Genomic DNA, 144179 nt, shown 5'->3' on the forward strand with positions numbered 1-144179 from the left:
TGAGCACCACTATATTAAAACACATCTTCCAGACCTTAACTATGGCCATATTGGGGGTGTATTTTCCTTGGCACAATCTATGAGCAGTTACTTTGCAAATGTATACAGGAGAATGATACAGCTTCTTGGAAGAATGAGCCAAAGTTCATGGAAAATATTGAGAAGTCGAAGGGGCTATTTAAAATTTTGAGTGGAATAGTGTAGATCTAAAAATTATACACAGAACTGGCTTTGGAAAACAGGTGTGATATTGACAAAGATTGTTCCCAGTGCTCCTTGGCCCTTATTTAGAGCTTTGCCTCTCTTTCACCTTCTGTGTTTCTTCCTGTCCTATCTCAGTTTAAATTGATTCCTTGTACCTTCAACTTGTCCTTCCTTCTGCTCCTGAAAACCCATCTGTCCCTTAGGATTTTGCTCTTTGCTTGGGCTAATCTGATAAGCAAATGTGTGTTAAGTCATATAGAAATGGACCCCAAATGTATTACTAGTAAACCACTTCTGCTTAAGGGAGCTACTCAGAGATAACCTTCGGAACTTTTAGTCATTCTGACAACCAAAATAAACTTGGGTGGAGTGAAAGTAAGAGTGAAAACCAGCCGTCACAAGACCTGGGTTTTGTACCAGCTCAGTCATTGATTATGTGGCTTTGAGCAAGTCCTAGAAACTCTTTAAATATCACATTACTAATCTGTAATATGGGGTTAGGAATCCTAAATGGACAGAGTTGCATGAGTAACAGATGACTTGATTATACATGTGAAAATATCTTATAAACTCTAACCATCTGCACACATATACTATGTCATTATTATTATAAATCATTACTTTATTTTATTTCATACCACTGTGACAGTTGATAAAAGGCTATTGTGAAAAAGCAGAAGACAGCTCAAAGTGATGTTTTGAATGCATCTCTGAAATGAATCCTGTTGTTTGGTATTTTGGAAGACTCTGAACAGGGCTACCATAGGGCAGAGATTGCTTTCTATAAGGCTTTTAGCCAAGTGTGGGATAAATTATCACATGGTTATTATTTATCTACACTTCCTAGGACAATGGTTCCCAGCTATTTGAACAATTTTACCAATGTAGAAAATAAACTAATATTAAAGTGCACCCTCCATGTGACAGTCATTTTTCTAGGCATTATCTTAAAATCATTTCATCCTTACAATAACCCTGAAAAGAAGAAAACTAAAAATCAGGACACGGGGAAATGGACTTGGATATATTAAGTAGCATCTTCCCTCCAATGCTCTTTCCAGCTTGTTTGGAATCAGCTATGTTAGGTTAGAGCCCAGTCCCTCTACATGGTGAGTCTCCTGGCCCATCTTAGGTTTGTCATTACATGAGCATCACATTCACAGATGAAAGAGCTCAGAGTAATCCCTGAAGCTTAAATGGTAGAACCAGGATTCAGAAAATATTGGAGGACCAAAATATTGGGCACAAAGTAGAAGATGTAATATGATAAGATGAATGTAAAGTCTTTTGTGTAGCTTTGACAAATCAATTGTCCAATCATAAAATGAAGAAAAAAAAAAGAGAAAAAAAACTTGTACATGATGTGTATGCTGGGGGTTGTCCTAAGAAGTGTAGATAAATAATAAGTCAATAGGAACTCAAAGTGTGCTGTGATTGCTAAAAAAGCTATCAGGTTGTATTTATAAAGTAGATTGCTCAAATTATGGGAGGTAATACTGCACTGTTATCTATATTGAACAAATAGATACTGGCTGTATGGTATTCCAATCAAAACTGCTCTTCAATATTGCTGGCAAATGACAGATCATTTAGTGTTTTGGCCAGGATGGGAGGACATCAGAAACTATATGAAATAAAGAGCAGATCAGGTGGTTGTATTTAGAAAAAGCACAAGCAAGCATGTACTTGACACTTTAAAATATATGGATAGTTGTCAGAAGGAAAAATAATTAGGCTCATTGGTCACATGTCAGAGCAAAAACTCACGAGGGAAAATGTTAGGAATGCAGAATTTGGCTCACATAGGAAAGATCTTTCTTTTCCTATTTTTAAACAACGAGCTTTACTTTTACTGAAATGAAATATTTGCTCATTATAGAATTTTTATAACATACAAAAACAAAACTATAAAGAACAATTTAAAAATTGACCATGACTATCTAGAGATAATCATTGTTAATACCAGGATACACAGGGTAAGAACCATGCAAAGCTGATAAAGTTTTGCTGGGAGTTATGATATTTTGAGCAGAAAGAAAAGAAAACATCCGACAGTCTCTTCTAAATGCTGATTCCATTCTTTGTGATTCTATATTAAACAAATTCAGGCCTTTTTATTCTCTCCCTCTCCCCCATCTTCTGATGGCACTGGATCTTGGCTTCCAAATCTTGGCTATTGTAAATAATGCTTCAATGAACATAAGGGTGCCTATATTCTTTCAAATCAGTGTTTCAGGTTTCTTCAGACATATTCCCAGATGTGGAATCACTGGATCATAATGGAATATCACTTGGCCATTAAAAAAAAAAAAAGAAAGTTTATCTTTGCAACAGCATGCATGGACATGGAGAGTATTTTGCTAAGTGAAATAAGCCAGTCAGATTTGACTTCTATGTGGAATCTAATGAACAAAAACAATATAGAAAACATACTGACAACTGTTAGAGAGGAGACAAGGTAAATGGACTAAGCAAAACAACTCTAAAAACTTATAGCTTTAGAAAACAGTATTAGTGATTACCAGAGGAAAAGGGGGTAGGGAGATGCAGGAGAAGGAGGCAGCTGATCAATGATTCTCTCATATTATTGATGCATCTATCTCTCTCTCGTTCTCCCTTTCTCTCTGAAATCAATAAAAATAACTTTTAAAAAATAATTGGATGCCCACTTAGAAGAGAAGATGGCATTCACCCTGGTTATCATGACCCATGGCTCCTTTTGAAGGCTAGGAGTGCACCTAATGACCTGCAGTGATGTCTGAGATACACATCAATAGAGAATCAGAGGAGCTTAGAATCGCTGATTCAGAGGAGTTTGTGGTTTCAGAATGATGAAGTCCTGGCATCTCAGATTGGAAAGGGGTATTGAAGGTCATGCAGTATCCACCAGCCCCTTGCATCAAAAGAATTATAGTAGAAAAGAGGGATGAGGAGTCTCGCCAAATTGCAGTAGCTCCACCAAGAGAGATTTATCCATTTCACTTAAGTTTAACTTACGACTGCTCTGGATTGGTAAAGTTGTTGGTAACGAAAGCTTAAAATATGACTCTTTTTTAATTCCAAGTAATATTAGATTTCTTCATCTGCAGGATCATGGTTTTGCTTTGGTTGTTGTTAAGCTTTGTTTTAATGGCTAAATTAAAACATAGCCAATCTCTCTCTTTTTTTAAAAAAAACATCAGCTGAAGCTTCAAAACACTTACGATAGATTTTAATAATGAAGAGAAACGTTCGGTAAGGTAGACTACTTAGCAAAGCGCTGGAAGCCACATGCCATTATAAAGAAGCACGTCTGGCTTGGCCAAAATCCTGCCTTTGTCTCCAGAGCTATTTTGCTGTAAATTTAGAACAGAAATACCCTTTCTGGAATAAAAATGTAGCTTTGTTGGCTACAAGTGCATGTTTGCTGCCTCACAATTTTAGAATTAGACGATGGACTTATTTAGTAGACATTGGAGGCTAAAAAGCAAAAGCCCATAATTTAAAACATTCCACTCCACCACAGTCCAAGAAAAACATGGACCGGTGAACAAAACCAGCAGTATTGTAATAAGAAAACAACTAGGTGCATTTTTTCCAAAACCGAAAAACCAGGAATCTAAATGTATGAGTTACTGGCTAAAAATTCCATTTTCATGTCTCAGTTTGGAGCTGGAAAAACAACCTAGACCTGATAAACATCATTTTAAAAAATGCACAAGTCGTCCTGCAGCCGGAGGTGTGGACAGCAGCCTCGCATCCATCTTCATAGACTCAAGGGCACTTTCTGTTGCCTGGAGGGAGCCTGTGCTAAAAGGATTTTACTTTGCAAAGATTCATAGGCGTCCAGTCAGGCCCGGGGTGACTTCTGAGGCTCCCTCCCCGTTAAGTTATTTGCCAGTGGTTGTTAAGGTATTTTATTTCCCCCCTAAACACTTTGAATATCTGTTCGAGGTCTGTGGCGTTTTCCAGGGCAAATGATGTGGTAACTCACAGTCATGCAGGTGGGCTCACCCAGGCTGAAAGGCAGGCGGGACTGGCATTTCTTCAGGAAGAGAGCTGAGGCTGACACACACGCCTCTGTTTGAAGACAATTATAAATGGGATTCAACCAACCAGTGCATGAGGGGTGTTAGTATCAGGGTGTGTGTGTGTGTGTGTGTGTGTGTGTGTGTGTGTGTGTGTGACACAGAGAACAGGCACACATTCCTGAACATGGCTGAAAGTGACTTGGAAACTACCAACAACAAATACAGAAGTCTACTGTTATAAGCAATCTACCTGAGAGTTAAGACTTTGAAGTTTGGAGTTTCATAGGAGGCTGCAGCCGTGAAGACAGAGGAGCTCAGGTTTTATTAGAATGTGAGACATGGTAACAAAGTGATGAGGACCATAACACATCTGTGAAGAAGGGTCCTGAAGTCACAGCAGGCAAATATCCTGGCCATTCAGGGGGGCTGGAGAGGCATTGAGAGAATCTCTGTGTGATAAACAGCTTAAGGCATAAAGAGTGAACGCCAGAGTTAGTGTATGAGTGAGAGCCAAGATCAAAAACTCACAGAAGCTAAAGCAGTGGCAGAAAACAAGAACTCGAGGAAGAGGATATCAGACCAGTTAGATTCCCAGGAAGAAGAGAATGTTCGAAGAGAAACTTTCCAGAAGGAGCGTAGCTTTCCCTTATCATCAGTGGTTGGTCACCCAGGTAGCACCATGGGAACCTCAGGTGGCACCATGCAGGTAACAGGTGTCACACCCGAATGAGTAATCTATCATTTGAGTACGTGTGACTGTAGAATCAGTGTCTGCAGTTTGAGTCCATACATTTGAAAAGCAGAATATAACGGCAATCAGTTTTCATCACATCCCCATAGAAAATCTCCTTTTTAAAAGTTTTGACAGAAGGAATGTGTGGGGATGAGAAAAGCGAGGGGACCCATTTGGGGATGCATTGATGGGCTCTATTTAAACATGGGCTGTCTCTTCTAATTCTCATCTTGCTGCTCAGGGAAAGAATCGGGTTTGGTTTTCCTCCCTTTGAATTATTTTCTTTTATACTATTGTTGAAAGCAAAAACGAACAGTCCTAGTCTCTTGCCATTTGAATAAGAGGGTGTTTATTACCTTTAACCAGTTGTTATGGCAAGAATGCTGGACATGGCAGTGGTGGCTAAGTTCCCAGGTGCCCGTTTGGCTTTTCTGGCCTCCAGAGAATTCCTTTTCTGTCTATGCTGCCTACATGTCTGGAGTCTGGCCCTCTGGAGTGCAGCCAGCGCAGAACCACAGGCCCAGCCACTGCTGCTGAGATGCATGCCGAGTCACATGCTTCTTGCCTCTGGTGACCCTACCGCTTTCTTCATCACTCAGTTATGGTTATGGCTTCTTTAGAACTGAGTGTTGCATGCAGAATCACTCCTGTTCCTCTGTCACTTACTGGCTGATCCAGCTGAGGGCTACCCTCACTACTTTGTCTGCAATGAAACAAAGGTGACCAAGACTACCCCTGGCTGGAATTAGGTAACTTGTACAGTCTTGAGCTACCACCTGGTCATGTCTCAAACACTGGGGAGATGCAAGGGTATTGATGTAACATGTTCCATCAAGACTGCTCCCTTATCTTCTTTGTCTGAAGATCAACCACAGCCCTTTCTCTAAGGACCAACCTAGCAAGGGAGCATGCCATCCTGGCCATTCAGGAAGATGGACATCAAACATTTGAGAGTGTGTTTGTATGTAGCAAGGGACTGAAACTGTCTCGATAGACCACTACACACAGTGCCTCAATACTCTTCTCCAAAATGGTAGCAGGCTTGGCCCCTTTCACACAGCTTAATTAAAGCTGGAGATGAAGAAAAAGCGTCATGCATTTGGAGGATAAACCAAAAAATGATCCTGTCTACTGACAAGCCAATCTTTACTTAAAAACCCCTTGTGACAAAAGCCATGCCACCACTCATCATCTAGCCCCTATGATGAGATATATACTAGTTTTCAAATCCAGATCCCCTAAAAAAGTGGGGAGCTCTCTCCCACCGGCAAAAGGGCTCTTGTTTACTCTCTGAAGACCTAGCTCTTCACAGAATAACGGATGACTGAGAGGCCACACCACTTGCCTGAGTTTTCAAACTTAAGTATAATAGATTTGATCACATTCATACTAGAGCTGTACACAGGGTAGTAACCTGCCACAGGCAAGTCACTTCTTTCTGAGTCTGAGTAATTGGACTAAGAGGGTTTATAACCTATTCTGCAAAGATTCTTTAAGCAGATGCCTAATAAACTGGCATTATTTTTGCATATCACTTGCATACCGCTACTATAGGACTGTCTCAGTAAAAATATTTGGTATGCACAACCCCATTTATTCTTCTCTCCTGAAGAGAAACTATTCATTTATGCTCACATAACAGAGCAGGGAACTGAGGCTCAAAAGAATGAAGTGACTTGTTCTAATTTACACAGCTATTATGTAAATGTATGTCTGATGTTAACAGGCATGCATGTTCTACTGTATCACACAGAAGTGCTTGAAAGGGTGGTAAATGGAATACTTATTGTGACTATGACTACTAAGCCATACTTAATATGATATTAATATACTGTCTTTTAGACTGTAAGCTTCATGAGGGAAGAGATCATGGGTTCATCCCCATATCCTCAGTGCTCAGCATAGAATCTAATACAAAAAAGGCAGGTTAATTGAATTGATGAGCAAGCAAACATATTATAGTATATTAACCAATACATTTTATGGTGTTATTAATAATTATGGCCACTCATATTTATATATCACTTTAACTTTTCAAAGACTTTTTGAGTTTTTATAAAGTTTGCCTTAGGAGGACAAAGTGAAAATTAAGAACCCAGACATTGGAAAGACACATTGACTTCCCTGGAATTATACGATTAATTATGAAGGAGACAGACACAAAATATTGCCTCTGCAGCCTGCCTTTCTGGACCATATGCTGCAGATTCTTTAGAACAGATCTGGTTGTTCTATCTATTCCATTGTCCCCAAAAGGATATTCTTACTTGTCAACTGTGTGTCCTGATTTTTGTTTAGAAAATACGGTCACCATATGCATGTTATAAAACTCAAGTCCCTTGACTAATTTCACCCTTCTGTGCAGGTACTGGTAACTTTTCTGTGTGTGCTTCAAGCAAGGTCTGATTACAGCTCTATGCACTGATCATGAACAGACCCATTGAGTCTATTTAATGTAATAGCTTAGTTTTCCATAGAAAGATGATTGCCATGACTATTAGAAAAATGCATTTTTCAAAGCACATTTGTATTATTTTTCTAGTGCCATCAATATATGCTTTTTATTCAATGTGAGAATTTTCCTAAAATCAAAGGTTTATGATGATTTAAATAGAGATTCATGAAATTAATAATATATGCTTTGACATTATGTTGGATTTGTTATTTTACACATTTCCTAAATCAGATAGACCAAATCAAATAGTTCTATTTGATAAACATGATTATCTGATTCTATGGATATTCTGGATAAACGTCAGAGGCAGAGGCCTCTGTGGAAAGTCAGAGCAAACCTTATTTCTGGTTTAGGCTCTAATACCAACTTACTCTGTGACTCTGGGCAAGCTCCTCTCACTCCTCTTTGAGGTCAGAGTTTTCCTTGTAGGTTAAGTGACCCAGTTAGCTCCATGGTTCTTTGACTTTGACCTGTGAGCCCCTGAGTCTCTTGGAAGCCTAAGGATCTGCCTTGGAAAACTCCCTCCCAGCTCTTAGTTCATCCAGAGCATCTCGGCACACTTCTCATATTTATAGATACCAGTCCACTGTGTAAAATATTGTTTTTGGAAAAAAAGTTCTATAGTGAAGATAGTTTTATGGTCTTTTTCTGTCTGTGTTTTCACCTTACTTCATTAAAATGCCTCTGTGAGGTATATGGAGTTTATCTGAGTGGAGAAGAGGTATAGGCATGGATATAGATGTGAATAAGATTAAAAAAAAATCTTCTAGCATACCTTGTTTGAGAAAAGGAGGCAGTTGTTAACAATGTTGTGAGAGTGAGATAGAATAGTAAGGTGATCGTCCTTTGAAAGAAGGATCAAGGTAGTCAAGGTAAAGTTTCAACCAGGGGAGGTACCTTTGGTTCTAAGTATTGGTAAGAGAGAGATGCTGAATCATCAGTCACAGAGCTGAATTGGATTTTAAAGTGCACCAAATATGGAAATATATATTGAGAGCTAGCGGGTCCCCTAGAACATGAGCTAAGCTTTGATATAGTTCTGTGTATGTAGCTATCAAATAGATCTAATAAGGAAAGTTCTAGAAAACTGGAGGAAACTGAGACATTCCATCACTGAAATGATAAGATCTTGATTTTTTTTAAGTTGTCAGGTCCACCCCTCTGAGGAAAGTTTGAATGAGACTATTAGAATATTTGCATGATCAGCCTCTCTATATAGCAAAGCCCAAATTAGCCTTGTTACGTGCAGCCCATCAGTCAGTGGGCCTGGAGGTCATTCATGACCCCATATGCCCTTTGAATTGTTGATTTACCATTATTCCTGATACATGGATTTATTCAAACTGGATGTCTCATTACAGTGGCCCACTGAGTAGATTTTCTTTGACAGAAACTCCAGCCTAATTTACACTTAGGCTCACTACACTCATGTGAACTTTAACAAGGCCCTTTGGCATTTCCCTGAGAGCAGGGTCAGTTTTTTGTTCTTCTGTCTCATTGGTCTGTACTGCTGAAGTCCCAGTATGCCTTGGGAAAAGTCTGTCCAACTTATAATCATGAACATCTCATGCCGAGATGCTCAGAAAGCAGCAAGGTGTGGGCTGAAATCTTAAAGCTCTGCTCAGTCTAGAACACGGTAAGCCTGGAGAGGGCTCTTTCACAGGTCATGAGTAGGCATGTGGATGGGTCACCGAGAAGACAGATCAGATTCAGCCCTGGCAGGTTGTCCATAACACCCAGCTTAGTGGTTCTAGAAGCCCATGCAGGTACCCTGACCCCTGAGGGCCATAATGGCCAGAAGTGAATTTGACTTTCTCACGTTTATTTGCTTTTCAGTTCTTAACCCCACATTGTGAATCCATTGTGCTTTCCCTTTATGAGTGTACTAGTCTTGCCCCTGTTGTGTCTCTTTTCTAGGAAATTTTGATCCCTCTCCAAGGACCAAAATGCATTCCGGGAGCTGCAGGCTAAGTCAGAGGATAATTGGCCTCAAAAAGTTCCCTGTGTTCCCTGGAGAAGGTCAGCCAGAATTCTAGCACATTGGGGATAGTGCCATATCACCTTGCTTTCTCTCCTCCAACATTCTGCTCCCTGAAATGACGCTTCACCAGCAGAGCCCATGACAAGTTAGTTTATCTCCCCAGAATGTGCCATAACTAATCTGTCTCCCCTAGGAGAAGCGGTGTGACCGCCTCATTAGATGATTTGACCTTCAGAGGCACACACCACCCCTGGACCGGTCGCCGACCCTGACCTTCTTTGCTTCCCTTCCATCTCTGCGGTTCTGAAAAGAGCTGAGTGAGAGAAAGTCTGAACATACAGGGTCGTCTCTGCACATAAAGGGTATTTTGTTCTACAATGGGAGATCCTTCAGAATAGAGTTGACATCCCCTTCCCTATCAGTCTGGCTGAGCTCAGTACGCAACACACACAGTTGCTTGAATTATAAAAACTCAAACCCATGTCCCTGTGCAGAATTTAAATAGCATCTTCCCAACCATTATTGAGTTTTGCCTTTCACAATAGCCATGGAAATCAGAAAAGGTTGAGTAGAAAGGTAAACTAAGCTTGCAAGCTGAGCTGGCCAACTCTTTTCCCTGTCTCCACGCAGCATAGGACCTCTCCATGTGGCCTCTCCATTTGGTTTTTCCAAGCATGTAGCAAGATTTCTTACATGACAGCTCAGGGATCCTGAAAGTACAAAAGTGGCCATCGGGTATTCTTAAAGTTTAAGCTCAGAATTGGCAAAGCATAACGTTGAATTCTATCCACTAAACAAACCATAGACCAAGCCAGTTTCCATGGTGGAGACTACACTAGGGCATGAATACTGGGAAGTGTGGCTGCTAATGTTCATAGCAGCTACTGTGATCTGTGGTCAATTTCTTCAGGGCAAGGTTCTTAGTGCTGTGTTACTGTCATAATTTTCTGGCTAATGAGAAGAATGGCCAGGTAAATCAGCAGCACCAGGATCTCTCTTTTGGGTAATCCTGGAGTTTAGAGAAAGAGACTAAAACTTCTCAAGAGAATTATTTTTTAAATTTTTATTATTCAAAGTTCTTTATTAAGAAAAATTAAAAACAGAACTTTTTATATTTCAAACAAAAAGTCTGGATAAAAAGAGAGGCGTAGGAAATGAGACAGGATAATTAACCAAAAGAGAAATTGCCCCTGTATGGGAGAACATATTTGCCAATGCTATTTCAGATAAGGGTTTAATCTCCAAAATTTACAGAGAACTCATACAACTTAACAAAAAGAAGATAAATGGTCCAATCAAAAAATGGGCAAAGGACCTAAATAGACACTTTTTGAAAGAGGACATACAGAAGGCTGAGAGACATATGAAAACATGCTCAAAGACACTAATCATCTGAGAGATGCAAATCAAAGACAATGCAGTAGTATCTCACACCTGTCAGAATGGCTATCATCAACAAATAAAAAAGTGACAAGTGCTGGCAATGATGTGGAGAAAAAGGAACCCTCGTGCACTGCTGGTGGGAATGCAGACTGGTGCAGCCACTGTGGAAGACAGTATGGAGTTTCCTCAAAAAGTTAAAAATGGAACTTCCATTTGACCCAGTAATCTCACTCTTAGGACAATATCCCAAGAAACCAGCCACACCAATCATAAAGGATATATCCACCCCTATGTTCATAGCAGCACAATTTACAACAGGTAAGATTTGGAAACAACCTATGTGCCCATCAGCAGATGAGTGGATTAAGAAACTGTGGTACATCTACACAAGGAAATACTATGCCGCTATAAAAAAAGAAGAAACTTTTACTATTTCCAACATCATGGATGGGATTGGAGAGCATTATGCTAAGGGAAATAAGCCAGTTGGAGAAAGATAAATATCACATGATCTCACTCATATGGGGGATATAATAATCAACATAAACTGATGAATAAAAATAGATCCAGAGACAAATGGAGGTTGTGGGGGGCGGGGGTTTATAAATCAACCAAAGGACTTGTATGCATGTATATTAGCATAACCAATGGACACAGATACTGGGGTGGTGAGGGCTTGCTCTCAGGGGTGGGAATGGCTAGAGACCGGGGGTCAATTGGGATAAAGGAGACATACATAAAACTATAGACAATAAAAGAGATTTTTTTTTAAGTCAAAGTAATGCTCTCAAGTCCTTCAGATGAAGTGAAGATGACACTGGGCATGCATCCCAGATTAGTCTTTCTATATAAATAGGCCATGGTGCCCCTTATATGCACAAACCAAGATCTGCCTAGGTGTGTTCTTAGGGTTCTCAGATTACTCCCCAAAGCCATGGCTGCTAGAGGTATATGGGATAGAAAAAGAGCAGGAGCATTTCAGTGAGGAGACAGGCCTGGGTTGGGTTCCTTATTATCACTTCATAGCTACAGGAGGTATAGTCCCTGCTTCAGAGTGGGAATTGAATAAACACTGATTTTTCTTTGAGCAGATATTTTTGTGCATTAATGTAAATACCAACAAACATTTAGGCAGACTAAGCAATGAGTCAGGTAATGTTCTAGTTACCGGGAGTATTTTTACTTCCTGGCTGGAGGATGTGGGGGTGAAGGAAAGAAGGAGTAGAGGATTAGTCATCTATCTATTTGTAGCTTTGAGAAGCCAGAGAGATGTGAAGTCACTCACTGTTTCAAGGAATAGAGCAGGCGGAGGCAGTTTCTCCCTTTTGTAGGATTTCCTGGTTATTATAACACCATCTCTAAAGCACAGGAGCTTATCCTTTGAAGATCCTGCACTAGGAACTCACACTAGGAATTCACATTCCCAGTGTAAAAGTGTAGAAGTCCACCTTCACTAGGTAAGGCTCACATTACAAACAAAAGAAAACCTCTGTTTTGGGAAGTCACTGAGATTTCAGGCTGTTACCATGGTCATACCCAGTGAAACTGACTAATACAGAAACTGGCACCAGAAGTGGGGTGTTACCCTAACTAAACAAAACGAAACAAAAACAACCAAATTACTGGCTTTAGAGTCAAGTAGTTGGCAGGGAGGAAACTATTCTTGAAGCTGGTGACAAAGTGACTCATGTTAGGCAGTGGCTAAAAGTCTGGTGAAACAATTTCATGAGATAGTTTGGAAGGCAGATAATTGACCCAATGTAACTCTGGCTTTAGGTGAAGAGTTTGGCAAACTGCCTGAGACCTCTCGTGGCTTGCTTATTCTTAGCTGCATGTGACAAGATATCCTAAGAAAGAGATCAGTTCAGCCCTAACTCGTTTGGCTCAGAGGATAGAGCATCAGCCTGCGGACTGAAGGGTCCCAGGTTCCATTCCAGTCAAGGGCATGTATCTTGGTTGCAGGAACATCCCCAATAGGGGGAGTGCAGGAGGTAGCTGATAGATGTTTCTAAATCTCTATCCCTCCTGCTTCCTCTCTGTAAAAAAAAAAAAATCAATAAAAAAAACACCAAAGAGATCAGTTCAGAAGTAATTGTCCAAAATTACTTCAAAAAAGGAAAAGAGAGAATCCAGAACTTTTGGGACTTGCAAGATGTAACTAATTCTCACCTACAACCTTTAAAAGTTAAAACTGAGATATGTGTTGAACAACAAAAGTTCATCCAATGATAAGGTGACCAGACGTCCCGCTTCTGGCGGTTCAGTCCCGATTTTTAACAATTTGTCCTGTGTCCTGCAGTATTTTAAAAAAGTCCCGATTTTAAAACGCCGCGGGACACGGGACAAATTGTTAAAAATCGGGACTGTCCCGCCAAAAGCGGGATGTCTGCTCACCTTACCATGCATTGAATGTACTGTAGTTTTCAAGTCTCTTTCATCTCCTTTAAAGTAGAATAGTTAGTTCCTCAGTCTTTTAATTTTCTTTGGTGATCTTGACACTCTTGAAGAATACTGGTCAGTTTTGTACACCATTCCTCAATTTTGGTGTGAATTTTTCTTTCATGATTGAATTCAAACTATACATTTTGGTATGAACATCAGAAAAGTAAAAGTGTCCTTATCATTATTATGTCATACCAGCCAGAGGATATAGATTTGTCCCATTTCTAAAGGTGTTGATTTATCACTAGACTAAGGTGGCATCTCCAGGCTTCTTCATATAAAGTTACCATTTTCCCCTTTGAAATTAATACTTATTTTTGTTAGAAGGTATTTTGAGACAAGGTTTCTCATCACAATTTCACTTGTTAGTTAGCATATATTGACTATTTTGTTTGAATCACTTGTTGCTGTGATTGTCAATTAGTGATTTTTCTAATTATATGCTTCTTCATTCATCAGCTGAAATTCTACTATAAAAAAGTACTTTCCTGCAATAGCTAAGATTTGGAAATAGCCTAAGTGCCTATCAGCAGATGAGTGGACTAAAAAACTGGTACATCTACACAATGGAATACTACATTGCAGTAAAAAAAGATTTTACCATTTGCAACAGCATGGATGGAACTGGAAAGCATTATGTTAAGTGAAATAGGCCAGTCAGAAAAAGATAAATACCACATGAGCTCACTCATTTATGGAATATAATGAACAACATAAACTGATTAACAAAAACAGATCCAGAGTCAGAGAAACATCGATCAGGCCATCAAACCTCAGAGCGAAGGTAGGCGAAGGTGGGGGTAAGGGGAAGAGATCAACCAAAGGACTTGTATGCATTCTAACCAATGGACACAGACAACGGGGGAGGGAGGAAAGGGCATGAGTGGGGGGGATGGGGAGTAATGGGGGAATAAGGATACATATGTAACACCTTAATCAATAAAGAAATTTAAAAAGTGGAATCATGATTCTTTTAAAAAAGTACTTTTCATTCTCTTCAGTTTTTTACTTAATTATATTGAATTAAGACACTTTTTCCTATACATTGTTTTTACAAACTTTTACAAAAATTGTACCACTTCAGTATAAACTCACGGATTCTTATTTTATTCAATGGGTTATAATACATTACTATTATTTATTCAGATTCTCACACTATCCTAGATTTGGCCAGTGGCAGTTTCTTCAAGCTGGTTTTTAATGTCCTTTACACACACACACACACACACACTTCTTATCATTTTTTGAGCACTTCCATACTGTTTGGAACAAGATTATGCCCCAAGTAATCTTATATTTTCCCATTTTCAGCCCTGGAGTCAGCTATTTCTCTAAGGATTCCCACTTCCTCTTAGTGGGGAATGGTACTTAGACACCAGGATCTGCATGCTAGATATTATTGCTGCCAAGGAAGATGCCAATTTCATATTTAATCTAACATGCTGCTGTTTCTCTTTGCACTTTTCCCTACACATTGTTTTAACAAACTTGAAAAACAACGTATAGGGAATCAGGTGGAAATTTGTGTTTCTGATTTTTCATTAACAGTAGAACATGAGTATTTTCTGCTTTTTTTTCCAAGGACATTTTTAGATGGTTAAATAATTTTCAAAAATGAATAATGCCAAAAATTAATTTGACATTGCTGAAAAATTAAGTTATTCCCAACTTGCTTTTGTGATTCAAAATTAGTAATAATGAATACATTTCTTTTTAAAATCATTCACAAGGAGTCTCAATTTTAATTCTCACAACAATCCTATGAGGGAGATATTTGATACTCTTTTGCAGGGGAAATCCTGGGAGTATGTGGTTCAGAGAGATTTCATGATCCTAAGCTCAATGGAGCCAGGATGCAGCTCAGGTCCCCTGGGTTACTTACCTTGTTGGTCACCTGCTTATGTGTATGCGTTTGTCTTCCTAATTTGAAGCTACTTGATGGCAGAGGCCATGTGTTGATGTGCATTGTGTCCCCACCATTGCAGCACAACACAGATGCTCAATGAAAGTTTATCATTTGATTCAGAAAAGTCTGGGACTCTAGCAAATTCTGGGGAATCTTTTCCACTGGAAGTTAGCACACCTCCTTTCCTTCGGACATTGGTGACCAGACTCCTTAATTATTACAATTCTTTGCAGGGAACATCATCAGCAAGGGAGGAAGAAAAACGCAATCTGTTTAGATAGGAAGGGTAAACCCAATAAATTTGCCAGCTGCATTTGCTATCTTAGCAGCCAAACAAGCCATCCCACACTGCCTTTAACTGCAACACCAGGAGGACATGGTAATAAACTACCCTATGGAAGGGATCCTTATCTGCGACAGATTCCGGACCCAGAGACCACAGGGGGACAAATATGTAATTAATGATATTGTTCCAATTAGGACCTGGTTCAGCTGAAAATTAAAAGCACAAAATCAGAATCACTCCATCCTTAGCCACTTCCTCGCAGACTTCCGGACCGAAAGGCTTTTTGATGTTGATTGTCTCCTTACAGCTTTCAGTGGAGGATGAGCCAAATTGTACCAATTATCCCTCTCCTGAGATTGCAAATTCCTAGTTAATAGGGGAATCAGTCTAAACTACTTACTGAGTTTCCAAGGTGGCAGCTCTGTGCTGGGGACCTAGGCCAGAACAAACCTCAGCTGCCAAGTAGCCACCAGGATGACTATTGCCTCCTGAGTCCATTTACAGGGAAAATGAAGCACGTTAGGACTTTGAAAAAATAGTGGGAACCACAGGTGCTCCTACAGGAAAAGAGAACCATCTCCTCTGCTGATTCCCCTCAAACCATGGCCTCTTCATTTCCCTGGCTTCTTCCACCTTACTCTTCCATATCCACCCACTCACCCCCAACATGGAAGTCCTCAGCAAGACCTATTGCTTGTGCTGTGGATAAGAGTTTCTCATTTTTATATCACCTGTTCTCACTACATTGGATTCATTTAGTACCCAGGGTCATTCACATGACAAGAAGTAGAAGTGGCACCTGAACTCAGTATCTAGGTGCCAAGACTCATACTTTTTTTGCAGTCTGGTCTAGGTTTTATTCAGCCCACTAGTCTAGTTGCAGTAAAGCATTAGAAGGATTTAAAATTGTATGGAAAATACTGAGCTAAAAAGTTCCTCATAAGCCACGTTCTAGTTGTGAAGCTTACGGAACAACTCCTGTTCCCTAATTATGGCTAAGATATTGCTTTTGTTCGTAAATTTCCTAGAGGGTGTCATAGCAAAGTGAGAAAAAGATTGTGCTGGAACCCCTTCAGACCTTCCACCTGTTTCTATCCAGCTCTGTGCCCAGGAGGCTGACTTCTCTGGACTGCTTTGTTCACACTTTCTTGACCACTGGCTGTGAATGGGTTTGGTCAATAGAAAACACCAGTAGGACAATGGAACATGGGACCTGGCTCCTTCTCTGCTGAGTACTATGGATGGTAATATCTCGTTCTGAAGGCAACAGCTCCTATCAGGGGACCCTCTCTCACAGCTCCAGCTCTCTTTTGGCTCCACTAACCACTCCTTGCACTTGTCCTTTCAGACCAAGGAGTGGCCATGGCTCCCACTATTGCTAGCCCTGGGGTTCTGTACCTCGCTGGGTTCCTTTAATCCTTCCCACACCTTTATAAATAGTTCCTCTATTAAATTCTCCTTTCTTGTTTGAGTGTGCCATCTCTTTACTGCCTGGACCATAATTGATTTAAGGGTTTAAGTAGCTCAGACATAGTCATAAGCAGTACAGATGCATAAACAAAGATTATTTGCGGCATGCTTGATTTTAATCAATTCTGAGCCCTCAATATGGAGGTTGAGATCTTCTGCTATATAAATAACAATATTGCTGATGATAATATCAGCAGTAAGCTTTTATTATACTCTTACCACATGCTAGGCACTGTTCTAACATTTAATATGTATGAACTCATTCTACAATATATGTATAACAATCTTATTAGGTAGGTACTTTTTTCACTGTTTTTCAGATGAAGAAACTGAGGTACAGAAAGGTTATGAATCCTGCTGAAAGCCTTCTACTTCAGTGTGTCAATCAAGACCAGGCAGTCTAGTTCCAGACTTCCTAATTTCTAAATTAATCTTCTCCAAATGAACAGGAAGTCAGTGCCAATGGACACATAATGAGCATGCATTTAATTGCCAAAAATTATAGAATCATTTGAGCATAACTTTTGAAGAAAAAAAAATTCATGTGTGAAAACTATTTTTAACTTTGAGATTTCTAATGTAAGTGCTAATACCCACTAGTACCATTTTTAGAAACCTATAATTTATTTAGGCAGATGGAAATGGATATTGTTCCTAGGTTTGAGTGTTAAGCACTACTAATGGGCAGCACAGTGATGTGAGAAGGACTCAGAAAACCTGGGTTCCACCATTCATTGGCTGGATGACCATGAGTGAGTCACATATTCTCTTGAAAACTTGCTTCTCTTTCTCAGTTTTCCTAGTTCTCTAGCTTAGAACCTCACCTGATGAACATGTTTCCTATATTGTCATACTCAACATGACCATCCCACCCCCAACATCAACTAATTTTTATTTTTTTTTACTGGTTTTGGTGTAAAAAACACATGTTTAATTTATAATATTTTAGACAATGAGACATTCTACATTGGCCTAAATACTTATAGGGATTAGGACCTTGTTACCACCTCAGGGAGCCAGTCTCAGGGGTGGCCTGACCACTTGCCTGGTAGATATTGCACTAGTAGGAAGTCTGGGTGGAGATGGTACTATAATCAGTATAGTTGGAAAGGATGAAGAAGGGCTTTTAAATGGTGATAAAGGTTTAGGAGGTGGCAAGTGATGGGTTGCAAGATACAAAGGATGCTTTAAAATGAAGTCTCCAGGAAACCTGTCTATAAGGGAAACTCTCAAGGACAGATTAAATCTCTGAGATCTCATGAAATAAACCAGAGGTAATGTTGGTTCCTCCATCCAGAACCATGTGTTATGCTGTTTGGACCTCATTCAAGGCACTTATGTTGTGTTCTGCACTGTCATTATTTGTGTACATATGAGTCTCTCCCACTAGGTGTGATTTTGTTGTATCTTATCCAGGTGTGGTAAGTCTGAGTGCACAGAACTGGGCCTTGTCATCTTTTGCTAAAACATCCATTTCTGATGCTTAGACTTTGTGCTCGAACATGTGCGCACGCACACACACACACACACACACACACACACACACACACAATCCACAGATCCCAAATAAGTCTGGCATTTAAAACTAGTCTCAGTTCTCAACCCTAAGAAATACTGGGAAATGTCTTGGAAAGAATAAGAAACAGGGATACACTTTTACTCACAACTCCATTTATGATACATTAGCTTTGAGGCCTATAGGTAATGCCATCCAGTTCAAAGGTAGCAACCACTACCAAACTAATCCTATTGCCTCAAATCCTGATAATTACTGGTTCCACACACCCTTTCCTGCTAGCCATTCATCGGATGGGTACCTGCCTCCGTGGTTGGACTGAACATTGTATAAATGGCCAGACACTTTTTTTGAATGGCAACTCTTCCTACTCTGTAGAAATAGAAAATTATGTAAGCAAAGAAGCTTAGGAATTGTTGGGAGTCAAGAACTGAGGAGTGGTATTTCACCTCAACCGCAGACACCAGCCTCTGAGTTATCATTTTTGGCTGCTCTCTGAGGAACAGAAGCCAGCACCTGACAACCTTAGAACTGTGAGGAGGATAAAAAGGGTGGAATGTTTGTTCGAACCTGGGTGGTACACCCAGCCCACACTTGGAAACTTATCTGTACTTGATAAGTACAGAATTTGGGTTTAAAAGTGATCAATCTTCTTTTGTTTAGCTAACTATAACTTCTTCTCTTTTGAAAAGCCCATAAAGAGGAAAAGTTAATTTACAGGTCTTGTGGAGAGACTAGTTCAGAGACTGGGGCTGGGGCCTAACCTGGGTACAGTTAGGAGTGGAGGTCCTCTATGGGCACAAGCTGAATAGACACCATGAACAGTGTCACATGTCTGGCTCGTGGATATCAGAGCTGGATTTTGAGGACTGAGTGCAGAGTCTTGGGGGGTTAGGAACATGGTGGAAAGCCTCATGAGAGAGCACTGGGGAAAATGGGGTGGCTTGAGCAAGGTGAGCTGACTTTGTAATTGTGCACTTATTTGTGCAATTATTAAGACACAGATTTCTTTGCCTTAACCAGTTTGACTTAGTGGATAGAGCATTGGCCTGGGGTCTGAAAGGTCTCAGGTTCGATTCCAGTCAAGGGCATGTACCTTGGTTGTGGGCACATCCCCAGCAGGAGGTATGCAGGAGACAGCTGATCAATGTTTCTCTCTCATCTATGTTTCTAACTCTTTATCCCTCTCCCTTCCTCTCTGTAAAAAATAAATAAAATATATTTAAAAATTAAAAAAAAAGACTCAGACTCCCCACTGGACTTCAGCACCAGGAGGGCAGGACTATCTTTCTATCCTAGACCCTACAGGGGTCGGCAACCTTAAAGACATAAAGAGCCACTTGGACCTGTTTTCGAAGGAAAAAAAAAAACCTGGGAGCCGCAAAACCATTGAGACATTTAAAACAAATATAACACTGCATATATTGTTTCTTACCTTCGGATCGTGCAGAAAAAGGATTTTTTCACTTAACAAAAAGAGCCGCATGCGGCTCCGGAGCCTCAGGTTGCCGACACCTGCCCTAGCACATGTCTGCCTCCTGGTAAAAGTCTTACTTCAACATTTGTTTAGCCCTAAACATGTCCCAGTGACCTCCCCTTCTCTGCCAGAGCCTGGCTTCTTCTCCCTGCTGATTCTCAGGATTTGGAACCCACAGGGACCCAACTTGTCTAGCCTGATGCTGGCAGTGGGGAAGGGCACAGCACATGGACTTGCTGATTGCAGGCTGAGAACCCATGTCCAGCCCTCTCTGCGAGGTGATATACAGAGGGCACCAGCCCCTCTTCTTGAAACATTGTTATCTACACCAGATTTTATTTTTCTGGAAGCTTCTAATGCTTGAGGAGGGATGGGTGTGGTGCAGGACTGAGCTTGCCAAGCTAGCTTCTCACCTTCCATGAAAGGAGAGCAGTGGGTCTCTCCCTTCCCTGGGGCCCTCAGGTGCAGGATCAGAGGCTCTGACAGTCATCTGTTTATCAGGCGGCTTTGTTCCTTTAAGGTGGCACCTACACGGATCTCTGAAAGGCAGGAATCTGCAGTTATGCACAGCTCTACCTGAATGCTCACCCTCCAGTACTGCCCTCCTGTGATCTGAGCTAGGACTGGCAGCTACCTTCTGGCCCCATCAAGGCCACTGATTTGCAACAGGAAGTCTCACTGGACAAAAGGTGGTACTTTTATAGTTTTACAAACAGCTTCAGCCTGCTCACTTAAGTCTTTGTGATCAGAAAAGAGGATTCTGGCCATTTGTGACTTGAAGTTGAAATAATAATAATAATAATAATAGTGATTATAACTAACATTTATGGAAAGCTCACACTCCGTGCCAGGCATTGAATTAATGATTATTAACTCATTTCTTTCAACTCAGGGAGGAGCACTATTATTAAGCTTGTTTTCAGCTGAGAAAAGAGGCTCAGATCACAACTTGCCCACAATCACACAGCTACTAATTAATAGAGCCAGGGTTTGAACCCCCGGAGTCAGTGCCAGGCCCACACAGTTAAGCTACCTCATTCTGTCCCTTGCAGGGATCATTCTGGCCTGGGGACTTCCTCTCTCCTCGTAGCTACAGAAGTCAGAGTTTGGAGTGTGTTGGTGTCTCACCGAATGGCTGGTCCCTCTTAGAAGTCTGGTCTCAGCATAAATGTGACTTCTGCAAATTAATTTGCTGTAACAGATTTATTCTCTCACAGTTTTTGGAGGCCACACACACTGCAGAGGTTCTGGGGGAGAATGTGTTCCATGTCTCTCTCCTGACTTCTGATGGCACTGGCATTCTTGGCATTACTTGGCTTATAGACACATCCATCCAATCTCTGTCTCCATCTTCATGTGACTGTCTTCTCGGTCTGTCTGTCTTCTCCTCTCCTGTCTGACTCAGATCTCCTCCTGCCTTTCTCTTATAAAGACACATGTCTTTGGATTTAAGGCTCACCCATATCCAGGATGATCTCCTCATGTCAAGATCCACAAGTTATCACATCTGCAAAGACCCCTTTTCTAAATAAGGTCCACTCCATAAGACCTGGGTGTTAAAGCATGAACACATCTTTTGTGGGTGCCACCATTCAACCCATTACATCATCCAATCCAGAGAAGGTCCCACTGCTACTACGCTCTCATTTCCCTGTTTTCTTTCCTACATAACATTTCTCACTGGCTCAAGTCTTCTTTTTTGTGTGTGTTTTTCACTAAGGAGTTCTGAACCAGGACTCTTCTGGCTTTTTGAGTAGAGCAAACCCTAAGAAGTAAATGTCAGGTGACAGGCATAAAAAAAAACAAAACATAAAAAACAACATAAAAAATAACCAAAGATTTCTCTAGTCTCATCCTGGGTTCCCTCACTCCCCAGTCCTCTGCCCTAATTCCTCCTCTCCTTGGCAGGGGCAGGTGGGGACTCAGAGCCATGCCTTCCTGCTTGTCTTGGTCTTTGCCATGTGGAGCCTTTCCTATCTACCTGAAGTTCTGTTCCTGCAATCACTTTGGGTTCCATGAGAATCCTCCTTGGCCACTGACACAGAATTAGGGGGTGAGGTTCAGGCCAGTGTACCCTGATCTTGCCATCTGGCTGAGCTTCTGCTTCTCCACCCCTGTTGGCCACCCACTCAAATAAGCACTTGACCTCTGTGATTTTCAGTGACTGCATCTGTAATCCGGGATGACATTTGGTGGAGTTACCAGCAACCATAGCCCCTGGCATATTACTGATACCATAATTGCTTATTTTCTCTTCCTTGCCTTTTATATGGAAAAGAGAGACTAAAAGGGATGTAAAGAAGCTCTCACCTCTATCTGGACTACAAAGTCATATCCAGCTTGTTCTGGAGGGAGTCATGGCAGCCTGAGGGATGGGGGGGAGGGGTCTACAGGTACAGATATTTGTATAGGATCAGACTTGATTACTGCCAAAATGAGGAAGATACTATTTCCCAGTAGTTAGATAGGATGGTTTTGGAATCAGTAATCCCAAATGTGACCTTGGTCCAGGTATCTGTAAGACAGAGAAAATAAATAACTCGGCCAAGGTCATCCAGCTGGACACAACAGAACTGGGAATTGGACTTCACCTTGGCAGAAGTTGATGCTTTTTCTCTCATACCATGTTGCCTTCCCTGCAGAGTCTCTTGGGGGCAATTGCTGCAGGCCCCAGGGCTGGAAAGCAGCCAAGAATGGTTTTGCTCTGCCCCATGTACAACTGTCTGAAGGAATGCTTCAGGTTTCTTGATACATTAGGAAGCAGAGGCACAGATGAGAGGAATCAATAGGCACTCCCTAGGCTGCATGGAATTTGGCTATGATAATCAGTTATATACACATCCCACCATGCATACCTCATGCCCAGCTTGAGAACTGAGCATGGGTCTGGTCAACCACTTACAAATCAGCGAGGCTGAGGCCAAAGGCTCTGAGCAGGTAATCGAGAGGTGATTGTGCAGGGATCATCGCCTCCATTTAGGTGTCAATTGTGTAATTTCCAGCTGTTCCTACACTCAACAGCTGGAGTTCAATATGCTCAGGGCTTAGCTGGAGGCCCCCAGCCAGGGAGCTCAGTATTAAGCTGGCTTCCAGGATCTAGGAAAAGCAGCTACTCTTACAGCAAACCACAGAGGAGAGGCCCCCTTTTTTCCATCCACTTAAGCAATGGTGGCTCTTTGGGAACAATATTGGTGCTGCTGAAGTGCTGGCCTAAAGCAAAATGGAGCTGCAGAGGGGATGATTTCCGGAACCCAAACTAACAAATTGTGCTCATTCTTTTACAGGGATTGTTGCATTTTGCCCAGTACCTTCGGTGTGGTAAAAGTATTATTATTCCCATTTTATATAAAGAAGATCTTTTGTTTTTTTCTACATCAAACAAAGCATAGTTTGCAGAAACCAGATCCATGTGGCCCTGGAACCTGAGGTAGGTATCTCCTACTCATCAGAACCAGGCTCTGGGCAGGGCTCTGTTGTAGTGTGGAAAGGTATTGCAGCTTCATCAGATTCTGCAGATTAGAAATTGGGCCTAACATGGACTTGCTCCAGGACAGAAAGGAGGAATCCCCTAAAGCAGAGATCCCAGGGGCCTGGGCCGCTAAAGAAAATCAAGTGTGGGTAGGAGACAAAGGCTACTTAGAACACCAGGAACACATCTTCCTTCTGGTGTCAGCATCATCAGGGCAGTTCAGAGGTGGAGATAGTTATTTTTCATCCCCCCTTTGATTCCTATTCCCCACTCTTTATTCCTTCCACCAAACCAAAATGCACCCTTTCCATCCTCTCTTTCTTCTACCACCCAATTATCTTGTCTGGCAATAACAAATACCTGTGCCATACTATGTGCCCCTGAGCCCATGCCAAGCCTTATTAATTAATTACAACATTCTTTCCCAGAAATCCCTGGAACAGCCTTAGATTTCTTCTTAAGTAGAATGTTAGAAATTTTCTTCTAATAGTAGTTGGCCCAAGAGCCAAAACTGAATTGAATGACTGGTTTATTCACTCACTGTTTATTCATTAAATATTTGTGAAGGACTTACTAGGTGGCGGGTGCTGTTTTAAGCATGGGGAACTCTGCAGAGAACAGAAACATAATCTTGAAATGTATTTTTAAGGGATGTAGACCAATCCTCAAGTTAAAAATTATTAGAAAACGTGCCCAGAGAGCAAATGAACTTGACCTTACATTCTTAATGGGGCTAATGTTGCAGGTCTTGGGATTATGAACAATGTTGTAAGCAATAGAAGTGATGGCATTGGCCCTCCAGCTTATCATTCCTGACCACAAGGCCATCTGGGTTTTGGCTCTGGAAAGGATAATCCATCTGGTGACCAGAAGCAATAATAAGGGCATCTGGGCTGGGGAGTTGGGATCTACTCAGGACTCTGATAATAACCTGGTATGCCCCTGGAGCTCTTTGGGCCTCACCTCACTTTAGTTCATTGAATTGTCAGCCAACTTCCACCATGGGCCTACCACTGGGCTAGACATTTGGGACAAATCCAAAAAGATGCACTCCCAATAAGAAGAGATGGTGGGTTGGTGATACTTTTCAATCTCATTTTTTCTCCTTTGTAAAGAGGATTGGACTAGTGATCCCTAAGGCCACTTCTACTTCTGATATTCTATTCCAGCTGGGGAAGCCATTCCAGGAATATGATTCCTGACTCTGGTCAGGGAATCAGGTCATTCTGTATCCTGGCCTTTCATGGATGTTGCTGAATTAGAAGGCTTGGTTCAATTTTAGACAAGAGATTGCTTGTCTAAAGGTGAACCCCATTGTCATGCCCTATCTCTCATAACATTCCTTAGTATCTTAAGCACTGTAATATTTGCTCAATTTTGACTCGGGCCTTGAATCATTACCTCCTACTGGCCTATCCAGAAGCCCATGCCGTCTGATTTATTATTAGATGATAGAAAGCAGAGACAGATACCCTCCTTGTCCTTTCTCTGAGTCCAGGTAATTTGTTGAATATACTATTAGGCTAATTATTGAATATACTATTCCTTCCAAAGTCATTCCAGAAGGAGTGGCTCAAGAAGGGGAAGTTTTCAGTGGTGGAGTAAGGTAGCAAATATTTATAGAACCAGCAATCTTCTTGAATGAAATAATAAAAGAGCTACTTAGTGTGCATATGACCAAGTTGGAAAGGAAGAAAAATAAGAATAATACTGTGTGTACATGTGCATATTTGGAAGGTGCATTTAGTGTATTTAAAGCACAACCCACAAGGTAAGTACCATGAATGCATGAGCATATAGGTAATGGAGTTCAGAAGAGAATAGAAAATAAGTACAAACAGAGACTGTCTGAACTAAACCCAGATGGTAAAAAAAGGACATTAAAGATTTTCCACTGACAAAATTTAATTGTTTGGATTTGCAAGATTCTCTTAGAGCTAGATTATACCCCATAAGTAACATGCCTGGAACTTAGTGAGCAGTGTGCATATTAAGATAGTGGAGGAACCCAAAATGTAAAAAGTCCATCTAGACTCATGGGCTAGTCCATTATTTGGTGGTGAAATATACCTCTATGTCAAAATAATAGCATATATATATATTTATATATATAGTACACGGGGTGGGAAAGTGGACTTAGAGTTTTATGTAAAGCATGGAGTCTATTCTTATGTCATTATTTATTAATTATTGTTTTATTTTCCATACAAACAACTGTAAACCTACCTTTGCCTACCCTGTATATACCATATAACTATATCCATGATCACATTAATATAGCATCCATATTGGTCCTGCCTCACATAATAGTTCAGCAGTTTATGCCACTTGGTTGGGACTTACTACTCTCTAAATGTTTCTTGAGTAAATGGAGCTGGGAATAATTAGGGTGCTTGCTTGTTTTTGTAGTGCAATAATCCCTCCTGTCCTCAAAGGGCAGCCTACTTGAAGGTTGTACAAATGATGCACTTACACTCCTGTCCCTGCTCCAAATTATGTTTTTATTTAACTTCTGACTACCTTACCTAAAGTCCCTATAATGCACACAGAATTCCAGAGTCCATTACAATTTTTGTGTGCTCTAACAGGAACAACAATTGACCATCACAAAACCCAGAAATGATTCTAACCTGTGGTTTCTGGAGGCAAAAACATTAGTTCATTGAGTTATCAGTGAACTTTTGCAAAGATCAGAAATGACTCTAACCTGTTTTCTGTATAACAGGCTTCATTGTGAAATAAAAAACATTAATAATAGTGTTATCAATAATAACACTGTCTCCTTAGCCTGCTGTCTCCTTAGAGGTCACCCCAAGGTAGGATATTTTTCATGTATGAAAAGTTATGCTTATTGTTAAAAGTATCCCTAATATCACTGAGCTAAGCACTGTGCTCAATACTTTACCTGTATCACTTAGCCTTCATATCTCTATGAAATACTTATTATTATTTACTTTATGCAAATAGTGAAATTGAGGCTCCAAGAGGATAGAGTAACACCCTGAGTTATTCAAACAGTGAGAGACAGGGCCAGAATTCACACCCAGTGAGAGCTGTCTGCAAAGCCTGTGGACTCTCCAGTCAGGGACACTCAGTTAGGAAAGTGGGAAGGCATGGAGGGGAAAGCACCATAGTGGTCACCTCCTAGAATGGCAGTGCCAAGTAAAGGAGACCATGGGAGCCAAGCATCCAGGTGACATAGGAGAATAACAGAGACTCAGGCAGCAATGGCCTCCTTCCCTCTCCCTGCAAAGCAGCAAACGCTAGGAAGGTAATGGTGCGAATGTCTACATTTCCTTTCTTCCTGAGTGACATACAGCTATTTCTAAACCAGTTTTGATGGGGATTCATTTTCAGTGGCTATAGAAATACTCCCTTTAGACTTATGCATCTGTTAATCTCTCATGTTGATCCTCACGGCAGAGGTTACTACGATAGATCAACAAATAATAAAGTTGATAATAGTCAAGTGGCAACCCCCTCCAAACTTTTTAATTCTCTAAGCTTTCTGTCTGAAAGGTGTCATTTCTTTCAATGGCTTAAAGTTTCTTCAAGGCAGAAAACCATTGAAGCTGCAGTGTAGCTGAACATCTGTCTTATCATGTGGGCAGATATTGGGATTAAATTAACTAGAAATGAATAGAATGATGTATGACAGGGTGCAGATGTCCCAGGCACAGTGTGATAATTTCATTGCAAAACTATGTAATGAATTCCATACCTTATGGAAGTACAAATGTACCACTTTAGGTAATTGTGATGAAAAGGTATAATGTGCAATGCATAAACAGAGTGGGAGCCCAGGGGCATTCTCCTCTGCTATTTCTCTTTAGTCATTTCAGAATGACTTTATTTGGTTTAATGCAAGCCTATTATTATTATTAGAGCCTTATTTTTTTGGTCAGCCCCTTCAGCATTTCTTGCCTGGTTGGTGTAAGAAATATTTGGAGTAGATGAATAGAATTTGGGCAGCTCAGAGCTTTGGCTTCCTGGAGAGTGATGGCTGGAGACAGCATTTACAAAAACATTTTGTTGTGAGAATTTCAGAACAGAAGTGCTCTCTCTCCCCTGTCCCCCCTCCCTTTTCCAGTCTGTCTCCCTCTTCTTCTCTCCCTCCCTCCTTTCTTTCTGATTGTTTTAGCTTCTTCTACTATTCTGTGTATGAGAATTAAGGGTAGTATCATGGGAAGCGACATGGGTTTAAAGTCAGAAGATCAAGTTTTCTCTCCTGACTCTGCTGTTGATAACTGTGTGACCTTGGGAAAGTCACGTCACCTCCTTGAGCTTCTATCACCTCATTTGCAAAATGCAGAAAACAATACTGTGCTGCCAGATACAAATGAGGGTCTAGAAGACAAACTCTTCAAGGTAAACTCTGTGTCAGTCTTGCTTGCTGCCTCATCCCCAAGTGCTTAGAGAAGTGATCACACAGCACAGATAACTAAGACACCTTTAAAAAAATGAATGTCAGTGATGTATGTGAAAGCACCTAGCATATACAAGACATTTAATGGGCTGGTCTGAAGAACTTTACCTGCAGAGACCTTTAAATTGGGTTTTGGTAGCACATTATCTGAACAGCCCATTGCACAATCGAAGTTCCTGGCCAAGCACCGGTTCCAGCGGAGGCCTAGAGAAAGGCCCAGCGTGGCCCAAGGCAGTAGAGGCAGGGACAGAACTCCCCTCCTGACCAGCAGCCTCCTCGTTGCCTGCTTCACCATGCTGCCTCCCTGGCAGGGACCGTGGGAGCCATGGCCAGGGTTGGCATGCTGCACAAGTCTGTCTGCTTAAGAAGCGTGCCTTCGCTAGCACGTCTTTGACTCAAGGAACAAGAGGCAGGTTTCATTTGCAGCAAATGGCTGTCCTGCAGACCTGCCTCCCAAATGGGGGTGGGAGCCCCATGGTCACAGCTGGGGCCAGCCCCAGCCCAGTTTTTCTCTCCAGGCCACTGCTCCGTTCACACAGCCCCACTCTTCCCCTTTAAGTCTCCTCTCCACCAATTATTTGCCTGGGGTGACATCAGTGGAAAATGTGAGAAGATGGCAGCAGAGACGAAACCCTAGTCTTCACGGGGAGGCCAGAAAAGCCTGTTTTTAATGCTCCAATTGGTCCCTGTTTTCCCCAGCTGGTTCGTGCCATGTAATGCTTTCGGCACAGATGCACTGCTATCGGGCCTCCGTTCTTCGCAGGGAACACCCTGATACTGGCCGCCAGGAGGACTCGCCCGGTGGAAAATTCCCGTGGTAGGGCTTCCTTCCTCCCCCAAGTGAAAGCTGCTGCATTCGAAGCTGTGGGTTTGGGGTTTGTCACCACATATCTTCCTTTCCCTGCTCCAATCTTCCCACCCCTCGCCCACTCCCCACAAGCCTCAGGGCTGTCTGCAGGGTCTGGATTCTCTGCCAAAATCTGGCTGCCTTGAAAGAAACATTGTTCAGAATAGAGGCTTGAGGAAGGTGCTAATCTTCCGTTGCTTATCAAATTTGAGCAAAAATGTTTCCCAAGTGCTAGCTCAGCTCTTTGGTGTTCAACTGCAAGAGGGGCCAGCTGTGTGTCTGGCTGGGGACACAAACCCTTTCTGAACCCCAGCCCCACTTACCTGGCCCCACCAGACAGACACACAGGCCAGGGGTAGTGCGTGGTTTAGAGGTCCCTCGCCCCTAATAGCACAACCCGATCACTTCTGCCACCACCACTGCTTCAACTGTCACAGAAAAAATATGCTGCCGAGCAGAGACTGCTCTCAATGTGGCAAGAGCGCTGCATTTTCTCACGATGAAAGACATAGTTGGGATCATCTGGTTTTCCAAGCAGATGCCCAGTTTATCTCGCTTTAAAGCAACTCGTTCTGACCGGACCTTTTCCTGGATGAATTAATTGAGCGTGGCTAAACCCAAAGCGCTCTCTCGATTAAAGGAGCAAGGCAGAAGGATGCTGGTGTCAAGGATGTCAGCTCCCGAGAAGGGTGGCGAGTTGTTTACTCCCATTCTCCTACCAGAAGGAGCAGGCGGGCTCAGCCCACTGGAAATAATTTTGAATAATCTCACGCTATTACTCGAGGCGAAATTGAGTCTGCTCCAGCTACCCTAGTGATCCGACATTCCAGCAAAACGGGGAAACGAATATCCAGCTCATGCGGCATAAAATAAATGACAGAAGGAAAAGCAGGATGAAATCTGGAAGTTTTTAGTTTTCAATTTGTACGGCTTGTCTGCTATTACCAGATCAACTCGCTAATGCGGCTCACACAGAGGAGGGGGTGTCATTAAGATGCTGGTCGTTAGCGTGTGAGTGTGTGAGTGTGTGTGTGTGTGTGTGTGTGTGTGTGTGTGTGGCAGCTATTGGTGCCTGATGATGATATCAGATATGCATTGCTCTGCATGAATCAAATCTAGTATGAGAATCTGTCTAAGAAATGGAAGTGGAGCCCTGGCTTACCAACGGGAGCTCTTCTGGTTGAGGGGGCAGATGGCCTGGAATTGAGATTTGACCCTTTAGAAAATGCTCCCAGTGTGAGGGGCTTGGCTCATTAGCTTCCCGCTCCCACCATCCCTGACAAGGTCCGTGTTCCCACAGGATACGCTCTCTGCTAAGAGAACCATCACCCTCTGAGCCCAGAGGAAAAACCTTAACATCTCTTTTAACTTTTCCCTTCAACGCAGTCCTCACACCTTACCAGTGGCTACGTAATTGGTTCTGGCTTCAAATGATCTATTTGCTTCCATTCTTTCCTCATCATTCCTACTTAAGACCTTGATCTCATTTTTCTAGCAATCCGAATTGCTCTTTATCCTGCCCCTAACTTCCTGCTTAAACTACCTTCTTTCTGATTGCTAAGTCATCCCAAGCACAACTCTAATATATCACTACCTGCTCACAAGCATCAAATGGCTCCCGATTGCCTAGTAACTCGATCCAGGCCCCCAGGGTTATCATTCAAAGCTCTCCTCAGTTTGGCTCGGGTCTTCTTTCCTAACTGGATTTCAAGCATTCCTCTCCACTCATCTTGAGCTGCAGCCAAGTGAAAATAATTCTGATTGTCCCTCACATGCCAACTTTTTGCCTGGGTGTTTATTCCCACAATTTCCTCTATATCGAGTGCCCTGACCTGTTGGTTCATCTCTGCATGTCCAGTTTCTACTGATTCTTCAAGATCAAGGTCATGGGCTACCTCCTCTAGGAAGAATTCCTTGATCTCTGGTTGGAAGGCATGCCCTCATTGTCCTCATTGTCACCCATTCGAGCCCAGGGTCAGACATTGGGTCATCATTAAGTGCATAGGCCATGGAATTAAATATCTAAATGGGAATCTTGGTGCTGGGGCCTGTGCAGGCCACTTGAACTCTCTGTGCCTTAGCTTCCCTTCTGTGAAACTGAGCTAATGAGAGTATTTACCTCTCAGAGAATTCTAGAGGGTTAAGGGGGAAATAAATGTGATATACTTAGCATAGAGCTATTTACCCAGCAAAAGTATAACAAGTTTTCTTTTTTTCTGTAGTCACCATTTTCCTCCGCATTAGCACAAGGTTTATAAGGATTTCTTAAACTCGTCACTCAACTCAGTATTTACTGAACACCCACTACAGTCATAAGAACTGAAGATAGAGATAAATAAAACATAGTGTCCATCCTCAAGGGCAGAGGAGAAGAACTAGTAAACAGAGCACACAACACAGTAAGGACTCTGATAGAAGTGAGCCCAGGTGAGGCCATGTGGGAGGATGGCTTAGCTCTCAGTGCTGGGGCCAGACCCCTTGGGCTCTAGTGCCAGCATGGTGTCTTCCTAGCTGGCATAGCCTGGGGCTGTGCAATCTGTGTTGACTTCTCTGGTCTTTAGTTTCCTAACCAGTAAAATGGGGATCATAGGTGGTATCTACATCACAGCATGGTTGTAAGGATTCCATAGCTTGAGAACCAAATCACACCTAGAACAGGGCCTGGCATGTTTTATGAGCTCAGTAATGGCTAGTTATTATCTCAGAACTCTTTGAGACCTAATTGATGCTTCGGCTCTGAGTGATTTCTTCCTATGCCAGCGTGTTGAGCTTTTATGAGGATAAAGACATCACGGTTGGGAGAAGCCATCACAAAGGGGCGTGAGGCTTTTGGTGGTGCACTTGGAAGCAGGTTTCCCCCTCCCCTTCCCCATATCTGGATACCTCTCCTACCTCCTCTCCCCCCTTCAGAACATACACACTCCAGCCTGTGTCTTGGACACTCAGACCCCCTCGCTTTTGCTGGCTGTGGTTAGAGGTCATTTGCCAGAGTCTTGTTTAATCTTTTAAAGTTTCCTGCTGCCAAGCAGCCTGCTTTTGCCCTCCTGGGCTTCTGTCCAAAAAGTTTCCAGTCAAAGAACCCCCATCCTCACCCCTTTGATACGCAAGAACATTGAGGTCCTATAAGACAGGGCTTTAGTAATTGGTCCTTGTGAAAAGGAGAAACAACCCTCATCCCCGTCTATAGCTTCACCTCCCAAATCCTCATCTCCTCATGCCCTAGGTGCAGTGACACTTGGCTGAGGCGGCCCTGTGTTCACAGCCCTGGGAGCCTTTTGTCTGAAATTATACCGGGTGTTCTCTGGTCTGAGATGGCAGCTGAGGTCACTCCCAGACACCACTGTCCTGGGAGGTTTTCTGACCAAAGTAGAGCACACCCACCTCTGCCACGAGTCTATATTATGACCAGTCATTCAGAGAAGCATCAGAAAGAGCGAGTCCTCAAATGGCAGGGGATCATGTGTAGTGAGTATCAGGGGTGAATGGGGAAATGGAGTGATGACATGGAAGATTATACCCCCCAAAATCTTTTAAATAACACCTCTAACAAATGGAAGGAAGTGAAGTACCATTTTAGTTCAGAAAAGGCAGCCTTTGAGAGAGCAGCATGGGTCCACGTGTGCGTATGTATTACTTGTGAGAGGAAGAGAGCATAGTTACCTGAAGTCAAAGCATAATTACACATCCCTTGTTTCTCTCACTTACCCACACTCTCAGTGAGGAAAATAAATCCAGGGGTGTGTGTTTATGAACATGGAAATGACCCTGACTTCACCACCTGCTCACCTCATAGTTCCAGCAAACACACAGGAGCCTCACTGGCACTCATTGGTGGACATTTAGGTCCTGTGGCTCCTGCCTCGGATGCTGAACCCTTGTTTGGGACCCCCCCGCAAGTTGCTCTCATGAGGTGGGGCCAACCCATCAAATGGTAGGAGTTAGACTGGGCTGCCCAGATATGGCCACAGCTGAGATGGGAAAGGATTTCCCCCCACTGCGTCAACTTCTTCTTTAGGCTTCTCACACAGACCTTTAAGACTTGAGGGTCATGGGACTGGGAGATTAGAAGACATCTGCCAGTGTCCCCCTTCAAAGCCTACAGGTCCCTGGATCCTTTTTATATCACAAAGCAATACCTGTCTACCAAGGTAACTCTGAAGAGGCCAGGATGGACTTTCCATTGTTGACTGGAATCCTTGCCATAACTGATGGGAGCCCCCAACCGAGGGCAGCCCCATCCAGCTGAGTCAGAGAGCAAGCGCCTTCCTAACTGAGCTGGACTCCCCTCCCAGTGAGGCAGAGTGACGTGGCAGCCTAGAATGGAATCAGGTTGCCCAGCTCTAATGCCACCTCTGACCTTTCCTAAGCATGGGGCTTTAGGCCAAGTTATTGAATCATTCCAGGTTCCATTTTTATTAAATACAAAATAGAAGTAATACAATTTTCCTTGCAGGACTATTGTGAGAGTTGGAGATGATGCATGTAAAAATGAATGGTAGAGTCTGGCAGGTCACTGATAGCAGCAGCTTCCATTCATTTAGTTGCTTTCTAAGTGCCAGACACCATAATGTGGTCTGTACATATTTTAGTAAGGATGGTGTTCATAGGTCACACATCGGTAAGTCAGATAAATATAACTCTCTGCATAGTTTTCTATACTTTAATATTTCTATTAATTGATTACTTATTTGCTTATAAAATTTCATTTGAAGTCCCCATTCTGCATAATGGCAGATACCCAATTTTAGCCACTGCTGGGAAATCACAGTCACTTCAATGTTTCCTATGTTTCATTGAGGTTAAGCTCAGTAAATTCAGAATGTCTCCTTTTTTGCTCCTTCTCCTTGGTGTGGCATTGACATTCTGGAGTTGGAGAGTATCCTGGTGTGGGTGTGGGTCAAGAAAAGCCTGAGGCTTCTAGCCCAGCATAATTCCTTTACCTCTGATGGCAGCTGCTAAAATGTATCTCCTGGTCTTTGGTAACTGGCATTCTTGCCCCAGGCTCTGCCATGCCCCACCTGGACCCTGCCTGCATAGTCTCAGCTATTTTCTGCTGTGGCATCTTTCTTTCCTAATTCTAACACCATTCTATGGGATACAGAAAAGCCTGGCTGTTTTCCAGTGCCTGCTGCGGCTCCTAAACACGCAGGGATGCTTGAGGCCTCTGTTCTGGAAAAGTATCCTGAGCACTCCTCCCCTTTGCAACTGACACCTGGGGATGGAGAGGCTGGTGCAGATTGGGAGAGCCGCTTCTCTGAAAGTCCTGTTTGCTTTCTCTTTAATAATCTCTCCATCCTCACACCTTGTAAGGTTTTATAGAAACAGGAGACGAGACAGGAAAAGCTGGCTATACTTGATCACATATTTTCTTAAATATTTTCTGTCGTATTTCTGGATTGAAAGCATTGACCTTAAAAGCCTAGTCTTTGTTCTCTGGTTCTATCAGCTTTCCTAAAGTGTCAGGGGCTTTGGTCTAACTGACCCAACAGGTGAGGGTTGAGATGGAAGCAAGAAATGCAAGGTGGCTGGTGAAGGGACCTTCACCCTCTCTCAAAACAAACACGAACCTTATTTAGTTTTCACACAATCCTATGATGTAGTTTCTATTGTCAATCCCATCATACAGTTGATGATCTATGGCTCAAAAAATAACTGGGTGTTGGACCCAATTCATTCAGCCACCAGATATCTATGTGCCAGGCCTCTTCTGGATTTGAGGGCTACGTCAGTAACCAATACACACAAAATCCCTACTCTTATGGAACTTATATCCAAGTTGGGTTGGGGGAGCAGGGGAGAAATAACAACAAAAAAGCTCAACAGGTCAGCTATCTGGTCTATGAAGCTTATAAGTCTCTAGGGAGAAACCTAAATCATGGAAGGGGGCTGGGGAATGCCACAGAGGATGTGACTTTGAACTTCATGCTTCAGAGACATGGTGAAGTGGCAAATCCCAAGGACAGTGGCCAGCAGGAACAAAAACCCTGAGGTGGGAATTTGCTTGGGTGAACAGCTAAGAAAAGGAAGGGGCCAGGATTTGATCCCACTTAGTCTGAGTGCAGAATCTATATGCTTCACTACCATCTTATTGGCTTCAATGATGATAGTCATTATTGCTATTATTATGTCTCTGCTGTTGGCCTGACATCAAACCTCCAACTTTTGGAGTTCTGGTGGTTTCTGAAAATGTCAGATACTCTTTCTCTTTCCTCTCCCAGAAACTATGGAATAGTTATATGCTCCAGGTGCTGAGACACTCCATGGCCTTCATATCAGAAGCTAGTGGTGCTGGGATCAGAGACCAGGAGGTAGAGTTTCTTGTTGCCTGGTAGTTGCAGCGTGGAGCATCATCCGGGGCTGTGTGGGAGTGGTGGTGGACACTTCCAGGGCTGGTTGTGTCATAAATGTAAGTGCCAAGGTCAGTGCTAGGTCAGGCAGGACTTGTGTCTGCACTTGAGCAGTTCTGTGTTGTGACCTTTGGCATTGGTCCTGGCTGTGTAGCCCTGAGGCAGGTTCCTGAGACTCATTGAATTAGCTATTATCCATCTGTTTTCTCCTTCAGAGGTAACATCGGTTTTATTTTTAGTTCAACAACAACAACCAGAAAAATGCTGGATGACAGAAACATTTTCTTTTTCATCCTGCCACCCTATACCCCAAATTTGGAGCTTGCAATTCTTATAAAGTTTGCATGGCAATAAAGAAGAAATAGAAATGTTATTAAAATTGAAGTGAATTTCCTTTCGGGATGTGGAAAATAATGAAAAAGCTATTTCATCTGTTTTTGTTCCTATTGCAAGATGCTGCTGCTTGCTGTTTTGACAGTGTTGGGCATGTCTTAAATGTTCTCCATGTTCTCATGCGACTCTAACAAGGTCTCGGGGCCACCTTGAAATGGTTTTGTTCCTTCCCTCTGCTTTGTCTTTCTTCACAGAGCAGTAAGAGGACCAGCATATCCTAAGAGTATGTTACTCAAACTCCAGGATAATCTTCATTTCCTCCTTAAAATTATACTTACTAAATAAACTAATTTAAGTTGAAAAAGATATTAATACATCTTCTTGGGATATATTGCCTCCAGAAGATTATAATACTTTAGGTAGTAAAGTCATAACCCCAATCTTAGGTCTTTATCTGTAGTTCTTCCCTTTTAAGTATTTCCTTTGTTTTTGTTTTTTAATTAAAATTCATTATGGACAACATTTGGAGAATTAAACAATTTTATAAAGTCAGTTGCACCAACAGAAGCACCTGTTCCCATCTCTTCATCCTCCCCTTCCAGAGGCAACCACTCTACCCAGAAAAGCTGTCAGTTCTGTTACTCACCCCCAGGCCTCTCAGCAATAAGCCCATGTTGCTGTCTTTGGAGTTGAGGCACTATCTAAGGACTTCCACAGCAGAGGAAGACAGAATTTAGCTCATTGCTTCTCCTAACCCACTTCATACTCTACCCATATCCCACATCCTTCTAATGATAAGACATTTACATTATCATCTTGAGAGATAAATATTCAGGGTTTATATTGCTATCACCTTGTAATGATCTTTATAGGTGATTCATTTAGCAAACTGATTATTTCTCCTTTTCCTAACCTTTGGTTTTTCCTAGAGGTAATGTTTGTCATATTTTTTTTAATTTGCCTAAATAAATCATTAAATTCCTAACTCTTTGCCAATTGATGGTCTAAATCTAATCTCAAGACTTTTCATTGACATGAGGCTTGCCATCATTTTCTCCAGGGAGCCTCCTGACCTCTTTCAGTCACTCCTGCACTGTGCACAGCAATTTCCCTGGAACCTACCTTCCCACTGCCTCAGGGGCTGCCTTCACTTCTCTCCTAGGTTGGAGCTCCCCTTTCCTGCACCCCAAGAAGTCATATTCTGATTATTCCATCATTTTGTTGGAGTGCATCCCCTAGTGGTGTCCTGAGAAAGTTGGATGGAAGGTAAATATTTTTGTGACTGATGATCTAAAAGTTCTTTCAAGTTTCTTTCTTTCTTTCTTTCTTTCTTTCTTTCTTTCTTTCTTTCTTTCTTTCTTTCTTTCTTTCGTTTGTTCTTTCTTCCTTTCTTTTCTTATTTATCTGGGAATAGAATTCAACATTGGAAATTATTTTCCTTCAGAATTTTGAAAGTATTATTATTTCATTTTCTTTTCATGCCTCCAATTTAAGACTGATTGGTAGCCATTCTGATTCCCAAGCCTGTATGAACTTTTTCTCCAAATTTATGAATTTCTTCCTGGTCTCTTATTATTTGGAAATTTCACAATAACATGCCTTTGTTGTAGTTTTTTTATTTGTTTGTTTGTTTTTGCCATTATTCTGGTGAACACTTTAAAATCAAGAAACTGATGTTTTTTCATTCTGGGAAATTTTCTTGAATTACATGTTTGATGATTGCATTCATCTAATTTCTGTAAATTTTATAAAAATTCTATTATTTACTTATCAGAACTCTGAGTCTTATGTTTTTATTTATTTTATATTTTACCTCTCTTTAGTCTACTTTGTTTGGAAATCTTACTTTTAAAACTTTCTGTTGTGCTTTTCACCTTTGTTATCACAATTTAAATCTCCAAGATCTCCTTTAAGTTCCTTGAATATTCTCAGTTTTCATTTTTCTATTCATGGTCACAATATTCATTTTCAAAAGCTATAAGTGACAATTATTTTCTCAACTTTGCTTTTACTTAGTTTCTATTCTCTCCATATTACAGCATTTTAAAATTATTATCTAAATGATGTCAGAAGATTTCATTAGATGTCTACATTTCTAAGAGTACACAGTTGCCTGATCATATTTCAGAAGGGGGAACTTCAAAGCTGACTAGAGGCTGTAAACACATATGAGACTTGTCAACTGCGAGTTTAAAGGTAGGGTGGTCTGGGTGGGCTTTACCTTGTAGAATCCTTCCTATCAGTGTTTTCTCTTATTTCTATTAATAAACCCTAATCTTCTCCTTCTCTTGCTGCTTTTGATGTATTTTATGGAGTTCCACTGTTTAATGTATCTCTTTGTGGATATCCACAGTATCTATCTATCTATCTATCTATCTATTTATCTATCTATCTATCTATCTATCATCTATTCTGTAATCTCCTAAATATTGATTGTGAAGCCTCAATCTTATCACCTATGCCTTTTATTAATTATTGAATATTCTTAGCCGTTAGATATTCAAATATTGAATCTTCTCCATGATCTATGTTGTCTCTTCTTGGAAATCCTAATAGATGTTGTTGGACAGTTTCATTCTGATCTTCGCATCTTTCAACTTTCCTTCATATTTATTAGTCTCTTTCTCTCTTTGTTATGCTTTCTGGGTAATTTTTTCATATATACTTTCTAGTTCATTAATTCTCTCTTCCTTCCTGCAGACTGGGTTACTTAACTTATCTATTGGAGTTTTTTGTTTGTCGGTTTCAATTACTTCTTTTTTTTTTTTCTATTGCTGCTTTTGGTTTTTTAAAAATATGCCTTTTCCCCTAATATCTGGCTCTTTTCTCATATATTCTTTTCCTTTTGTTATTCTTTTAATTACTTAAACAATTATTTTATATTTACTTTCTAATATTAATATTATCTAATTTTTTGAGAATAGTTTTCTTGTTTATTCTACCTAGTGCCTTGACTCATGGTAGATTTCACCTAACTGAATTAGGATTTTGTTCCACTGTGAGTAATAGAAATAAGGAACATAATGATTTAAACAATAGAAGACTAGTTCTTTCTCATGTAAAAGTTCTGATGTGATGTAGGCAGTCCAATGTTGATATGGTGCCACTCCACAATTGTCTTCATGGCTCAAAATGGTGCCCCAGCCATTACACCCGTGCTTCAAATAGCAGAAGAGCAAAAAGAAGGAGCAAAGGGAAAATGGCAGCTGTCTTTTGAGAAAAGTTCTCTTGCTTGGGATCTACTTTTTTTGTTTGTTAATTTGGGATGGCAGGGTCACCAAACAACATGGGTAATATAAATTTGAACTTCAAGCCTATATGAGGTGTGTCTTTATGGTTACCCCTTTTAAGAGATTTTATTTTCTCTCCCAGGGCTTAACGTAGGTAAATAAGCAAAGAATGGATTGGGTGAATTTTTAAGCCTGTTCTTTTACTCATGGTATACATTCTTGAGTATCCTGCCTTTTTGAACAAGGGCTTTTGTTCAAGCATGGAATTGTGCAGGCCTGAGGCTTGGTCTGTTGTTCTAAGGCAGGCATAAAAATTCGCCCTTAGGTCAATGACATTGACACCCCCATGCCCTCCCCGACCTCTCCACCTACTTATAAGGGCAGTTGCAGGTTCAAGTCACAAGGGTGCCATTTATTATTTATTTTTACCACCCCCACTCCTTGAGGATTTTTCTTACTTTCTTAAAAATCCCTACAAGTTCATCTATGCTCTATTTATCATTTCTTCCTAGAATTTCTAGGTATTTTTTAGTGAGACGATTTTATATGCCCGTCTACCTTTTCACACTTTAAGTTTAATTAGAACACCAGAATTCTATTTCTGTTGCTTGCCACCAAGACTACTAACAGACAAATTTTGTGTTTTAGAATGTGCATCCTCAGGCCTGGGCTTGGTTGGTGATGATCCCTGAGGTCTAATATCTTGCTGGAGAGCTCCAGCTAGAGAATGACAGACACTCCCAGGCTCCTGACAGGATTCCACTACCAGAGCAATTCATAAAGGGGTACTCATTCCAAGCCAAAGCAGGCAGTAGTCCCCTCCTCTTTCCCCCCATTAACTCACTGTTGGCACGTGCAGGCTTTGTGGAGCACCAGCTCCAGCTCTCTCCCGTCTTGGGCAGCAGCTTGGGAATTCAGAAAACTCTACCCAGAAGCACACTTGTTTCTCAGGAAGGACTGAAATTCAACCCACTGATGCCAATTGCACTGAATAATCAGGATTTGGCAGCAAGGCTTTGGAACATAGGGATGAAAACATGCTTATTTCCATCAGTGTGGAGCGGGCCCCTAAATGCCTCCAGCTGGGACCAACCTGGACCTGGTATTTCCCTGCCATGCCCTGAGCAGCCAGGGGGCATTAAGGAGGCACTGGGGTGAGAGGAAGGCCCAGCTGCATGGACAGGGCAGTTCAGTTCCTCCGCCTTTGTTCCTGGGTCTGCCACTCGCCTCCTAAGTCACTTTGGGCTCACTATGCCCCCTCTCTTAGCATCAGCTCCCTTACTGAGGAAATGGAGGTAAGGGTGCCTGTCATGCCTAATGCTGCAAGGATCAGATACCTCGCAGATGGTATACATGTGTGGAGAGAGGTAACATTCCCATTGTAACTCTACAGATGAAGAACCTGAGCTTGGGAGAGATGAAGGGAGCTCTCTCCAAGGTCACATAGCCAGTGGATGGTAAAACTGGGGTTCAGAGTTGAGGCTTCTGGCCCCAGAATTCACTCCTTTTCCACAACGCCACGATTGTGTAAGTATAAGATAAAAGCGGAAAGTAGGGAACTAACAGCTTATGCCACCTCCTGTCTGCCAGCTGCTTTCTGTGCAGCACATCATTTACTCCCCCCACAGCCATCTACGGCTGGAAGTTAGTCTTCTTAAGCCTACTTTATACACGAGAAAAATGGCTATCAGAGACTTCCCATGATTTACCCAAGGCACCACAGTCGTTTCAGGAGTTAGGATTTGAACCTGGCATTGCCTGGTTACAAAGCCTGTGCTCTCTCTCCATCTCGGTTTCCTTGCACAGTGCTCTCTCCAGGTATTGGCATGCTCCCCTAAAATCCATATGCATTTAGACAAGGTTCAGATCAATTAGTTCACACTTTGCTGCTGAGGTTCCTTTGAGCCAAAGGTGATCAAGGTGCTTCCCATGTTATGCATTCAAACCCAATGAGGCCTCTTTCCTTGCTTCTTGCATGACAGCCCAGAATTGAGAACGGCAGTGCATATGGTGTTTGCAAAATGCTAGTTGTGTATGGGTGTTTAAACTTTAGTTTTGCAGCTTTTAATTTATTTATGCAAGCAAGCGCCTTTCATGAATTTTAATCTGTGCTGCCTTAAAGAAGTACTTTCCAAATGGGACAGCATTTGTGATCACCACTAAGCCATTCTAACTGCTTGCAGGCCTGGGGAGAGAGGCAGCAGAGAATATTAGCAAGCTCTGAGCAGTCCCCGTGTCATCCCGGGCATTGTGGCGTAAAATGTGCTTCGTGTCTAGAAAAAAAAAAAGCTGTTACTGGAGTCTTTGGTTATTTTTAATGCTGAGCAGCAGAACCACAGGGAATATTATGAGTTCCAAGATTTCTGACAAGAGGGACTCGCAGCTGAAGTGCTTTCTTCAGGAGAGAGAGAGGGAGAGACACTGCTACAAGTCTTTATTCATTTATTTATCATGCTTCAGTTCCCTAAAAAAGAAAACACTTCTCCTGTGTGGGGGAAATTGCTTCAATGGATAGATTGCATTTAAATAATTTAAGTATAAAATTACTCGAACAGGCCGACTGATATTTCGAAAACGAAACAGTCACAATCACTTAAGAGCGCAGGCCAAGATCGTGACTGGGAGGTAGATAAGGAGTGAGAAGAGGCTTCTGTCTGATTTGGGATTGGGGACCCGTTCTGCCCCACTGGCTGCCCTCCCCCACCCCAAAGATTGTTTTTGATCTGGTCCTGCAAGGAGGGACCAGCAAGGAGAGAGCAGGTCTTGACACCTCCAAACTCTTGAAAGAGAGGTAACGGTTCACCACTTTGGCCCAGCCCTTGGGGTTTCAGTTTTCGTCTGAGCAGCTAGAGGTAGGGAAGGCGCTGACTTGGTGTCTAGAGCACTGTCATCCTGTCTGCGAGAGCCCACTGCTCAGACTCTGTGTTCTTGAGTTCTTTTTCTGCGCTAGCATGATAATGCCGACCTCACAGGGTTGTTGGGGCTAAGTTAGCTTCCTGAGAGGATCCAGCCTAGTACTGGCATGGACTGGTCCCTTGGATTATATCTATGGCACATTCCCCACGTGTCTGGGAGGCTATTCCTACAGAGAGGATATCTGAGCCTCAGGAGGTCTTTCCATTCTCAGAAATATTTCATTGATGTCAGTGACAAGTTCTCAGTGGTCTGCCCATGCAAACCATCGTTAGACAGAGGAGGGTCTCCCCTTGCCTATGCAAATAGCATTTCTTCAGGTCGGTTTTATGGTCCACCAGGACCCTGAGGAGCCTGGCAAAGGAATGGCTCTGAGGGCAAAGGCATTTGCACAGTGGTACACATAGTATGTTCCTTTTGAAGATTCTCCTGCACCCTGGCATGCCAAAGGCTCTGAGAAGTCTTGCAGACAAGTATATTTTTTACTCCTAATTCAGCTTAACTCTGCACTTATTGATATTTTTTTATTTTTTTGGCAATGAGAGCCACCCCAGCCCATGACCTCCACTAAATGTCCTATTAATATCTTTTGGGATACAGTTTACAGAAATATACTTGGGAAAACTGCCCTAGGCAGTTCTTCCTCTTTCTAGAAAACTCTATTGCCTTCTGTCTTTGTTCCTCTGAACATTAAAAGGAACAACTTCAGGGGGTTTCAAAGTCTTGTTTTATTTACTATTAATGACTTAATTAAGCAAATGCACTAAATGCTGGGCTTCAGATCAATAAGGCATCATCCATCTATGTCATCAGAGTCAAGACTCAGAACAGCTACACAGTTGGAAGGGTTAATCCCTGCACCTAGTTTCTTGTAGGTATAAAAGCAGTGCCAGGATAGGGAAACTAAGGGGTTGAGGGAGACTTGGTGGGAGCCATCTCCTGACTGGCCTGGGAGTGTCAGAGGAGGCCCCGTAGAGGAGAAGGCCACATCCGGTTGTCCTTTGTGTCAGTGCTTAGGGGAGGAGGGGGGTTGCTTGGAGGCATTTTCAATGGGAAGGAAGCAGCATCGATGGGTACGATGGGTATCGGTGGCAGCTTTTCAGCAGCACCAATGTTTACTTTGAAGAGAAAAATGCCTGCTTTGTAGGCAAATGTTTTCAGCGTGGAAATGATCATTGCAATTGCTGTGGTTGTCACAAATGTTTCATCAGAGCCGATAAAGCAGCTGAGTGTTGGCAAAATCGATGAAAACATCTTGAGAAGTGTTCGCTGCCTACTTAGCCGTCTGTGGCTCATCTGGTGTGAGGGAGGAGGGGCGGGAGGCGGTGAGCTGAGGCCAGGCAGGAGACTCTGAGAGGCAGTGTGGCGTGATGGATGGACGTGCAGCCTTTGCAACCAGATTGCCTTGTTTGCTCTTGTAAACTCTGTGACTTCAAACAGATTACATAACTTCTCTGAGCCTCCATGTCCTCGTTTGAAAACTATAGATAGTCTTTCTAGTGTTGTTATACTAGTAAGTACTTAAATGAATTGATATATGGAAAGTACGTAGCATTTAACAAATATTAATTTAATAATTACTTGGAAGTTCAAAATCCTTCCACCCATTTGTCTTGCGAGTTTTTTTTTTTTTTTTTTTTTTTTTTTTTTTTTTTTTTTTTTTTTTTTTTTTTTTTATTGTGCACCTTCGATGTGTCAGATTGTGCAGGGACTGGGAACCCCATGGTGGCTGAGACAGCCAGGCCACTGTTTCTTTCAAGTTCTCTTTCTAATAGGGTAGACAGACTAATCAAACAAATAAGATGCCTTCAGAGAATGACTGTTACTAAGAATATAATTCAGAGAAATGGAAAGAATATAGTAGAATCATTACACTCAGATGGGAACAGAGAAAATACATTTTAAGTTTCTAAACTCCTCTGACATTCTTCATGAGTTGCCTAAAGATGAGCATGGAAAACTTTTTTCATCCAATCTATAATTCTGACCTCATGCAAGAATCTGAAGAGTCTAAATTTTGCTTCCCCACCTTTGACTGCAAAGCAAGAGGACATCTGGGTATATCGGGAGAGGAGTGTCATATCTGGGACCCTGTGCTATTTAGGAGTAGGGGTCCTCAGATCTTTGTACTGTCCTCTAGCTTCTCTGGTCTCTGAAACAATGTCTTCTGTCTAATGGCACTCATTTGTGCCTGGATCTATGGTGAATGTTAGGGCTTTCCTCTATCTCTCAGTTTAAGCTGGATTTGGTAGCCTTCCCTGGCTAACCCATCTTCATCTCAGCTCTCCTTGACACTAGAGACCCACCAGAGGTTCTGCCTTTGCCAAGACACCACCAGCCCTGGCCTCCATTCTGCATGCTCTGCTGGGAGTCATCGCTATGTTGTTATGAAGGACTACATGACAGGTTTACTGGCTTCCAAATCAACTGCCTTATGAGTCCCCATTCAGGAACTTCTGAGTCTGTTACACACACCAAGGGAACCAAGAGATGCCTGGGGAAGCTGTAAGCCAGAACCTGCTTCTACTGACTCTCCTGTACTGCCTGAATGGCAGGCAGGTGCTTTCCCCCGCAAGATCTTATGATTGAAGAATGGCAGAAAACTCTCCATTCATGTCCCATCCCATTATCCCAAATGATGTCTTTAAGCCAGTCCCCTGAAGACTGAGCCATGAAATGAGAAAGAAGGAAAATGAAAACTCTAAATGCAATATACAGATAATGTATCATAGAAACGTACACTTGAAACCAATGTCACTCCAATAAATTTAATTTTAAAAAAATATGGAAACTCTGGCATCAGACCTTCTCCTGTTCTCCCTGTCTCTTTTCTTTCTCTAAAATTTCTCAAGTAGAATAGAATATACTAGTAATTCTTCTTCTATGTCATAGGTTAAAAATCTCATGGCTAATTTCAGCTTTGGCATGTAAAGAGCTTATAAGTCATCACTTCCATCATTACAATAAGAAAAGCCTAGAAAATGAAAAATCAATAATTTTCTTAGGCCCACCAGAGAACTGAGATTTCAGGGTAAACCAAACCCTTAAGATCTAGAGAGAAAAATGAATTCAGAGAGATCAACAGCTGAGATCTACTTATCTGGAGCCAAAGCTGCTAGAAGTATAAAGTGGTAGGAACACTAACAAGGTAAGGTGGATGAATTGTCTGAGGCTGAGTGTGCTGACATGAGAGTGGAAAAATCCTTTGGGCTGCCATCTTAAGGGAATCTCCACAATCTCATGGGTTTTTTGTTTTCTTTTCCTTTGTTTGTTTTTGTTTTTAATCTGGGAACCCCATTAGATTCTCATGGTGATGATCCAAAAGTTCCCCAGTGGGTCTGGCATGGAGAGGGGAAGAGTAATCCTTGTGAAATATGCCCAGACACTCTCCCTGACTATAGCCCCCTCTCCAGGAGGGAAAGGACTACCTGGGAGAAGGGCAGCTAGCCAACTCCAGCCCCCTCTAGTTCTCCTGTTTCATCTAAGGAGGGAAAATGGAGAAACACCAATGTAGATACACTTATGAAGGTCACAGCCCTAAGACACAGGCCTATTAAAAGACTAAGATTTAGCTCCGGTTCAGTTGGTTAATTTCCAATCAAGGCACATACCTAGGTTGTGGATTCAATCCTTATTGGGGTGTGTATGGAATGTTGCCAATGGATGTCTCTCTCACATTGATGTTTCTCCCTTCCTACCTCTCTCCCTTCCCCTTCCTCTCTCTCTAAAAATTTTTCTAAATCAATGATAGGCACATCAAAAGAGAATTAAATACATAAATAAAAATAATAATATTTAGTCATAAGATTACACAATGTTTCCCTGCCTATCTCCCCTCCCCCCTTAGCACCACACAAACATGGGTCCAGCACAATTATAGTGGACTTCAGCTGAAAGAACTGTAAGATTCTCTCTGAGAAAGAGTACTTATGGAAGCCCAAAGACAACAGGGGAAGCAAAACAAGAACCAGGGCAGGGTGGAGGGGTTAAAGCCTCTAGCACCTACAGCAAACATTAAACACAACCCAAATCCTAACCAGATGACCACAAATACACATAATAAAAGCGTATTTATTTAAGTTCCTACCACCCAAAAAGTGTGGCTTTCAACAACAACAAAATGTTAAGGCATGTTAAAAGTAAAGAAGAAAAACACAGCCTGAAAGATAAAGCAAGCATGAGAACAGACTCAGATATGACACAGATGTTGGAATTATCAAACAGAGCATCTAAAATAACTATGTTTAATATGTTAAAGGCATAATGAAAAAAGCAGACAGCATGCAAGAATAAATGGGTAATATAAACAGAGATATGAAGATTCTAGGAGTCAAAAAGAAATGCTGGATAGAAAAAGACTAACAGAAATGAAGAATGCCCTTGACGAGCTTATCAGTAAATTGGACACAGACAGAGTCAGTGATCTTGCAAATAAGTCAATGAGATTTCTAAAAATAAAATGCAAAAACAGAAAATTATAAAGACAAACTCAAGAAGATTTCTGCATTTCTATTGAGAATTAAAATATTTAGAAATAAAAAAATAACACTTGGCACTTAAAAAAATGCAAAAAAGAAAAATAATGAATGAATAACAACAACAAAAAGAGCAACAAAACTCCATAAATTGTGGGACAATTTCAAAAGGTATAACATAGGTGTGTAGAAAAACCAGAAGAAGAAGAGAGAATAAACCAAAGAAATATTTGAAGTATTATAATAACAGCTGGGAATTCTTCTAAATCAATGACAGGAACCAAATCACAAATCTCAGAAGCTTAGAGAACATCAACTCATGTCAACAATCTACACCAAGAATATCTTTTTATTTTTATTTATTTATCTATTATTTTTTAAATATATTTTATTGATTTTTTACAGAGAGGAAGGGAGAGAGATAGAGAGCTAGAAACGTCGATGAGAGAGAAACATCGACCAGCTGCCTCCTGCACACCCCCCAATGGGGATGTGCTCACAACCAATGTACATGCCCTTGACCAGAATCGAACCCGGGACCTTTCAGTTCGCAGATCGACGCTCTACCACTGAGCCAAACCGGCTTCGGCTATACCATGAATATCTTGAAAGAAGCTAGGGTAGGGGATAGTGATAAGGAAAGAACTTTAACATAGAGAAACAAGATAAGAATTGCAGCAGACTTCTCATCAGGAACCATGCAAGTAAGAAGAGAATGAAGTGAAGTATTTAATTATTAAAAGAAAAAAATACAAACCTAGAATTCTACATCCAGTAACACTATCTTTTAAAATTAAAGGAGAAATAAAGGTATTTTGTGATTAAACAAACAAAAAAAAGAATTAATTACCAATAAAAATATTCATCACAATAAATGTTCAAAAATATTTTCAGGTAGAAGGAAGATTTTATAAGTCAAAACTTAGATGTACACCAAGAAAGAAAGAATATCAGAGAAGGAATATGTGATAGTAAATAAAATTTTTAATTTGTCTTACTTTTAATTGGTAACTATTTAAAATAACAATAGTGCAACATATTGGGTGATTCTAGCATACTAATAGTGAAATGAATTAACAAGGGAATGGAGGAAGGAATGAGGAATACTATGTATCATGTATACATATGGAGCAGTATAATGTTATTTGAAGGTGCAACTAAATTAAAGCGTATATTGTAAACTCCAGGGAAATTACTAAAATTATTTTTAAAAGAAGTATAGTTGGCCAAAATCGGTTTGGCTCAGTGGATAGAGTGTCGGCCTATGGACTGAAGGGTTCCAGGTTTGATTCCAGTCAAGGGCACATACCTTGCTTGTGGGCACATCCCCAGTGGGGAGTGTGCAGGAGGCGGCTGATCAATGATTCTTTCTCTCATTGATGTTTCTAACTCCTAACTCTCTATCCCTCTCTCTTCCTCTCTGTAAAAAATCAATAAAATAAAAATAAAAGAAGTGTGGTTGATATGTTAAGAGAAGAGGTAAGTAGAACCATATAAAGTGCTATTTCAATTATATGACATTCTGAAAAAGGCAAAACTACAATGACAATAAAAAGATTAGTGATTGACAGGGGCTTTGGGGGGGAGAGAGAGATGTTTAAGTAAATGAAGTACCAGGGATTTATTTTTAGGGTAGTGAATCTCTTCTGTGTGGTATTGTAAAGGTTAATGTCTTACTCTGCATTTGTCAAAACCCATAGGACATTATAGAAAAGACATAAACCTTGATTATGCAAAATTAAAAGTCATTTAAGAGGTAAGGGGATCCCAGGATGGAATGTAGAATGTGACAAAATAATCTAACTATTTTACCAATGTATGAAATAACTTCATTGAAGGTGTTGGATAGAAATGTGCAGAGGTAAGTGACTTTGAAAATGAGTGGAAGACTAAAGTCAAAACACAAACAACAAACTGTACATAAGCACTGTATTCTAGTTGACAAATTTGTTTTCCATGCTGATAAGTGTTAACAATTCTGGTATTGTTATATATGTAGCTGAAACTAAACAAAAGAATGGTGGATGGTGGGATTCAGATTTCTCATTTTTGGAGTGGAAGGTTAGAGTAGAAGGTTAGAAATAGGCAAAGGGAATAGACTATTTGATCCATGCAGTAATTGAATAGTGTTGGAAACATCTTTATGAACTCACTAGAGGCCCAGTACATGAAATTCATTCACTGGGAGTCAGGGCAGGGTCCCTCAGCAGTCAGGGAGCCCTCAGGGGAAGTCTGGACATCCTTAGCGCTTCCATGGAGGCGGGAGAGGCTCCCACCACTGCTGCTGCACTAGCCAGCCATTAGCCTGCTTTCTGGCTGAGCGGTGCTCCCCCTGTGGGAGCACACTGACCATCAAATAGTCTATTCCCTTTGCTTATTTCTAACCTTCTACTCCTGCATTGACCGTCTGTTCCTTGGTGGTCAGTGTGTGTCATAGCAACTAGTCATTCTGCTCTTCATTCAATTTGCATATTGCCTTTTTATTACATAGGATAATGTGTTATTATGGGTAAGGCCTCTAATCCATTTTTTTTTAAGTAGTTAAAGAGAGGGGCAGAATTTTCATTTGAGCTGAAGCTAAAATTGCCCTTAGCTCAAAAACCTTCATACCACTGGGACCCATCTTGGTGAGGCTCATTCTGAACCCCCACACTGTTCTATCATGTGAATAAATACTGGGAACCATCTTATCTCTTTTGTGAAAGCAACCTTTTGTTATGTTACAATAAATAACTTTATCTCATGAGTTGTGTTTTGGCTTCAAGCCTTTATCCAGTATTCATGCAGCAACACAGCAACTTTAGCTCTTCTCTTCAATACTTATCTGGCATATTTTTAAATTTTATTTTCTCTAAATCTTTCTAGATTTTTATGTATTAAATAGGAATAGCCCATGGACACAAATAATAATAGTCTGGTGAAGGCCTGGAAGGGGTGGGTGCAGGGTGGAGGAGATCAATTAGGGGGGAAAAAACTAAAACAAAGGGACTTCTGTAATACTTTCAACAATAAAGATACATTTTAAATAAAGGAAAATATCTTAGTTGAAAAGTTTTATTTGAAATAATGTAAGTAATTGCTCTACACTGTACTTTATATTCTCAACTCCTCTCAAAGTGATATTAATTGATCCTATGTTCATTGACTGCAGGACTAACTTCTGCCATGCTGAACCAGCACTGACTGCCACAGAGGCTGCAATCAGACCCTGCTTTTCTCTCCTGGTCTCTGTCTTAGCCTGATCGCAGCTCCCTTGTCAGTCAGTGTTGGGTTTCTGAGGTGCCAGCAGTGCCACAGTCAATGCTGGGACTGCAGGACTGACTTCTGGTGTTTGGTCATGCCTTCGGTCATTTTGGATGTTATGGACCATGGCTCTTTATATATATAGATGTTTAGTTTCATATGGATTCAGATGGTTACATACATTTATAAATGTATAAATTAGCAACATTTATAGATACTTGTATACACATAGATTAGTACCAACTAATATAATTTCTTGCTGTCAGTTGAAAGGGCCTAGAAGCAATGACACCCAGGAACAAGGAGCACACCTGTGCCCAGATCTTGGTTTCTAACTGTTCTCCAATAAAGACATTGCCAATTCTAGAAAGTGGGGCAGGCAAGAAACATACAAGGTGACCTTGGAACATCTTGGAGTGCCCAAATATAAGGAATTGCTTTAAAAAAGACCAATAATAATAATAATAATAACCCAAATCTCACACACACACATACACACCACACACACACACTGGTAAGGATTATATCAAAGGGACACAGGAACCAACAAAAAATCCTCCCAATGATCAAAACTGGAAGAGTGTGAGCAAAAATAAATAAAGTAACATTGGATTATAATAAAAGTATAAAATAAATATAGGATTTCATACTGATATGAATAAATACTTAGATAAACAAAGAAAAGAAAAAGACAGGCAAATCTCCTCTGCAGAACCGGAAGTCAGTTATGTAAGTGTTCTGCAATAATCTCGCCTCTTTAAGTGTGAGCTGCAGAGTGACTTTTTTCTGAAGAGCACAGTGTGGAGAGGAAGAGTCACTGTACAGTGGGCAGACCTGACAAATACCCCTCAGCCAGGTGGTCATGGTTAGCATCAGTAGTTATGGTTAACACCAATAACAGTCTGGTTAATACCGGTAAGATACGTTGATGGCATGTACTCTTGATATGATGTGATAAAAATGGCACTTTAGCTCTGTGGTCTTTTTCCCAAAAAGAAAAACACATATAACTGGGTCTAATAGTAAGAAAACATAAGACAAATCATAACCGGGTACATTGTACAAAATACCTAGTCATTACTCCTCAAAACTGTCAAAGTCACAAGAAACAAGGAATGCGAGGGCAATAATCTGATTAAATTCCCATATTTTTTTTCATCTTATTTTGAATGGCTTGTACGATCTTAATAATAAGATCTTAGTCCTTCAACAAGAGGTGAAAGGGGTCAATTTTTTAAAGAGAGTAAAGCAAAAAGTGACAACTTTTAAGCACAAGGATTGAATGGCAAAATGCTTCTTTCTAATGTTTCCTCACCTAAGAAAACTGCCTCATCAAAAACATAATAACAACTTCCTGTGATTATTGTGAGGATTAAATAAAATCATCAGTGTGAAGAGCTTTATTATCATTATCATTATCATTATCATTTGTTTCTGTGCAATTTTATCCCTAGCTTCCTACTGTAACTGTACCTCTATTTCCTTTTACCTGCATCCTTCTATCCTCCTTTTAGTATACGATAGCACTTATAAAAACTGTTTAAAGTCATAATTGGAACAATGTCCTTTGTAAGTAACTGATATAAATGTAAATACAAGAACACTTTTGCCAACCCAGTGCTAAATCCTATCATGGGCTCGTGGAATAGATAAAGTTTATACACAGACAGGTGTTACCTGACTCAAGGGGTGTTGAATGGAAATGGGACCTGTGTTAAATGTGGTAGGAGAGCCTCTTGCTGTAGCTCAATTTGGGCCAGATCTCAGTGGAGCCTGGGAATACGACACAGTGCATGGTCCCTGCCCCACACCCTGCATTCAGGGCAGAGAGGAAAGGAGCATCCAATCAGCGTCTCCGCTTCGAGGCAACACTGGGCCAATGGCTGCTGTCAGAGAGGACTTGGGGAGGAATAAGGAAAAGAGAGAAGTCAGGCTACACAGGGGAAAATGAATAAACGAGCATGATATGAGCACCACAGCATATGCCATATTCATCACTCCCTTTTGTAAGGCAAGGAGCTTCACTCTTTATGCCCCTGTTTCCTCATCTGAGAAATAGGGACTGGGGTGAGGAGAGGACCTGGATTACATTTTACAGGGCTTCTTAACCATTCTCTTCTTTGTTTTGGCCTGGTGACCTATCTGTGGACCCTATCGTTGTTTGGGTTCTTCCGGAAGCAGATCCTCGCTGCAAGTAGCTTATCTGGGAGGTATAGAAAATAGTCATCAAGTGGGAAAAGAAAGGCAGCAAATAAAGTCAAGGACTGGGGCTTCCTCCTGCAGGTTATTCTGGGACAGGCGTGCAAAACTGCTTCTCAGCATCTTTCTCCTCAAAGAGGGAGGGTGCTGGGGTAATTACACACCTGCCCCAGGGGCATTAATGTCCTGGCCCCTCTGGCCTGCTATGTGTGGGGAACCGGAAATGCTGCTTTGCTTAGCTGGTGGGGTGAAGAGTTCTCAGGCCCAAAGATACTGGCAGTGGGGAGCCAGCTGGGAAGAACAGGGAGGTCCAGGGGGTATGCTCAGTGGCCCCTGGGCTGTGTCACATTTGAAATGCATAAAACAAAGTTCTTAGAATTACAAAGAAAACCAATTATACTGAAAGTCAGTCCTCTCCACAGACCCCTCAGAAGACCCCAGGTTAAGAAGCCCCTTTAAGGTTTCTTTCCCACGTCAAATGATAAGGTTTTACAGCCTAAGAGTTACTCTGCCAGGAGGCAGCTGAGTAGAGAGAGCTCTGCACAGTCTACCTAGAAACTGTTTCTGAGGGAAAATGTCCTCGCCCTACCTGACAATCCCTGCAGCTCCAGGACTATGAATGATGCTGCTGGCCTCTCCCACTCTCTTTTCATTCGTTACAGTGTTTGTTTTGCTTTGTTTATGTTTCTGCATTTGTAATGTGTCCCCAAAAGAGCTCTGAGGCAACCATGTGCACGCATCACCCTGCCGGGCACTCTGCCCTTGCTGTCCCTGGGGACCTGCCTCTTTATTGTGGGCTCTGAACTCCAGGGTCCCAGAGCCTTTGTTCCATGAGCCACACAGGTCAGGTCCATGCTGTGATATCAGATGCCAACAGGTGGCTGCGTGTGGGGCCCCAGAGCAGCCGCCCCTGGGTGCTGCACACCACGGAGATACCATCCCACCTCCTAATGTGCCTCCGTGGCTCCGTTACTCACAGCTAAATTACGGTATTATGACTTCATTGTGGAGTCCCAATTCTCCTAATTATAGCCTAGAGATCTATTATTTGATTTGGTAACACCAAGTGCTTCTTTTCTAAATCATGTAATCTCTTGTAGCTTATTAATGTCAGGTTTGCGCACACGCGGGGACTTGGTTGTTTGCCAGGCGGAATCAAATTTTCAAATTTTCGCTGTGTTATGTTACAGGGCTTTGCTTGTTACAATCTAATTATATTGGCACTGAAATGCCGAAAACCAATTTCTATTAGAAAGCACTTTAACTCTTTCTTTGGAGTAAATGTGCATGCCTAAGTGTCTGCCACACCACTGGTCTCTGTGCTTTTCCACTGGGAAATTCCTTCTGGGAATGGGGTCAAACTAACAGTCTCTTTCTGTTAAAAAGCCCGCTGTTTTCTGTTAAAAAGAACAGTGGATGTGGCCATCCTCTTGTTTGAAGCATGGGGAGGGAAGGAAGCATGGCTCTCCATCCCTCTTTCCCCACCCCTCACACCCCCACCAGGCATCCCTGCTGGGAGCTCATGTGCCCTAGGCATTTGAAAACCTATCTCCTGGGTGTGAGCTGCAGGCAGCACCATCCCCAGCCCTGGACCATTTTCCCTGCTCCCTGCCCGCTTCTTCCCTTCAGATGTATTTTTTATGCTGCTTTCTACCAGGGCCCTAGTGGCTCCGTAGCCCTAAGACATTGTCCTTTGAAGACCAGAGGGGCCTTGCTGCCTATGACAGGCAAGTGGGACCATCCCCATGATCCTGTTCTGTCTTCTCCAGAGACTCCTGGAGTGACTGCATCTGACCCTCGGGGTGTTTGTCTGGCCACTCTGTCAGTCTCCCCAGGAATGGCCTTGGCTTTTTGACCTTATTCCTTGTCAGACTGTTATCACCAGGAAATACTCCATCTAAAACCTTTGAAAAGAAGCCCCTACTTCCTCCCAGCTTTTTGAAAGGCCTTGTTATTTAGGTTCACAGACAAATTGAGAGGAAGGTACTGAGACATATTATCTATCTGCCCCCACACGTGCATAGCCTCCCCATTATCAGCCTGCCCCCAACAGCACTCCCATCTCACTGGGAGCCACACTTCTGCTCACTTATTAACTCCAGCTGCAACTTCTTTCCAGAACTTCTCATGCCCCCAACCTCTTGTTCCCACTTCAGGGCATTTGTACACGTTCTTCTGTCTGCAGTGTTCTTGGTATTTCTGGCTCCTTCTCATCCTTTATCCCAGATAAAATGTCGCTTCCTTAGAGAACTCTGCTCCTTCTATTTAACCAGATGCATTCCTACTGCCCCATTTTATTTATTCTACCTGTAGTTTATTTGCTTTCTCCTTATTAGCTCTCCTCCTGATCCTGCCCAAGACTAGAAGAGCCACGAGGGCAGAGATTTTGTTTTATTCACTGTTAAACTTCCAGACCCAACCCCAGTGCCTGGCACATAGATGAATATCAATAAATAGCTGTTGCTAAAGGAGTGAATAGATCCCAGGAAATGTATGTCCTTTGCCCTTCCAATGGAGAAGAATTGCTGTGTCCCGGCTCTTTGCCTGGCTCCCACCCCAAGGACCTGCTTCATTCTGCCTGAAGCCACAGGGCATGCCAATCTATTGCCCCTGAGCTGGGAGCTCAGGAGTCACTGTAGACTCTGTAGAATGCCCACCAGGATGCAGAAAGCCGGACTCAGATCCCTTCTGAACCAAACACCGCATTCTCCGTGGCACCTTTCCTGGAGGTGGTTCTCCTGTGGGGGCCGCAGGTGTCACCTGATCAGGGGGCTAGTGGCAGCAGAGGACCCACCAGAGGCCATGTCAAAGGTCACTCCTATTTACCTAAGTGAGGGATGAAGTGGAGCAAGGTCAGAAAACCCTCTTCATGGCAGTCACTGAGTCCCAGCAGGGGACAGATGGATGGGAAACAGACAAGACCTTCCCTGCAGCAGGGACAGAGGTTAGCCAGGCACATACTGCTCCATGGGAGAGAATCACAAAATCCATCCCAGAGTACAATGACGCATCACACAGCTCTGAATCAGACAAGTACAGGCCTGATCTGTGGGCTGATGAGGCTACTTAATTCCAGTTCTAACAAACCATTGCTCAGATGTATGGAGTTAGCTGATCCCTTTTTGTGTCTTCTAGTTTTCTCCAGAAGAGCAGCTCCAGTGAGGAACTGCAGATCCACATTGAGTACAAGAGAATGCCCACCAGGATGTAGAAAGCCGAGGGCATCTCCGCCAATCTGTGGGTGTCCTAGAATATCCCAGGTGCATTTCTCTCTTCAGAAACCCCAGCCAAAGAGCAGACAGCAAGGTAGGTCTCTGCCCTCTGTCCTGGAATGAAGACCTTGAAACACATAACCATTCACAGAACAAGAAACAGGCTTAGAGGCTCTAACTCTCTCAAAATTACACAGCAAGTGAGCAGAAAGACGCAAACCAAATCCACCTGTGCTTTTATCCAGAGTGTCCATACTTTTATACCTCTTATCAACGTGCATTTTGAAAACAAAAACAAAGAGAACTTTTTCCAGAATTCCATAGTGGGTTCCCCAAGAACCAGGGCACAGACACACAGATGCCAAGCTTGACTAAGGCTCATGTTCTAGAGCCACCTCTGCAGGCAGGAGTGGGTTTCTACAAGTGAAGGCAGACAATTCTGCGAGTTTAGTAGGAGACCAATGAGTGAGCCCCAGGGCCCATTAAGCTGACATACCACCTGACAACCGATGGGGACTTTTAGCCAATTCCAGTCTAAGTAAAGCCTGCATGTTTACGAAAGTACAGATGATCGGATCCATAGGCAATTTGCTACCTGTTCGTGTTTAATGTCTTTCTGAACACTCCTGAGGAGCTCATTCATTGTAAGTGACTGTAAGCTTATTGTGTTGTAAACCACACCTGACAGCACAATAGGCTCCAATAAAACGAAGTGGCCTCTTTGCCAGCCAGTCTAGGAGCTGAGAAGGAACAGCATGCAAATCAGCCAGCAGATAATTGACAAGATTGCTGGGATGCACACAAGGCCCTAATCCAAGAGCGTTTTATGTCCCTGTCCTTAGGTAACCAGCAGAGATACAAGCTGCGGTGACAAGGAGATTCTAACCGCATTTACCATGGTCAGTGACAGGGTCAGGCACCCAGGCCCAGTAATTGGTGAAATCCATGAAGGCCATGGCCTGACAAGGCTGAAATCCATTTGCTATTCTCTGCTTGGCATGCCCTTGCTCCTTCTCTAAACCAGAGAGTTCCAACTTATATTTCAAGTCCAGTTGTTTGGTTTTCCCCTAGAGCTTGCTGGACTGCACCAGGCAAAGCATTTCCCCCCTTGAGCTCTGAGAGCCCCTTGGCCAATATCTGGAATAGCTCTAACTGTGTGGGTATCTGAAATGCTGACCCCTTTCTCCATCCCCAAATGAGTGCAGAATTCAAAATTCTTTATGGATGCCCTCCAGAGGTAAGCATCTTCATGGATGCATTCAAACAAAACCATCAGTGAGTGATGCAGACTGGATGATAACACAGGGGCCATAGGGAAAGAATCACACCATTCAGTACCTAGACTTCCACAACCTAGTTTGCTTCTTCCCCCTCTGGGCCCTCAGGAAGGAACATTCTTTTTGCCTCAAAGGTAGGGGGTGACAGAACCCAAAGTCCTGGTCCCAGGCACCTCTGCTTCTATCAGGCTTTTCCAAGATTATTATTGTTATTATTTTACTAAGATGAATTTCTAGAGGAAATTACCTTATCCAAGACTAAAATAATTTGTTTGTATCAATATCAATCCGTTGTATGCATTCATCTGTATATTATTATAGACTAGTATCCCTGCGCACCAACCCATGCACCAGTAGATTTCTGCCTCTCACCCCCTGTAGCTCTCCGCTTGCTGCCCCACCTACCTGTAGCCCCCCTCCCCCTGACAACTCCCTCACAGCTTGCTGCCCTGCCCCCTCCTGTAGCTCTCTATCACCTGCTTGTAGTTCACTGCCCCACCCTCCTGCAGATCAGTGGTTAGGTTGTCACTCTGTTGGTCGTTATGCTTCAGGGTGTAACAGGTAATTATTCTACTCCTATTGTATAGGATATGGGACTCCAGAAGGGACAAAACACCTATACTTTGTACTTAATAAATACACAGTTGTATGCCTTTAGAGCAGGCCAAAAACCTAACAACAAGTAGAACCAAACAATGTATAACAGCTCAAACACAATGTAATAGTTCTTACTCACATAGTAATCCCAAGTAGGTGTGCAAGGAGGTTGTCAGCTCTATTCCCTGCAACAATCCAGGGCTCCAGCCTCTTCCATATTGAAACTCCCATACTGAGAGTATTTTATAGGGTATTTTCCTTATCTGCACCAAAATGACAGAAACAAAGAGCATGTAGTGAGTCATGTGGGAGGTTTTATTGCTTAAGCCTGCAGATGGCAAACATGTTATCACCATTCATATTATTGGCTAGAACTTGGTCACATAGCCATGGTTAACAGTAAGGGCTGTGGGAAATGCCACTTGTGTGTCCAGGAAGATGAAAAAATAGACTTAGTGGAGAATAAGGACTAGTTTCTTAACTAGTTTCCTTCCTCTTTCCCCACTCCATGTCCTTTGCAGAGGATGAAGATCATAGATGTGCTGGGTTGCACACAGCCCCTCCCACAGACATCTATGCTCCAGGTATTTTTTTTTTTTTATATTAAACTAGAGGCTCCATGCATGAAATTCATGCAAGAGTAGGCCCTCACAACCCCGGTTGCCTCACAACACCACCCACTGCCCACTGGTTATTCTAGAAGGTGGTTCCAGAAGGTTGTTCCACCAACTGGTCCAGTTAGCTATTAGCTCTTTATTATATAGGATAGTCTACTTCCCATTTATTGTCATATGATATTAGAGATATGTTACCAAACACAGAATACAAGTCTTACAAATGAATTCATATATTTACACCAAACAACACTCCAACTTTGCTAATAGAATTTGATTCTTCCCACTTAACCCTTGCTATGTGGTAACCAAACATACAGTTAGTTTCTATGAGTTTGCACATCAATTTCAATAAAGTGTGAAAATATAGCACACAGCAAAAGGGCATTTTCCTAATGCCATGGGGCATTACTTCTCTATCTGCCACAACTACTTGGCCTTTGTTCTAGCAGATAGCAGGAATCTCTAACTGCAAAATCTTCTTACAGATGCTTTTTCCGATGCTTTCAGGCAATGTCTTTGACAAGTAACTGGCTTATTCTCTTTCCGAATGGAATTTCTAGGTAATGGGCCATTTGAGATTATGACTGTTTGGCCAAACATTTGCTGAGCTCAGTGAGCAGGAATTCTGCAACTGCTGCAGGAAGTGACTGCTGTGATCTACCCAAAGGGGCTCCTGAAAAATGGCTGGTAGCTGCCCTTGGTGAATATGCGCAATGTAACTAATCCACATAAAGCTCTTTATCTGCCCTTCAGCTATTGTCGAACCAGCCTAAGGGAGTTAATAAACAACATAGATGAGCTGCAGGGAAATATTAGCTCATCCTATATAATAAAAGGCTAATATGCAAATTGTCCCCTCCGGATTTTGACAGGTTGGGAGTTTAATCACTCATTATGATATGAGCAGACCACCAGGGGATGGCACTGAACAAAGGAAGGCCCCAGCCAGCAGGTGGCAGCCAGGGGAAGGAAGGCCCTGATCGGCCCTGATTGTCAGCCAGGCCTAGGGACCCTATCTGTGCACAAATTTTGTGCACCGGGCCTCTAGTTGTTTTATATTTAATTAAGAATGCTTACAGCTGAATATTACAGAATGACCATGACCATATAAAAATAGCTTTAAAATTATTCATTCCATTTATATAATAAGAAATTAGGATAAAGGCTTTGAGGAAACTTCTTTGCAATTCCTTGACTTTCTCTTCATGGTCACAAAGTGACTGCTATGGTACCATGCCTCACATTCTTATATAAGATCTAAAACAAGAAGCAGGGAACAGGCCTTTCCCTTGGAATGTTCTCTCTTTTTACCAGGAAGTTTCTCTGTATACTCCTTCCAGCACACCGCTCTCTATTGCTTCTAGATCTAGACCATTCATTACCATACAGGAATGGATTAGCATAATTGACTTACAATTAGAATGATTCATGTCTTGGGAATTAATACATTGCCCAAAATTTTGTCTGTTACCTGGACAAAATTTGGATTCTGGTAGGAAGGAAAAAAAAAGAAAAGAAAAAAAAGCTGGGATCATTGCTGGGTAAGCAATACCTAGTATCTTCCACTTCCTTGAGGAGTTTCTTGCGTTTTCATTGTATTAAACCAGATTAAAAACAAAACACTATTCCTGAACATTATCATTTGTGTTCACCATCTGAAAAGCTTTTATAAAATTATGTTTTAATGTTATAATCTCACCTTCCACTGAAAGCATTTCCTTTTAGTGCTAAAATAACAACTACAATTATTGACTGAATACTATGTGCCTCGCACTATAGTAAGTGATTTATGTGTATCTCTGATTAAAGTCAGCAAATAAATAAGAGAAGGCTAGTACTGTGAGATCCTCATTTTTCAGATGAGGAACCTGAATCTCAACGTGGCTAAATGTCTTTGCTTATTAGAATTCACATATGTGGTAAACTTGAAATTTGGTAAATTTGAACCCAAGGCCTCTGGCTTCAGAGTCTGAGTATTAAACTCTGTTGGCTTTGTTTCCAACATTACTAAATGCTTTACACATATCAAAAACTCACACATTTCAAGATGTGGAAAAATTTTTCCCTACTAGGCCTTCTATAAGAAGATTAAAGCAATGTACCTACCCTGTTTCCCTGAAAATAAGACAGTGTCTTATATTAATTTTTTCCCCCAAAGTTGCGCTAGGTCTTATTTTCAGAGAATGTCTTATATTTCCATGCGCTAGGTCTTATTTTCAGGGGATGTCTTATCTTTCCATGAGCTAGGTCTTATTTTCGGAGGATGTCTTATTTTCGGGGAAACACGGTAACATGATTTTTGGTCTCTGGAAAGCTCAGAGGTAGTTTTGCATTCATTTGTTGTCATTTTCTTCAGTCAGAGATCAATATATATATATATTTTTTTATCTCCCCTTATCTTGCCTTTATTTTTTAATGCTTAACTTTTTTATTTTGCAAATCTTTTGGTTCTAATATATCCATGCTTTGAACAGAAGCCATATAGGGGAAAGGAATGAGGTACAAACAAACGTAAGGGCCATATGATATACATGCTGAAGGTTAAGGAATAAAAAGTACTGACATCCAGAACTTATTTTAAAATGCTCCAAAAACAGTTAAATTTTTGCAATTATTATAATGGAGGTAAGAATGAATGGAGGAAGCAAACACTACTGTTAATTATAGCATCCAAGTTGTGGGTATATGGGTTTCCCTGTACAATTCTTTGAACTTTTTTGTGGTTTTCACTATAAAATGATGGAAAATATGTCAATAATAATCTAGATCCATTCTCCTAAAAGAAGCTCACAAAAAGATAATTCTTCCGAAGCAACAAGAGGTAAGCAGATGAGTTTGGTATAGGAGAGCTTTCTATACCAGGATGAAAAATTGGGGCTCAATCCTCAAGGTAACTGAGAAAGGCTGGAAGATTTAAGCAGAGGATTAAATGTAAGATGGAGCTGGAGACATGGAAGATGAATGGGTGAGAGCAAGGTGGGGCAGGGAGACCTGTCAGACAGAGGCTGCTGTAATGGTCCAGAAGAGAGCATGGTGCTAGTGCCTGAGCAATAGTGGGTGGAGGGATAGAGGAGAGTTCAATAAAAACCCAAGAGATAACTAAGGTCGACCTGTTACCTGAAGGCATGTGGGGACACAGACAAGGAGTATGACTCGGGTTTCTGGCTTGGGGCAGCCAGAATGTTGAGGCCATTCTTCAAGGTGGATTACAGGTAGAGCCTTACTGCTGAGCTGGCAGCACAGAGAAGCACCATCCACTTGGCACTGATCCAGTTTTCTCTCTGGGAAGTGCCCAGCTCCTCGGTGTCCTAGAATCTGCTGGAGCTCCAGATTTCTCCTGCGTGGATATCTTTCTTCTTCTTGCTTCCAAATGAAGTGAACCCTGCTCTCTGCTTCTCTGCACACTCAGACCCGCTGAGAAAGAGCCCTGCAAAGGCTTCCCAACCCCTTTCTAAGCCATATGGAGCCCAGTGGGGAGGCAGGGGCACTCAGGCCCATCTCTGACTCTGGGTCACACCCACATCTGCTGTCTCTAAGAAACAAATCTTGGCTGCATCACTTTATTATGAAATTTTAATTGTTTCCAAGGACCTCAAAGGGGGGAAATTAAACTGTTTTCAGTTTTAGTTGTGGTCATAATAAAATAGCTATTTAGGGGGGTTTGTGTTATTCTTAGATAAATGAGGAACAGAAGTAATTTTTAATAATTTGCCATAAAGACAATCATGGGGTTTTTCACAAGAGAAACACAACCAAGAGGATGAGGGCATCCACAGTTGTTCCTGCTTGGGCACCACACACAGGGGAATACCTGGTCTCTACCAAACTGGGAAAGTGACAAGACAGGCTGCTAGTCTGCTTCCGCAGTTACTTGGGTTCTCTCCAGTGGACTCCTCTCACCTACTATGCCTCGAGCCTCTGTAGTGTACCTCCCTCGCAGCTTCCCTGTTGAAATCAGTGTCTAGAGCCTGAATCACAGTCACCTTAGTTACACAGAGCACCAGCCAACCACACCCATCATGCACAGAATGTTCTTGCGTGTCACCTCATTTGAGCATCACAGACACTCTGTAAGGTAAGGAATGACATGCTTCTTTTCCAAAGGGAAAACAGACTCAGGCAAAATGATTTTCCCCAGACCTCACAACTGGTGCATACAGATTCCTCTAAAATTATTTCTCCTGCTCCAACCGGCTTCCTCTCCCCTTGGGACACCACTAGTGGGTGTAATTTGGTGGAAATCATGCAGGATTTAGTGTCTGTGCCCCGTGACTTAGGGAAAGTCAATCTGAGACTTTTTGTATCTTAGTTTTCACATCAGTAAAAAGGGGGAGAAATCAGGTTGAATTTATAGGGTTGGACTTTGTAAGGAATAATTATTAGAACATATGTATATAAAATGTTAAAGTGTGAGGGCTCAAAACAAATCTTTTCCTTAATGAGGCATTTGTTAGCTTATTCTTTGATGACATAATGTCTTAACTCTAACGGAGATCTTTTAAACAAGGTTTTAAAAATGCTAGTGAAGGAAGTCCTGTATGATGTCCTGGAGTAGGAAGTGGGGGCTACTTGGGACCCAATGGCCTTGGAGTGATCTAACAAATCCCATGGGGTTGAGAGCCATGTGCTTACTCTATGTTACATCCCATTATATCCTTCCCTTCCCAACCCAGGCTTCTGCATGTGCCCCAAGGCAGGAACCAGCAGAAGCACTTCCTTCTTTCTCATCCTGAGAACAAAAGGACAGTGTCTATTTCAAAGTGCATTAGGCATTATTAGAGCACTTCCAAAAGCCAGTCTTTAATTCAGATTAGTGCTCAATGAGTAAACTTTTCTGACACTCAACCACTGGTTTTGAAAAAAGGTTGGATTATCAATCCCCTGAGTTTGTAAGATACTATTTGTGACTAGGAGTCTCCAGTCGGCTTCCTTCTAAGTGCTGCATGAAGAAGACATGTGCCAGCCTCCCAACCCTGGCTCTTAAAGGGGAGAAAGCAGTGGATTCTATGGCAGAGCATGCTTTCTCTGTATCCACTTACCTGGGGTGAGCTGACTTGGAAGCAAGCAGGGGAGGGTGGGAAACATGTTGCCCCCAAATGCCTAGCCCCAGCTCTCCTAGGCCTGGTTTTGAACCTATAGACTTGAGTTGATGTCAAATGACATGCCTCCCCCTTTAACTCTCTTTTAAGTTTACACATTTTATTGCCTAGCATGGAGACTTTATTGGCATGAAACATTTTGTGTCTTTGATTTTCCAATAATAAATACATCAGAGGTTAAAGGAAGAGCTGCTAAAATTTCAGAAATCTGTCCCCAGTTTATCGCATGTATTCAGATGTTTTGGATACACATTAAAGTTTTCAGCCCATATTTATGATTTTTAAACATTGCCTGAGCTTTTCCTGAATGCATCAATAATTGGCATGGGAGTAAGGAGGGACTCATTTTAGTTGATGCCCCAACTGTTGTCCTTTCTTGGCAATAACTTCTGATGCTTATGAGGAATCAAATGCATTGTGGAGAAATCCACAGATTTTTCTCAGATGTCCTGGGAACTGAGAAATCCTGGGAGAAGTAAAATTATCCTTCAATTATCATGAGGAGAACAGGAGGTAATATGGGTCTCCCAATATGTAACAGGATAAGGAGGGGAGTGCTATGGGGAGCCAAGGAAAGTTGCTCATGTAGGGATTTATCAGTGACATCTGGATGTCCACCTTCCTCTCCATATCTTCTCTTAGCATCTAGACTGAATTCAACAATAAGGCATTCCTTACCCTGGGCCATCACTGAATAACTGAGTCAGTGGCACTTGAAGAGGGAGTCTGAAATTGGGTTGGGAGAAGAGAAGCAGGAGAGATATGAAGGACAAACTTAATCACCTTCATAGCTGACCTTCCCTTTAGAACTACAACACTGTACAAGCATCATTGGCAATGATCAGATGCAGATTATGGAGACCAGGGTACAGAGGGGAGGACAACCTATACCTTGAGAAAGAGCTGAAGAGTGCAGGGCTGTTTAATGTAAAGGAAATGATAGCATAGGGGCAATGAGAGTTGCTTGCCAATAGCTGAGGGGTATATATAAGGAAGATGTGGTCTTCATGGCCAAAGAAACCAGAACTAGAAAAATACAAAGAAAACTTCCCACAACTTCCGACAATGACGACAGGGAGGAATGGACTACTATCATTTACTGAGCACTTACTATGAGCCAGAGCTTGTGTGAGGCATTTTGTGTGTTTTTGATCGTGAAGTCCACATATTGTTTCTGAAAATTTATTCAGTTGGGGAACTGAAAGACAAAGAAGTTATGGAATTTCTCTGAGATCCCAGAGCTAGTGAAGAGCTATGGAAGAGCTTGTATTTGAACTTTGTACAACTTCACACTAATCCTATTATGTAAGTGACCAAGCAGAGTCTGCGTGACCTCATGTTGTGGGGATTGAAGAGGATTTCTACATGGGCCAAGGCTCATGCCAGCTGTTCTCTGAGGTGCCTCCCAGTTCTGAAACCCTGTGCACAGTTCTGGTGGATTGGGGAAGTGTGGCTGGAGAACTGAGGGCTGAGGAGAAGATGCAGGAGAAATACTTTGGGGGCAAGTCATCTGTTTAGCAGAATGAAATGAATGACAAATGGTTCTGAATCCCTCCACATGTCCCCAACAATAAAATGCTTCATAAAGAAGCCTGACAATTTAGTTGTTAATTCAAAACATCCTTTTCCAAGCTGCCTGTAACTAATAACCTAATTTTGCAAGTTGGTGGTTTATAAAAAAGAAAGTCAAATTATATTAAATACAAATGTGCATTTTTCCTGCAATTACTCACTCTATTCATATGCTCATTTTACCCTGTACTCTTGAATGTTACCGTCATATTCTTAACCTACATATGAAACATTTATGTCTATAAAAAGTCCATTGTAATTTCAGGAATGTAAAGGTTTCCCACTCTTTCTGATGAGGGCCAACTCAGTGGTGGAAACAGTCAGGACCCTGCAGCATAGGACCTGATTTTAGGCTGGGTATGCAACAGTAAGTAGCTGGCTATTTAACTTGGGCAACTTATTTAACTTCTCTCAACTGTGAGTTCTTCATCCATAAAATCAGATTATAATACCCACATTGCAGTTTCACTGGGAAGGTCATGAAACCACCTCTACCCCCAAAATGGTATATATACCAATCTCCCCCAGAATTTCCTCGTGCCCCCTGTAATCTTTAGAAACCAACTTAAATTTTTATTTCCTCACTCTTCTTTAAGCTTATTTGATGTGATACCTCTGCCCCTGGATGAAATCTTGGGCTATCCCTTGAATTTCTTTGAAACTTTTAGATAACAAAATAAAAGTTTATCAGACATTTAAAGTCTCATATTCTCAACTTACAAATTAAAATGCCCAATCTCCTATAAAAGGGAAGTTGTCTATCTAGATTTACAGTTCTGACTTTTCTTCTCCTCCCACCTTTGATCTGCTGCAAAAGGAAGGTTACAGTGAGGGAACAGGAATGGGTAGCCACTTTTTCTTTCCTTACTCAGTGCTTTCCTTCTTCATTCCCCCTCTTGCTTTGCATATGTCCAGGCCTGGAGCATGATGATCCAGAAGAGGGAAGGGAAGTACAAGAATTCTTACATGAGTGGGCATGTCAAGTGAGGGCACACAGTTGGGTTCTCCAGGGAACCCATCCCACCCTCATTGTTGGAGATCTTCAATTGAGGCCACCTTGGTGATGATGCTCCATTCCAGCTAGTTGTTTACACTTTTTCAGCCTCCTGACACTTGGTATCTCTATTTTTTCTACTAAGGTCTCCTCATCTCTTCAGGTCTCCTTGGATAAGACCTAAGATGACCCCATCACACTCTCTCACATGGGGCCAAGTGTGATCCAGCTTTCTTTGCCTCTACAAATCTAAAGAGGTTACCCCAAATGTGGCTCTAGCTACTTTGTTCCTCCATGTGAATAGCCAACTGGCCATAATATCTTTACCATCTTCTCTTGCTTCTTAAGAGTCACATCTGATAATCTGGAACTGTCCCTCTCGGGCTTCTTACTTTGCCCACAACTCTCAATCCTTCCCAGCAATCTCATCCCCTCCTTCTCTGTCCACCTGCACAGATTTGTCACTTGGTCCCACCATTCTCTCTCCAACTTCCCTGTCCATCAAAAAGATCCACGGCTGATCATTGCAATCACTTTCTCAAATGCATCCTTAATTTCATTGCCCTTCTATCTTTCTGACAAAACTTCAACTCTCAATCTCTTTCCCATTCTGCTTATTTATCTTCTATACCTGTGCAAGCTGAGAAATGTTGAAGAAAACCCAAATAACCATAAACTTTGGTAATTTATAAATTATGCTGTTTAACCTCATTTTGGTCAATTTACTCTAGCATCTTCTTTAAAATTATCCCAAGCTTCCTCACTCTGCAAGCCTCCTAATCAGCCTCTCCTACCCCACAACCCCACTCTCAGCCAAGAGCATTTTTTGTACTTTATCAAGTATTGAAGACAGCACATTGATATTTTGTAAAAGCTCCAGGTGATTCTGATATTGTGGACCACTGATTTAAAAGAAAACAAAACACTGCAAACACCTGAAATCTGGCTTAAGCAATTTGTTTAAAACCTCTGGCTTCACATCGCCTTCACTTGTCTGGCTGAGCCCATCTTGCCTCCTTTTTGCCTCTTTTTTTTTTCTTTTTTTCTTTCTTTTTTTTTAATTCTCATTTAGGATTCTATGACCTAACTTAAGACTATTAACCTTTGTATTATAATGATGACCCCATAGATACTTGTGATAATCTCAGCTACACACACACATGACCGCTGGCATAGGCACCATGCTTATGTCCCTCTGTGTAGGGAGGTGTACCAAACTGGGGGGATTGAGCTATAAATGCCTTTTAAAATCAGGCTGTAGAACTAAGATTGTGTCAGACTGGTTATTGTTATCTTGGCAGCATCACCTTTGTCAGGATGAATCTCATCCCTTATAGATTGTTGGGTTAGTTTTTCAATGAGAAGATGCATGAGATCTGGAAGGTGGAAATGAATTGGTCTTTCTTTTCAGAAATTTGCGATGTTCAGACACAGCAGGCTTCAGACCCCTTCTTAACCCCTTCATGGTTGCAGCTGTTGTAGAACTTTCCTGCTCCAGTTCATAGAATTCAATCTAATAAACATTTCCTTGATCATCAGATGGTAGCCTTCTAGATCCTCATTCCCCCAACTGTTCCTACATTTGTTAAGTCCTGATTCTGATATTAACCCCCTTACTGCCAAGTGCCATAGAGGCTCAATTTTCTTGACTGAATTTAGGATGATTCAGAGGCTCGATATGTTGGGCAATGAAGAACTTCCTGAAGGTTACCCATAAAAATGAATACTTACTGAAAACTTCATATTAGGAAGCCAGGAATTCATCCAAAAGTGATATTGATAACTACCTCATTTGTGTGTCCCTGCTTTGAAGATGTCACTCAAGATAGTTCTGATTACACGAAGTAAATGTAGCTCTGTCTTACTCCTCTCCCCTAGGTCTGGTTAAGGGTGTATCAGCGTAGGTGGTTGTGTGGTGTGGCCTGGAGGTGTGCAATGAGAAGGCAGCATAGCTCTCTTTCAGTCCAGGAATAAGAGCCGCCATAAAATCCACAACACCTGGCTCTGGCTCTTGTCAATCATGTGAGCTTGCATAAAGCATTCCTTTTCCCTGTGCTTCAAGTTTCTTCTCCTGCTAGTTAGTCAAGAAAATTAATTATCCTAGAGGTGCCTTTCAGCCCTGACATTCCACAAGTCTCTGAATCTATGAGACAGTCGTTGGATTCCTTGGCTCAAAATGTCCCACTAGGTTGGGCCTGTGACAAGGACAGCAAGGGCTGGGCCAGGGCTGGAAGCTAAAAGCTTTCTCCCAGGTCTGTGAGGCATGACCTTGTTCTGGGAATGGGTCCTGAGGGCAGCCAGGAAGGTGAGAACCCACAGGCACCAGAGAAGCAAACAATTGTGCCCGCGAAACCAGGGCCAAGTGCAAACTTGGCAGGTCACGCCAACTGCCGACAGACAAATGGACAGAAACGGTGTGAGGATTAGGTTGCAAGGAAGACACAGTGTGTCTACAAGCTTACCATGTTTTCAGAAGGAAGATTCTTCCACCAAGGATCCTCTTTCCCTGGTCCCAGGGGCCCAGGCCTTACCCACATGCAGACCATGATCTCATTAGGCGCCTTCTGTTCCCTCAGCTGCTGCAGGTTTCCCTCTGAGGACACGTGCCCTTCCCTACAAGTTTTACTGTTCCCCCTTTGCCTCATTTTCTCACAAGTTCCTTCCTGGGGAGCTGGGGCTCAGCCAGCCACTTCTTGTAAGAAACAGGCTCAGCATCCACAAGAAAGCCCCCTTTCCTCTTCTTTTGTCTCCTGTTGTCATTTCAAAACAGAAAGAAAGTCAGTAAAATTCTCTCTTCCTCCGGGTTCTCTTTATGGGTTTCCTCATTAAGAGAACTAAGAGCAATCAAAGCCAATCCAGAGCTGTGCCTCTTTAGACAAATCATCTTAAAACTATTCATCCCTGCCGGGACCAGTTTGGCTCAATGGATAGAGTGTTGGCCTGCGGACTGAAAGGTCCCAGATTCGATTCCGGTCAAGGGCATGTACCTTGGTTTTGGGCACATCCCCAGTGGGGGGGTGGTGGTGCAGGAGGCAGCTGGTTGGTGTTTCTCATTGATGTTTCTAGCTCTCTGTCCCTCTCAATTCCTCTCTGTGTAAAATCAATAAAATATATTTTAAAAACAAAACAAACAACAAAAAAACAAAACTATTCATTCCTCAAGTCAAAAAAAAGATGAGTGTTGGCTGCCAACCCTGAGCCCCCACCTCAGCTTCCCATCATCTTCTCTGCAGAGCAGCCAGAAGAGAAAGTGATGATTTTTTGAGGCTGCATGTTTTTTCTCCAACAGTCACTCTTCCAGGTAGAAGGGGAGCTCTGTGCTTGGTTTCTGACTGGGCTTCTGTAATGGGCCCAAACAACTGCTCTTTCTGGAATTCATCCAGATCCAGAATGGGTTGAGATAGTGAATTCCCATCCCTGGAAAGGTCTGCTTAGAGGATAACTGCTCCCCTATTGGCTGAGGAATCACATTGGATGGCGGCTACAGTCCCCTTTGTCTTGTTAGTTTCCTGAATCCAGGGCCCATCTGCCACCAATCTCATAATGACCTCAGAACAGCAAGCCCATCAGGGAAGGATCTGTAGGGATACAGAACCTAGCTGCAGCCATCAGGGATAGGTAGGTTCTCGGGAAGAGGCCCTTGTCAGGCATAGGGGTTAAGTCCAGATTGGGATTTTTCATAAAATTCTCTGCAGCCTAACCAGTTCTTCTCAGGACAATGGTGAGCATTGTGTAATATGCCATGCATCATGTAATGGACACATGGTATATTTTCAGTACATCCTGAAAAATAACTTACAATGACTTAGCCTAGTGATTGTGAGACATTAAAATGTATTAGAGCGTGCAGTGATCTGAGAGTCAGGATAACTTGGTTACTGTTCTAGTTCTTCCTCTGTGTGCTTTTGGAGAGGTTATTTTCTCATTCTAGGTCTCGGTTTCCTCAACTGTAAAAATCCAGGAAAGGCCTATATATCTACATTTCGAAAAGAAGGTTCTAGGGAAAAAAAGTCCCATGAGATACTTCACATACAATGATTTCATGGTACAAGATGCATGCAATGATGCTCCTTAGAGAATAACAATGCTGATACGCCCAGGAAAGGCTCCAAAAAATGCTACAATGAAATCTGTTTCTCTTTGTTTAACCTTGTGTTACCAGTACATGCTTTCTCCAGTACATGCCTTTATCACCTAAGTAATTAATACACTCTCTGGAAACAGAGATCTAGAGAATTGCTCTGATTCCTTAGCCTTAGGATATTCTGTGCCTCTTGGATTAGCAAGAGAGTCATCTACAGAAGCATTACTGTGATGTGTGTGAGAAGGACCAGCGCTGCCTGAACCTCTGAGTTAGCATTTCTGCTTAGTGTCTCTATAAATTTCTGCATGCACTCTGTCCTCTGCCTAGTACACTGTCCAAGCTTTCTGACTGGCTATCTCAACCTTCTCATCCCAGCTTCTGGGCTACCTTCCCCATGCCTCAAGGCTGGGTAGGTACCCATTTCATATGTCTTCTACTTTTCTAACTGTATCTACTCTAGAATAAAAGTTCTATGAAAACCAGGCTTAGCAAGTTGTGTCCTCCATCCTATCTCCAATGTTTGACAAAGAGGAGGCCCTCGATAAATATTTATGCAAAGATTAGATACAAATTAAATTACTTTGAGGATTGTTCCCTTAATTGATATAGGGGAAGAGTGAGTCCCTCTTATGGGAAGGAGAACAAATGTATGTTCTCATTACACTGGGGAAGTAACAGATAGACAGTTCTTCAAGGTAGAACTGGCTGCCCATCTCAGAAGAGAGCTTCCCATGACTGAACATTTACACCATAAACATAAAAGAGACCATCAATAACTGGAATTTTGAATGAAATGACTTTGAGATTCCCTTCTAATGCCATGACTTTAGGATTTAATTCTTTATTAATCATTATCCTGTATAATTTACATATCCCTTCAAAATAAAGGTGCTTTTGTCATACAGCCTTGATTTTTGAGAATGAAAAATAAATTTAAACAATAATTAATTTACTAGCAATCTATTATATTAACAATAAGAATTTAATGCATTAATAAAAATGTAGTTTAAATGCTGGAGTCAATGAACAATTAAGCTATATTATACAGCTCCCAGTGATAATAGAGACTAATTTTTTAAAGTTTATGATATAAAGCTAATTGAAAATGTGTAGAGTTAAATAAGCATTATGTGAACTGTGATTATAACCTGGTTACATGAAGAAGAGGAAAATTATGGACAGAAAACACACACAGATGCAGAGTATTTGGGTAAAGAAGCGAAGCTAGAAGTAAAATTTGTCTATTTTTCACTTTGCTTCTGTAAAAATCTTTCTCCAATTCTTTTTTAAAAATATATATATTTCAGAGAGGAATGAAGAGGGAGAGAGAGAGAGAAATATCAATGATAAGAATCACTGATACACTGCCTCCTGCATGCACTCCACTTGGGATCAAGCCCACAACACAGGCATGTGCCCTGACCAGGAGTTGAACCATGACCTCCTGGCTCATAGGTCGACACTCAACCACTGAGCCATGCCGGCCAGGCTCCAATTCTTTTTAATGTGCTTGTCTTCTTTGTACATTTTTTTTTAAAGATAAAAAAATAAAGTTTTGAAATGACAGAAAATATGCTCTCTGGCTCTGCACACATTATTTGATTTTTTTTCCAGCTGAGGTTTTGAGGCCTTGTTCAAAGATGGCTGGAATATACATAGGGACTAAACCTATGACAATCTGGCCTCGTTCTTTCTGCCTTACTGTCTGGAACTGTCCTTCATAACAAGAAATAATGATAACAATGACCCCCAAACTCAAATGCTTCACCCAGTCACTGACAGCTCCCAAACACCCGGAGCTGGAAACCAGGCAGACAGTGAAATGTCCGGAGGCTTGAACTTCATCTGCCCTCATTTCCATTTGCGAGTTTTGAGTTCTGTTGCTTTTGGAGGAGGATTGGGAAAAGGGGGTCAGCAACCCTTTTTCTTTGTCCTAAGATAAATCCCAAAAGCTGTTACCAGGAAAAAGAAGGAAGAAAAGTTTGTTTGGCTTTTTGCTGCTCTGGCCATAAACAGCAGTCCAGGATCAAGGGTGGTGGGTGAGCAGGATTTAATCTCCGCCAGGTTTTTTTGTCGTAAACATCCTTTCAGCTGTCCTGGCCCAAGACACCTTCGCCTTTGTGAGGCGGAGGCATGGTTTCCGATGGAGTGGACTGTTCTCCATGGACTCAACCACCGAAGCTGACCCTTCAAGCCTAGAATGTCTCAGCTCATTCATGTCTGAGATATTTGGACCCAAGACAGTCTCTGGCTTGGTGGTTGAGTATAATTCAATGGAGCAGAGAGGCCTCACACAGTAGAAAGAGCATGCATGGCTTTGGGAAATCAAAACAATTTTAAGTTTGAATCCTAGTTCCTCTGCTTACAAACAGTGTGACCTTGGTTTGACAAGTTCCTTAACTTCCAGAAGCCCTTGTTTCTCTCTCTGGTTCTTATTTTGAGGGCTGTTCTGTGGATCAAATAAAGTATCAGATGCGAAGTGGTAGAGTAAGCCCAGTTTCCATTCCTTTGGTCATGAGGATCAAATGTTAAAACCATTTTCAAAATATTTCTGATGAACTAAACTGAGTCCTGAGGAAACTAACCAAGACAATGAAGGGTCTGGAATCTAGGCCTCTGAGGAATCGCTGAAAGAACTGAACCCACTTAGTGTAGAGATGGTCAGGAGCTGTAGTAACTGCCTTCATACCCGAGTCCCTCTAAATTAAAGAGGGAGCCAGCTTATTCTATTTCTATCCCCTCTGTTAGTAAAGAAATATTTACCGGATGTCTTCTATGTGCCAAAGTGGACTCTGTGCTTATCACTGCGAATAGATTGAAGAGCAAAAGATCTCCTGACCTTCTGGGGCTTATAATCTAGTTGGAATGACACATTGAATGAATAATTTTAATTGTGTTTGGTAATAAAGAAGATGAAAATGGTGTAGTCAAGGGCACTGTGGAGATTTGTAACTTCAAAATTACGACCAATGGATGTGAACTGAAAGGTGATTAGGTTCAATATAACAGTTAAAAGAGCAGCCTATAACTGCATATAGTTGGGCAGTTGTTATATTGCTCAAAGGTTCTAGTTGAGGTGATGAGTAAGGATTGAAATCTACTCCTTTCTCTGCTCCTCCAACTATGCACCTCCAGGGTTGCATCTGCCTCAGTTTTCGCAGAGACATTGTATAGTCTGGTAGTGGCTCTGAGCTGAGGTGCCCAAATGGTAACCCATGGCAACATCTGGGCTACAGATAATTCTTTGTTGGCCTGTACATTATTTTTATTTATTTGTTTTTAGTTTGAATTCACTATCAGATTTTATTTTATTTATTTTTAAAATATATTTTTATTAATTTCAGAGAGGAAAGGAGAGGGAGACAGAAATATCAATGATGAGAGAGAATCATTGATCTGCTGCCTCCTGCATGCCCCACACTGGGGATTGAGACTGCAACCCAGGCATGTACCCTGACGGAATCAAACCCTGACCTCCTAGTTCATAGGTCGATGCTCAACCACTGAGTCATGCTGGCTGGGCCACTATCAGATTTTAAAGGTCAGTAGATTCCATATTACAAGCCAGATTTCTGGGTCCTGTGGAAAAATGGGGAAATCTGGTAATGCTGACCCTCATGTTCCTACAAAGAGGATATCAGCTGGAGGTGAATGATGGCTGTTCTCTTTAGAGAACTAAAGACACCCTCCAACCCTATTCCATTCACTCAAGCAATTTCCCTATTCTGGGTCCCAGGCACTTGAGTTTGCTAGCCCTGCTCTTCAGATGCCCAGAACTGTATGGAAGTTTGGACCAAGCGTTTGGTTTTGTGTGTGCCTGAATTCATATGGATGAAAGTCTGTCCTTGGTCTCCTGACACAGTCATGATAATGGATGAGGCACCAAAGTATATAGACCAAACCAGAGTTTTTCTTTATGTTTGTTTACATAACCATACTGAGCATCTGAATCTATTCAACACATCTGCTATGAATTCCTGATGTGGGCCCAACCTCCTTTGGAGGGAATACAATTCAGTCCATCACAAGTACATGCTCTGTGCCAGGCACAGCTCTAGATAATGGAAATAAAAAAATAGAAATATATACATGAAAACTTATATTCCTGTGTGTGTGTGTGTGTGTGTGTGTGTGTGTGTGTGTGTGTAGGGTCGGAATAGGTAACAATATAAATAAAAATAATAAACTAATAAGAATTTTAGAAAATGACAGCTCTCAAGAGAAAACGAAACTAGAGCCATGAGTAAGGGGGTTGGTGCGGGACAGTTCTATATTTAAAGTTAGTCAGGAAGGGCTCATGAGAAGGTGACATTATAGCAGAGAATTTAAGAGGGGAGCACGTGCACCACACAGATAATTTGGAGGAGAGGGATCCCCAGCAAAGGGAACAGACCATGGTAAGCCCCTAAGGTACGGGCATGCCTGGGGCATTTTTAATCATGAGAGACTCACTCACTGTGGTTGAAAGGAGTGAGTGACAGGAGATTAAGAAAACAATCAGAAAGGTGATGGAGGGCAGGATCACATAGTCCTTCTGGACACTGTAAGTGCCTTGGCATGTCCTCTGAGTGATCTGGAGCTAGAGGAGGATTATGTATTAAGGAGTGACATGATCTAATGTTTTAAAAGGATCCCTCTGGCTGCTGCGTTGAGACAGATGGTAGGAGTGCATGAGCCGTGGGCACCACCGTCTGCCCTGCAGCTGCTCCTCGATCGAAGAGGAAGGCCCTACTCCTCGACTCTGCAAATGTTTGAACTCTCCTGGGATTCTGGGCTCTCCTCCAGGCCTGGGGGCTCTGAGCCCATACTGTTTGGTGGGAATGGCCTGCACTGCTCACCACCTCCTGGAAAAGATCAGATCCCACCCTGGGAGCAGGATTGCATGGTTTGCCCTCATCCTCTGTGGACACAGATGCTGACCTTGCTTCAGATGCAAACAGATCCTTCTGCTGGGCCCTCTCTATCTTTATCACAGTAGTCTTTACAGGAAAGTATACTTTGCGCTAAAATTACTAGCTTCTTTGTCTGTTTTCCAAACTGACTCTGCAGAAATGGAAACTTCCTCATTTTTATTTTCATCCCAAGCACCCAGCAGAGTATCTTACATAACTAGGGATTCATTACACATTCGACAAGTGAAAGAATGAATGAAGAGGGTCTGTCTTAGTCTGCTGAAGTTCCTATAATAAAATGCCATAGGCTGGTGGCTTAAACAGCAGACATTTCTTTCTCACAGTTCTGGAGGCTCAGAAATTCAAGATGAAGGTGCCAGTAAGGTCAGTTTCATTCCAAGGTCTCTTCTCTTGGCTTGTAAGTGACATCATCTCTCCATGTGCTCCCATGACCTCTTTGTGAAGGTGGAAAAGAAGCCAACTCTCTGGTATCTCTTCTTATAAGGGCACTAATCCCCTCATGAGAGACACACCCTAGAAACTTCATCTAACCCCAATTATCTCCCAAAGACCCATCTCCAAATCTCATCAGATTGGGAGCTGAGGCTTCAGCATATGAATTTGGAGACCATAGAAAGACCAATGGGGAGACACTATAGGAAATCAGCCTATTAAAAATCAGTTGTAGCAGTCAGAGCCTCAGCAATGGAGGAGGCTACCTCCTACAAGAACACCCCATCACCAGGAAGTCCAAGCAAGACTACGCAAGTTTGGCAGGACTATTGAAAATCATTAGGTCTGGAACACTCATTCATTCTTGATGAAATTGCATAAGCCCCATGTTAAGGATGTAGTAAAAACATAACATTTCCTCTATGATCAGAGGGGAGCTTCAGGAACTTGGAATATCCTATTTGGGAGTAAGAATTTGGAGATAATAAAAATCGCACCTCTCTTCATAGTTTTGGTCAGACTATTTAAAGAAGCCACTAGAGTCAGAGAGATGGAGATTTGAAAAAATTAATGTAAAGCAGATTGGAAAAAATAGCTTGGATCTCTATCCAAACTGGCTCCTTAATTTCTACCCCCACCCCGAACTGAATGCCCCCCATCCAGTTCTGGGTAAAGTTGGGCAGACAGATCCAGCCCCTCCTGGTAGACTCCAAGAGGAGAGAACATAGAAGGGCAGATCTACATGTGCTGAAGTTCTGTTGCCCCATTTCATTTGCTCCTTGGGGAGCAATCAGGGGCAGGGGAAAGGGTGGTATTGTTCCCTCCTTGGAAGAAAAATGGGAGTTTGTTCCCCTCAATGAAAAGTTGAGGATGGGGAATGATGAATCCATATACTGCTGCTAAGCATTGTGAGTGCAACTAGGTAGCATATCAGACCCTAAAAATGGGGGTCTTTTGCTGTTACCCCTTGCCCTGAGGCACTGAGCCCTGTGAAGGGTTAAAAGCAAGAGCTGGGGTTCTGTCCGACAGGGAGGGAAAGGCTCCAACAACTGAAGCTTTTACTTTAAGACACAATAAAAGACACTGACATGCTGCGTAAGCATTGTTCCTGGCTGTAGTTATTCCAATTATTTTTTATGTTTTCTCCTTAAATGAGAAACATATCAGACACTAACTCAAACACGGAGGTACCTATTTATGTTTCAGAACAAACAGTTTAAGGGCATTATATACAGATGTCTAAATATTTGGAAAGTATCTGTTTATGGGAGCAAAATGAAAAGTACCTGTTTTCATTTGAAGGATTTTATGTGAAATTTGCATGTGAAAAAAGGCAGCCCCAGTGACAAAGCGGTGTTAGAGAGGAGAGAAGTGTGTGCACTGCCCTGGAGGGGACACTGGGAAAGGGTAGAATGGGGGCTGCCCTCAGCTGTCACAGGCCCCGCAGGGATCCAGGGCTCAGGGGAAGCAGCACGCTAAGGCTGGGGTGATGCTTCTCTTTAGGGCAGAGGCATAAACAAACCCCTTGAAGACATCAGGGTGTTTCAATGACCTAACATACATTATCTTCTCGATCAGACATTCTTCTTAGCCCCAAAGCGACATTTAAAAAGAAATAGAATCCTGGCTGCTTTAGATGAGTGTAGTAAACTGGGGTATTATTAGACTAGCTGGGGGCAGGGGTTGTGATGTTTCCAAAGCTGAGGTCTTGGGAGCTCGAATGAAAGAGCTGAGAGATAGTTTAACACTTTATCTTACCTAGAGGCGGGTTCCAGCTCAATAGGAGGGAGAATATAATACCTAGTATATGAAGATGGTATGTATGGCCTTGAGAGGTAGTGAGCTCTCTGTTGTCTGAGGTATTCTAAAATAGGATGGCCTCTTACCAGAGATGTTTTAGAGGACCGGCTAGATTGCAGTGTATTTCTGGCCCTTTCAGCTAGCCAAGATGTGGAGATTGTGTGAGCCCATATAGTCCAGGCTGTGCTGTCTTCTCCCACAATCTTGCTACCTGGGGACTTCCTGCCAGCCCCGGGGCTCCTGAGCTGGAGTTCCTGAGAGGCTGACTGGGTCTGGGTGTAACTGAGAAAGCCAGAGCTGCTTCCTGAGCAGAGGAAAAATGCTCCCTGTGTTTTCTACCCCTTGGTGTCCCTCTGAAGCCCTTGCTGGTCCCAGGTCTGAAGGTCTACACTCCTTCCCAAGGAATCTTCCTCTTGTCTGGGTGGCCTCAGTCTTCTCTCACCTTGTCCAGGTGAGGTGGGATCTTATAGAATTGGGGGTTCTTAACAGAATCATTTGCTTCAAAGTCTTGTGAGGACAGAGATCTGCCACCCCAGGAGGGACAAAATTTCTGGGCTTTTTCCCTCTCTCTGACTCTCCTCAGAATTCACCAGAGGCCAGGCTGCTCCCCAGGGCCTTAGAGAGCAAAGAGGAAGTGCTGTGTTTCATCAGCATCTCACTGTCCATCGCAGAATGATGGTTTGGGAAGGGCAAGGGGTGCAGCTGAATTAAATGCAGGGAGTAAAGGCAGAGGCTCTGCCTGTCAACATAGGCCAAGTGCTCGATGCTGTGGCCTTTCTAGTCCTGGGGGAGAGTTGAGCTCTGGACACAGTCTGAAAAGCTGGGGTATCTTACCAGGGGATTCCAGTGAGAGCCAGACCTCAAGGAGAAAATCCAGAACTCACCAGATGGGGACATGCCGTACCATTGGCAGGTCCAGCCCCACAAGCCTTGTGCCAGAAGGAACTGGCTAAATAGGGGAGGCAGGAACACAGTAGGAGGTTGAGGTGGTGTGAGGGAGAAGGTGGGTTTAGGCCAATATGGGATCAGCAAGTGCAGCTGATTAGATGCAGGGGAAGTAAGAGAGGGGCACTAATGCAATTTCAACCTGAAATCTCAAGCGCTATGTTCACTCTGTTCCCCTTATCCTGTGGAAGGTGAGCTCTGAGGCTGGGCCTCTAGCCTTTCAGTTATTCCTTCACTGTTTTTACAGAGGCATGTGCAAGACAGGCCCTATCTGTCTTCTGGAATGAAACCCCTGCCCTCAAAGACCTGAGTGGTTAGTGGTAGCTGCAGTCACCAATGCCAGTGGGGATGTTATACTCAATTTGTCAAAGTCAGAGGTGACTGGCATCTGGGAGCAGGGAACAGCTGGGGCCCAGAAGCAGAACAGCAGTCGCTGGAGCGGGGCTGGCAAAACAGAACTGGATCTCTCCTTAGAGGAACCTAGAGACTGGAGAAGCACCATAATGTAGGACCAAACAGGTCAGGCCTGTATCGGTAGCACCTAGCACGTAGGCCCAGCTCTAAGCCTGGGTTCTGCGGAGGTGCCTTAGCTGATGGGAGGTGTGAGGAGGCAGCTCAGAAACCTAGTGGAAACACAGCCCAGCTCCCAGGTCAGGCGACCCAGGAAAAGCATGGACTCCTGAAGTCAGTGCAGGGGAAATGACTCACAGATGAGGCCAATAAACAGGGTAAATCAACACTAACCCCCACTGGACTACTAGGTTCTGGGGATGCTTAAGGACTTCCTGCCTTGGTCAGATTGGGCTGAAGCTGGGGCAGAGCCAGGCCTGCAGGTGGGAGCAGCATCAGCCCCAGCTGTGGGTCCCAACCAGGGAACTGGCCACATATGCTGTCAACTGCTGTTCCTAGGGAGATTGCTTTGACTGACATTTACTTTGTGCTTGTCCTCACACCAGACAGAGATGAAAAGACAGCTCTGCCCTGGAAGAGGCACTAGCTCTTTAGGGAGCAGGGCCTCTAAACAGCCAATTGCAATGCAAGGTGGCCAGCGCCTCAGATAGATTTGCATAAAGATCTTGGGGAGGGGGCACAGAAAGGAAGGAGAACATAATTCTGATGTGATGTAGGCACCCAAAAAATACCCATTGAATGAATTAACAACTTATTATTAGTGTTATTATTATCATCTGTATTTGTATTTGCTTATATTTTTTGGTGTGGGGCAGATTGGATGAAGAAGCATGTTAGATAAAAGGTGAAACCTGACCGGGGATTTGAATGATAAGTAAATGAAGAAAGCAAATCCAAGCAGAGGGAACTCCTCAGACAGTGGGCTTGGGAAAAGGAGAGTGGTTTGGTGTGATTGGAGGGAGATGAGGCTGGAGAGGATGGGTGAAGTCATGTTGAACAAGAAATCCTGAAGACAGAATTTCTCAGCTTTTGCCATGTGGCAACCAACCACAGAATCTCAGGGTATATATATTAAAAAAAAATAAAAGCATTAATTTTTTTGTATGTGCACCTTCAGGTGGCTATAGTGGCTCTGCTTCAGGCTGGGAGCAAGTTCAGGACTACCCCACACATCTCACTGTGGACCCAGGCCAGAGGGTGGCAGCTATTGAGGATAGGTTGTTTTTTGTTTTTTCATGGAGGAGGTCTGAGGCTCTCAGAGGAACAAATGAAACACACAATGCTTTTCCAAGCCTCGGCTTAGAAATGAGTCACTTCTACCAAGTCAGGTCATGTAGCCGTGCCCAACTTGATGGGGAAAAAAGAGCTCTTTCTCATAGAAGGTGGTGAGTGGCGTGAGTTCAGAGTTGTTTAACAGTTCTCTAACCTCCCATAAATACCATGCAAGGTTGTTTTGATTCTAGAGGAAATGGGGCACTGTTGCTGGTTCCTCTTTCTGGATAGAATGGTTTCATTTTAAGAAGAGTGTCCAGAACACTGGCCATACTTTGAAGGGACACTTGGCTCATATCTGGATGGAGTTAACACACTTTACTTTGTTTACATATTGGCATTTCTAGAGGGTGGGGGTTAAGGTTTGTTAATCTCCATACCCCCAGCACCGAGAATGGCTCCCAACACAGAGTGTGCTCATAACATTTGTTAAATGAATAAATGTTCATACATTGCTCTCCATATGAGGTTAAATTTAATAGGAAATGCACATTTCTCTGCCCCCATGGACAGTTCGAGGTGAGGGTGAGGTGATGGGTGAAGAGCAGATATGACCTGCTTGGAGGTGGGAATGAAAGTGCTAATCAGGGAAACCAAGAGCAGCAGGAAGCAGGTGGCCCATACCTCAGCTACTGCACTCAAAGAGCTGTTTGATGAGAACAAGGAGGACTTCTGAATAATGGACTCCTTCCAGGTAATTGTCAACTTGAAAGATATAGATTCCTACTGATAATGACTAACATATATGGAGTGCCTCCTATATGTCTAACAGTATCTTGATACAATTATTTATTATTTCATTTCATTGAATCCTCCCTTCTACTGGTTATTAATGGGAAGGAATCACTGAAGAGAACAATCATCTGTTTCTGTCTTTGCTGGAGCTGCTTTTTCACATGCTGGCTCCATGGCAAACAAGGACAGAAGAAACTACAGCGGAGTAAATACAATCAAGTAATGTAAGCACAGCTGATGAAGTCAGTAAGATGACGGAGGCAAAGTGAGGTTGAGCAACTGCAGATGCAAGGCTGAGACTGCAAACATTTCCAGCTCTCAGACAAAATCAGGACCAGATCAGTGGACATCAGAGGATGAGGGCTTGAAGGGGCTTCTGGTTCAGAACGCCATCAATGGGGAGAGATGGAGGTCCCAGGAACACCCTACTACAGACTCTCAAGGGCAGGGTGTCCTTGTTCACTTCTGATGCCCAGAGCCTAATATCGCACTTGGCAAAGAGGGGAAGAGGATTAAGAACATTCACCTGCCAAAACCAGTTTGGCTCAGTGGACAGAGCTTCGGTCTGCGGACTAAAAGGTCCCAGGTTCGATTCAGTCAAGGGCATGTACATTGGTTGCGGGCATATCCCCTGTAGGGGGTATGCAGGAGGCACCTGGTTAATGTTTCTCTCATCAATGTTTATAGCTCTCTATCCATCTCCTTTCCTCTCTGTAAAACATCAATTAAAAAAAATTAAAAAAAGAACATTCACCAGCCTGTTGATTGAGTCTCTGTAGGTAGTGTCTCTTCTTGTCCCCTTTGGTAGACTTCTCAGTGGTGGCAGCAGTCCGCCCAAGAAAGGGTAGGGTAACTGTGCTTCTGGTATTATTATAGAACATAACCTTTCCTCCAGCCCTGTACCTGTCCCTCACAGCCAGATGGCAAGACGCCTGGGTGAAAGACCTCTTGTGCTCTAAGTGGTGCTAACTTTGTTGGGGCTGTTGTGAGAGTGACACCAGGAAACACAAAGCCAGTTCTTTGACCTGCAATGTCTGAATGGCATGCGTGCTCTGTCCATTGCCAGAAATAGCCTGTTCCTCCTAAGCCATCGGAAATATAGAAGATGGTGCAAAAAAAAATGTTAACTATTCTCCTTAAGTCTTCTTCTAGTTCTATCAAGTTGGCCTTGAATGGAGCTCTCAGACCTCCCTTCCCCCTTAGTCTTCCTCCCTCCTTCTTTTCCATTGGCCTCCAAAGGGTCTGGGCTTTCTCTACTGGGCTTTAATCTGCAAAGTCTGTCCCAAGTTGTTGCCCTTTGAATCTATATTGGCAAGTCCTATAAATTCTTTAATGTAAACATAAAGTGGCTTATTAGACTACATCAGGTAACTCACACTTTAAATGAGGAGGGTAGAGAGCAAGGAAGGTCAGGCAGGAAGCCAGAGAAGGCTGGTGCCACCAAGACCCTGCCAAGGAAAGTCACCATGGATGGGCCACTGTCTTGAGACACATCTGAACACTGTCACCATGTTGCAGTCCCCGGAAACTCACCACTGCCCTTTTTTACTTCTAATGTTCAGAGAAGCTTACATGAGGCTATATTTTCAAAGTTGGGGTCAACTGGCTAGCAATAACTTGATGTATAAAAGGTCCAAACCCAATGTCCCCATGGGGATGTGAAGGGTGATAGTAGGCAGAGCTAAAGAAATGATGAAGGTGAGGTACTTGGTCTTCTGACCTGCATAAAGCAGCCATCATATAAGAGAGGGGCAGCAGGTGAGAATTTCTTTCTTTCTTTACAACCTGGGCTGAATGAATTCCCTCAGGGGGAGGACCCTGTGGGGTTTAAGTTTAGATCACACTGATCTATCCTTGACAGATGGGGCTGGTTGTAGTAAGCCAGCAGAGAACAGCCTTACATTTCAAATAACTTTGCTCCTTGGAGCTGAATGTTAGAAAATATCACAAAGGCAGAAATCAGGCAGCATCAAAAGGAGCAAGAAGGAAACCACCCATGACTGTTGTCATGTGGAAGTTGTGGCAATGAACAGCTGGCACCTCAGTCCCAACAGTGCCCTCATTCCTTCAGCTATTCATTCAGTTCCTATTTTTTAATATCTACTATGTGCAAGAGACCCTGAAAAGTCCAAGAAATATAAGCAAGATGCATGGCCTCCAGAGGAAGGGTCGAGGGGGTAAGCCATTCATGACCTGTGACACCACTGCTCAGGCAGCACCAGAGCATTCCACAAGCACAAAGGAAGGGTGTGGAGTTCTGAGAAAGTCTTCAGAGAAGAGGAGTCATTGAGTGAAGTTCACACAAGAGTATGAATTGCATTCCAGGTAGAAGGAAGGGCACTTAGAGAGGCACAGGCCAATGAAAGTGTCATATTTGGGAACTCGAAGTATTTCTATTGGACTAGAACGCATTGTTGCCACAGGACTTGAAAGACAGGCAGAGTTGCCCTACAACTTGGGCAAATCATATGCCATTTCTGACCTTTAGTCAGTTCATTTATATAAAAGCTAAAAACCAGAGTTTCTGCCCTCCCTAACACATAATAGCTTTAGAATTATAAAGGGGATAGGAAGGGGCCTGAAAGTTCATCTAGTCTCGAGGTGTTTCAAACTTCCTCCCAAGCCTTACTCGGGATCCTCAAGTTTGTCCAGTGACACTCAGGAAGGGGACCTCAAGTTTATCCAAAAGGCAGAGATCCAGCTTCAATCAGAGCAGCTCCTTTTGGGGGGGGGGGGGGGAGGAGAAGGGGGAAAGTGAGGCTCTGCTGTTAAAAGGTGAAGTTTGAACATCTATGGTCTAGTCCCACCCTCCCCCTTCCTAGGTGAAGAAAACTGAGAGGCAGACAGGCGAGGGAATCCCAGGAGACAGCCTGTGGGCACTGAGAAGAGATGGGTTTTACTGTATTGAAGCCACGTTTCTAGGTTCACTTTCTTAGGTTCTAGCCAACAAGATTTTCCACAACACTTAAAAGACAAAAAGATCAAAGTGGAAAAACAAATGCTAATGCCCCCAACCCTGACACCCTCCTGCTGGGCCCTAGAGGTTCAAAGCTTGCAGACCTGGGAGTGAAGCCCAGCCCCCACTCCCACCACCTGGGCTCCCAGCTGCTTCCCTGACCATTACTCCAGCCCCTCCCCTCTTCCATTTGGCTTCTCAGAGGCCTTCAGGTATCCTGTCAGGCTTGGACCAAAGAGGCTTCCCAAAGGCACAGTACAAGGAATCCCTACCTTGTCCCCTTTCCTGGGAGGACCCTGTGTATGCCTGAGAGTAACAGCAGTGGGCAGATAACTCCTCCATTTGTTAAAAACATGTTTACAAGGTGTAGGCAGAGAAAAGGATGGAAAGTACACACACTTCACATTGCTGAAACATTTTGTTGACGTGCTCTGTGTGTTTTAGGCGATCCACTCCAGTTTCTGGACCTCAGCTTTCCACTTTTAGCCACGAGCAGCTGGAGGAGTTATTTCCAAGTCCTGAGCTGACGATGGCAGGCAGCTCAGCCTCCTTCTTGTCTATTCTCCTTAGGCATTTTTTTTTTTTAAGAGAGTTTTCCCATGAGGAAAGTGGTTCAGAGGGGAAAACGTGGCAGGTATGTGTTCCTCGTGATTGTCTTCAGGACAGTTTGGAGCACATAAAACATTGCAAAAGAAAAGCAAAGAGGAAGGAAAATTCATGTTGAGTCTGTAGCAGGAATTTGCTGCTCATATTGAAGAGCAAAAAGGACTGTGGTGGGAGGAGCTGGGCTCTGAGCCCTTTTAGGGAAGTCACAGAGGCCCAGGGATAGCTTGACCTGCTCAGGGTTCAAGGTCACCCAGCCCAGCCCTGGTCACTGGCCCTACCGGTCTGCAGTAAACATAGAGTAGGGATGCAGCCCAAGGATAAGTAGCAGTGAGTGTAAAGTGAGAATTAGTGAGAGGTCAGCATCTTGTGCTTTTGTAATTCCTGTTTTGAACTTTCTCTTTTCATGCTTATTTAAAAATGCTGGTAAGCCACTCTCAACAGTGTTATTTTAAAATATTCTTCAGGAAGGGCTGATGTACCCAGTGTCCACTCAGTGCCAAATGGGTTTACTCCCATTTTCTGATCTGATTAGTTAGGCCTGTGCAATACTGGATGATTACATATTTTTAATATCACCTGGACCTCTGTTGTAGAAAACCAAAGAAACCTAAGCAATGCTTAGAGAAATGGAGTTACACAGCTTTATTATGCTGGCCATCTCAGAGGAGTTGCCTCCAAAGTCTGAGCAAACCAATATGGTAGAAGCTCTTCTTTTATCCCCTTTTGTTTCTTTGTCCCCCAAATATGGATGGGACTTCTGGACCTTTCATGGGTTTTGCAAAAAGCCCCGGGTGTTGGAATTGGGGCTTTGAGACCATATCTAAGGGCCTTGCCTGGTGCCAGGGCTGATAACCCCCTCTGGGGGTTGTGTATTGTTCATGGTTTATGGCCTCTGTAAAATGTGAGCATTTAGGTAACAGGTCTTGCAAGACCATATTGTGGAGAAAGGGTCAGTGACTTAATTATAGGTTATCAAGATTAGGTTATTGGCACAGATTCAGATTGCTAGCCCCCAAACATCAGGGTTACATTGGAATTAGCCTTTAAACCTTCTCACCTCCAAGATTTTGTACTTGGGATATTGGTGCAGAAAGTAGCAAAGAGACTAAAAAAAAAAAAAAAATCTTCTCTTGCTACACCAAAATTTACTAAGCACCTGCTATGTGTCAGATCTTTAGACTTGTGTCCAATCCCTAAACATCAGATTTTACATAGGTGGTGCTATCAGGTAGGAGCTATGATTCCCAGATATTATCAAATCCTGTAAAAGGCTCAATGAGAAAAAAAGGCTGCAGAGCTAACCCCTACCAAATCCTGGAGTTCCTTCTGCTGTACTAATGCCCTTCCCTCATTGCTTCCGGGATGAAGCCCACCTAGGCTGTATTATACCAAACTATTTGTAATTCATTGAAAGGGAAGGAAATTGCAATAGCAGCAAATCCAATCCTCCTCATTTTTATTTATTCAGAATTCTTTCCTTCACTCATCTTTTTTTTGGGGGGATGAAGTTTCTGTTTTTAGATCTCCATTTAAAAGTAACTTCAATCTTTGTTGTGCTTCTATAGCTATTTGTACATCGACTATCACAATCTCCTTATCACTTTTCTACATTTATCTGTTTAAAATGTCTTCCCCACCGAAGCCGGTTTGGCTCAGTGGTAGAGCATCGATCTGCAGACTGAAAGGTCTCGAGTTCGATTCCGGTCAAGGGCATGTACATTGGTTGTGGGCACATCCCCGGTGGGGGGGTGTGCAGGAGGCAGCTGTTTCTCTCTCATCGACGTTTCTAGCTCTCTATCTCTCTCCCTTCCTCTCTGTAAAAAATCAATAAAATATATTTTAAAAAATAAAAAAATAAAATGTCTTTTCCAACCAGACTGTATCTCCTCTGAGAATTTGTCTTTGCCTTTCCAATGTCTAAGAGTGTCTGGCACATAATGGGACTTTATAAACACTTGTTAAATTAAAAAAAACAAAAAACCTAAATGACTAAATACATAAAAATTAATGAATAAACAAACCTATCCCTTGCATCCTGGCATCACTAAGTTATGTTGCCTACATGACTCCTGGTGGTATTTGTGTTCTAGACCCCTGCAGTGGGTGATAATTCATTAGAATTGGGATCAGCTGGAGTGTCAAAAACCCTGAAACAGAGTGATTTAATCAGGATAGAAGTGTATTTCCTTCTCATGTGAAAGTTTAGAAGAAAAAGGCAGGGTTTGTACAGTGATCCATGGTATGTTTCTATCTCACTGTTCACCACCTCCATTGCCAAGGTCACGTTAAGGCCTCCTTCAATTCCTGCCATCACATCTACATTTCATCCTGCAAAAAGGAAGAAAGGATGATGAAGTGCATGTTTCTTCCCTTTAAGGTAAGGTGACCAGATCGTCCCGCTTTTGGCGGGACAGTCCCAACTTTTAACAATTTGTCCTGCATCCCGCGGTGTTTTAAAAAAGTACTGATTTTTGGAAAGATTCTTTCCAAATGGGCAGTCAGACATCCCTCTCACAATCCAGGACTGCTGGCTCCCAACTGCTCACCTGCCTGCCTTCCTGATTGCCCCTAACCACTTCTGCCTGCCAGCCTGATCACCCCCTAACCACTCCCATGCCAGCCTGATTGATGTGTAACTGCTCCCCTTCCAGCCTATTTGCCTCGAACTTCCCTCCTCTGCCAGCCTGGTCAAATCTAACTGCCTTCCCCTGCAGGGTTGATTGCCTTCAACTTCCCTCCCTTGCAGGCCTGGTGCCTCCCAACTGCCCTCTCCTGCTGTCCATCTTGTGGTGGCCATCTTGTGTCCACATGGGGGCAGGATCTTTGACCACATGTGTGTTGGAGTCTGCATATTACTTCTTTATTAGATACTATAGAGGCCTGGTACATGGGTGGGGGCCAGCTGGTTTGCCCTGAAGGGTGTCCCAGATCAGGGTGGGGGTTCCCTTGGGGTATGGGGTGGCCTGGGCAAGGGGCCTGTAGTGGTTTGCAGGCCGGCCATGCCCCCCGGCGACCCAAGCGGAGGCCCTGATATCTGGAATTTATTTACCTTCTACAATTGAAACTTTGTAGCCTGGAGCAGAGCCAAGCTCCCTGCTCACCCTGCTGCCACCATTTCTGTTTGGTTTTATGTATCTTCTACTGATATAATTGAAACTTTGTAGTCTTGAGTGGAGGCCTAGGCTGGCCAGGGTGTGTGGGAAGCTTGGCTTCCATTGACAGGGAAACCCAAGCCTCTCAACTGCTCTCTGTTACTGCAGCCATCTTGGTCGGGTTAATTTGCATACTCACTCTGATTGGCTGGTGGGCATGGCTGGTGGGTGTGACTTGAGTGGAGTGGTGGTTAATTTGCATATTACTCTTTTATTAGATAGGATTATTATTATTTTTTTGTAAAGGAGTGACAAGATCAAGTCAATAATTTATTTTTAATGTGTTTTTATTGATTTTAGAGAGGAAGGGAGAGGGAGAGAGAGATACATCAATGATTATAGAGAATCATTGATCAGCTGCTTCCTACACACTCCCCACTGGTGATCAAGCCCACAACCCAGGCATGTTCCTTTGACCAGAATCAAACCTGGGACCTTTCAGTCTGCAGATGGATGTTCTATCCACTAAGCCAAACTGGCTAGGGCCAAATCAATAATTTAGAAAGATCAATATGGGGCCTGGAAGGATAGAATCAGAGAAAGGAGGCTGGAGGCAAGGAGACCAGTAGGAGGAAGTTGTATGTGTCCAGAAATGAGGAGGATATGAACTGAGGCAGCAGCAAGGGTTGGAAAGAAGAAGATGGATTTGTGAAGCACCTTGGTGGTAAGTAGGCAATGCTGGTGACTACAGCTGTGGAGTGAGAGGAAGGGGTCTAGAATTAGCCCCTAATTTTTTACCTGGGGCCCTTGGAATTGGGCAGTCATTACTGATTTGAAGAAATGCAGGAAGGCTGGACTGGGAGCTCTGATTTTGATTTAGGATCTAAAGACCTGGGCACCTCCCCAGAAGGAAGCTCTAGGGCTCACCGCAGCCATCAGAATCGGGTGGCCACTTAGCAGGATGAGAACAATGGAGCAGGAAGTCCAGTTGATGGTGGGGATTAGCTCCCTGTCCTCTCCCTAGTACTGTAGTCACCAGGCTGTCAGTGGGCCCCCACTGTTTTAGGGGCTGCCAACCAATTCTCCAGAGTTTCAAGACAGAAGTAATTTCAATTTCCCTCTAATTAAAAGGCACGTTTCAGTGTGTGCCTGGATCCTGCTGCTGCTGGCGAGGGGAGGGGGCTTCCAAATTCCACTGCCAAGCCTCTAGGCGGCATCCTGAGTTGGGGTGTCTGGGGAGGGCCTGCCACGTGCCAGCTGGCGGTGCCAAGTGCAGGAGCAGCACGCCTGGGGTTCCGCCATGTGTTTGTTTATTTGGTTTGGCTGATGTAAAACATACACACACAGACTCATTGCCTCAGGGCCCATGTGCAGCGCCCACATTCAATCCTTAACTAAAAGCAGAAACATCATAGAAAAAAAAGAAAGAAAAAAAAAAGGAAGTTATAATAGGAGAATGCAACCAGGTAGCATAGTTCATTCATTCATTCATTCATTCCTTATTCAGCAAATGAATGCCAGATGCTATGCAAGGCACTGGGCTATATAAAACTCAGTCTCCATGGAAGTGAAAGACAGGGTTGGGAAGCAGAGACAAGGAAAGGGGCTTGATTCAGCACAAAGTGAAAGGTGTCTGGTACAGATCACAGCACATCTCCGATCTCAGCATTTCCTGGACTCAAGTCTGAGTGAGGCTTCCCTCATGTCTCACCAGTTTTTCATGGGCCAAACAATCCCACTCTCAACCCTCCAACTCTACCCCTAGCTCTAGGCATTCCAAGCAGCCACCTGTCTCTCAGGTCTCCTTTACCTGCACATTCATTTCCCCAGTTCTTCCATCTGTTCTCTGCTACTCCCCACTTGGCTTTGAAGGTGCAAGATAATCATCTCAGGGAAGGGGTAGCCTTTACAGACCATCCTTTGCATCCTCATTGCATGTCTTTATTGCTGGCCCTTGTCAACTGCTGCTTTCACAGTTCACCTGCCCATTTCCCCTGTGGTCTGTGAGCCACTCAAGCAGAGCCAGATCTTGTCTACATGTCTATCCTGGCAGTTAATCGATGCCTGGCACAGAAACGCTCTTAATAAATGCCTGTCCAAATGAACAGACAGCATTTAGTGCCACTGCGGCTCTCCTCAGTGTGTTGCAATTAAAATGTCCTTGGATTCTGGAGTCAACCCTGAGCTGTGTCTCTGAATAGCCAGGTCCCCGCTCTGAGCCTGTTTGCTTCTTCCTATGCTGAAGCCAATACTATTCCATGAGGGTGACTTATGTGAAGGGAGTTCTCTGGTGTGTGTTCACTTTTCTTTAATGTACATGAAGAAGTTTTTTTGTTTTGTTTTGATTTTATCATCATTAGAAGACAGGGCTCTAGTGAGTAAGGACACAAATCCTGAGTTCAGATTCTATGGCTCTTGGCCCTGTGTTCCTGCAAAGGCAGATCTTGTCCACATGTCAAACTGCCATGACTCCCACTCTGGCTCTTCTCTGACCACTGCTCTTGCTAAGCAGCAATGTCTTCCCATTGCCTTCTTTGTGTGCGTGTATCCCTGGTGTCTTTTTTTTTTTTTTTTAAATTCAAATTTCCTCTTCTTTTAAAGACACCAGTCACATTGGATAGGTCCACTCCCAAGGCCTTATTTTAACTTTATCACCTCCTTTAAGGCCAGTCTCCAAATACAGTCACATTCTGAGCTACTGGTTGTTAGAGCTTTGGCCTATGAATTTTAGAGGGACATAATTCAGCCTGTAACAGCCATTCTCAAGTGCTACCTCTTTGTAGGGTGATTGACTCCTCCAAGTTTTCCTGGTTTTAGTACTGAAATTCCCACATCCCAGGAAATCTCTCAGTCCTGGGCACACTGGGGAGATTGATAGCTTTAGCTCATTCAGAAGCCTTACCTGAGTTTTTTCCAATATGTAAGACTAGAAGGACAAGACAAACCCAATACATATCCAGAAGCCATACTTCCTAGTGAACTGAGACATCCATTAACTTGCTCCATTCTCACTTCGGCCTTGTAAGGTAGTTGGCACAGGAAATAGCTTTTCAGTTACACAAATGGGGATATAGGCTCAGAAAAGGTCATCTTTGCTCCCAGGCCTGTTTATCTGTGTCCTGGTTCTTTAATTACAAGGTGCTTCCTACACCAAGAGTGAGGAAACCAAAGTGTATGTGCCATTCCACCCATGTCCTGGGGCCTAGACAGGATGTTCCAGTGAGTGACTGAAAATTCTCCCCATTCATTTGAACTAAAGAAATTAAATACACAACCACTCGGACAGTACTTGGGAGAGGAGTAATGATGGGCTGAAGGCTGGACCTTGTAGAGCAAATGCCCCTGAACGGAAAGCAGGGAAGATGGGGAGGGAGCAGGGAGAGATGTGGGCTGTGTTTGATGATCTCCTCTGAAAGGCAAGGAGGGAAGCCATTGATGAGTGAGCTCTGTTTGATCTGCTCAAGGATCAAAGGGGAAAGCACCATGTACACAGATGAAAGTTGACCTAAATACCCTGCATCTCAGCTGGCTGGGATACCAGGCTTCCTAGGCCCACAGGCCATGGAGGTTCTCATAGGAAGCCCACTTCTTCCTCAACTTGAAGCCTGACCCTTTTCCCACCATTGACTTTCTGAAGGGCTTCCTTGCCTCCTAGGGCCCTCTCTGGGGTAGGAGGAGCTCAAGGCTGTAAAGGGGCTCAAGGATGAAGGGCAGGTGTGGGCTTGAAGGGGTCAATGAAGGGAAAAGGGGACATGTATAATACTTTCAACAATAAAGGATAAAAAAAAAATTGAAGCCCTAGAAAATGTTTCTTAGTTCAGGTAACATTTAGAACAAAGTGAAGGGAACAAATTAAAGTCTCAGGAGTATAGGAAGGGGGAACGATCCTGTGGCAGCAACAGGCTTGATGTGTTCAAGGAGCAAGGGAGGAGGATGCAAGAGATGAAAGCATGGAGGACACAAAGGGCCAGGCCTTGGAGGTCCTAGAGGCATTGTTAAGGACTTTGGATTTTTAAATTGTAATATTTTTAAAATAAGATGGAAAGCCACTAAAAAGTTTTGAGCAAAGAAATGATGTGATTCAATTATGTTTTGACAGGATTTCCCTCACTACTGTGTTGAGATGGAAGTGGGGAGCAAAAGAAATGATAATCAGTTTATAGTCTGGTCCAAACTGCAAGTGGGCCAGAGGAGACATCATGACAGCTCATGCCAGAGTGACAGCCATGGAGATGATGAGAATGATGAGATTTGGGATATATTTTTAAATAAGAATGAGAAATACATGGGGAGTTGGGATCACTGAGGAGAGGTGCTGCCATAGATTAAGTTCCCTGGGAGATGGAGACTGGGTCTCAGAGTTTTGAATGCCTGAGGTTTATACGGGAGTGTTTTCAGGAATAGTACCTGTGAGGGAGCAAAGGAAGCTGGACAGAGGGCTAAGGAGCCTCCGATGTAGTTGCAGTAGAGGCCTCCATGGATCCTACAGGAAGTTCTGATGCTGGGGCAACTGTTTATTATTGTCCCATTTGAGGAAAAGGGACTGGACCTCTGTTATTCAAATCAACCAGTAATTGGATGCAACCACCCCTGGAGAGGGGGTATAAAGATGGCTTCCTTCTTCTGAGGGCAATTTCTGCGAAGAGAGTCTGTGAGCTGTCAGAGGCCAATACTTTGCCATCAGGGTAGTGAGTGCCTTGGTGGGAAACCTAGTGACAATCCTGAAAGGTAACCTGGGTCACAAGCCACACTGTCCATTACAGGCACCCACTCCAGCCTGCTGGGGTGAGGGTCAGGGCAGACTTCTCAGAGGAGAGAATGCTAGAGTGGTTTTAAAAGGCTACGTGCTACTTTTTCTCACTCATCTGACCTTGATCATAAAAAGAATGGGCACTAGAATGAGACTCAAGCTCAGGTACAAAAACTGCTTTACTTATACTTCTTAAAATTTTAGCTAAACTGAATTCTGACATATTGTTTTTTATGCTGCAGGGTTTTCAGCTCCCCAAATTATAATAAATCCCTCATTTACAACTAGACCATTATGTGCGTTTTTAATCTATTAATTCAGAATGTATAAGTTTTTTCTGGGGCAAACTTGATATTTCAACTGGTTCAAATTTCTGGCAACCAAATATTCCTCAGTGAACAGAATTCTAATGTGCTAATCTTTTTATTTTTATTTTATTTTATTGATTTTTCACAGAGAGGAAGAGAGAGAGATAGAGAGTTAGAAACATCAATGAGAGAGAATCGTAGATCAGCTGCCTCTTGCACACCCCCTACTGGGGATGTGCCCGCAACCAAGGTACATGCCCTTGCCAGGAATCGAACCCAGGACCTTTCAGTCTGCAGGCCGACGTTCTATCCACTGAGCCAAACTGGTTTTGGCATGCTAATCTTTTTAATAGCTCTTAGGGTCAAGAAGTCCCTTCCAAGAGCTGATACAAATCCTCTTTGCTACATTTCCTGTAGATTTTTCTACGTTGGAGTTGAAGAATGGCTGGCATCAGGATGGGTGTAATAGGCCATCTCTGCACTAACACCTATTTATGAGACTGATTCTCTCACTTCTGAGAGAAAAGCATCAGATTCAGGTCCTGGAAGCTGGCAGAATATTTCCTAAGGTATATATGCCTGTGAATGAGTATGCATGTATATGTGTGTGGTTATGCACTTTCATCTTTAGGTACATGTATGATGGTGTATATGTGTACACATGTGTATGCACACATGTGTATGTACGCAAGTATGGGGGAGTATGTGTATATGAATATTTTAGTTTTAGTTTGTGTGGGAATCTACATAAATGGGAGTATGTTTATAATGCATGTGTATGTTCAGGTGGGTGATTCAGGTGTGTAAATACATGTCTTTAGGTGTGTGTGTGTGTGTGTGTGTATGCATGAAAGTAAACACGGGAAGGCACATCAACAATTTTCCCAGCTACATAAGGTAATCAGATCTCCTGGTTCCATGGCAAGGAATATAAATGCCAAAGTCAGTTTTCTTGCCTGCAGCAACTTTCTGCTACTGATGCTGCTCCAAACATTTTCCTTAGGGGCCTCTTCAGTTCTTCCCTCTCTTCCCACCAGGGGTCAATGCCCAAAGGGGCCCCAGGCAACTTCCTGGCCTTTGGAGCTGACTCTCTGATGTCCGCCCCAGAGCCTTGGCTGTGGCAGTCCTGTCACGTTGGACCCTCTGCTGTCACTGCCAAAGTGACAATTGATGATCAGAACTAGGGCTGTCCAGAAAGCCAACTTCCACAGAGCCCTTTGATCTGCCCAGCCTTGGAGTGGAGCAGAGCCTGGCACAGTTGCCTTTGATGGAGCCTGGCCAATGAGGGGGCTAAAGGCTGGCCCAGCCCAATCCCGCAGCCTTTGATGCCCACCCTGTTCTACAAGGGTCCTTCAACAGAGCAGGCAAGTGGGGTTAGGAAGCAGCAATGTTACTCAGCCTCTGTGGGGAGTTTCCATCTGGGTGCTTGGCCTGATGATACTTGTGTCTCAGGGATGCAGAAGCCAATTCTTAGAAACAAATGCTCTTCCAGACCCCAGGTTATTCACTCAGCTAGTATTCATGGAGCACATATAGAGTCAGCAGGGCAAAGTTGAGTCTGAAAGATTGTATTAAACTTGGCTGCTTAATAGTTGTTTCAATTTAGTCAAGTTAAGTAACTGGCAAATGCCCCTCAGTGGGCCTATTTCTCATATCTTAGGATGCTGTAAGGACCAAACTAAATAGTGCAAATAGAGCACCTGACACCTAATAAACCCTCACAAACATTAGCTGTGATCCTTGCAGGGAGGCTGCAAGGTCCAGTGGTGAAGGATACATCAAGTTCTAGTTAACTTACTCGTGAGATTATTATAAGGATTAAGTGACCTACTACATATAAAGTACTTTGAATAATGTCTGACACAAAGTATGTGCTTCATAGAAGCTAGTTTTTAATAATTTGGTCCAAACATTTTCCTTAGGGGCCTCTTCGGTTATTCCCTCTCTTCCCACCAGGGGTCAATGCCCAAAGGGGCACCAGGTAACTTCCTGGCCTCTATGAAATTCTTTGCCTACCTCTGGAACAAATCTTCAATCTTCAACCTTCTTTTCTTTCTCTAAGAGAGAGGAAAACCACTCATGTGGTTTTAACTGCCATTCCCTAAACTCCAAATTCAAACACATCCCATAGATTATGTTATCTATTTTATATTCATCTCTATCCTATGTAATAAAAGCCTATGTGGTGACACCCTCTCATGATGCTCTCATGCAAAGTCTTCACGCAATGATGTTGCCATAAGATGGCTACCACAAGATGGCCATGTGCACAGCGGAGGCGGGGCCCAGCAGTCTCTCCACTAGGTGAGACCTGAGGTTCCTGCGGCTCTGTGCAGCATGGAAGAGGCCAGTTCAGGAGGCAGGAGACAGCAGTTGGAGGTGATCAGGCCAGCTGGGGAGCAGTTAGGCATCAATCAGGCCAGCAGGGAATCGGTTAGGGGGCAATCAGGCTGGCAGGCAGAAGCAGTTAGGGGCAGTCAGGCAAGCAGGCAGATGAATGGTTAGGAGCTAGCAGTCCTGGATTATGAGAGGCATGTCTGACTGCCTGTTCAGGCCCCACTGGGCCTAAACCGACAGACATCTCCCACAGGGTTCCAGATTGGAGAGAATGCAGGCCGGGTTGAGGAACAACCCCGTCTCCCCCTGCATGAATTTTGTGCACCAGGCCTCTAGTTCTATAGAAAATAGTCTAAATCACTTAACATGGCATTCTCTACCACCTGTCCTCAGTATCAGAACCATAGCCCCTACTCTCTCTACCTCCTGCATTCCCATACCCCAGGCATACTGGGCTACATGCAGGCTGTAGGAATATAGGTTCTTATGCACTTGTATATCTTTGTCACTGCTGCCCTTCTGCTTTACATGCCATTTCCTGCACTGACTGCCTGTGAATGCCTTCTATTCCTTTAAGGCTTACCTCTCAGATCAATACAAAGCCTTCTATGATCATTCCCCTCAGAGGAGATTTAGCCATTACTTCTTCCTGTTCCTCTCTTAGACCAAGGACATATCATGGTTTTGACTTACCAGTCCCCTTCCCTTGTAGACTCTGTAGTCCTTAAGAGACCCTGAGCTGTCCTCTGGATCACCAGCCAATGCTGGTGCTTTCACAGGGCCCTGAACAGTGTTTGACACTTGGTAGAAACAATGAACATCTGCTTAATGGACTAACTCAATCTCTCTCTTCTACCTCTCAGATCTACCACCCTCTTGGAGCCTTGTGGTCCCCAAGCTCAGTAGATTCATGACTGCCTATGCTGCCCCTCCTTGAGCTGCTCCTCCTTAATTCACTATCCCTCCATCCAATCATCCAATATGGAAACTGGAGAGTCATCATTGAAACCTTTGCTCATAGTCAGTATATGCACATCCCAAACCACCATGAGGATTTACTGATATGACTTCTTAAATATTATTTTTATTTTTTCCTTCCTCTCTCTTCATATCTCCAATTCCTCTCAATGGATATGCATGTGTTAATTGAACCACATTTATTCAGAACTTAAAATGTTTCCCATCATTTCCAGGATACCATCCAACTCCTTGGCATCACACACAGGGCCCTCCAGGTTCTCACCCCAGCCTTTCACTCACCTCTTGCCTTTTCCCATTATACCCAATTGTAGAGAGCCGCCTGAGAAGGCACATTGACATTCTTTTAATTCTTATCTGCTGAGCCCGAGGGCACTGGCAAAATCCTGTTATCAGTACTGATTTCTTAATCCATGTGCTTGGAATGAGGAACAAATAGGACCTTGACTCACCCAGGTCTTGATACGCTAAATCTTGTACCAAAAAATAAGGAGCTTACCCAGATTTTGAGGAATAGGATCTGGGCACACCCGAAACTCCTTTTGACCTTAAACTCCCCTTTGGAAGCCAATAAATATGCTGTGTTGTCTTTGGTGAGTGTGACTGTCTCTCCATCAGAGAGATGGCACCCACCTAGCCCCCAGCTTTATGAATCTATTTCTGCCTCTTTTCTCTTTCTTTCTCTACTTTCTTAATCCCCAGCTCCTCCCCTCAGGAACCTGTCGATTTTTCATGGGGGACGCGGAAAAAGTAGAACCACACCCAATGCTCTGCCACAGCTGAACACTCATCCTACCAGGATATGCCAACATATACTCCTACTCTCTCACTGGACAGTTATTCCCTAGACAGCTTGGAATGACCTTCATCTCCAAATATGCCTCCTCTCACTTGAAACTTAGCACAAATGCCACTTTGGGACACATTTCCAGACCATTACTCTGCCTCACACCCCAGCTCCTGCTGCCCACACAGTCAGTTGTTCCCTCCCGGGGCTTTCACAGTATTTCATAACTGCCAGGCCATGCTGTGTTACACCTACTCATTTATTAAATCATATTTAGTCTCCTGTTTAGACTATAAATTTGTTGAGGAGAATTGTGTGAACTTAAGTTAATAATGTTCTCATAGCCTTGGATTCTTTATCTATAAACTGAGGATAGCTATAGCTATACCTTCTTCACAGGGCATTATAAGGGTAAAATGACACAATGCGTGATGAGAGCTGGCTCATAAAAGATGTTTGGAAAATAAGAATGTCTCTATGGTTATTTCTGGAAGGAGCAAAGTCTGATGGGAGAAGCTTCCAGAGATGAGAACCCAGAGATCTCAAGATTGTGCCAGCCAACTTCTCAGAAGCATTATGATGGTGCTTTCAAGTGGCCTTTGTATGAAACTCCATAAATTTTTTCTTTTTTCTTTTTTTTTTTTTTTTTGCAATTGAATGGCTTCACATTTGTTATCCTGCCTCTTTGTAGCTCAGTTTTGTCATTTGAAATGTGGAGGTAATAATGTACTTATTGTATTTCCGAAGATTATTGTGAAAATTCAGTGATGTAATGTGTGTAGGTATTGTGTTAGCCATTGCTATTATTAATAAGGAAGCACCATGGAGTATCTCAATCTATGCTTGGAATATGTTTCACAAATAATTAATTAATTTATTTTAATGGGGCTACTTAAAGATACAGGTCTTTGAAGAGATGGAACTTGGAGATTCAAAGCCAGACATCAATGGTTGCAAATAGCTTCAAGTAAATCAAAGAATCCCAACCCAGGACAGGACTCTACCCAGCTCATAGGCTTGGAAACACACAGATAGGGCCTTATCTAAAGAAGTCATGATTCCTCAATAATGGGCAGAGTGTTCTGACAGAATTAAGATTTTACTCCAGAGCTCTTGCTGACTGCTAGTCTTGCCCAGCTTTTACCCCACCCTGTCATCATACTGCTTAAGTGTTGGACACAGGCACCAAACTGCCTATGGCACATTAACACCTTCACCACTTACTAGCCTGTTTAAGTGTCTTATATTAATTTTTTCTCCCAAAGTTGCGCTAGGTCTTATTTTCAGGGGATGTCTTATCTTTCCATACGCTAGGTCTTATTTTTGGAAGATGTCTTATTTTCAGGGAAACATGGCAGCTATACTAGAAACAAGTTACTTAGCCTATTTCTACCTCTGTCTTCTTGCCTATAAAGTAAAGATAATATCAGTACCAATCTCACAAGATTGTTATGAGAATTATAGTAACTAATGCAAATAAAGATCAGTATTTGGCATAGAGTAAGTGTTCAAAAAGTTAGGTATTTCTCTTGGTTTGTTGCCTTCAGGCTACCCCACCTACCCTCTCCTGGAACCAATAAAAAGTCAACTGGTTCATAGGTCAAGATATCTCTCTTCTTCATGTTAAGTGGCAAGAGTATACCCTGAATGGCCTATCAATGACAGCACATACACTAAGTCACTTCTCACATAAGAACAAAGCCCATACTCCCCTTTTTGACATCCAAGGGTCCCCCACACAGTCCCACCTCCATATTTATCCATAAACTTCATTCGCATATGCGACACCTCATCACACCTAAGCTCTTCCAAGGGCTCCCACCCAGCCCTGCCCTTCCTTCTTCTTGGGCCTTTGCTCATCCTGTTCCCTCAGCCCAACAAATCCTTGTCACTCCACACTACCCTTCTTAAATTCCACCTATTCTATGAAGACCCTCTGTAGTTTTCCAATGAGATGGAATCACTGCCTCCTCTTCCTTTTCCCACTTTACCTTTAGGTGTGTACCCTATTTCCCTGAGTTCTGTGATCTGTTTAGCAAATTAATTAAACACATAAAGTAGCTGTTAGAGCCTCCAATCTGTAGCTGGTTGGTCAGACACACAAGTGATAACCTTGCTTGTAACTGTCATTTGAAGCGCTGGAGGATGTGGATGGAGAGGAGAAGGGGCAGTCTCTGTGGGAATAAGCCCTTAACCTGTGGGAACTGATACTATCTCCAGGTAGACAGTGTCAGAATTGAGTTAAATTTTAGAACACCCAGCTTCTGTCACAGATAATTTCTTGATGTGAGAGGAAAACCTCTGCATGTTTGGTGACCAGAAATGAAGTGTTTTGTGTGAGTAGTAAATGAGGCTCACAGAGAAAAAACACACAGTAGGGAAATAATTGAGTTTTTCCTACATAAGGGGAAAACTGAAATTTCTCCAATGATCTGCCCTGTATATTCATGGATTTTAAAAAATTTAAATTCTTTATTGTTTAAGGTATTACATCCTCAGATTCACCAACCATAGCTCAAAAATATATATTTTTAAATCCCAGAAAGCTCCAAAAAGCAAAACTTGAATTTACTAAGCACCAAGCAGTAAACTGAATCCACACAAATTGTGAGGTGTAGGCACATTCAAATATAGGTTGCATGCAAATACTCTACCATTTTATATAAGGGACTTGAGTATCTATAAATTTTAGTATCAAGGGATTTTGGAACCAATTCCCCAAGCATCTTGAGGGACAACTGTACACTACCTTCTATAGAAAAGCTGTATTTGCAAATGTGATTAAGTTGAATATCTTAAAATTGGGAGATTATTCTGGATTAGCTGAGGGGGCCCTGAATGCAATCACAACATTTTCTTATAAAAAAGAGATAGAGAGAAGAGATACAGACAAAAGAATAGAAGACAAGACGACGATGGAGGTAAAGACTGGAAGATATGATTATAAGTCAGGGACTCCTGGTAGCTATCAGAAGCTGGGAGAGATAAGAAATTATTCACCCAAGAGTCCCTGGAGCATGACCCAACAACATTAACTTGGGCCCATTGGGCATGGCTCAGTGGTTGAGTGCTGACCTATGAACGGAGGTCAAAGTTCAATTTTCAGTCAGGGCACATGCCCAGGTTGCAGGTTCTCTCCCCAGTGTGTGGTGTGCAGAAGGCAGCCAATCAATGATTATCTCCCATCATTGATGTTTCTATATATCTTTCTCTCCTCCTCCTTTCCTCTCTGAAATTAATAAAAAGATATTTTAAAATACACACACTGATTTGGGTCCATTGATACTGATTTCAGATTTCTAGACTCTAGAATTGTGAGAAAATAAGTTCCTAATATTTTAAGTCACTGAGTTTATGGCAATTTGTTACACTAGCCACAGGAAATAAATATAGGGATACAGCACTCTACATAGCAATTTGATTTATGCATATTCTGGAAAATAACAACCGAACCCCCCAGGGTTTTCCAAACTGGTGCCTAGATGAGTTTTTTATTTTTTTTATTTTATTGATTTTTAAAAGAGAGAATAAAGAGAGAGAGAAACATTGATGCAAGAGCAGAGCATTGATCAGATGCCTCCTGCATGCTGCCACTCCCCCTAACCAGGGAATGAAACCCATACCTCAGGTATGTGCTCTGACCTGGAATTGAATCAGCAACCTTGAGGTGTACAGGATGATGCCCAACCAACTGAGCCATACCAGCCAAGGCCTACCTGAGTGTTTTTTGTTTTTTTTGTGTGCTTTTTTTGTTGTTTGTTTGTTTGTGTGTGTGTGTGTTTTTAAAATATATTTTTATTGATTTTTTACAGAGAGGAAGGGAGATGAATAGAGAGCTAGAAACATCTATGATAGAGAATGATCAACCAGCTGCCTCCTGCACAACCCCCACCAGGGATGTGCCCACAATCAATGTACATGCCCTTGATCAGAATCGAACCTGGGACCTTTCAGTATGCAGGCTGATGCTCTATCCACTGAGCCAAACTGGTTTCAACCCTACCTGAGTTTTTTAATGGTTCTTTCCATCATTCCAGTATACCTGCATTCTCCAATGTGTCACCAACATTTGCCAAAACATAGGTCTTTTTAGACATTTTGGCAATAGCATTTTGGAGCTCAACTAATCTGAATCCATGAGAATTAGTTTTAGTTTACGTATGGTGTGTCTTCCCTAAGCTTTGGAAAAACTTTGCTAGGCTACAGGCAGACAGAGGACAGGGGAGGCATTAAACCAGACCTGTCTCCCACTTCTTTCACTTTTTTTCTGCAGAATTCTCAGATCAAGTGAATTTCTGATTTCTAGCTATAAAAACATGCCTGATGGTAGCTTCTTTAATTACAGAAGTTCACACTTTGCATATGTTCTATTTTCTGCCCAGGTGTCACACTGAATTAAGAAGTAAAAGCATCTGAACCTCAGCAGAACCCTTTGTTTTCCTCTTTTCTTTCCTTCTTTTATTCCCTCTCAATGTAGAAGGAACATTATGGCTTAAATCTTCCTGTGCAAAGCAAAATTAGTCCATTTATTCTTCTAGCCAGCAGAGCCTGGGTCTGCCTTCCTTTCTGCAGCTCTGAGTGCATGTCCTCCTTGGCAGGGAGAGAAAGAAAGGCTATTGAGCCCCCTTTCTCCTGTCTGTTTGATAAAAAAAATATTTGTTTTTGTTCATAGCTTTAAAGCCCAAAAATGGGCCTGTATTGTAAATAAAACATGCACTCTCATTTGAAAAATTTATTACAAAGAACTGTGTTTATGATTTCATCTTCTCCAGCAATAATTAATTGGAGGTCTTCTAAGGTCCCCACAGGCCAACCATCATTCAGACTGTAAAGAAGAATGATCCAACACAGTGTCTCTCTGTCTCTCATCCATAGCCAAAGGAGCCATCTCTGGATACTACCATGTCAGCCTGCATTGAGGAAGTTAACTTTATGACATGATTTACCTGTTCAAATGTCTGGGGCATATTTACTAAGTCTGTATGTGACACTGAGGTCAAAGCATCCTTTCAAGAATTCCTCAGACAAAGAACCTCTATCATTAAACTGTCCTGATAATTTAGAACCATGTAACCATGCCCCCCTCTTCACTTCTCAAGTGTTGAGGATGGAAGATTATTCAAATTGTTATTCAAATCCACACAGTCATAAAAATTATAACAGATATTTAATGAGTATATCTTAGGTGCTGAACATTATGCTGAAATATTTTTATATGAATGATCTCAACCCATACAACTGTTTCAATCAGGGCAAGATGGGTTATGCTGCAGTAAAAAACAATCCCCAAATCTCTGTGATTTATAATGACAAGGCTTATTTCTCTCTTTTCTACATGTCCACTGTGGAGTGGGGGTGGGAGGCTCTGTTCCACATGGTCCTCACTCTGGGATCTAAAACAAGGCATTTGTGGCAGATTAAAGAAAGTTCTAGAGGATCTTACATAAGCAATTAAATGAGATGCATAACTTCTAAGCACAATGAGTTGGCCAGAATTAATCTCATGATTCTTCTTGCTCACAAAAGGGTCAGGAAGTACCATCCTACCATGTGTGTCAAAAGTGCAGGGGTGGGGGTGAAGTGGCCACTAGAAATAATTACCGGACAGAACTGGTAACCACACAACAACCCTATAAGGTGGGTACTTTAATTTTTTTCCATTTTGTAAATTTATAGATTACAGAATAGGAAACTGAGGAACAGAAAGGATATGTATAACTTGTCCTAAGTCATGAAGTGGGGGAGAGTAAAGATTCAGACTCAGACAACTGGACATCTCCCTTTCCTCACTCCTAACATGCACTCACACATGTATATGCACATGTTTCAACTCATCCCCTCACATCCTGGGGCTACGAGATGATGAACCCTTCAAATGTATCCAGGAGTGGAAATAGAGTGGTGAATATCAGCCAAAGTCCTTAGAGAGAATCAAAGGTCAAATTAGAAAAACTATGTTTAGTCAGTAAGTCCAAAATGCAGGATCAAGGCCAAGCAGGAAAAAGAAAATAACTAAAAGCCAAAGGTCAAGAACAGGACACACTGAAATAGGAATGTGGTTGGCAACAATGAGGGGACAGGCCAGTGCTGGATGCCAAACACAAGGGAGAGGCCTCTGTGTTTCTTTAGTGTGGATGGGCTAGGCTCGTTCAAGATCTAGGGCAGAAGCAGAACATGACAAATATTCTCTTTAAGCTGATCTTTTTACCCAATCTACTTTTGCTGGGGAAGATGCCCTACCCAACTGTCAAGAAAAACAAAACAAAACAAAACAAAACACAAAGATGGCAGATGAAATAATCTTTAGGAGCCAGACTTGGCCATGTGTTTGGGGTTATCTTAGGGGATAGCTCTTCACCAGGGACTGGCCTGACCCTTTATCCTATGGATGACCAGACAGAAACTCTGCTTTGCCATGATTCCTTTTCTCTGACTCTACCTCCCTGATCTCCCAGTCTTGCTCTTAGTCAAAACGCTTTTTGAGCTGTCTCTGGAATGGTACCTCCTATCTGATAAGAATGACTGAAAGAGTTTAATGTAGGTATTATTTAAAAAAGACTAAACAAATCAAGGCAACTAACAAGGGATGTTGATGCACTGTAAAGCTAGCAACTGTGGGATGAGTTGCTGCCCCTAGGGGAAGGGGCAAGGACAGGGAGTGTTACCAGACCTGGGGAGAGCTATGAGTGTGCAAGTGACCTCCTGGTGAGAGTGAGGCCTTCAGTAGAGAAACATGGCAAGGAGGGAGCTGGGAGAATAAGTGCCTCAGCTTCTCTCTCCTCCCGCCTTCTGATCTACTGGTGAAGTCTCCCATTGGCTGAACTCAACCACAAGCTAAAAGGTAATCTACATACCAGTTCTGTAAAGCTCATCTTTCCAGGCTACAACACAGAGGAAGAAGGGTAGAGAGGACAAAAATATCCAGCACATATGCTATTGTGGGAGTTCTTGTCCTAATATTTCTGAAGAGCCTGTTCCCATCAATTCATATCACCACTATCATCATCCCTGTGTTACCCCAGTGACAGCACCTGTGGTTCTTTGTGTGTGAAGAGTTGTTACATTGCTCAACCACTGAATCAACCATTCAAAAACATGTGAACACCTACTGTGAGCCAAGCCCTGTTTTAGATTCTTGAGATCGAATAGTAAATAAAAACAAGTGCTTGCCCTCATGAAACTTGCATTCTAATGAGGAAAATGGAGGATTGAGAAATTTACAAAAAACTATGTTAGAGAATGCCAGCTGGGAAAACAAGGCAGGGCAAGAGGAGAAAGAATGATCAGAGATGCTATTTTAAATAGGATTATAAGGAAAGTGCCTTCAGAGGAGGTAGTGTGCCATGTCACCATGTACCATGCCCAAAAGAATGCAGTATCATCTCTTGCCTACATATCACTTAGGAACTTTCAACACCTTTAGAAATAAGGCATTACATGGGAAAAAAAAAAAAAAAAGATGAAAGGACAAAAGCTAATTAACAATTCTAAAGGATAGTTCTCAAGTTAAAAACATGAGGCATTCTTTGAAATCTTGAAGTTCAAAGTTAAAAGTCACTGCTCTAAAGAGAGACATCCTGGAGGAGGCAGTGCCTTAAGTATCTTAGTGGATAGGGCCACTGGATAGGCAAAAAGGAGCAGGGAGGACCTAGAGATCTGGGAAGTCAGTTTGAGAAACATTGCAGAGGTGACAGTGAGTCAGGGACAATGGGAGAGATATGAGAGACCTAATGAGCTTTGCAGGCTGCAGGCAAGGATTCTACATATGCTTTGAATTACTCTCCAGTCAGTTGGCACCAAAATGTGTTAGGGAAGTGGCTGGTTTAGTAGCAGGGTCAGGCCTAGGCTGAAATTTCTTTGCTGCCTATTATGAGCTATGTAACTTCATGCATGTTTCTCTACTTCTTTGAACTTCAGTTTGTTCATCACCAAGGAGGGGAAAAATACCTAATTGGGACAACTGGATGTGGAACACTTGGCATAGTATTTGACACATAGTAGGCACTAAATGACTACTACTTTTCTGTGGCCTAAGATATGAACAATAAAAGGCAAGCTGCTTATCTAAACAAAATCTGCATTTAAGGGTCAGCTAGGAAGCCGAATTTCATGAAAGTGAAAAGCACAGGTTCTGGAGTCAGATTGGAGTCAGACTGTCTGGAGTCTAAACTGGGCTTCTCCATTTCCCAGTGAGCACACTGGGTTAAAAAGGCAATCTCTTTGGGCCTCAATTTTTTCATCTATAAAATAGAACACTTATAGTAATGATTATTCCTTGTTGTGAGTGAGTCAATAGAATGCTGAAGAGCATGGTCCCTGGTGCAGAGTAAGAGTAGCTATGGTGTCTCTATTGTGTTAACTGTTGCTGTGGACTCAAAACAATCCATGTGGTGCTCTGATGCCCATCTGTGCTGGAAAAAGCTTCAACTTTGTGCCTGGAGATGGTGTTATTGGGGGGATGGCAGATGTATAGCTCTGATGGGTGAAATGTAAAAAGGATCCCTTTAGGTTCAGGAGAGGAGAGAGAAAGTGTGTGTGAGTGTGGCAAGAATGTGTACCAGCCAGTGCATGAGCAGCCCCATTCCTGCCTTATCTCTTGCCAACCCAAAGAATTACAGAGTTAGATGTACCCCTAGGAAACTTCTATTCACACCACATCATCACCCTATTTAGAGACGGGACAGCTAAGGTCCAAAGATAGGTAGTGGCAGATGACCTCTGATTCTATCAAGCCCTGACTTTGCCAGGATTGTAGGACATGGAGAGGAGTGCATGGCCCAGAGGTTCAGCTGGTCAGATCCAGACCAGCTGAACCTCTGGGCTATTTTCTCTACCAGCATCTGTTCTTTTCTTCGTCAAAGATACTCTGTACTTTCAGAAGCATCCATCATGAAAATAGTTCCTCAAACACTAGACAGCCTTCAGGACCCACAAGAGCCTTTCCAGTGGAGAGGACCTGGAGTAGTTGGGAGAGTAGGGAAGGAAATGGAACAAGGGGAGCTAAAAAAGATACCACATTCCCCCGTCCAGCTTGCCAGTGTCCGATCCAAGGTTCAGGCCAGGGAAGAGGCAGCAGAGAACTTGAAATAGAATAAACTAAAAAAAAAAAAAAAAAAAAAAAAAAAAAAAAAAAAAAAAAATCAAATTAGTTGCTTCTGATTGGTTTGTACTCTTTAGTTCCTTACTTCTTAAACTTTAACTTATGAAAGTTTGAATACCTAAAGTGATAGAAGAATCAAAAGGAAAAAGAGGAGGAGGGAGAGGAAAGGGAGAGGAGGAAGAGAAGGAGTAGTTAAAGGAGGAAGAGAAGAGAGGAAGGGAAAAGAGGAGGAGGAAAAAGAGGAGGAGGAGGAGGAGCAGGAGGAGGAACACTAGGAGGAGAAGTTGGCATGGTTACCATGAGAGGAGCTGGAGGAAGCATCAAGAGCATGCAGAAACAAAATACAAGAAAAGGGCTTTGAGACACTGCAATGTGCTTCCTCAGATATTCCTGCAATGATGGGTTTGGTGTCCCAACTGCTGGGAGTGCTGTCAATAGGCAGTCTTCAGGGAGTGCCTCAGCTATGGAAAAACACTTCATCTCACCTATTCCAATGACTGATATATATGGAAGCATAGAGACTTGACCATCTCAATCCAACTCTGGCAAACACTGAAGGCCATGGGCTTGGCCATGCTGCCATTGCTTATGCATCATAGCTTGACTTCTCCCTCTTTCTATAATACTACCACTTTCTTTCCCTCCCTTTCACCAGCAATGATTCTAGGGAACTACTTAATAATGTCCTGTGCCAAAAGGGGGTTTGAAGAGAATTGTGGGGACAGAGAGAAAGGGGGGAAAGAAGGGGAGAGAGAGAGAGAGAGAGAGAGAGAGAGAGAGAGAGAGAGAGAGAGAGAGAGAGAGAGAGAGAGAGAGAGAGGGAGGGAGGAAAAGAGAGCACTGTTTCTTGTTTTCAGGCCATCTTTTTTTTTTTAATCAAATTTTCCTTTTTTATTTCTCTATTGACTCTGTGGAATCAAACAGGAAAACTTAGGGAGGGAAGTGTAAGAAAAATTATCAACAGCCATGTCTTACATATCGACCACTTCTTTCTGCAAGTTTCAGGCCATCTTATCTAGCTTATTTAACAAGCTATTTACCCATGTGATAATAGTGACATAATAGTCACTATTTGTATTAAGCATTTGCTATGTGTGGGCACTGTGTTGAGCCTCCTACATGTATTATTTTATTTACCCCTCACAACAGACCTATGATCTGTGTGATAGGACAATTTTCTGACATTTTTCAATATAAAACGAGACTTAGAAAAGTTAAGCAAACTACTCTAATTCATAAAGCTAATTATTGATGAAGCCAGGATTCAAACTGAGGTCTGTCTTGTCCCAAAGCCTTTGCTCTTAACTCACTACCCAGAGCTGCTCCGGGCAGCTTTGGCTGTGGGAAAGTTTCATCCCCCTTCACTTCTAACATTGGGAAATGCAGAGGCAGGATTCTAACCCAGTGAGTCTGGGTATGCTTGTCAGTGCATGTCAGGCCTCAAGGTGCATTGGTGTGTGTGTGTGTGTGTGTGTGTGTGTGTGTGTGTATGTGAAGTTTGCTGTACCTTCATCCCTCTGCCTTCTCCTGGGAGGCTTTCTGCTGGGGCACCTGGGCCAGGAAGGAGCTGGAGCTGCCTCTTTCCAGTTGAAGTCTCACTTGATGTCCCTGTAGAGGTCCTGCTCCAGCTCACCCTGTTCCCTTGAGCTGGGCTCCCTGGGCCTGCTGGATCCTGGGCTCAGGGAAAGGGCGATGGAGTGTGACTGCAGGTGGCTCCTACATGTAATGGCACCTATGTCATCTGTGCCCAGGGACCTCACTCCAGTCAACAGCACCGTGGCTCAGACAAAAGCCATTAGACATCGCGAAGACAATCATCCCCTGCCACGTTCCTGGCATAAAGGGCCAGGCTAAATACCTTTGCAAGGAGCTCATTGTGCTGCATCCTGCGCTGCCTTCCCGGCCATCCCCGCACTATCAAATCTTTCTTGGGCCCTTTGTTGTCAAACCAAATACAGCACTACATTGTCTGGCCTTCCACCTATTCTAGCTGGATAAAGGGGCCCGGTCCCCAGACTGGGGGCGCAAGGCTCCTGGGCGGCCGCCTCAATGCTATCTCACCGCCACAGCCCAGGCCAGGAGCCCGCAGCTTCCCCACCCACCCGCTCAGCTCCCGGCTGGCGGCTGCGCCATTGATACGCTGTGTATTCTTTTCCATAGGTTCCCACGAGCATGTCACTAACCATTTCCTGGGCCTTATCGCCGGGAGGGGAAAAAAGGAGCGCCTTTGAAAAGTGGAAACAAAACATCAGGCCCCATTGTTGTGTGACTTCCCCGGTCACAATCTAGGCTCTCCATCGCTGACATGTGGAGACTACAGACACATTCTAATACAGATACCGCGATGGGCAATTTGACCTGGATATGTATTGTTCTGTATCTGTCATCTCTGCTCCACGTGTTTGTGGCTTTAAAATCATCCTTTTCATGGGTCCCTCCTGGCTCAAAGCAAGTCAAAAGCCTCTGATGCCCATCGTCACTGTGACAAGCAACTGAGTCAATGTGCACACTCATGGGTCTGCCTGTTCCCCTGAGCTCACAGCCTTGCTTACCGTTTTCTCATCTTTCACTTTCACCTGCCCTCCTTCCTGTTCATCTTCTTTGCCTCCATCCCCTTCTTTTCTTCTTCCCTTTTCTTTTTAATCTTTCTCTTTCTTTCATTCAGCCTCAGTCTCTCCCAGCCAAATCATTTGTCATATCTCCCTATATACCTAAATGATCAGCAGGAGGTGGGTGCTCCTGGTTAATTTTTGGGGAACAAATGAAGAGGGAGTTGGGACTTTATTGAATATTGCCCTTTAAAGATTCATTCAATTCTGGAGTGCTAAATTTGAGGAAAGCTTAGACATGAACTAGTCCAACTCCTTACATTTTTATGAAATAAAATGGCCAAGGGTGTGAGAGTGAAGTAACCTGCCCATTGTCACACAGGGAGTTAGCAATGGTAGCCAGGCCTACCCAGTTTCCTCACCACTGCCAGGAAATGCTGTTTCCTAGCTGTGTCTTCAAAGCTTTCTGAGAATCTCAATGATATGTCTCTAGTTTAGATGTCTATTTGAGCCACAAACCTAAAATTCATCTGTCAATCATCTTCTATTTTAGGGAGAACCACAAAACATTTTCTAGAATAGCACACAGTGGCTGAGAGAACTTTCTGGATATAGAAAACTCAGACTAGAATCTTGGCTTGGCCATTTGTTAGCTGTGTGACCTTGGGTAAGTCATTAAACACCTCTGTGTCCCAGATTCCTTATTTTTAGAGTGGGAACAAAAGTAGTTCCTACGTCCTAGGGTCTTTGTGAGGATGAACAGTTGATTCATGTATAATGGCTGACATACAGTAAGCACTGTGTAAATGTTAGTTATTAATAAGTCTTGGGAAGAAGTCATTGTTAAAACCTGTTTTTATATCAATCACCTTCTTAATTTGATGTCTTGTAAATATGGATTTCTCAGAGCTTTTCTTATAGTAGGGTCCTTGTGTATTTGAGTTGGTCCCTGAAACTAGGGCCCCTGCTCACCACTGAATCAGCAGCACTTGACTTCCACTCAATAAACATGCCTTCCTCCATTTATCAGTATATACAGAGAACATACTGTGTGCCAAGCACCTTGGGCAGTTATTGCTCTATAGTGCTTGCATGCTAGTAAAAAAGATCACACACACACACACACACACACACACACACACACACACCAGCCAACTGAAATGAGGAAAAAATATAGGGTGTGATTAGAAGTCATATTGGGATACAAAACCTAGATTGAGAATTTAGGGATGACATCTTTAAGAGAATGACATTTAAATTAAACTCTAAAAGAGTGACCACAGGTTATAAGGCCAGTAGCAAGTGAGCACTCCAGGCAGAGGCAAGATGGGGCCCATTTGAGAATCCTATCAGGGGCTAAAAGAAGGATGGCATGATGGCACGGAGAGAGGAGAGCAAGGTATAAATTCAGCAGGGGATACACAGATTTCTCAGGGATGCAGAATTGGGGTTTCTTCAAAAAATGACATTCAAAGCCTCAAACAGATTCTGAACAGATCCTTTGGCTGCTGAGCAGAGAACGGATGGAGTAAGGCAATTAGCAGTACAGCAATGAGGCTATCTTTATCTATTCCAGATGAGAGAGAATATGAGCTTGGACATGCCGATAAGAATTCAAGGGAAGTAGAATCTAGAGAACTTTGAGAAGGGAAAGGGATGATTCAAAGGATGCTTCTGACCTGAGCATCTGGGTTTTTGAAGGAGCCACTTCCCGAGAAGGGGGAGCCTAGAGGAAGCCCTGGGCATCACGAGCTCTAGCTGTGTTTGAGATGCCACGATGACAGTAGGATACTTGGATCTGGAGTTTAGAGGATCAGTCCAAGCTGGAGATGTACATTTGAGCATCAACAGCAATTTACGTGCTGTGAATGCATGTGTGAGTGAGTAAAGGATAGTGCTAGGATTAGAAGCCAGATTTGGCTGACTGAAAAGTAAATATTTTATATACTATTCAGTCCCATTCCAGTAAACTATATCCAGGAAAAGACTCTTCCAGCATCCAGAGATTATCAAGTCCAGGGCAAAAGGTAGCCACTGTCATGTCCAGAGAGCGGCCAGGATCCCAGGAGAATCCTTGAGAACAGGCAGAACCTAAGAGTCTCTAGAGGCAAGGGTTCTGTCATAATATCTGGAGGGATATAAAAAGAAGCAGAATCTTGAGGGATGTAGGAATCCCATCACACCCCCAAAGTGCACTAGGCCAGAACCCTCTGCAATAGATATTCATAAGACTGTCTTGAGATAATTTATAACAAAGAACCTAGTGCCATCCTGGGCACATAGAAGGTATTCAGGCCCGTGGTCAGCAAAATGTGGCTACAAGCCACATGCAGCTCTTTGGCCTCTTGAGTGTGGCTCTTCCACAAAATACCATGGCCTGGGTGAGTCTATTTTGAAGAAGTGCCGTTAGAAGTTTATGTTTAAAAAAAATTGGCTCTCAAAAGAAATGTCAATCGTTGTACTGTTGATATTTGGCTACCACTGGACTAGGCTAACCTTGACAGTGAGAACAACCCTTCTCTGAATTTCAGTGATATAACTCAACAAAGTGCCATATAGTTCAGGCAGCATTCTCTAAGTTCCTTTTTCCAACAATAACTCAGGAATTAGAGCTATTTCCATCTCTGAAGGTCTTCACTTCTTGCAGCGTGGAAGGGGGACAGTGTGGAGAATTCACACATGTTTCTAACATTTTGAACTGGAAGCAACACCCATGACTTCTACTCCCAGCCTATAGGACTGGCACACGACCCTAACTTAGCTGCAGAGGAGATCAGGCCATAGAGTGGAGGACACAAAGGTTTATTGAGGACTGACTGCCCCTGCCCATTCACCAAATGCTCATGTTCCTTTCTTCTTCCCACAGGGAACTAAAGCAAGGAATAAGATTAGAAGATTCAAGTGGGAGATGACTGGAGATGGGCAAGGCTGAGGGGGTTCAATCAATCCTTCCTCTCAGTGTTAGGACCAGAAATCTGTGCCTAGAACCTTGTCTGTTTCTGTGCACATGAATTCCATTTTCTCCTGTTCTCTGCATGTCATGCGGTACTTAGTGGAAAATGCCACTGCTGCTGCGACCTGAAGGAGAGGCCAAAGTGCTTTACTGTCACAGTATGAGGTTTGCACCCCTTCATGCCAGCTACCAGCCAGGGTCCCTATGGAGGGGAGGTCTGGGAGGGTGTAACAAGGCTGCCCTGACAGAGCAGGATCCTGAGTCCACATGCAGGGGAAGCCCCACAGGCCCCACCAAAAGCCTTCCCAAGCCAGTATCATTGTCTCTGTCTTGAGCTGGGCCTGCCAGCCAGTGTCTGTATCTTTCCAGCATAGCGATCTTATCAAAGCAGATTAAAAATGAGAATGGGCCCATAAAACATGCATTATGGTCTCTCAAAGCCTCATAAAACCAGATAAATGCCCTGCTCCAGAGGCCCCTGGATTGAGTATACACCTCTCTCCCTCCTCATAATGGAATCGTCAACAGCAGATAATTGAAGTTAAAAAAAAAAAATCAGTAACTTGTAAGGTTCAACTCAGTGGGTTGATTGTTTGGCCTTGTAGATTGCCTGGAGTAAAAGAGGATCATAGCAGAAGATAGCTGGCTTTTCTTGACCAGTGTGGCTCCTCTACACTTACCCTGAGGCTTGGATCAAAAGCATGGAGAAATCTCATGGAATGCTCTCCCTTTCTGGGTGGTTCCATCTCCTTTTCTCATAGTCCCACTGGCTCCTGAGTCTCTAGCCCCAAGCCAAAGTGTTTTAATTCATGTAGATAACAGGCCTCCTATGAATCCACTCCCTTGAGATTTTGCCTTGTCTGGGAGAAGGGAGGGCTTATAGTCACACAGCAGGTTTTCTATTACTGTAGCTCCCACTACCCCAGTTGAGGGTAAGCTTCCCATGAATCTCAACTCAGACTTGCCTTTCTGTTCTCAGGCAGGAAGGATTGAAGTGAGCCTGGTTCTCGGCCTGCTCTGACCCTGGCCAAGCTATCACCTCATGCCCTAGGCTCTGCAGGTAGCTCTGCTCCAGGTTTCCTTGTGCCTGAATCCTGACTTGATACAGTGTCCTTTGAGAATGGAGATTGTCCCAGGGACTGGAACCCTGCCTGGGCTTAACCCAACCCAGACATCTGGACTTCCTCACAGTCTAACCTTCCTAAGAAACTCACTTTCAGGAGATGGACCTTGGGAGAGATCATGAGTTCAGGAGGGATAATATTGAGTTTAAGATAGCTATGAAACATCAGTGGGGCCTGGCTGGCATGGCTCAAGGTTTGATTCCCAATCAGGGCACATGCTCCGGTTGCAGGTTTGGTCCCCAGTGTGGGGTGTGCAGGAGGCAGCCCATCAATGATTCTCTCTCTCCCTCTCCCTTCCTCTCTGAAATCAATTTAAAAAATATTTTTATAAGTAAGTAAATCCTTCCCACATCTCCCTGCTCAGTGCTGATTCTAGATTTTGACCCAGGTGACTGCCCCTCACTCAGCCTCCAGAGCTCTGAGACCCCATTATGGCAGGGATAGTGAGAGAAGGAAAGCACTGGCTGGGAGGGGTTTGGGTCCAGGTTCGAGGCTTTCATTCAGGCTGGGTGTGGTAGTGCAGCCAACATAGATATCAGCCTAAGGTTTCCCTGGCACACCAGACTAGAAGAAGGCATGTTCCAGAACTTAGCATTCAGAATTCGGACCTTCTTTACTGCACCTCTTACGTTCAGACAATGGAGATGGACTGGGCTGGCTTCTCCTCCCACTAGAGCCTTTGTTCTCTCCCAGACCTAAAGCTTAGGCAGCCCAGTGCAGAGTATCTTTCATGCCTGGCCATCCAACACAACCACCATCTCTAGATCAGTCCGTAGTCCTCTAGCACTCCATGCTGGCCACTGATTTGTCCTCAGTTACTCTTATTCTTATAATAGTTTTAATTTATTGTTGACAGTATTACAGATGTCTCCTTTTGTTCCCCTCCACCCAATGCTGCCCCAACCCAGACCTTCATTGCACTATTGTCCGTGTCTATGGGTTATGCATATATACATATATGTTGTTAATCTCCTCTTGCACCCCTACTCCCCACCCCACCATCCCCACTGAGATCTGTCACTCTGTTCCATATATCCATGCCTCTGGACTTATTTTGTTTGTCAGTTTATTTTGTTCTTTAGATTCCACACATCAGTGAGAGCATATTCATCCCAGTTACTCTTTATGTAATTTACGTGTTTGCACATCTATGGGAATGTGGAGAGCAAGGGCCAGTTTTGACCTAATATTGTATCTCCAGGGCTTTATGCAATCCCTGACACATACTATGTGCTCAATAAATGTTTGTAAAACTAAACGTATTTAATTGTGTCTTCTTAGTCCAATTCTAAGCAGTCAAGAACTTCTTCAATGTTTTGAGACTGTTTGCCCGTAATCTGCATAGAGAAGCTCACTGATTCTGTGACCTCCTGGGATGGGCCTTAAAATACAACTGAGACAGAATAAATGTCTGGCTGTTCTGTTTTGACTGGTGACAAGAGTTGCAAGCTGATTAATACATTTAAAGTGGTGATCAATTTGTCTTATTCACATCCTCTTATCCTGATTGTAATGAGTAGATCTTTTAACATAATGAAAACTGCATGTTTCACTCAAATTCGCAGCTTTGCATTCCAGAGGAGCTGGAATGCTGTTTCTATTTAATGTTAAAATGAGGTGTAAGCTCTTGTCTTGGGAGGCCAGGGAAGGTCGCAGGCACTCTGTCTCCTTGAAATCCGGAGGCCTGGCATCTCCTAAGACCTTGAATTTGAAAATTGGTTCCCAAACAATGGAATCGGATGGCATCTTTTCGGTCATTGTCTTTTTATTGACCAGTTTATGAGTGACCTCTAATTAGCCCAGGCTGGAGGTTGTCTAGTTTTGGCTTGAATACTTTCCAGGGATAGAGAGCTCACCATTGTACATTTCATTTTTTAAAGCCTTCAAGTTTAAAAATAATTCTTATATTGATCCAAAATAGTTGTCTTTACTAATGCTATGGACTTTACTTTCTTTGTTGCTCCCTCTCACACTCCCTCTCACTCTCCCTCCTTTACTTTGCTAATTTATTAGTTTGCCCTAAAAATATCTAAAATCATAATAACCTCTTGTAGGTTTGCAGAGGCGTTCTTCATACTTATCACACAGACTCACAGAAATGAATGAGTGAATGGTTTCCTATTGATTCTCTGTTTTCCTGCTGCTTCTCTTGGGACAGCCTGTCCTCATGGACAAGAGCCTGTCCCCTGCTCCGCACACCTTTCTGCCCTATTCACTGCCCCATTCAGAACCCAGGAAGTACCTGGCACACAATGGGCTGTCAGTCCCTGATTGTTGAATGAGTGAATGAATAAATGAATGGATGAATGAGTAAAGAGTGGTGCCCTGGAAGGTTGTTGTATTAAATGTGACCCTGCACCTTTGTCCCTGATTGGTCATGTGACAGGCACCTTTTCACTAAGAAACCAACACAACACAAGGTGGAAATGGGGACAAAAAGGAATATTCACATTCTCTTCTGTGGCTGCACTCACATCAAGAAAGCTCCGTGCTGGCCACCGAAGAATCCATGCATTTGCCATGGAGGCCAAAGACAGGAAGAGAACAGGAGGTGCACTGAGAAGAGCAGAAATGAGAGGCAGGAGTGAGCTGAGAGCTTACGAGCCCTGGCTCCTTGCAGCCCTGAGGCTGAGCCATACCCCTGTGCGGAGCTGCAGGAGATGATCCGGCTCCTTACCCAGACTCCCTGTTATTGCTCAAGCCAACTCAGATAATTTTCTTTACTTGCAACCAAGCATGTCTACCAAATAAAAGGAAAATATAAAGATGTCTGTTTCTTAATGTTATAAGGAAGGCTGGGAGGCTGAGAAAGTCTCCTCAGGCCACAGAAATAGGAGTGGCAGTCGGGGCAGAATCCCCAACCCTGTGCCCTGGGATTGAGCTTTGTTCTGTGCAGTCACTGGAGCATGTCCCTGTCCCCTGCTCTCCCACTGCCTCTCACTGTTAACAAAAGCAGGAGTCACTCCTGGAACAGCCAGATGTAGCTGAGCAGTGTGAACCCAAACCAAGAAGAATTCACTCTCCATAAATTATGCTTTAATAGATGTCAATTATTAATTCCTAAATAAATATTTGTTAATATTCAGAAGAGTTTGCCTACTAAGAAAAACTCAGGCTACACAGAATAATTAGTGCTTCTCACTGTGAGATGGCTGAGGCCCATGATTTTTTTTTCCCACTCTGCATCTTTATTTTGTCTGAAGTGTGAATGCCTGGCTGTGTCAAGTTTCCTGGGGGGTTCTGCTGGCTCTCCTCTGAGCAGTTTTGGTTGGAGGTGTGTGCATGGCAAGAATGCAAAGAGTCTAATGTTCTCCCAGAAGCTCCCATGCTGGCCAGCAAGTCTTTCTTCTTTTTCTTTATGGAGCAACATTTTATGAAAAACTGAAGTTGCCACATCTAAAAAGAGGCAATCAGATCCAATTGGAAAAAATGTGGTTCAATTGAACATCAACCCCATAAGCACATCACAGTTTTGAGTGTTGTGATAGGACTGGGTTAGCAGGAAAGGGTGGGGGTGGATACAGAACAAAATGGGTGCATCTCGAGGGTTCAGATGTGAGTAGACCAGCAGGGGAGAGCTTCCTGATCAGTTCTTACCATGGGTGAGTGTGAATCAGTCTGCAAGAAAGGGCTCAACAAAATGCCAGGGGAACTTGGAGAAGCTCAAAGTCATATCTAATTGGAGGCAAGGAATGGAATAAATTCATGAAGGCAGTAGAATTTGAGCCAGACCTCAAAAAATGGAGAGAATTTTAATGGGCAAAGACTAACTTAGCATTTGTGAGGTCATTCATTCATTTTTCTCACCAATTTAAGACACACTTATTTAGAGCAACTGGTAGGTGCCAAGCCCTGGTCTGGGTACTAGATATATAAAGAAAAATCAAACTGCATCTGTGAACTAAAATAAAAAGTGACATATAATAATGACAAATATAATGTCACCTAGTAATGCTACATATAAAAATAGTTGCATTGCAGTGAAATATGGATCCAACAGAATGACCACCTCCACCATGGAATCAGGAAAGCTGTAAGAGGTGATAAACCTTGATCTAGATCCTGGAGGATTCATTTAATCAATTATTTATTCACAGCACATATTTACTGAGTGCCTACATGTGTCAGCCACTCACTGAATGTTAGAGGATAGTGCAGTGAACAAAACAGACTAAGCCTTTTCTCATGGTATTTACATTATAAGAATTCAACAAATTATGGGGGTAGGGCATTCCCTCAGAGAGAATAAAATATGCAAATTATAGAGCTGGGATGTTATAGGCTGTGGCTATAGCTGAGGATGCATAAGGAAGAGGATTGTCAGGAGGAAAACTGGAGAATAAATCGGGGGCCACATTTGGAAGGATTTTGTTAGCTGACTAAACACTTAGGACATCATCTGGAGACAATGCAAAGCCAAGGCTGTTAAAGCAGAAATTGAGAAAGGTGACCTTGAGGGCTCTGTGGAAACCAGATTGGAAGAAGAAAAGGCTGGAGGCAAAGAGGCCAGTTAAAGGTTGAGTGTAATAAACCAAGATACCCATGATAAGGGCCTGAACCAGGACACAGGTGGTGAGGATGGAGAAGGGATGTGCTTGAATTGGATGAGTGGTTCTTAACCTTGTGTGTACGAGTGAGTGTGTGGTGTCTAAACTCCTTGAGAATGTAATGAGAGCTTTTGGCCCCAAAAAGATGCTCAAATTCACCTACATGTATTATTGTGCAAAAATTTTCAAAGAGGATGAGTTCTAATTAAGAACTCCTGAGCTATAGAAAACAGTTGGGGCGAATGAGGGTTAAGAGTAGCACATAAAACAGTAGGCTGCAGCAAATGGTATGAATCTTGTGTTCTTCTAGATACCCCTTCAGACCTGCCTTCCTGAGCCCTTCTTCTGACTGTCCAGAGTCCCAGGTCCACAGGAACCAATGAACCTTCATGTCCCTCATTGCTACTAGATTTGACTTGTGACTATCTCTGTCACTCAGACACTCACCTGTGCCAGAGACCATGGGGACAAGTTCCTTTCTGCCTTCCCTATTCTGGGGAATGTTAGGGCATTTCCCCGGAGTACCAATATTTTAGGGTCCAGATCCAAGAGCACTTTTTCGCAGATGCCAGAGGACCACACTGGGAGGATCAACAGGCACCAAATGCTATTCCTTCACTGTCCAGACAGGAAAGTTCAGGGCCAGAGAAGGGAAAACATCTTTTCAAGACACGTGGAGTAAGTGGCCAAGCTTGAACCACAACTCCCAACTGTAATGTCTCTTACCCTTTGCCCTCACAGGGGAGCAGCATGTGCCTTGCTGATAGCATTGATCACATCCAGCCCCTGCACCAAGACCACAGACAGCAAGCCCTGTAAATGTGTCCACACCAATGCAGGGGCTCTGGGAGAGTGAATGTAAAACGTGAGAGTAGAGAGGGTTTGACTGCCCCTGATTGCTGCCCAGTTTGCTCTGCCTGCCTCACCGTCCCATGTAGCAGCCATCACTGTTAACCTTCCTGAGCTCTGAGATTCTTCACCGTAAGATGGGGGGAATGATACCCAGTTCCCAGGGGAGTTGCATGTATAAAAAGGAAAGAATATATAAATGGACTTGGTCCACTCAGGAAGCTCTCCTTCCTGCCTTTCTTCTTGGCACTTCTTCCCACACTCACAGGGAACAGTGCTGTGGGAAGAGCTGGGCTGGGGAAGGTTGAGTGTGTGGTCAGAGAAGAACGCTGAAGCTGAGTTTTGCCTTTGTTGTGGCAAAGGCTACATCAGTTCCTATACATTTCCACATAAATTGACACTCAGAACTAAAGTCAAAAATAACAGTCAGCACAAGAGGATGGAGGTTGGCTGTCCCTGGCATAAGCACCAGGTTATTGAGGTCCTTTGGGCCAGCTGGGCCTGGGTCTAGGAGACAGCATGGAGAAAATCACATTTCAGCTGGATTGTTGAGGGACTTCCAGGTTCACGGACCTGGCCCATTCTGAGGGACCTAATAGGTTCCCGGTGGGCAGGGACAAGAACAGGGACCAATGAGACAAGGTGGGGTCCAGAGAGGTAGGATCTGGACCCGAATCAAAAGGAATTGTAAGCTTGGTTGTCCAGAATGATCTTGGTTAGTTTGATTCTAGAGCATGGGAAGAATGCTTGGGAGAAACATAGTCCTGGGATCATAGTCACTCAACAGTCATGTGCATTTGGGTGAGTTATTTAGACTCTCTAAGCATTAGTTTCCCATTTCTTTATCCATTGGACATAATAACAAGATCCACCTCAATGTCGAATTAGGGATTGAGATTGAGCATGTGAAAAAGTTGGCAAAGAGCCTGTATTAGACAATGGTCTCAAAATCTAAAATAATGAACAAGAACTGGAGGGCAGAGTGCAGGCCCTTTTGGAGCCAGTTGCCTCTGCCCCTGTAGCTGCCTGAGTCTTCTGCAGCCTTATTTTTTCCTTCTTTTTAAGAAAGAAAATGTACTTGTAGAAAAATGATCAACTCATGAATTGTAGCTTGGTGAATTTTCTCAAAGTCTACACACCCCTATGAATCTGGTCCTCAGATCAAAAAAGCATCCTTCATGTGCCTTTTAGGTAAATGACCCTAGTTCCTTTTGGATAGGGTCATCCCTTGCAGACTTCTAACACCAAGGATCAGTAAAGTTTTCACTAGAATTTGATATAAATGGAATCATTCAGTATATACCCTTTTGTGTTTGGCTTCTTTCAACCAACATTGTGTTTATAAGATCCACCCAAGTTGTATGCATCTGTAATTTATCCTTTTTGCATGTTCTATTCTATAAACAAGACATAATTTATTCATCCATTCTATGGTTGATGGGCTTTTGCACAGCAGCCAGTGTTTGATTATCATGACTAGTGCTGCTCGACCATTCTTATATGTAAATTTCTGTGGGTTATATATTAGGTTGAATCACATTAAATTGACATTTTTGTAGATCAAAAAACAGTCAAACCCTGGCAATTTCATATGGTTCAATCTAGCACATAGCAATAGAAATAGCAGGTCATAAGACATGTGCATTCAGCTTAGAAGATAGTGCCAAATAGCTTTCTAAGGTAGCTGTGCCAGCTTACACTCCCACCAGTGGTGTGGAGGTTCGAATTCCAAATTCTACAGCCCTTTATTTATTTTATATTCTTTTTAAAATCTGTTTAAAAATTTTTCTATTATAGAAAATGTTATTTAGATGCAACATTATGTTAGTTTCAAGTGTACACCCCATTTATAACTTGCTAAGTGATCATCCCAATGAATTTTGTACCAATCTAGTATCATACATAGTTACTAGAATGTTTTCACCATACTAGAGGTCCTTGAGGTGGCCTGTGGAGAGAGGGCCCCAGCTCACACCCCAACCTGGTAGCCCCAGAGCCCTACCTGGCACTCCTTCTTGGCCAGGCACTGCCCCCTCACCTGTTCCACCATCCCACCTGCGGGGTAATCAATCCAGATGGACCCCAGCCTGGTTCCTTCAACAACTGTGAGCTGGGTGGTGGTCCCACCCTCCACCTCCACTGCTGCCTACTGCCAGCTCCACATCATCACCTACAACTCCCACTATGTTCTGTGCCACCCCCTGATGGTCAGCACATGACATAGTGAGCAGTCAAACTCTCAGTCAAACAACCACCTAAGGGGACAATACATATATTAGGCTTTTATAATATAGGATTCCCTAGGCTGTATTTTACATCTCCATGACTATTCTTTTTTCAAAAATATATTTTTATTGATTTCAGAGAGGGAGAGGAGAGAGAGAGAGAGAGAGAAAGGGAGAAGCATCAATGATGAGAGAGAATCCTTGTTCAGCTGCCTCCTGTAGGCCCCCCATTGGGGTTTGAACATGTAACCCAGGCATGCAGGCTCTGACCAGGAATCAAATTGTGACCTTCTGGTGCACAAGTTAACACTCAACCACTGAGCCATGCTGGCTGGGCCAGTTTGTACTTCTTAATCCCTTTACCCTTTTCACTCATCTCCTCCCAACCAACCAATCCACCTCCCCTCCCCCAACACACATATACACACACAATGGCTATCCAGGTCCTTCTGCAGAGTCTTTGCTCCAGGCATTTTCTGTTTTTATGAGCACTTTTGTGTCATGATTCCATGGCATTCTATGTTTACTTTTCCCTTCGGAGGTCTCTTTGACAGCTCTAACTCTCACTGAGCCCATTTTAGAGTGTGAAGAGTATGGCTCCACATCAGACTAGGGTGATGGTAGCAGAAGGCATGAAAGGCTGAGGACAAGGAACACAGGATATCCTCCCTCCAATGGTGACCTTGGAGAACCTGAATTTGATTGATATTACGAGGGTGACACTGTCTTACAACAACAATTTTTCAACTTGTCCCCAAATAGGTGATGGAAATGAGGACAGGAGATAAAACTTTCTCTCTTTTCCAGATCCAAAGAAGCTAGATATTCCCAAGCTCCTGGGGTTGGTTGTTGGAGCGCATCCTGCAAATGCAGGCAGAGTAGGAAGCTCTCTTGTCCTTGGCCTCCCTGTCCTAGGGACTGCCAGGGCCCATTTAGCCATTAACCACAGTGCTCAGGGCCCAGGACACATTCAGGGACTCACAAAAACATTTTCATTTTGTTCACAATCAGAAAAAAGTAAACTTTTAGGACAAAATATTTTATTTTATGATATTAACAAATTTCTCCTTATAGCAGTGCAGTCATAAATAAATTTTAAATTTAATATTTTTTTAAAAAATTTATAGCAGAAGGAGCTCATGGAGCCAAAAGTGCTAGGGGGGATCACAAAAGTCATAATGTGTCCTGTGGCCTGAGTGAGAGAATCAGCTAAACGCCACAGATGGGTCACCCAGATGTGTGGCCTCCTATTGGAAATGCCTGAGATGGTTCTACCCCTGCCTCAGTCATATCCCAGGGATAAGGAAAAAAGAACCATGTCCACATTTGAGCCAAACACTGAAAGGGGCATACTGGAAAGTTCTTTGTGGCCACAGATAAGATAGGGTCTGAAGGTCCCTTCGAGCCTCCAAAGTTGGGATGCAATCTACAACTTCCAATAGCATGAGCACAGCTCCCTTGAGAGTCAGGGGAGGATGACACTGGGGAGGACAGAACTGTGTCCCCTGGATCCCAAGAGGATCCTGCTATGAGCATGTGGTCCTGGCAATGGCTAGCGCTCAGGCCCGCTTCAATTCCTGCTCATTTCTTCCTTGTTCTTCCGCTCGCAGCATACATATATGAGATTAACTTTGGAATTGGAGTCTAAAACATTGAGAGCTTATTTCTTCCAAAACATGTCTCTGCTGGGCTGGCCTTCGAGGAAATATCAAATGATGAATAGCTGTCAGCTGGCTAGAGGAACTTGGAAAGAAAAAGCTATTTAAAGCTCTGTGAAGGGCAATCAGGTTGGGATTATATCTTGTATCATATGGGGGGGGGGGTAAAAGAGCTATTTTGCAAACTACTAATTATTTAACATATGTCCAGCGTGGGCCTGATCTGGTTTGTTTCCAGAGTATTTCTATTTGAATTAAAGTAGAAGGCAGGGGAACAGGGAAACCAATTCAGTAGAGTGAGAAAGAAGAGAGCAGAGCAAGGGATGCAGAGTCAGGGGCCCAAGTTCTCCATGCAGCTCTGTCTCAAATTGGCTATGTGGTCCATTGAAAATATGCCCACCCTCTCAGAACCTTCTTTCTTGCATCTGCAGAAAGAGGTGACTAGATAATCCCAAAGGTCTTCTGCAGCTTTCAAATTGTGGCCCAGAGGAGGTGCTTTATCAGTAATTTTGAGGTGGTGAGCTTGTGAGCAATTGTGACTGGCCAATGTCACACATGTGTGACATTCAGTGACCGAAAGTCGGCAATAGAGGTGGTAAGTGGAATCAACAATAGTGGGAAGCCAAGCCTATCTGTAGACAGCATTCTGACTGCTGTAAAAATAGCATAACAAGATTATATTGAAATATCCCACTATTTAACTTAATAATTTAAGTGTTTGCCTAATGAGTCGGACTTGATTGGATTAGGGCATTCACAATTAATTTTGATAGATTATTTTACACATTGGAGGTGCATTCTTCTGAACCAGGAAGTGGAACGGAAGTGCAAAATGTTTATGTTCCAACGAGCATGTGATTTTGCAGAAAACATTAATCCCGGATCATGCACACTAAGTCAATTTCAGAAATGGCTTCTAGATATATCATTAGAAATTGCTCTTCAAATATAAAAAGCTTGTAATAGAGTTCTGTCCATTTTTCCTTTGGCGGATGGAAGTTGTTATATAAATACGCCTATGCTGTGATGCTTTCTTCACCATCCAAGCCTTTTGGTACTAATTGCAACTTTTTAACAGTGTAAGTAGTGGCTGTCATGAACACTTTAAATTCTCTCACAAATACATATTTCTGAACAATTTCACATTTAGGGATGTATCCTTTCTTCAAATATTGTTTGACTATGTACTTTCCCCATTTTCTTTTTCTGAAAAGCACTTGAATCGAAAACTGTACTCTTTCTTTCTTTCTTTCTTTCTTTCTTTCTTTCTTTCTTTCTTTCTTTCTTTCTTTTTAAAATATATTTTATTGATTTTGTACAGAGAGGAAGGGAGAAAGATAGAGAGTGAGAAGCATCAATGAGAGAGAGTCATCGATCAACTGCCTCTTGAACACCCCCCACAGGGGATATGCCCGCACCCAAGGTACATGCCCTTGACCGAAATCGAACTCGGGACCCTTCAGTCCCCAAGCCAACACTCTATCCATTGAGCCACACCGGTTTCGGCATCCCTGCCTTTCTTGTTGAGAGAATTTTATTGTGTAATATAAAAACAGCTCTGTTCCCCATCCCTACCCCCTCAAAAATCAAACAGCCAGGAATAGTCACATCTGCCCGTGGTGTCAGGAATAAGCAAAGGCAAATGGCTTCTGGAAAGACAGACTGGAATCTGGCCATGAATTCTGTCCCAGAGTTCCAGGAATGAAACACTGCTCAGCACCACTCCTGCCAGATCAGAATTGCATCTCTGTTTTCTATCAGAAAGTTATCTGATGTAAGGTGTCCATGGGCAAGGGAATTCTCTGTGTCTTAGTGTCCTCTTCTGAAAAAAATGGAGAGGCATGGTGCCCACACCTCAAACCAGTGAGGCTGGAGGTCCTAAATGTGACACCAACCTTTGGTAAATGAGCATGCAGTGGTACAAACACTGCTTTGGTACCTGCAAACCACAGGTCAAATGCTGGCTCTGTTCTTATTAGCTGGTCACCTCAGAGAAGCCATCACCCTTCCTGAAACTCAAATGCATAATTCTGTAAATGGGGACAGTCACACCTAATTGAGAATGCCATAAGAATTGAATGTCACTTTACTGATGTATGCTAGCAGCTCAACTAGCTTTAGTTTCCTTCTCCTAGTCTTCTTCTCCTTGAATTTGAGCAGTTCCAAATTCAAGGCACCATTTTCATTTTGGTTTCTAATGTGGCCCTCCAGAAGGCAATGGCACTTAACACACTAAGGCTTCTTTACAGATGAGGAAACTGAGCCTACTTGACTAGGCATCCATGGAGCTGATGGAAAGGTCCTGGCTTCTGATTCTGAACTTGGACCTCAGCATGGCTACAGGCTGCCTGCCTCCATCAGCTTCCCATGACTCACTTGCTGGAGGGAGCTCTCCAAAGCAGGTGGGGTCTGGGCTGTTGAACTGTGCCACTCAGGGCCCTTCTGATCCCCTTACCACAGAGGTGACAAGACTGTGATAAGGGGCATCTCTTCTCCCAAGGGATTCTAGTCACGTGAATTCTGCCAATTAAGGCTGGAACCATGTCGTCTCCTGAAATAGCAATTTAATGAGTGATAGCTCTGGGATAAATTGTCATCTTGTGATCCCTCGTTAGAGAGCTTAATTAGATCCATCATAAAACATATTCATCGACGGCACCGAGCAGGTCTGAAGGAGACTCGCCATCCTCTAGGACATCCTTGACCACGGGTGGAGCTGGGGCGGGACCTGTCCCCAGGCCCTGAGAGCTGCTGGGGACCAGGTCTTCTTTGAGCCCTGGGGCGCCATTCTCCTGGTTCTTTTCTCCCTTCCTTCTTTCCTCCTACAAATGTTTATTTAGCACCAACTATATAACAGGCATTGTGCAGACCTCTCATGCTTTAACTCAATTTATTTAGACAAAAAGCTGGTAGTTCTTTATGTTGCAAATGGTAAAATTGAGGCTTGGAACCTGGAGCTGTCACTATGCGCAGCCCCAGCCAACTGAGCTATCTTTCAGGCAGCTCCTGGGGCAGTGGCTGACATAGGAAGGACAAAAGGGAAGTTGAAGAAAATGGAGATTTTATTAAACTCCTAATTCATGCTGGCACTCTTCTGGGCCATCTATGGATAAACTCTCTCCTTCCGCCTTCATATCAACTCCACGAGGTGAAAATATGAACAGCTTTATATTTGCGCAAACTGAGTCTCAAGAAATGTTACTTGCCTAAGGTCATGCAGCTGGTGAGCATCAGAGCTGGGACTAGGGCTCTGCCTGGAGGAACTGTAAGTGCAGACAAAGGAGGGTTCAAACCCAAACCCCATCATACACTGGCTGTCTAATTAGAGGCAAATTGCACACAACTTCTGAATATCAATCTCCACATCTATCATGTTGGGAGTAACAACGGGACCACCTCATAGGGTTATTGTGAAGATTAAATAAAACAAGGTGTTTGGATAGTATCTGATCTTTGGCAAGTGTCCTGTGCATATTATTTTCCAATGAATTCCCAATTATTTCCTCTTAGAAAGAGGCTACCTGCTCCCTCATCTATAAAATGGGTATAGGAACCCTGCCTTAAAACAATTCATAAGGAAGCAACTACACTTATTGATCACCTTCTGTATACCTGAGCATTGGCAAAAAGCTTGAAGCGACTACCTACTTTATGGGCTTCTGGAGAGGCTGGGAAATGCTCTCAGGAAAATAGTATCTAAATCCTTTTTCTTAATTATTATAATTATAATGCATTAGCACTAAATGGTGGTGCGAAAAGATCAGGATATGAAGAGTGCAAGGGAAGGTCGGGGTCACTGGGGTGGCCCAGGAAGACTCCAAAATGGAGGCATGTGTGTGCTGAGGCAAGGCCTGGCATAGCAGGGCACACTTGCACTGTGGTGTGTCCTCGTGTCTGCCACAGGCACCCGCATCTCTGTGTGTGTACAGCGCCCGCTTCTGGGAGAGGGTGCCTTCCTTCACCTGTGTGCACCTGGAGACTTTCTCTTTTTCCTTGCAGTAAGTGTGGCTTGGAAGCTGGGAGAGCATAGCTTTTCCCCAAACACAGATCACATCACAACTTTCCTTTCAGAGAAAAATGCTGTAAAACAAGCCGCAGATGGTGCGTCTCCCCCTGTTTTCCCCCTTCTGTCTTGCTCTCTCTCTGTGTCACCCTGTCTCTCTCTGTCCCAGTGTCTCTCTGTGCCTATGCCTCATCTCCGAGGCCCTATTTATAGCTTAAACTGCTTTCACACTTAGCATAGAAAGTGTCCCCATGATATCAAACATAACACACATTCAGGCTTGTAATGAGATCAGTGTTTCGTCCTGAGATCCACACACAGTAACAATGGGCGGTGTTCACCATCCCTGCCCTCACCCCTTTCTGGGTTGTGTTTTCCCAGCTCCTGGTGACAATCCTCTGGCCTGTCCCCTCCCCACCCCCTTTGCGAGCCTCTTCTCTCTTGCTGTCTCCCAGGTGGGCGCAGTGCCTCTTGGCAGCGACAGCCAGAGCAGCCTGGGTCACTCGGCAGGTCTCAGCAATAGCTCCATCAGGGAGCCATCAGAATCCACAGCCACAGAATTCACTTCCCCAAACTGTCCCAATATGAGCACTATCCGGAGGGAAAAGAGAGCTATTATAGGTCTCCTTCCCCAAAATAAGGAGAAACAGGTATTTGAGGGAGGAGGTGAGGAGAAATCGAGATTTATTTCTAACCAATCTGGATATGTGTTAGAGAATATTGTTGAGAACAATTAGAGACATACGAGTGAGAGGTTTGTTTCTCACTTGCTTGTCAGGTCAGAAGACAATCTGTTTATTTTCCTGCTACGATTTTATTCAATAAACCCAAAGGATGGGAGCCGGGGGAGAGGGTATGAATGGGACGTGTGCTATCAATTTGTCAAATAAATAATCGTGCTTAGAAACAACAGATTTTATTAATTAGACAGGATGGTGTATTATTACCATTAAAGTGTTATATTGCATTAATTTTTATATTTTACTTGGCTACTAATTACTGTAAAAGATTTCGGGAATGAAGCAAAATAAAATCATGCAGCATTATACATAATGTAAAGATAGCATGAATTAATTTGTCCACGCTCCTGCCTGCCTGCCTGCCTGCTGTGGGGAGTGGAGGAGGCTCGCAGTGGCCTTCCCTGCAGGAGAGCCCGTCTCAGCACCCCTGCTCCTGGGGTGGGGGAGACCTGGGTTCAAGGCCAGGGGCAGCCACCCACTGGCTTTGCCTGCTTTGGCCAGTCACCTCTCCCAAGCCTCAGGAGTGTTTAAATGCAAACACTCCTACGCGTGTCTCACAGGGTGTTTGTGGGGACCTAACAATTCCCAGAGGAAAGGGTTACTTCTTAGAGAGCAGAGCAGAGCAGCCCTCAGGCTCCGTGCATGCGCAGGAGGCTGCCCCACGGAGGCTGGGTGTGGGAAGGCCATGCAGATGGGCCCTGGGAGCAGTCCGGGGCTTGAAGGCCACCCAAAGGCCATGGCTGCAGCCATGCTCCTCAATGGACACAGCCTCTAAGTGAAGGCAAAGTAGCCCCTGGCCACCCCGCGCCTGAGCCAACAGCTTTCACCATGAGCACAGACCAGAGGCCACCCATGTTAGACCCAGACCTTTGCCACCAGGGACCCCCACCCCTGGGTATGGTTAGAGCGCAGGACTGGGTTTTAATCCTGCACAGACACTAACAGAGCTCAGTGGGCACAGCACAGCCAAATCCCTTAATCTCTCTGAAGGGAAGTTTCTTCTTCAGATTAAAAAAAAAGTAATTGCTTAGGAAGTAAATTCCCACGCCTGGCAAGCATTCTGGCCAAGGAGGCAGTGGGCAGGGCCCTCACTAGGGTGTCCGGGCCAAGGGCTCCCCCTGAGAGCACAGCACATGGGGACCAGGAGCCCCTGGGAGCCTTCCCTGTCCTGCTCCAGGCGCTGCCTGCCAGGTCCTCACTGACCTCCGCTAGGACAGAAGCCGGCCAGTCCCGGGGCAGCCCCCACCCCCACCCCCACCCCCGGGGGCGTTGCTCTCCCACGTGGCCGAAGCCCAGCCACGTTTTTCTCCAGGCTGGATCTCCCGAACCCGGACCCAGCGAGGACTGCGATTTCTCACGACCCACTGCCACCTACTGTCCGCAGCTGGGAACTGCAGGGCCGAGCGCTGCAGGCCTCTGAAGCCACGATGAGGAGCAGACCTCCCCAGCTCAGACTCCTCCACCTCCCAGGGTTTTGCCTGGCATGTAGACAGCCTTCAGGTCTCTCTGCCTGGAGCCTACGTTCAAGTTTGTTCCAAGTACCGTGAGCAACTCAGAGGGGCCACCTGACGCCCTGGTCCTCAGGCTTGCCCTGTTAGGGGAGGCGACGGGGCCCCTGCGCTTTGGAGACAGCAGTACTAGGGCAAGCCCCTTGCTCCCCATCTGACTACAGCTCCCCGGAGAAGCATGAAAATCCTGCCTCTGGCTTTGAAGGACTGTTGCTGGCCACTCAAACTGGACCAGACACGGGTCTTCTAGAGCACATGTGTCAAACACAAGGCCCGCGGGCCAAATCCATCCCGCCAGGCCTTGCAATGTGGCCCGCACTGCGCTGTCATCACTGCACTCCGCTGCGTTTCCATCACAATGACAGTTTATGACCGTTCAGTAAACCATTCGGCCCGCGATTTAGGCTGGATTTTAGATTTTGGCCCCTTCTCTGATTGAGTTCGACACCCCTATTCTAGAGAATGGCTGCTGTCCCAGCTTCTAGCTGCCGAAGAATCATGGAAGTTTGACCTCACTCTGAGCCAGGCACGCCCTGAGCCTTCTTTATGCCCTCCTCATCCCTTATGCCACCCTCTCATAGGGCATGCATCCTGAGCTCCAATGTGGCCTTTCTGGCTGTGTTACCATAGACAAGTCATTGTATTGTTATGAACATTTTTTTTTTTAATCTGTAAAAGTAGAAATAATAATGATTTGTAGGGCTACATTAGGGAGGGCTACAGCCAGATGAAAACAGGCTGACATGTGGGAATATATGCACCTGTTTTTCTTGCACATATACAAAAGACTGCTCATTGCTACGTTCTTGCATGTTTATGTCCCTGCAAATTCACATGTTGAGATCCCACCCCCGAGGTGAAGGTATTAAAAGGTGGGGCCTTTGCAAGGTGATTAGGTCCTGAGGGCAGAGCCCTCACGAACGGGATTAGTGCCCCTTCCGCCATGCAAGGCTACCGTGAGAAGACTGACGTCAATGAGAATGTGTCTGCACCAGTGCTATGATCTTGAACTTTACAGCCTCCAGAAATGTGAAAACTAAATGGTTGTCATTTACAGCCAGTCCAGTTTATGGCATTTTGTTGTAGCAGCCTGAATGCACTAAGATTCTCATTGAAACCAAATAATGCAAACCTATGTGGCGTAGAGACCTATGCTCTTTTGAGTAGCAGTAGGTGGGTGGTGGGAGGTGGGGTCATGTGGGAGGAGTGTGGGTGCAGTAGAGGGGAAAAGAGGAAGAGAATAGGGTATTGAGTCCTCCCATGTGTCCCCACCTACTCAATGCTACTTTTCTTTCTTACAGAAAATTCTTTCCCTTTGCCTCATAGCGTATGTCACAGTTTATAATAGTGCATTTACATTCTGTATGAAATTGTTCAGTCTGACTTTCTGCAGACTGCAGGTTCCATAAGATCAGGATCACAGCTGTTCTGTAAGCCACTGTGCCCAACCACTAGCACTGTGATTGGCACATGGGAGACACACAATACAAATTTATTCAATGAATGAATAAATGACTATAGTAACCTATTTATCCAGAGACAATTAACCATCCCCGGGGCCTTCCTGGCTCTTTTAAAATAATTCATCTTCTGCCGAAACCAATTTGGCTCAGTGGTAGAGTGTAGGTCTGCAGACTGAAAGATCCTAGGTTCAATTCCAGTCCAGAGCATGTACATTTGTTGCGGGCACATCCTCGGTAGGGGGTGTGCAAGAGGCAGCTGGTCGATGTTTCTCTCTCATCTACATTTCTAGCTCTCTCTCTCCCTTTCTCTCTGTAAAATATCAATAAAATATATACTTAAAAAAAAATAATTCATCTTCTTATCCTCGTTGCAGAGAGCTCATCTCCTAAGCCTTTCTCTTCTTTGGGTATTCTCTGTCATCCTCATCCTAAACTCAGGCCCCTCACAGAGTTTGTTTGTTTGTTTGTTTGTTTGCTTCTTTCTTTCTTTTTTTCATCTTTTTTTTTTTTTTTTTTTTTTTAACAAACATCTACAAAAATAACCAGAGGAGGGTTAATGGCTATGTTTGATTTCTTAAACTTTACCTTTTGGTGTTATAAACTACTTTCGCCTAAATTTAATCCTCTGAAGTGTGTATCCTATTGTGCCTGTTTTCCAGATGAGAAGACAAACAGTTGAAGAGGTGACTTGACTCACCTATGTGACAGCTCTGAGTGACAGGGACACAGCTAAACCCTAGTTTGCCTAGCTCTAAATCTCATGATCCTTTCCCTTCCAGGCTGCTCTATTAGGCAGTCCTATGTGCTACAGTCCCCTTCATGCCCTGGGGCTGACGGTCCATGATAAACCACGAGGATGATTCTCCAGAATACAACTGAGGAGAAAGAGGATAAAAGAAAGACTCTCAGAAACACTATTGTCCCTATTGTTGGCATCTCCTTCTCTTCCAGGGGCCATCAGGGCAATGGAAGGACATTTCAACACAACTTCCAAACAAGGTCACTAGAGTCAGATTAGGTAGGTTTGCATATTGACCTTGACACCTTCTAGATCTCTGACCTTAGACAATTTACTTAAGGTCTCCATGACACAGTGCCTTGTCTGTAAAATGAGGATAATAATAGTGACTACCTCCTAGCATTTCTGTGTGGTTTAAATAAATTAATTCAGGGAAAATACTTAGAATTCACGTAGAAAGTGCTCACTATTGTTTTTCTCTACCTTTCCTGCCTCCCTTGCTTCCCTTCTTTTCCTTTCCTCCCTCCCCCTCCCTCCTTCTTCCCTTTCTTCTTTTCCTTTCTACTTCTGTTATTCATTTTTATTCTTTTTTCTTTCTTGCTCCCTATTATTTATTCCCAAATTACCATCTCTTCCCCAAATATAACTGGCTTCACTATACTGCCTCAATAAATATTTGTTAAACCAATGCATAAATGAATTTTTTTAAAAGAGAAGAGCTTAAGAAGAAGGAAGGATGTGAAGAAGTGAGGGTAGAGCAAAACAAGAGAACCTGTTTTTTTAAAATATTTGTTTTTATCTTAATGTAAGAGCCACTTTATAAGAGCCAAGAAAGCTAATATGGAACCCAACCCTTCCATTCTCATTCTGTGTTACCTTGAACAAGTCAAGCAACCTCTCTGAGCCTCCATTTTACTAGTAGCATCTGTAAGACAGAAGCATTGACCTAGGCCAGTGGTTGGCAAACTCATTAGTCAACAGAGCCAAATATCAACAGTACAACAATTGAAATTTCTTTTGAGCCAAATTTTTTAAACTTAAACTTCTTCTAATGCCACTTCTTCAAAATAGACTAGCCCAGGCCGTGGTATTTTGTGGAAAAGCTATACTCAAGGGACCAAAGAGCAGCATGTGGCTCACAAGCCATAGTTTGCCGACCACTAATGTAGGTCATCCCTAATGTTTTCTCCATCTCTGACTCTGTGAGTCTGCAATTCCATCAGTATGAAACAGTGACTGTCCCTATCAATTGAATAAAGTGGGGAGAAGCCAAATACACAATTCCTCGGGGAATATGTTTTACCTGTGACACCCATAAGAGGCTTTGCTGTGAGTGCAGCTGTGACCTCACACTGGTACTCCATTCAATCTCCAGCCCTGCCTCTTACACTTGATCTTAGCCAAAAGGCCGAGAAGCGATCCAGCCCTGCCTCTTAATAGCAATGAGAGTCTGAGCAAGATGCGTAACATCACTGAGTTTCCCTTTCCCTGTCTGTACAACGGGACTAAATGAAATCCTATCTAATAAAAGAATAATAGGCAAATTGACCATCACTACAACACACAAGATGGATGTCCCTATGTGGTCAAAGATGGCTGCCCCCATGTGAACACAAGATGGCCACCACAAGATGGCCAGCAGGGGAGGATAGTTGGGAGGGACCAGCCTGCAAGGGAGGTCAGTTGGGGGGAAACCAGGCCTGTAGAGAAGGGCAGTTGGTGGTGGGGGGGAGGGCAGGCCTGCAGGGGAGGGCAGTTAGGGGCAATCAGGCAGGCAGGGGAGCAGTTAGGCATCAATCAGGCTGGCAGGGGAGTGGTTAGGAGGTGATCAGGCTGGCAGGCAGAAGTGCTTAGGGGCAATCAGGAAGGCAGGCAGGTGAGCAGTTGGGAGCCAGCAGTCCTGGATTATGAGAGGGATGTCCTACCAGGGCCTAAATGGCAGTCAGATATCCCTCGAGAGGTCCCAGATTGGAAAGGGTGAAGGATGGGCTGAAGGACACATACCCCCATGCATGAATTTAGTGCACTGGGTCTCTAGTAATATATATAAAATGCTTAGCACATTAATTAACACTCACAGAGATTGGCACATGGTGAGTTGTTCATTAAATTGTTATTGCTGTGCATTTTAAAATGTGCATCACAACCTTGACAAAACCCACTCTAAGGCCAAATGACAATGAGTTTTCCATTCGCTGATATTTTGACTATTTTCCCCATCAAGCATTGATCAAAAATCTACCGTGTATTAGAACTTGAACCAGGTATAGGGTAGACAAATGGGTGAACTATGAGCTCTGGCTCTAAGGTTCAAAGGATAAGCATGTGCATGTACTTTTCCAGGTCCTAATCATTCTTGTACTTTGCTATATTATCTCCTTAATCTTTCTAACAACCCTGCTGGGAGGTTTTGTTGAAGCTACAGGAATAAGTTAAACAGAGGAAACTGCAGAGGTGGAGGGTGGAGGGAGTGGCAGGGAATTCACAGGACTCAACCTGGACCCCACCGACTCCTTCCCCTCGTTATACCACAGTCAGCAGATATTCATGGAGTTCCCAATGTGGGTGCATTATTGAGACCCCCTAGCCCTCCCGGGTGAGTAAAAATATGAGTGCCTCCCAGTCATTTTCCTCAGCCCTCTCTTTTGGCTTCCTGCCCTTCCCTTCTTTTACTTCTTTTGGAAAAGGCCTGTTCAAAAATAATCTGTACCTGAGCATGCATGCGTATCGGTGACCACTTCCCTCTCCCAGGGGAAGTTTTACCTTTGCAGCTTGAGCTCTCATTCTTTTAAACCAAAACACAAAGGCTACTTGTTAGAATCTCGAGGCCCTAACTCAGCACCCATGCTCCTCCACAGCCAGCCTGCCTGCCTGTCTCAGTCCGCTCCAGACAGTTTACCTACCATTGCTTTTATCTGATTCTAGTCCAAGGGCCCTGGATGACCTGTACTCATGCTTCCCATCTCCATGCGTCTGCTGATACTGCTCCCTCTGCTGGAATCTACTCCACACACCAACACTGCTTCTACAGGTCAGAAGTCACCTCCTCCAAGAAGGCCTCCCTGATTTCAGAGCTGGAAAAAAATTCTCTTAGAGAAACTACTAGAGCTGCATTTCACAAACTTTTTTTTTTTTTTATGTGAATTGGCCCAGAGATTTTGTGAAAGTGTGGACTCAGTTACAGTAGGTCTCAGAACAGGGTGAGAATCTGGATTTCTAACATGCTCTTCCGTGATATTGATGCTTCTAGTCTGGGAATTGCACACTGAGCAGAAGGTGAGCCCCAACCCTGGCTGTGAATCAGAATCTCTTGACAAGCTTCTTTAAAAAAAAAAAAAAAAATTATTATCTAAAGTTTTAATATGTCTTCTTTTTCTCCAATTGACACCCCCCCCACCCAGTCATTCCCAATCCAGTCAAGTCCCCAGTGCCCCAGTGTTTGTGTCCATTGGTTATGCTAATATGCATGCATACAAGTCCTTTTTGACAAGTTTCTTAAAACTCGATCTTAGGGCCAGAAGTTGGTTTAGGTTTTCTGGGGCCTAAGCTCATTCCATACAGAGGGCCCCTTTTAAAATATATATAAAGTTATAAATAATAAGTTTCTGGAGCTTTTCCCTGGGCCTTGGGCTGTGTAAGAGTCCTGAAGTACAAGCTTCATTCGCTTCAAGGTAAATCATCTTTGCCTGGGCCCATGTTCTGAATCACAGGAGGGTGGAAATACTAGTACATGTATTCCGTTTTGTTGTCAGGGTTTCTCCAAGTGAGCCTTAGAAACCAATCCTTGGAAACCCCCCTCCCCCCCTTTTTGTGTGTGTGGGGGGGTGACTGCTGTCAGGACTGTCAGGATCTCTTCCTGCCTATCTGCTTTCCTCCTTCCATTCCTTCCATTCCAAACAGCCCCATGTCAGGCCCTGGACTAGACCACACACACCCAAGGACCGATGAAGGGCAGGCTCTGCCTTGAGCTCACCGTCTACTGGAAAGCTGGTCACAGAACACACATCTCATCAGCAGTCAGCCCAAATGCTGCGGGAGCCAGAGGCCAGCACAGAACTCAGCCAGCCCAAGAGGGCAAGGTGGGGGTCTCCCAGAGGGTCTGATGTTCCTCTGATCTTGCTGAACTACTGGGGCTCTTCCAAGTAGAGGGAACAGCCTGGTCACACAGTCTCTTCCAGAGCTAACCAGCCAAATCCATGTGTGGCAGAGAGAAGGGCCTATAGTGGGGGCAGGGGCAAGGTAATAAGAGGCGGGCCTGGGGAGGGGCAGGGTGTCAGGCGTTCCACTCATCTGGAATGGAAGGGCGGGCAGGGGAGGTTCTGAGCAGGAGCAGCACGGTCTGTGCATTACTTTCAACCTCCAACTGTCATTCATTCATTCTTTCTGTGATGTATCTGCTATTGGATCCGCAGACCTTTCCTTCTTTTTTAAAGAATCTTTAATTCTTTAATTACTATTTTTTTAAAGTAATTGCTATATGTCAGGTAGTATGCTAAGCATTTTAATCGCATTCGATCCTCCCACCAACTCCGGAAGGCACTGAAAGGGATGTCAGTTTCACAGCTGAGGCTCAGGGAGCTTAAGGGACTTGCCTTTGGAAACACAGAGAGAAAGTAAGTGAACCCTGGAGACCCAGGGACTAGCACAGTGCCAGGCACACAGCAAGGGCAAAAAACCTTCAGTGAATTGATAGACGAATGCTGGGTAAAAGGCCTTCGCTTGTTCAGCCCATTTTGGGAAGCGCGTTTCAAGGAATTTGAGGGCTATGGAGCCTTCCTGTTTCCCTGGGAGTCCCAGGTCCCTTCCTCCTGGGCACCCAAGCACATTTTCCTCAGACGCCCTTTCCAGCAGCCAGGCTCCTTCCTCACGATTTGTGCTCTGGGTAGAGGAAAGGTGCCTGGGGAGACAGGCACAGAACTTTGTGAAGATGGCTGGTTCTATTTTATTGTACACTTGTGTCCCGTTGCATGAAGATTCGTGCAATAGGCCTTCCTTTCCCTGGCTGCCGGCACTGGTTTTCATCCAGCATCCAGGACCCAGGCCTTTGCTCTGGTATTGCCTTCCATCTTCACTCTGAGCAGAGCCTTCAGTCTTCATTCCTGCTGGAGCCTTCAGTTTTGCTCCAACCAGAGTGCCAGCTCCCTCTGGCCCCACCCCCCTCCTCTCATAGCAGGCATTCTGCCCTGCCCAGCCACTCTATGCTTGCATGCATGCTGCCCAGAGGTCTGGAGTGGCTGAGGGGTAGGGGCCATTTTTGTTGGGTTAATTTGCATACTCTCTCCTGATTGGTTGGTGGGCATCATGAAGTGACAGTCAATTTGCATGTTTCGCTTTTATTAGTGTAGAGAGGAGAGGTGGGTTTTAATTAGGGTTTAAACCCATTACATTATTGTAACCCAATTCATTTATTCCAATAATTTTAAATGAACAACATTTTAAAAATATTTAGTGACTGCCCCATGGCAGGGTGAGTGAGAAACCCTAGGGTGCCATTTGCTTCTGGATACGTAGAATTCAAACCCAATAAATGAATGTCAGGCCCTCAAATAAATATCTGCCTCAGCACATGCTGGCTGTTACCACTCTTATTGTTACCTAGAGGCCCATTCACAAAATTCGTGCATGAGTAGGGTCCCTAGCAGCTGCGGGCTGCTGGTGGGGCCTTCCTTCACTCTGCGCCACCCTCTGGTGGTAAGCGCATGTCATAGTGAGTGATCGAACTTCTAGTCGGTCAAACTCCCGAGGGGACACTTTGCATATTAGGCTTTTATATTGTTAATATGTGTTTATGTGCATGACATTTTGGTCGTGTCTCCTGTCCCCTAAGTTTCTGAGCATACAATGCTCTCAATTCCTCCAGCCGGCTCTGTACCTGGCCAGGAACGGAGACCACTCTCAACAGGATCTATGTCCATGACCACCGGATGCCAATGGCCCCTCATTGGAAAGGATGACAGGCGCAACTCAGGACACAGAAGCCACCAGCAGGCATCTGGGTCCTGCCAAGCCCTCGTGCCCACTCAAGCTCCAGGGGGAGGGGGTGACTGTGTCATAAACACACGTTTGCTTTCATTTGGCTTAGCTGACTGTGTGTTTTGTTAAACAAATTTAGGTTTGGAAGAGATTATTTTTGGTACACTGCTGCATAATTAGATGAATTTTCATGAGTTTATTCTTGAAATAAACTTTGAAATTGTCCATGTTTTACTGTTTTTTAATCATCTGCAGATACTTGTGTTTTTTTGTGTGTTTTTTTTGAGGCTTAGCATGGGGGGAAAAAACCTTGTTACATATCAGTTTAATTTAGATTCAAATAAAATAATTTTTGAATGTGCAGCAACAACAAGTCTGCGAGAGTGGTTGTAACTGGTGCGGAGTTGTTTGAGGATCAGGATAATTGCAGTATAAAGGATAAGAGAGAATATAATATCCTGGCACACAGCGCCTATTCAGCTAATCCCCAGCCCTTGACAGATGTTCAAACACAGTATTTTTAAAAGCTGACTTTTAAAAAAACGGGGCGAGTCACTTATTAGATATAAACAACAGGGAAGAAATTCAAAGTCTGACATCCACTATGAACTGTTCGTGCTGAGAAGCGTGAGAGACACGGTAGCGACTTTAGTCTACTAAAGACTCTCGGAGCTTTAGTGGCGGCCCAAGGCAGCGCTAGGATCACAGACACACATAGCCCGCACTTAGTCAGGCCACAGGTCCCATCCGCCCCAGCCCCCGCCCCCGCCCCCGAGGAGCAAAGCCACCAAGGCAGCTTCCATGATGCTGTCAGCCTGCACAGCAGCCAGCGGCGGCACCTCTCCCACACTATTTCAAAGCAAGATGCAGGCAGTAAGCACCAGGACAGTTTGGCTTGCTCTGAACAATAGTGACATAATATTAGGTGGCCCCAAAAGAGGGCCAGGCAGACGGAGGATCAATGAGCAGTGTGTTTGTTGGCTCAAGGGTCGCTCTTGTCATTGTCCCCTGCCACTCCTGCACATACTCATCCTTGTACACAGAGCCTGAATACTGTTGGGTAACAAGGCCGTCTACTAACTTCTAAGATTCAGAGATGAGTAATACCTCATCCTTGCCCTACCTCCAAAATCTCACAAAAGAGCAAAGAAAAAATCCATATCCATTAATAACCACAATTAATAGTATTATTGATCTTTGTCTATACGCTAAGCCTCCTTCTACGTGTTCTTATTAATTCCTGCGACAATTTTATGGAGCAGGTACTATCCTTATGCCCATTTTACAGATAAGAATGAATGGCACAGCCAAAACCGGTTTGGCTCAATGGTAGAGCATCGGTCTGCAGACTGAAAGGTCCCGTGTTCGATTCCGGTCAAGGGCATGTACCTTGGTTGCGGGCACATCCCCAGTAGGGGGTGTGCAAGAGGCAGCTGGTCGATGTTTCTCTCTCATCGATGTTTCTAGCTCTCTATCTCTCTCCCTTCCTCTCTGTAAAAAATCAATAAAATATATATATTTAAAAAATGAATGGCACAGAATGAATGAGTATGTGATGAGTAGTTTCTGATGCAGTGATGGTGGCTGGGATGACCGAGAAATCAGGGAAGACTTCATGGCAAGAGTAGGATTTGGGTTATGGGTTTGAAAATGTGGACATGCTGAAGTAGGGCATTCAGGGCAGAGAGAACAAACAGATTATTTGGTAAACCAAGATATCAGCTAAACAAAGAATGGTATGGAATTTTATTTCTGTGGCTCTCTATTTAAATGGAATTCTGCATGAAAAACCCTCAGCACACCAGAAAGCACAAACCAGCTTCTAAGGGCTGATGCTCTTCCCAGAAATCAACCCACATCCATATGGTCAATTAATATTTGACAGAGAAGGCAAGAACATTCAATGGGTTAAAGGTAGTCTAATCAATAAACAGTGCTGGGGAAATTAGACATATACATGCAAAAATTTTTAAAACTAGACCACCTTCTTACACCGTATACAAAAATAAACTGAAAATGGATTAAAGATTTAAATGTAAGGCTTAAAACCATAAAAATTCTAGAAGAAAGCACTGACAGTAAAATCTCTGTCATTTCTCTTAGCAATATTTTTATTCTATATCTCTCTGGGCAAGGGAAACAAAAGGAAAAAAAAAAATGAACAAATGGAGCTATGTCAAACTAAAAATTTTTGAATAGCAAAATAAACCATCAACAAAATGAAAAGACAACCCATTAATGGAAGAAGATATTTACCTTTGCCAATGACATATCTGATACAGGGTTAATATTCAAAATTTATAAGAACCCATACTTCACAACATCAAAAATAATCTAATTTTAAAATGGGCTGAGGACCTGAATAGATACATCCTCAAAAAGGACCTACAAATATCCAATAGACATATGAAAAGATGTTCAATGTCACTAATTACCAGAGAAATGGAAATTAAAACCACAATAAGAGATCACCTCACACCTGTCAGAATGGCTATCATCAATAAATCCAGATACAACAAGTGCTGGCAAAGATATGGAAAAAAAAAAAAAGGAACTCTCCTGTACTATTGGTGAGAATGAAGATTGGTGCAGCCATTGTGGAAAATAGGATAGAGGTTCCTCAAAAACATTAAAATTTGAACTGCCTTTTAATACAGCAATTCCAAATGCTAAGCAATAGACCAAGTGGATAAAAATGTGGTGGTATATATGTACCATGGAATATTACTCAGCCATAAAAAAAAATCTTACCATTTGTGATGGTATTATGCTAAGTGAAATAAGTCAGTCAGAGAAAGACAATATATGATTTCACACATATGTGGAATCGAAAGAACCAAATAAATGAACAAACAAAATTAAAACAGGCTTATAGACTCAGAACAGATCAATGCTTGGCAGAGGGGAGGGGGCATTGAGGGACTGGGTGAAAAAGGTGAAGGGATGAAGAAGTACAAATTGGTAGTTACAAATTAGTCACAGGGATGTACAGTATAGTATAGAGAATACAGTCAATAATGTTGTAAGAACTATGTATGGGGCCAGGTGGGTACTGTAAATATAGAGGGACTATTTAGTAAAGTATATGATTGTCTAACCACTATGCTGAACACCTGAAACTAATATAAAATAATATTAAATGTAAACTGCAATTGAAAATATAGATTAGAAAGATAGATGATAGATAGATAGATAATAGAGTTGGTGCTTTCTTTCTCTGTGCCAAATCTTTTTTTTAAAATATATTTTATTGATTTTGTACAGAGAGGAGAGAGATAGAGAGTTAGAAACATCGATGAGAGAGAGTCATCCATCAGCTGCCTCTGGCACAACCCCTACTGGGGATATGCCCGCAACCAAGGTACATGCCCTTGACCGGAATCGAACCCTGGACCTTTCAGTCCCCAAGCTGACACTCTATCCATTGAGCCAAACCGGTCTCGGCTGTGCCAAATCTTTTACCCAAGTTCTTTGAAATTGCTTCTGGTACAATGGCTCCAAGGTCACAAAGGAGAAAGGTTTCCTTTAGGGGAACTTTTGCCTGATGCTCTCTTCTGGGTCTGAGCCCTGAGCTGGTCTGAGCTGACAAAGACTCAGCCTTAAACATCAGCAGGGCTAGGCCAGGGCTAGGCCAGGGATATGGATTAGCCAGAGTGCAAAACCACCTGTTTTGCCTGTCCCTTTGTTTCATCTGACGTGTCCATCATGGATTTTATTCTGCTACCTCTGATCTCTTTCAAGAACTGCCTTATCATTAATTCTAAACAATTATAAAACGGGGTATTCTTTTAGAGAATGTTCTGTCCTCCTCACCATCCCTCACTCCTGCTGAGAGAATCCATACATCCATGAATGAGTATCTTCATCTGGGGCAAGGGAAAGGGGCTTCCAAAAGACCATGCAAAGAACCTAATGGATGTCTCCTGCTGTGGGGTGGCCAGGGTCTGACATGCTGCAGAATTTTAATCACCCAAATTCCACCTGGTTAGCTGTTATATCCTCAGAGTCAAGAAGGTGGTGAGTTGTTGGGTGAGACTGCACTCCTAGAGTCTGTCAGGATAAGAATTACTTGAGTGTTTTCTGGAGGCCAGATGTCAGCCGCTTGTGAGAGCACTTTTAGTCTGTATAGAATACTTTCAGATCTCATCCCAGAGAGCCATTTAGGGAATTGGAGCTGTGGGAACACATAGCAGGGAGAGAAGGAGAAGAGGTCCCCACTATGGCCTCAGTGGCATGTTCTCTTGGCAAGTTCCAGAATGCACAATGCTTTATTACAGCAGCCTCACAGAAACTTCTCAATCCTGGTGTGAGTGTGGGAGGATGGGGTGGGCCTGGGTGGTGCTGCCGCACAGGGCTGCACTCCTGCTCTGTCTGCTCCCCCCTGCGGTGGCCTCTGCTCAGGTTGTCCTTCACTCTCCTCAGGGTCCCTGCAACAACCATGGGATTCAGGGCTCTGGTCTAACCCTGTATACATGATTCTTCCTTTTTTTAAAAAAAACAAAACATTTTTATTGATTTCTGAAAGTAAGGGAGAGGGAGATAGGGATGGAAACATCAATGATGAGAGAGAATCATTGATTGGCTGCCTCCTGTACACACCCACTGGGGATCATGCCCACAATGTGCCCTTGACCGGAATTGAACCCAGGACCCCTCAGTCCCCAGGCCGATGCTCTATCAACTGAGCCAAACCAGCCTGGGTTACATAATTCTTTCTGACTGGGCATTTCAGTTTCTCTGAGCTCAGGCTCCATTCTAAAGCTACCTCTAACATTTTCCTTAAAACATTATCAGCCAGTCTTCATGGAGTTTTTCTAGTTACCAGGTACTGCTTACGGACTTTTCATATATTACCTTATTTCATTCTCACCCAAACCTGAAGGTGTGGAACTCAAAGTGCACATGTGCTTTGAGGATAATACTTACCTTCCTAACGCATCTCAGAAATTTCACTAAGAATAAACATCCAATGAGTGACAGCCTGAACAAATGAATGAGTGATAGAAGGAAAGGAAAGAAAACAGGTCACCAAGCACAGCGAAAGAACCACCCAGACACTTACTGATTGAGGATACATTTGAGCAAATGTTCTTCTTTCTCTGAGCTTTTGTTCTTCCTTTGTAAAAAGGAGTTACTGTACTGAAAGAGTCAAGAGCGGTGTAGGACATGAAAGTACTTTGATTTGCTCAAAATAAGTGCTTATCTGCTGTTGTTGTTGAATAAGTCTAATAAGGACCAGTTCCACTTTTCTATGTGTCCTGCTATGGAGGGATGAAAGGGACATATTTCTAGGAGCAATGTGAGAATTCTGATGTCCGTTCATACATATACAGTAGAACCACAGCTTCACATCATTTTTTTTTAAATGATGTCCAGCCTGTGCTTGATCACCTCCAATAACAGAGAGTCCACTACTTCTAGAGGCATTTTAATCCATGATCACACAATCCCCATGGTTGACCAGCTGGTTTTTGCCTCTACCTCATTGGATGAGGAAACAGAGCTTTTCTTGGGGTGGACTTCAGCTCTTTTCTAATTGGGATGAAAAAAGTATAGATTCACAGACTCAGAGTTTAAAAAGACTCAGTAACCTCTTATTATGAGGCCCTAATTTGCAGGTTAAGAAAGTCCATATGCAGAATCCGCCCTTTCAATTGGTTGGGAAGAGAAGAATTTCATCATTCAACTGTGCGTCCAGACTGCTGGACCAAATGATTTTTTCCTTGGAGTTCATTCAGAGGAAGTCACCTGGGCCTCTGTACACACTGTGCCTATTTCAGAGTGACTTCTCCCAGAGCGGGTTCTATGGTGCTTGTGTTGGATTGTTGAGCTCCTGGCTCCTGGTGGGTTCACTGTGAAGTGTTAGGAAGATAAGTATCTATTATCCTCAGAACACATGTGTACTTTAGGTTCCACATCCATGCCTTTGGGGAGTTCCCCAGACAGTGACTAGGTGTGGCTATGTGATTTGTTTTGGTCATTGAGACACAAGTGGAAAACTTGAACAATGCTTGTACATTTGGACTTGACCTCTCTTACAACCCATGACAGCCCTGGTGGAGACAAACCTGGGCTAGCCTGCCTGCTGATGAGAGACACATAGCTCTGCTGCCACCATCATTCCAACTAACAGACAGCTACCTGCCAGAAACACAGCAACCCACCAGCATCAGAGCTGCCCAGCTGAGCCTGGACTAAGCTGGCAGCCCTCAGAGTCATCAGCTAGATCGCCTCTGCCTGGTGTACCTTACACAGACCTCCCCACCACCCTGAAATGTCAGAATAATTATCCCCATTTTACAGATGCCAATTAATAGCAAGTCTCAATCAGTGGGACTCTGGATAAACCATATTTTACTGTAATTGGGTACTTTCCCGGTGCTGCAAAATAATTTGTCCTCTTTAGCTCAGTAAACATTTCTCCTCCAATTTTATTTGCTCCATTCATTTGCTTAAGCAAACTCTTTTCCACGAAGGTAAAAATCCCGTTAAGAGAAAACTCCAGGGATATCCAAATTGTTTTATTGAAAGAAACTCTGCTCTAATGAATATGTGATTGCAATTCTCATTCCCAAGCAAGGGTATCTGGGTATGCAAACAGATTAAATGTCCTGGACACGGAGTCCCAATTGCAGTTGGGTGAGTGGGGCCTCTGACATTGTGATTTACTGTACAAATTCTCTACCCTCATGCACAGAGCATCTTCCTCATTTTCTTGTTGCCCTTCAAATTCTGTGGGTCTTGTTCAGCTGTTTTTAATGAGTTTGTCCTGCAGCAGCCAGGGAATGGCTAATAAGTCTTCTGGGCCCTTAAAAACCCATTAGAATGTTATTTCTTACAAAGTGAAAAACTAACCTCATGCCAGATGCAAATAGGGCTCAAGCCATCAGAAATAAAGTTTGATTCTGAAGGAAAATTCCACAGAGACATGAAAGTTATTCAGCTTGGAGAAAATAGTCTTTGATGTCTAGTCCAACTAGGCAGTCTAATATGATTATTAAGAGTACGAGTGCTGGAGAAGTTGGTGTGGGTTCTAATCACTCCCTGTTATTTCTAGCTTAGCGATCTAGGGCAAGTTGCCTAACCTCTATGTGTTTTAGTTGTCTCACTTAACTAAACAAAAGTAGTACTTTCCTCACAGAACTGATGGGGGAATCAATATGATATTATGGGTATAAAGTTAGTTTATGTTCAGTTGCACTAACAAAAAAAGAAAGTGGCTTAAATTAGTAGAAGCTTATTTCTCCTCATTTAAAAGAAATTGAAAAAAAAAAAAAAAAAAAGCAATTCAGTATGGGCAGGGCAGCTCCATACTTGTCAGCGACCCAGGATCCCTCCACCTTTCTGCTCGACCATCTTCGGAACTGCCTTTCTTTCTCAAGGTCACCTCATGAACCTCATGGTGCACAATGGCTGCCAGGTACCAGCTCTCAGACTATATATCCCATGCAGGAGGCAGAAGGGAAGGGGGGAATCATGTCTCTCAAATGGGTCATTCGCTGTTTAAGAAGTTTCCTGCTAGTTCCAACCAATAATTTCTCAGATCTTTTGGGCTTCCTTAGTTGCAAAGAGAACTGGGAAATGATCTGTAGTTAGGCCTATTGCTATTCAGAATAACAACTTGGAATTTTGGTAGTAAAGAAGGAGAGAATGGAATTGGATAGTTAACAAGCAGTCTTGACTGAAACTTTTAATGTACTTAAAAGCAGTATCTTTTACTTACCTGGCTGTCAATTTAGTGCCCAAACTAGGAGGCAGCCTGGGTGATAAATGGAACACAGACTTTGGAGTCCACTGAACTTAAGTTAAACTCTTGCTCCATCCCTTACTGGGAATGAGGTTTAGGAGCAACTTATTGGGGTGACCTATGTACCTCAGCACTGTTGGTTGCAAATGCAGTTTTGAGTATTGACCTTTTAGAATTTTTGGGATATTGAAGTGAGAAGGGCCTGATGCATAAAAGGTGCTCAGTGAATATGAGCTCCCTCCCTCTGCTCCACCCGACTAAGGTTAGGACTCTTCAGTGCAAAACAAGAATCAAGAATCATAGGAATCATCCTAGCCAGGCAGAGCCCTGGGAAGTGGTCAGAAACCTCCCAGAAAACAAAGCTGCTCTGCCCCCAGGCTGCCTGCTCTCTGCCCACCAAGTGCTAAAGTGAGTGAAGCCAACCCTGCAATCAAACAATACCAGATACTTTAATTATAGTTGTTTGCCATGATCTGAATCACTGTTTTCATGTGCATTGCTGTGAATTAATCTCATAACAGTGCTGTTAATTCCTGGATGCATAAAGGAGTGCTTCAGCCACCAAGGTGTTCCACAGAGAAGGGAATGAAGTTTACGTTTAATTAGTTCCGACTCTCCGCCAGGCACTGTGCTGACTGCTTTATAAACCTTAACTGGTTTTCCTCTCACAATCACTCTGTTTGGTAGCTGTTACCACCCTGCATTATAAGTGAGGGCACAGAGACTCCAAGATGTTAAGGAATGTGCCTCACAGTATAGTTTGTACAAATCCCAGAACTGGGATTCGAACCCACATTTGTCTGATTCCAGAGCTCCTGCTCTTGCCACCATGTCTTGCCAGCTTGTTGCTTTCTCAGCCACCCCAAGAAGCAGCCCATCTATAGAACTGGGCTGTAGAAGGACCCAGCAGAAGAAAGGAAAGTAGACGGGGCTGGAAGTCAGTTCAGCCCATCTGTCCCTGGTGCTGACCTCTGTAAGCCCCTGTCCCTGGGCCTCACCCCCCTTTCCCTACGGTAGGTAGGTGGTCGGGGACTTTAACAGGATGAGATCTCCCTCGCAGTTCTGAGCGGCTACGCTTAGAGGGTGAAATTACACATATTCATTCCTGTATGTTCTAATGTTAATAGAACCTACCATGAGGCAGACCTCACCACGGGGAAAATAAAGGAAAATTAGATGGAGTGACCACCTGAGGAAATGAAACTGAACTTGGGAGAAAGGGCAGCAGATTTTATCTTAAAATATGGAGATATTGGAGATACTTCGGCATTTATTTATCCAAAAGGGCAACGTCAAGGGTAGGAATGGCAATGAAACCCTGAGCATGCAGAGTCAGAGCATGCACTTCTGAGATGGAGCCAGTGCCTCACACAGGGCCTCAGCCCCGGAGAGGTGGGTGGTGGGGGCTCAAACGTAGCTGGAGGAAAATCAACTTAGCAACCCTGAAACCTTTGTAGGAAACAGAAGTTCACTTCGGAGAGATGCAGAAAGGGCTCTCGGCTCTGCTCCTGGGCGAGAGGTTTCATGTGGGCAGACACTGCCACCCTGTCCTGGAGAAGGGAAGTTCAACAAGGATGCTAGTGCAAGGGCAGCTAGGAGAGCCCCAGGAGAGCAATGAGATGTTACATAGGATGCGAACCCTGGCACCCAGCAATCCTAGCCTTAGTGTGTTTTCCTGACAAAGTCCTGAATGTGTGCCCTGAATGAGGAGACCTGTCATGGCGCTGGTTAGAGTGGAGTAAAGACAGACACAGAGTGAGTGGAGGGGTGGATAAACAAACTTATGTGCAGTTGCTAGCAACCTCAAACTCTGTGTCCAGAACAACCTGCAAGACCTTAAAAAACATAGTGCTGAATGAAAAATGTAAGAACAACACCAGCG

Source organism: Pipistrellus kuhlii, unplaced genomic scaffold (assembly GCF_014108245.1).
Source record: "Pipistrellus kuhlii isolate mPipKuh1 unplaced genomic scaffold, mPipKuh1.p scaffold_m20_p_9, whole genome shotgun sequence".
Lineage (NCBI taxonomy): Eukaryota > Metazoa > Chordata > Mammalia > Chiroptera > Vespertilionidae > Pipistrellus > Pipistrellus kuhlii.